The sequence below is a fragment of the Dendropsophus ebraccatus genome, chromosome 6 (genome assembly GCF_027789765.1).
Source record: "Dendropsophus ebraccatus isolate aDenEbr1 chromosome 6, aDenEbr1.pat, whole genome shotgun sequence".
Classification (NCBI taxonomy): Eukaryota; Metazoa; Chordata; class Amphibia; order Anura; family Hylidae; genus Dendropsophus; species Dendropsophus ebraccatus.
Window position 1 is genome coordinate 21,178,749 of NC_091459.1, and position 144,179 is coordinate 21,322,927.

General features: G+C 42.7%; 1 protein-coding gene across 2 annotated transcripts; it reads left to right on the forward strand.

Annotated features, from left to right (window-relative positions):
- Nucleotides 1–6,627: 6,627 nt before the first annotated feature.
- Nucleotides 6,628–111,648, forward strand: LOC138795491 (CD109 antigen-like). 2 transcript variants are annotated; one of them, XM_069974642.1, is made up of 34 exons: nucleotides 6,628–6,685; nucleotides 6,886–7,063; nucleotides 19,515–19,675; nucleotides 27,247–27,275; nucleotides 29,828–30,058; nucleotides 31,490–31,615; nucleotides 37,675–37,714; nucleotides 37,799–37,883; nucleotides 39,133–39,229; nucleotides 40,434–40,569; nucleotides 43,602–43,711; nucleotides 46,817–47,047; nucleotides 48,046–48,147; nucleotides 48,859–48,921; nucleotides 49,746–49,922; nucleotides 51,698–51,850; nucleotides 58,235–58,306; nucleotides 59,451–59,511; nucleotides 60,792–60,915; nucleotides 61,482–61,599; nucleotides 65,277–65,390; nucleotides 68,814–69,026; nucleotides 77,679–77,820; nucleotides 80,054–80,227; nucleotides 81,894–81,975; nucleotides 83,879–84,107; nucleotides 92,932–93,097; nucleotides 93,945–94,135; nucleotides 97,801–97,953; nucleotides 98,089–98,154; nucleotides 101,255–101,397; nucleotides 104,896–105,052; nucleotides 105,457–105,559; nucleotides 111,342–111,648. In XM_069974642.1, the coding sequence occupies exons 2-34, from the start codon at nucleotides 6,996–6,998 to the stop codon at nucleotides 111,506–111,508; spliced, it is 4,284 nt and encodes a 1,427-aa protein (XP_069830743.1). In that variant the 5' UTR covers nucleotides 6,628–6,685; nucleotides 6,886–6,995; the 3' UTR covers nucleotides 111,509–111,648. The 2 variants fall into 2 exon arrangements, with proteins under 2 accessions (XP_069830743.1, XP_069830742.1); XM_069974641.1 differs by lacking the exon at nucleotides 6,628–6,685 and having other exon boundaries at nucleotides 6,756–7,063.
- Nucleotides 111,649–144,179: the final 32,531 nt, after the last annotated feature.

Genomic DNA, 144,179 nt, shown 5'->3' on the forward strand with positions numbered 1-144,179 from the left:
CTGTATATAGTGTCATTATGCAGTGGTCACTCTTTGGCATTAATATTGGTCTGTATATAGCGTATATATATAGTCATTACTGCCATAGATTGACTACCACATAATGACACTATATACAGACCAATATTACCGCCATACAGTGACCACCACATAATGACTATATATACACACTATATACAGACCAATAGTACAACCATAGAGTGATCACCACATAATATTGGTCTGTATATAGTGTGTATATAGAGTCATTATGCAGTGGTCACTCTATGGCGGTAATATTGGTCTGTATATAGTGTCATTATGCAGTGGTCACTCTTTGGCATTAATATTGGTCTGTATATAGCGTATATATAGAGTCATTATTGCCATAGATTGACTACCACATAATGACACTATATACAGTACAGCCACAGTACAGTATATATAGTACAGCCATAGAGTGATTGCCACATAATATTGGTCTGCATACAGTGTATATAGAGTCATTATACAGGGGTCAGTCTATGGCAGTAATATTGGTCTGTATATAGAGTCATTATGCAGTGGTCACTCTATGGTGGTAATATTGGTCTGTATATAGTGTCATTATGCAGTGGTCACTCTATGGCGGTAATATTGGTCTGTATATAGTGTCATTATGCAGTGGTCACTCTTTGGCATTAATATTGGTCTGTATATAGCGTATATATATAGTCATTACTGCCATAGATTGACTACCACATAATGACACTATATACAGACCAATATTACCGCCATAGAGTGACCACCACATAATGACTATATATACACACTATATACAGACCAATAGTACAACCATAGAGTGATCACCACATAATATTGGTCTGTATATAGTGTGTATATAGAGTCATTATGCAGTGGTCACTCTATGGCGGTAATATTGGTCTGTATATAGTGTCATTATGCAGTGGTCACTCTTTGGCATTAATATTGGTCTGTATATAGCGTATATATAGAGTCATTATTGCCATAGATTGACTACCACATAATGACACTATATACAGTACAGCCACAGTACAGTATATATAGTACAGCCATAGAGTGATCGCCACATAATATTGGTCTGCATACAGTGTATATAGAGTCATTATACAGGGGTCAGTCTATGGCAGTAATATTGGTCTGTATATAGAGTCATTATGCAGTGGTCACTCTATGGTGGTAATATTGGTCTGTATATAGAGTGTATATAAAGTCATTATACAGGGGTCAGCCTATGGCAATAATATTGGTCTGTATATAGCGTATATATAGAGTCATTACTGCCATAGATTGACTGCCACATAATGACTCTATATATACACTATATACAGACCAATAGTACAGCCATAGGGTGACAGCCACATAATATTGGTCTGTATACAGTGTATATAGAGTCATTTATTATACAGTGGTCAGTCTATAGCGGTAAGATTGGTCTGTATATAGTGTATATAGAGTCATTATGCGGTGGTCACTCTATGGCGGTAATATTGGTCTGTATATAGTGTATATAGAGTCATTATGCGGTGGTCACTCTATGGCGGTAATATTGGTCTGTATATAGTGTATATAGAGTCATTATGCGGTGGTCACTCTATGGCGGTAATATTGGTCTGTATATAGTGTATATAGAATCATTATGTGGCGGTCATGGTGTGGTGCTAATATTGGCGTGTATATAGAATCATTATGTGGTGGTCACTGTATGGCAGTAATATTGGTCTGTATATAGAGTCATTATGTAGTGGTCACTTTATGGTGGTAATATTGGCCTATATATAGTGTGTTTTCTTCAATAACGGTATGCAGGTAATATTTGGTCCTGATTATAGTGATTTTCTTTTTTTTTTTTTTTAAAGCAATTCATATAAATAGTTCTTGTGTTTACACCACTAGCGGCATTCCTGACATTTAGCGGCAGTCCTGGCATTTAGCAGCAGTCTTGGCATTTAGCGGCAGTCCTGGCATTTAGCGGCAGTCCTGGCATTTAGCGGCAGTCCTGGCATGTAGCGGCAGTCCCAGAATGTAGCGGCGGTCCTGACATGTAGGGGCAGTGCCGACATGTAGGGGCAGTCCCAACATGTAGGGGCAGTCCCGACATGTAGGGGCGGTTCCGACATGTAGGGGCGGTCCCGACATGTAGGGGCAGTCCCGACATGTAGCGGCGGTCCCGACATGTAGCGGCGGTCCCGACATGTAGGAGCAGTCCCAAAATGTAGCGGCGGTCCCGGCATGTAGCGGCAGTCCCAAAATGTAGTGGCGGTCCCGGCATGTAGCGGCGGTCCCGGCATGTAGCAGCAGTCCCGGCATGTAAACTTCTGAACTGAGTAAGGGCCCTAATACATGGAGCGAAAATTGTCCGAATCAGGACGCTATCGCTCTGTGAGGACACTGGGGAACATGATCAGGTAGTATATATCACAGACATGGCCTGAGGACACCGGGGAACGTGATCAGGTAGTATATATCTTTATTGTTTACTATATACAGCAAGGATTGCACACACATCACTAATGATATACTGTATATATACACATAGGGGGAGATTTATCAAACATGGTGTAAAGTGAAACTGGCTCAGTTGCCCCTAGCAACCAATCAGATTCCACCTTTCATTACTCAGATTCTAAGTAGGTGGAATCTGATTGGTTGCTAGGGGCAACTGAGCCAATTCTTCTTTACACCAGTTTGATAAATCTCCTCCATAGCTTTTGCTGTAGTAGGCTCTCTAAGCGAGCTCCATTCTACCAGATTGGCGCTCACTTCTGCAGAATATCAGGCCGTGTAACACGGCCTTAAAAGTGTCCGTACACTTCCAATAACTACTGGCTGAACAATCCTTCAGCTGACAATTATCTCTCCCATCTGGTCCCGTCCTCCCCATACACAGAAATTTGGCACATCTGAGTGTTCCTGTGTTCTCTATAAGAGGGATAAGCCATAGCCATACAGATCTGATGGCGGCTTATCTCTCTTAGAACAAAGAGGTTGGGCATTGATTTTCCATCAAGCTCGACCCCCTATGTCCACTGATATCATCTGTCAGAGGACTGTCCAGAGAGCCCCATACACCTTACACTGATGGCCGAACCCACCACGAGCAACAGGTACCACCAACAAAGGAGTAAAATGTATGGGGACCTTAAATTGTTGCTAAAATATTTGGGGCCCCACCTTTAACTTTGCCCAGGGCCACATCTAGTCTAAAACCGGCCCTGATGATGACCCAACTCCAGCATGGCTCCTCTCTATAATACAATAAAGAATAACCAATATATTAATAAATCTATGTCGATATAATACAGGGTCCAATCTCTGCTCAACCTTAGGGAAAACACAACTTCTGTACACTACACTACTACACCTGATATACCTATAATACATTACCGTCCTGAAAAAGAATGTATAAAACAACGTCCTGAGTGAGTACCCTACACATCTATCTTTTCTTTTACTGTTTTCTCATTGCTTCAATAGATTAATACCTAGGGAAAAAACACCCAGCAATATATGTCATAACTCATATAAAACTCAGAAATTTAAACAGTTGTACTGACATGTCTGCTTTTTACTCTTTGATTGCAAGCTAATATTACAGCTAATAAGAAAATATCCTCCAGGTATAGAAAGAATGTGGCTGAGTCATCTGTCACACCTATAGAAGACATGTATAAGGGCTCATACCGCTGTCAGTGGTGAGATAGCCATGCTTTGATTTTATATAGAGGTTCATGACATCATGGCATGTTCTATGAAATTTTGCACATATGTATGTATTCCCTCGTATTTGAAGTGATTTTAGCTAAGAATACCTATATATATATATATATATATATATATATATATATATATATATATATATATATATAAATATTATATATATATTATATATATATATATATTAAGGCTGGGTTCACACACAGTATATTTCAGGCAGTATTTGGTCCTCATGTCAGGTCCTCATAGCAACCAAAACCAGGAGTGGATTAAAAACACAGAAAGGATCTGTCCACACAATGTTGAAATTGAGTGGATGGCCGCCATATAACGGTAAATAACGGCCATTATTTCAATATAACAGCCGTTGTTTTAAGATAACAGCAAATATTTGCCATTAAATGACGGCCATCCACTCAATTACAACATTGTGTGAACAGAGCCTTTCTGTGTTTTCAATCCACTCCTGGTTTTGGTTGTTATGAGGACCAAATATTGCCTGAAATATACTGTGTGTGAACCCAGCCTAAATAGTACTATGAACCCACATATCCGCTGTACACTCCCATACAGGCTTTATTTACAGCCGTATGTATGGGGCTCTTCTTCCCTAGAAGAATTGCCTCTAGGGTAGAATTTCTCTGTACATATGGCAACCTACAGAAGCCTGGAGAGTGGGACATGAAGTCTGTGTGACTTAGGCCAGAGTCTTATGTTGCATAAATGCTGTGAATATTCCATAGTGGAATTTCTGTGCAGAACTAAAAGATAAAAAAAACTAAAATCAGTGGATAAAATGTACACAAATTCCATGTGAAAATGGAGTGCAGACTTTAAATCAACAGAAATTGTTATATCAGATTTTGAGCAGATTTTTATTTATTGACTTTAATGGGGAATCAAAAATCTGGCATAAATCCACAACATCCACAGTAAAAAGTCCACATTTTTTTGGCAAAAATTCTAAATAAAAAACTAAGAGAAAAAAAAAATTCTGTTTTGCCCATAGCAGCCAACCACAGTTTAGCTTTCATTCTGTATTTTGCTTTTAAGAAAATAAAAACTGAACTTTAATGAACAACAAAGACAGATAATTCTTTTAGACAGTTTTGATTATATTCCACTATGATTTTATGTTTATTTGCATATCTGCACTAAACTCTGCAGCACATTGTCACCTTGTTATTGCGCCCCTGGAAAGCACTGAGGAGATATAGATGTATTCACACAATATGGTCATAATATGTTAATATTTCACTATTTTGATTTAAAAAAAAGCACTGAGCTAGGTGGTGGTGTTTTGATCGGGCACTTGTCACCATTATCGGAATAGCCCACCAGAAGATCCTCTGGTGGGCCCCCAGCTTTAGAACTTGCACTAACACTGACTGATATGTTGTTTCTCACTGGTACTTCATTGGTGGACCCCCAGGATCACTTCCTCTGGTGGGTCCCAGATACCCCAGTCCAACACTGCTTGTTGGGTGGCCAGGAGTGGTAATACCCACCCCCGAGTATTCTAGCACAAGGCTTTGTAAAGGTAGCAGTGGGTGTGGAGCAACAAATGAGCACAGCACTTAACAAAGAGAACACTTTACTTAAGGAATCTTCAATGCAATACAGTTTATGAATGAATGGGAACAAAAAATAAGAAAAAAGAAAATGGCGTACAGCAATGTCCTTTCTCTTGATGGACAGAGTACTTGGCTTAGGTGCTTGTAGTAAAGGTAGTAGGTAGCAGGTGTTACTTAGGTGTAATAGCATGTAATAATGGGACAAGACAACTTCTAGTTGCAAAAAACACTTGTTCGTTTTATATTGTATACAAAAAGATTTCTTCAGTAAACACATCGACAGAACAGAAAAACAAAAACAAGTCACCACAGTGTAATCGGACAGCCGCCAGATAATCTTCACACCCCGGTTCGGTACCGGCAAGTCTCTGTCCTTCGAGGCTCTCACCCTCTGGGGATCGATGACGTCGACACGTATGCTACGTTTCGAGGGAGGGGCCCTCTTTCTCAAGCGCTTGAGAAAGAGGGCCCCTCCCTCGAAACGTAACGTACCCATCATCCCAGAGTTTGAAACCTGACAGAGATACCTTTTGACAGTTGGAATACAAACTTAGTGGCACACCGGTACTGGGGCACTACATATATGCTTTAAGGGTGCCTTCACACTTACTGGATCCGCAGCAGATTTAACGCTGCGGATTCGCAGCGATTTCCGCTGCGGATTCAATCCCATTCATCCCTATAGAGCACATACTCGCAGTGGGATTGACATCCCGCTGTGAGTATGTGCGTTAATCCCCTGCCGCCCGCAGCTGAACAAAATAATATAAGTAATACTCCGATCTGTTCAGCATTTCTGTCACTGCTTTAGGCAGCCCTCATTTAAGGTGGAGTAAACCTAGCGAGAGATTCCCTTTAAGTAAAAAAAATTGTGTAGCTAAATAGGGACAAATGGATGTTCTCATATAATTTTTAGTTATGTGTTGTGTTGGGATGAAGTAACGCACACAGTGACAGCGAGCCACCTATTGTCTTCCTTCTCATGCATCCATCCTTCTCTCTCTCGTAGTGTTGCTCAGTAGTGAATAGGGCTGGAACGTTTCCCATTGAAAATTTCATCCCGTGTCATGTGAAATTCATTACCGCCACCCACGCAATCATAGAACTAGTATTCGATGTATGCAGGCCGGTTGTTTAATACAAAAGCCTCAAGATAATTCCTCGAGAAATCTGCAGGCTAAGGGGTTTCTCTCTGAGGCTTTTGGACGTAACCGTATACCATGTATCCTGTCTGCTTCTGACTCACTTGTGGCTAGGGAATATTTTCCACATTATCATTAGCTTACTTCACGTCTAAACTCATCGGTAAGGGTGTGGTACATACTTTACACTTCACAGACACATCTCATTCTCCCTTTTCTGAAAGCCGCTCTCATCTTCTGCATCAAACACAGGTATGTATTGTATTCAGCGGCAATAGGAAGAGTGAAACAAGCTGCAGCCCAGGGAAGGGAGCTGCAGCCAGCGGCTGACATGTACAGTATTGGCACTGAGAGGGAAGCAAGCAGAGAGGGGCGGGTGTGTTACTAGGCTGACCGTATGAATCACCGACTGCTGCGAATATTAACATGATTTACTTCTTTGCTCCAATGAGAACGTCCTGAAGACTAAATAAAAAAAAAAAAAACATAAAAAAAAGTAAAGCCTGTGGGGACAACGAGGAAGGAGAAGAGCCGGTGGAGAACTTGAGACTGACTGAACAAGATGCTGCTGAAGGGCCTGCTCATTTTCCCTCATATTCTTTGCCTCTTGTCATCCTATGCTGCGGCAGGGTAGGAATCATTACATTTGTGTTACATGGATTATATTATATGTAGTCTACAAATAAAGGCGACATCGTGGTCGTCTGTACACTGTAATAAATGTCTGCTACAATTATCGGGGGGGGGGGGGGGGGGAGATTTATCAAACATGGTGTAAAGTGAAACTGGCTCAGTTGCCCCTAGCAACCAATCAGATTCCACCTTTCATTTTCGAAAGAGTCTGTGAGGAATGAAAGGTGGAATCTGATTGGTTTCTAGGGGCAACTGAGCCAGTTTCACTTTACACCATGTTTGATAAATCCCCCCCAGGGTGTACAGATGATAATTCACATGCATGTGTTGTATACTTACTGCACTACCTTACTGTAACAACGTCCTTTGTTGTCCATAGCAACCAATCACAGCTCAGCTTTCGTTTTAGCAGGGCTCATGAATATTTGAAAGCTGAGCTGTGATTGGTTGATACTGAGAACACATGAAAAAAAGTTTTGCAATATGTTAATATAAAAATACAGCTCTACTAATATTGTATATATATATATATATATATATATATATATATATATATATATAGTGTGTATTCTGTGTGTGTGTGTGCATATATATATTATATATATATATATTGTATGTATATTATATATATATATTGTGTGTATATTATATATATATATATATATATATATATATATATATATATATATATATATATATATATATTGTAGGGATCTTCCCGGGGGATGGTGTGTGTGGACACAGTTCACATCAGGCTTTGAGTTATAAAAGGTCAACTTGGCGTTTATTAGCGGCATAAACAATCCATTAAACGTAAATAGAGCAATACCATGCTTGAAAACAGAACAAACAAAAAAAGGTCTTGCCCGTCTGGGCACTTACTAACACAGGTCACCTATCTGACACTTCCAGAGGCGGTATCGCAGGGTGTGAATAGACCCCAGCAGTGTTAGTACTCCTTGCTCCCAGGAAACACAGCATGCAGGCTGTTCACCCTGGCTGAGAGCAATCCCCTGTAGCTCTGTGGAGCTTTTGACTTGTTGCAGGCTAATTAGGGCACACCTGACTGCAACAACCGAACTGGATCGGGGGGAAGGGAATGGCAGGTCCCACTACCAACCTACCCACCATTCCAGTAAATCCGGCCCGGAAAATGTAAAGAACAACTCAGCAGCATAATACTGCTGAGTAAGAGATCTTTCCCGGATTTACCACCTCACCATGTGCCGAAGCCTGGGTGAGATGTACCTCCCCTCGAACACCTTTCCTGTGACATGTCCACATATCCCCCCCCCTCTTTTTCAGACCGGAGGGCTGAGCATTTTGTCCCCACAGACAGTGTACCCTTGATAGGGCGTCAGCATTTGCCTGTAACTTTCCTGGCCTGTGTTCCACGGTAAAATTAAAGTTTTGGAGGGACAGAAACCATCTAGTCACCCTCGCATTTTTCTCCTTGTTGAGCTTCATCCATGTTAGGGGGGCATGGTCTGTCACTAACTTGAATTTTCTGCCTAGCAAGTAGTACCTCAGGGACTCTAGGGCCCATTTCACTGCCAGACATTCTCGCTCAACAATGGCGTAGTTTTTTTCGGCCGGGGATAGTTTTCTGCTTAAGTACATCACCGGGTGCTCCTCGCCATTCACGACCTGTGAGAGAACGGCGCCTAACCCTGTATTAGAGGCATCTGTCTGGACCAGAAACTCTTGCCTAAAGTCAGGGGTAACTAGTACAGGTTGTTGACACAAGGCAGATTTAAGGCTTTGAAAAGCCTTCTCGGCCTCTGGAGTCCATGTCACCATTGCTGACTTACCTCCCTTTGTCAGGTCAGTTAGCGGGGCTGCAACTGTGGCAAAGTTTGGCACAAACCTACGGTAATAGCCCGTAATACCCAGGAAAGCTCTGACCTGTTTCTTTGTGAGGGGTTTAGGCCAATTCTGTATTGCCTCGATTTTATTTAGTTGTGGTTTCACTAACCCCCTCCCAATAATGTAGCCCAAGTATTTGGCCTCCTCTAAGGCTAGTGCACACTTCTCTGCATTGATGGTTAACCCCGCATCACTTATGGCCTCTAACACCGCCTGGACCTTACAGAGGTGACTTTCCCAATCCGGGCTAAAAATGACCACATCATCGAGGTAGGCAGCGGAGTAATCTCGATGTGGTCGCAGAATCAAGTCCATCAACCTCTGAAAAGTGGCAGGGGCTCCATGTAACCCGAATGGCATCACTACATATTGGAAGAGCCCATCAGGGGTGGAGAATGCAGTCTTCTCTTTAGCCTCTGGAGTGAGGGGGATCTGCCAGTAGCCTTTTGTGAGATCGAGGGTGGTTATGTACCTGGCATTACCCATTCTTTCAATCAACTCATCTACCCTGGGCATGGGGTAGGCATCGAACTTGGAGATCTCATTTAACTTTCTAAAGTCATTACAGAACCTCCAAGTTCCATTGGGCTTTGGGATTAACACAATCGGGCTGGACCATTCGCTCTGGGACACCTCAATGACTCCTAGGTCAAGCATACGTTGTACCTCGGCTGACACCGCCTCCCTCCGTGCTTCTGGTATTCTATAGGGCTTAAGGTTTACCCTGCTTCTAGGCTCAGTTTCAATGTGATGGTGAATGAGATGCGTACGCCCTGGTAGGTCAGAAAACTTGTCTTTATTTTTCTGCAAAAATTCTTTAGTCTCCTGCTTCTGTGACACTGATAGAGTATCACCAATCTTGACCGGAGGGATTGGTTGTGACAAATTATTAACAGAGTTTGTCGCCACCAAGGATTCCCTGTCTTTCCAGGGCTTGATCAAGTTTATGTGATAAACTTGGAAAGGCTTCCTTCTACCTGGTTGGTGTATTTTGTAGTTGACCTCACTGATCTTCTCTACAATTTCATAGGGACCTTGCCACTTGGCTAAGAATTTACTTTCTACAGTGGGAACAAGAATGAGTACCCGGTCACCTGGGCTAAATGTCCTGATTCTCGCAGAACGATTGTAAATTCTGCTTTGGCTCTCTTGCGCCCTCTGGAGGTGTTCCCTTACTAGGGGCATTACAGAGGCTATACGGTCCTGCATTTGTGCTACATGCTCAATAACACTCTTATATGGGGTGGACTCGCTTTCCCAGGTCTCTTTTGCAATATCCAACAAACCCCTAGGGTGACGACCATAGACCAACTCGAAGGGAGAGAACCCTGTGGATGCTTGGGGCACTTCCCTAATAGCAAACATCAGGTAAGGAAGTAAGTGATCCCAATCCCGACCATCTTTTTCCACCACTTTCTTTAACATATGTTTTAGGGTTTTATTAAACCTCTCCACTAATCCATCTGTTTGGGGATGATATACAGAGGTACGTATGTGTGAGATTTTAAACAGTTTGCATACATCCTTCATCACCTTTGACATAAACGGGGTACCTTGGTCGGTCAAGATCTCCTTGGGGATCCCCACCCTGGAAAACATATAAAACAATTCACGCGCAATTGTTTTAGATGCAGTGTTTCTTAAGGGGACAGCCTCAGGACAGCGGGTTGCGTAGTCTAAGACCACCAAAATGTACTGGTGTCCCCTTGCCGACTTTACAATGGGACCCACCAAGTCCATTGCGATCCGGTCAAAAGGTACCTCTATGATGGGGAGCGAAACCAACGGGCTGCGGAAATGCGACACTGGGGCGCTAAGCTGACATGTGGGGCACGACTCACAGTATTTTTTTATGTCAGCATAAATCGCAGGCCAATAAAACCTCTGGAGGACTCTCTCCTGCGTTTTATCTGTCCCCAAGTGGCCCCCAAGGACATGATTATGGGCCATGTCGAGTACCTGACGCCGGTACGACTTAGGCACCAGAAGCTGTTCCACAACCTCATCATTAATTTTAGTGACTCTATAGTAGAGATCGTTAGTCACAGAAAAATGTGGAAACTTTTTCTCAGCTTCTGGTTCCTGAGGTACCCCATTCATAACAGTGACCTGCTCTCTCGCATTTTTGAGAGTGGGGTCCTGCAACTGTGCAGTCCCAAAATTATCTCTAGACACCTCTAAGTCTGGAACATTCTGGTCAGTGGGAGGAGCCTCTTCCTCACCAGCCAGGACCTGCAAAGGAAAAGCATTTTCATCCTGTACATTCTTATCATTTACCGTGGGTAATGCAATAGACTTAGGGGTATCCTCACTCCTTTCAGGGGATTGTTGTTTTCCCCATAAAGCCCAGAACAATGGAAAATCACGCCCCAATATCACATTATGCATAAGGTTTTTAACCACACCCACTTCATATTGTACAGTGCCTAGTTCAGTCCCGACATTAGCCAGTACTATAGGGTAAACCTTTGTATCGCCATGTATGCAGACCACACTCATATGTCTTTTTGGCACAAAGTCCCCAGTCACCAGGCTGGCATGCACCAAGGTGACAAGGCTTCCTGAGTCCAGCAACGCCTTAACAGGGAAGTCATTGACCGTAATGTTGCAGACTTGTGGTTCAGTCTCTAGTCCCGTGACTGCAACAAAAGACGGCTCTGCAAATAGCGACTGACGCCGGCTAGCGTCACACTCCATGGGCTCAGTGGTAAGAGGGCAATGGGCAGACATATGTCCCGTCTCATGGCATCTCCAGCACTGGATAGGGCCTGGTCTCCTTGGCAGGGAGTCCTTTTTAGGGCCACTTAGCCACCTGGGACCACCACCAGTCTTTTGCCCTTGAGACACCTCCTGAGCGCTCTTCCCTCTATCAGCACCCCTCCACACTCCCCCAATAGATGGAAGTCTCTTACCAGCTGACGGCACAGATCTGGCACTCCGGGGAGGTGATGGTGCTGCAGGAACATCACGGAGGTAGTCCTCGGTCGCCTGGAACCTCTCGACAAGGTTGACAAGTTCGTCGGCACTCCTAGGGTCACCTTGTCCCACCCAGCGTTGCAGATCAGCAGGGAGTGCTCGTAGGTAGCGATCCATCACGACCCTCTCTAGGATCTGTGCAGGAGTAGAGGTGTCTGGCTCCAACCACTTTCTTGCCAAATGAATCAGGTCGTACATCTGGGACCTCGCTGACTTGTCCAGACTGTAGCTCCAGTTGCGGACCCTCCGGGCACGGACAGCAGCAGTAACTCCTAGTCGGGCGAGTATCTCTGCTCTTAGCCGAGGATAGTCCTTGACCTCTTGCTCACTGAGGTCATAATAGGCCTTTTGAGGTTCGCCTGTTAAATAGGGCGCAATCACTTCTGCCCACTCAGTGGAGGGTAACTTCTCTCGCTCAGCCACCCGCTCAAAGACCGTTAAGTAGGCCTCAATATCATCATCAGCAGTCATCTTTTGCAGCGCTCGCTGCACGGCTCTTCTCACAGACACAGTCTCTGGAGCGGCTGCTGCCACCAGCTGGGGATTAGCACCTGCAGACGCCTCTTGCTTCGCTATCAGGTGTTCAATAAGTCTCTGTTGCTGAGCCATCGCTTGCTGATGTGCAGCCATTGCCTGTTCATGGCGAAGGTTAGCGGCCGCCTGGTCCTGCTTAGCGGCTGCCTGAGCCTGTTGTTGTGCGACCAACGCCTGTTGTTGTTGCAAACTCACTTGCATTAACTGCTTCATCATCTCCTCCATGTTGCTTGTCTGTTTTTGGAGTGAAGCAGCAGCCTTCACCCAGGACATAAGCAGCTGTAGCCAAGTTGATGCACACCGTTGCCCCTAGCAACCGTTTTGCCCGCTCCGCAGCACCAATTGTAGGGATCTTCCCGGGGGATGGTGTGTGTGGACACAGTTCACATCAGGCTTTGAGTTATAAAAGGTCAACTTGGCGTTTATTAGCGGCATAAACAATCCATTAAACGTAAATAGAGCAATACCATGCTTGAAAACAGAACAAACAAAAAAAGGTCTTGCCCGTCTGGGCACTTACTAACACAGGTCACCTATCTGACACTTCCAGAGGCGGTATCGCAGGGTGTGAATAGACCCCAGCAGTGTTAGTACTCCTTGCTCCCAGGAAACACAGCATGCAGGCTGTTCACCCTGGCTGAGAGCAATCCCCTGTAGCTCTGTGGAGCTTTTGACTTGTTGCAGGCTAATTAGGGCACACCTGACTGCAACAACCGAACTGGATCGGGGGGAAGGGAATGGCAGGTCCCACTACCAACCTACCCACCATTCCAGTAAATCCGGCCCGGAAAATGTAAAGAACAACTCAGCAGCATAATACTGCTGAGTAAGAGATCTTTCCCGGATTTACCACCTCACCATGTGCCGAAGCCTGGGTGAGATGTACCTCCCCTCGAACACCTTTCCTGTGACATGTCCACAATATATATAGTGTGTATATTTTTGCAACCCAGCCTTATAGAAGCCAAATGTGACAACAATATATGCATTTTATAATATATGTAGATAGCTACACAGTATTTTATATGTGAACATCATTGTAAGTGTTGGGGCTATGTTCTCAGTACTTAAAAATGACGGCTGTCTTTCTGGACAGACATAATTTTATCGGCAAATGACGGCCATCTATCTTTAATGACAGGCGCAAATAATGTTCATCATTTGGCGATAAAATGACAGTCGTCCATGACAGACAGTCGACCAGGATGTTGCTAGTGTCAATAAAGATGGCATTGAAATATGTATGAAAGTAGCTTGGTCATTAAGGCCTCAAATAGGCCGATCATTAACGGGTGAAGGACCAGTAAGCATTGTCATGGAAGACTGGTTGTGAATCATAGGTTTTGTTGACTTGTACCTGTCATGAGGGCTGCTGCTAGATCAGTGGGGAATTTCACTCTTTGCTTGGATGTCTATGAACACACTGAGACCATAATGCGCGCAACCTCCTTTGGATCAGAATGGGGTTGTGAGCATTGAGGTCACAGCTTGTTTGTAGTCATGAATACCCAAACATCTGGGTGAAGAGTGAAATTGACCACTAATCTGGCAGCTGCCATCATTACAGGTATAATTGAAAGCAATACTGCATCCTTCTAATAACCCCCCCACATCACAGGTACCAATCATCTTATCAAGTCCTGTCGAGTTCTGTCAAATCGTCTATTCAAAAATATGCCAGATGCCTTGGTTCGACTGAAAAATCATCTTTAGGCTATGTTCAAACAACGTTTTTTTGAGTAAAGAACGGGCGCTGATTGCAATGGAATTGGCGTCCATTCTTTACTGCAGAGGAGGCATTGCATTGAAGTCACTGCAATGGCGCCTGCTGTGTTCACACATCGTTATTCTAATGCCTGTTCTTTATAATGGGCGTTAAAATAATGTATCTGTGGTTTTTATCATAGGTGTTTTTTTTTCTATCCTTTGCACCTCTCAAAAAGAGGTACTTTACAGTTTCACCACTAGATGTCATTATTTTGTATTCCTATGTATTGCACAATAAGGAAGGTCATGGGTTAATGTTTTATATGTTCCATGTGTTATTAGTGACCAATAGGAGGTGTTCTCTGCTTCTTACCTATTATCTTTCTTCTTTCTTATGCACACACTCATCCCCACCACTCACAGGGAAGTTCTCTTTAGGCCCCTGTAGGAGGAGACACTGCTGGAGGAAGTGCAGCCTCAGTTCTTACCAGATTCTCAGAAAGGGAAGAAGCAAAGCTTACTGTTTCTGCTGTAGTTAAGCCAGGGCCTGGCTGCTGCCAGGACCCCTGACAGGGACAAAGTTCAGTCTAGTCTAGACACGAGTGTGTACAGATGCAGCTAGTGACCAACAGTTCTTCCAGTATTTCTACTATACCTATTATGCAGTGCTAGGCACTTTAAAGGCAGAAGAGTCCCGGAACACCCTAACCAATGCCGAGAACACATCTAAAAAGCGCAAGGCAGTATCCTAGGTACAAGAAGAACAAGCCTGGATAAGCCAAAGCTACTGTAAAAAAGGTCTACGTATCCTATCTCACAGTGCAGGTAACTGGAACACCCCCGGACACTTAGCTTAGCCTAGATAACCATGGCTGGGGTTTGTAGTACCCTGACAGGATGGGTCACTCGATACCGTAGGGCATAAGGTGGTCAGACACAGTCTAAACACAACTACAAGTATCTCACTCTAAAGTATTTCTTCACATCCCGGCAGAGTACATTGCTTCACTGGGTTGGGGCTCCTTCTACAAACTCTTCTCCTCTACTCAACTCACTAGGCACTGCTAAAACTACCTCTCTTCTACTCTTCCAAGCACCTCCTCAAGCACAACCAGTTCCAGCACTAAAGTCTTTTTCAAAGATTTATTTATTCTACAAAAGTGTATTGTACTACTGAAAAAACTTCACAGTAAAGCTGTTCTGTTTTTACAACACTGGGACTCTATCATACTTTGTACGCACCAGCACCCATACACACCAACCTTACACCTTGGGTAATTTTTCCCATTTCTGTGGGTGTCGGTACCAATAGTCCGAGTGGGTCAGTTGCCACTCAGAACTACCGTGACAAGAGCCCAAGGTACCCATTACAACTTGGTAGGTCATTGACCATTGGGGAACACAGCCAGCCACATCAACAAAGCAGGTACCAACATCACACCTGTGTGCTGGACAAGCACTGGCGTCACGACAATACCATCTTGGCTTAGCTGACGTAACACCACCACTAGTTACACCAAGTCAACACATACCTGCCTATTATTTCCAGATGCTGTTCAGTGAACAGTGTCCAGAAATAATAGCTGCTTACACCATGTAATGTGCGGCGGCCGCCGCACATTACATTGTAGTGAATGGCCAATTGATTTGTGGGCATACCTGACTGTGCAGCCAATACAGAGGTATAGGAACGTCCTGAAGGCCGCCCGGCGACAGGCAGTTTAACAGCTATGCAACGGACGCTGTTAAACCAAGTGTAAACATAGCCTTACTCTGCAGCTGCTGAGTCAATGAGGAGTTGTTTAGGGCTCGGTGCCCTAGGCCTGCTCTGCCTCTCTTTGGTTCTTCTCTACCCGCCTCGTCATCTTTTCCGGCCCCTGGCAGGTAGTTGCTAACGTCATCATCCCACCAGTGCATGCACCATAGCATCTGAAGCGGCGCAAGTGCACAGATGCAGTGAAGCCTCTTTCCAGGCTACTATGTCAGTGCGCCTGCGCTGCCTTCACCCAGCGCTCAGGACTTCTCGTGTATGCAGCGCAAATGCTGTGAGAGTGGCTACAAAATAGAGCCCATACTGCTCACAGTGCTTGTGCCAAATACACAAGAATTACCAAACGCTGGGTGAAGACAGTGCAGTCACATTGACATTGTAGCCTAGAAAGAGACTACTATGTCAGAAGGAGGCCCCAGAAGGAAGACGAAGCGCGAACTGGTAATGTATACACCGGGCTACCGTTGGTCAAGGAGAGAAGGGGGCGTTTACATGCTCGCAGCGGGATGAAAATTCTGCTGCGAGTATGGAAACCTATTTAAAATGACAGTGCCAGTATTTACAGCGGATTTCGCTGCGGAATTCGCAGCGTGAAATCCTCTGTGATTCGTTATGTGTGGCCTTGGGCCTTAGCAAGTACTTACTCTAGTCCAGGGGTTGGGAACTGTGGCTGTCCAGGCATGATGGGAGTTGTAGTTTTGCAACAGCTGGAGAGCCAAGGTTTCCTACCCCTGCTCTAGTCTGTGTCTTCACTACACGCGTAGAGGAATATTGGTTACTCCCCTGCACACTAGCTAATATACCATCTCCCAGCTAATGATATGTCTGGTGTCACAGTGCCGCATCTACCACATAAACAGTGTGGTCAAGGCCGTCAGTCTGCAGGTAATCTTGTGGAGGTAGCCAGATGTTGATGGCTAGAGCTGGTTGCTGTGCCGCTGCAGCACCTGTCACAGGACCTGTGTGGTGTAAGCCCTCCCTGGGTCCTAGACACACTCCTGTTGTATGGCACTTTTAAGTGAAGACAGAGTCCTGGATAAAATAACTACTTTAATAACTCAGTAACTGATCCAGCCACAGAACCCCCATACTCAGTAACTGGTAGGAACGTGGGCACAATATTAAAGGGCTTGTGTCATAAAGATAATTCCTGTAGTAATGTCCTATTAGGGCAAATAAACATTGTGGAGTCTATTAGCCAGAATGGAAGGAGGCCCTGTAAAAGTGACTGCTGCTCTGAAGGATCACACCCATCCATGCATCACATGCACAGTACGGCCATTTCTTTGAATGGCTGCCATATAACGCAACGTTTTCCCTATCTCTGCACATGTGGCTACCCCTTGTCTACAACTGTTTGCTAAGAATTAGAGAAGATGGACCTGCTCACTGAGACAACGCCTTTTACTTTTACTTTACTTCATGCTGAGCATGCAGCTCTCACACTGTCTAGCATCAGAGTATTTTTGTTTGTTTTATTTGATTACAGCTCCCCCTACTGGCCATTTCTGTAACTGACTTTGCTGAGGCATCACAATGCAGACGTGACCCTATGATAACTAAGCTGTAATAGTAAGGTTAAAGTGTCAATTTTTGCAATTACATTCATTGTTTTTATTATTATATTATATCATTATTATATTATTTTGTTATTATCATGCTGTAAAACAAAGCTGAACTTACCAGAAATCCAGGTCCAGTCTCCTGAAGGCAGATTTTTTTACTTTTGCTGGTTGAAAAAAACAAACTAAACACAGGAATTCCGGCCAGTACAGAGAGTCACGGCTCAATGTGTCCATCAGTCACATGACTGCCCTCTCTCTGTGAGCGCTCAGATGGCCTGGGATACACAGATTATATAGATTTGTAATTTACTTCCATTAAAAAATGTCCAGTCTTCCAGTACTTATCAGCTGCTGTACGCCCTGCAGGAAATGGTGTTTTCTTTTCAGTCTGACACAGTGCTCTCTGCTGCCACCTCTGTCCGAAATAGGAACTGTCCAGAGCATTTTTCTGTGGGATCTGCTGCTGTTCTGAACAGTTCCTGACATGGACAGAGATGTCAGCAGAAAGCACTGTATCAGACTGGAAAGAATACAACATTTCCTGCAGGACATACAACAGCCGATAAGTATGGGAAGACTGGAAATTTTAAAATAGAAGTAAATTACAAATGTATATAACTTTCTGGAGCCAGTGGGTTTGAAAGAAAAAGATTTTCGCCGGCGTACCCCTTTAAAGAAAAACTAACAACGGGTTAGGTCTTAATATAAATTCTGGGTGACCTTGCGCTGGTGGGAGGAATTTTCAAGGGATCATTTACACAGAAAGATCATCTGACAGATTATCTGCCAAAGATTTGAAGCCAAAGCAAGGAATGGAATTGAAAAGAGAAGAACTCTCAGGCTTTCCTGTATGACCTGATCTCTGCTTATAGTCTGTTCCTGGTTTTGGCTTCAAATCTTTGGCAGATAATCTGTCAGATAATCTTTCTGTGTAAAAGGGCCCAAAGCCAGAAACAGACTGTAAACAGAGATCAGGTCATAAAGGAAAACCTGAGATTTTTCCTCTTTTCAAATCCATTCCTGGCTTTGGCTTCAAATCTTTGGCAGATAATCTTTCTGTGTAAATGGACCCTTAGACCAGCATAGGAGATGCTGGTTCTGATAAATCTCCTCTGCATGTTTATTGCACTCTTGCACAAGCAGTAGACATGAGCGCAACTCCAAATGTTTGAACTCCGCATTTGAATACCGGTGGCTGAAGAAGTGAGATGCAGCCCTAGGTCCTATGGCCTATGGCTGTATCCATGTTTTCCCAGACTCCCCAGGGCTGCAGTCAACTTCTTCAGCCACCGGTATTCAGATGCTGAACGATCGGACTCGAGCATGCTCGCATTGCGCTCATTTCTAACAAGCAGCGGTGAGTAAAGTTTAGAAATTTTTCACAGAATCCTAGTGTTAGAAATCATTCGCCTGCTATATGTATCACTCATTGAAAATGAGTATGACACAGACATCACCACTCTGCCACGTGACATATACAGGACGCACTACTGCGCTCAGCTAGCCCTGCACTACACCATCTGTTGCAACCCCTTGTACTTACCACAGGTGAGTGATTGGAGAGTCAGAGGCAAACAGAGATTGCAAAAGGAATACAAACGTTTACTGGGGGTGTTAGATTGCACCTCATGATTCATGGCTTAGACTGCTCAGTACCGTTCTATAATGTCCTTTATACTGTTAATGATTTTGGGGTATGTATAAAGACATAGAAGGGCAGGATCCCCTCTGTCATGAGTGTGCAATGTATTAGAACACTCATTTATCAAACATGGTGTAAAGTGAAACTGGCTCAGTTGCCCCTAGCAACCAATCAGATTCCACCTTTCATTTTCCAAAGAGTCTGTGAGGAATGAAAGGTGGAATCTGATTGGTTGCTGGGGCAAATCTCCCCCATAGAGTCGTGTGAACACTCTTTGGTCACTAATGGCAATACACTTAAATCCTTTTAATCAGCGACTATTTACTGTTGTTTTACGTATTCAATCTAGTAACAATCTGTCCTATTTTGTCCGTTTTATTGCATCAGGCCGACGTACCTGCTGACCACTCCCTTAGACATTCGCCCAGGGAAAAATGTTGTTATAGGAATTGATCTGCTACCAAATAGTCCACCGATAGTAAAGGTCGGAGCTGAAATCCTAATGGACAATATTACTCTGCTTCAAGGAGAAGGATTGTTTCAAAAAGGTTAGTAAAGAACAGGGGCTTAGATTGTATATGGATAACTACCTAAAGGGGTACTCTAAAGGCACTGGTGAATAAGCTGGTAACAGAAAGGTACACAGCTTGATAAATTACTTCTATTTAAAATCTCAAGTCTTCCAGTACTTATTAGCTGCTGTATGTCCTGCGGGGAGTGGTGTATTCTTTCCAGTCTGAAACAGTCTCTCTCTGCTGCCACCTCTGTCCGACACAGGAACTGTCCAAAGAATAAGAGTTTCTTTGGGGATTTGCCACTGCTCTGGACAGTTCCTGTCTTGGACAGAGGTGGCAGCAGAGAGCACTATGTCAGACTGGAAAGAATCTACCACTTCCTGCAGGACATACAGCAGCTGATAAGTACTGTAAGGTTGGAATTTTTTTTCAAAAAGGAGTAATTTACAAATCTGTATAACTTTCTGTCACCAGGTTATTTAAACCCCCTTTAAGCACATGTACAGTTTTAACTCTGTCATGGTAGAGTAAGTTAAATAATAAGAACACAATTATTTCTGAAGCACATACATTTGGAGTATACTGTAGGTACCTACCTGCAGCCTCGGACTGGGCCACCGGGGAGCCGGGGAAACCCCCGGTGGGCCCCTCCCCCTTCCTCCCTATTGGTGGGCCCCTTAACAGGAGGCTTCCCGTTTATTTGCTCAAGGCCCCATATGCCGTACATTTCTCCCTGCAGCTGCAGAGGCCTGTCACCTGGTCACTGCCTCTGTATATGTATATGTATGAGGTGTATGGGCCGGGCAGTGACCATGGTGACAGGCAGCAGTGTAATGTGGAGCGCGGTGTCTGTCTCCCGGCCCCTCCCCCACCTCCTCCTCTCTGGCTGCTCAGTGGGGACACAGCCGGAGGGGAGAGGGCCCCCTGCAGCAGCTAGGACAGGTGGCCTGTAACAGAAGGCCTCCTGCTGGGTGATGTCTCTGCATGTGGAGCTCCCCCAGAGCAGACAGGCCTCCAGTATCCAGCTCTCCGGTCGGGACAGAAGGGGAGGGCAGTAGGGATTGTCTGCACACACCATGCAGCTCTCTGATCCCTCCACATACATCTCCTGCACACCTGTCCTGCTCTTCATGAAGGGTGAGTGTGCTTATGTGTGTGCAAATATGTGTGTTATGTCAACATTATGTAGGATGGTGTGTAATGTGTAAGGGCTGAACTGGGAGGTGAAGGTTCTCTCCACTACAGCTAATACTTTTCCCAATATACTATACTAGTGCTATGTGTCAGCAATACAACTACTACCCTCAATATACTATACTAGTGCTATGTGTCAGCAATACAACTACTACCCTCAATATACTATACTAGTGCTATGTGTCAGCAATACAACTACTACCCTCAATATACTATACTAGTGCTATGTGTCAGCAATACAACTACTACCCTCAATATACTAGTGCTATGTGTCAGCAATACAACTACTACCCTCAATATACTAGTGCTATGTGTCAGCAATACAACTACTACCCTCAATATACTATACTAGTCCTATGTGTCAGCAATACAACTACTACACTCAATATACTATACTAGTCCTATGTGTCAGCAATACAACTACTACCCTCAATATACTATACTAGTGCTATGTGTCAGCAATACAACTACTACCCTCAATATACTATACTAGTCCTATGTGTCAGCAATACAACTACTACCCTCAATATACTAGTGCTATGTGTCAGCAATACAACTACTACCCTCAATATACTAGTGCTATGTGTCAGCAATACAACTACTACCCTCAATATACTATACTAGTCCTATGTGTCAGCAATACAACTACTACCCTCAATATACTATACTAGTCCTATGTGTCAGCCATACAACTACTACCCTCAATATACTATACTAGTGCTATGTGTCAGCAATACAACTACTACCCTCAATATACTATACTAGTCCTATGTGTCAGCAATACAACTACTACCCTCAATATACTATACTAGTGCTATGTGTCAGCAATACAACTACTACCCTCAATATACTATACTAGTGCTATGTGTCAGCAATACAACTACTACCCTCAATATACTATACTAGTGCTATGTGTCAGCAATACAACTACTACCCTCAATATACTATACTAGTGCTATGTGTCAGCAATACAACTACTACCCTCAATATACTATACTAGTGCTATGTGTCAGCAATACAACTACTACCCTCAATATACTATACTAGTGCTATGTGTCAGCAATACAACTACTACCCTCAATATACTAGTGCTATGTGTCAGCAATACAACTACTACCCTCAATATACTAGTGCTATGTGTCAGCAATACAACTACTACCCTCAATATACTATACTAGTCCTATGTGTCAGCAATACAACTACTACCCTCAATATACTATACTAGTCCTATGTGTCAGCCATACAACTACTACCCTCAATATACTATACTAGTGCTATGTGTCAGCAATACAACTACTACCCTCAATATACTATACTAGTCCTATGTGTCAGCAATACAACTACTACCCTCAATATACTAGTGCTATGTGTCAGCAATACAACTACTACCCTCAATATACTAGTGCTATGTGTCAGCAATACAACTACTACCCTCAATATACTATACTAGTCCTATGTGTCAGCAATACAACTACTACCCTCAATATACTATACTAGTCCTATGTGTCAGCCATACAACTACTACCCTCAATATACTATACTAGTGCTATGTGTCAGCAATACAACTACTACCCTCAATATACTATACTAGTCCTATGTGTCAGCAATACAACTACTACCCTCAATATACTATACTAGTGCTATGTGTCAGCAATACAACTACTACCCTCAATATACTATACTAGTGCTATGTGTCAGCAATACAACTACTACCCTCAATATACTATACTAGTGCTATGTGTCAGCAATACAACTACTACCCTCAATATACTATACTAGTCCTATGTGTCAGCAATACAACTACTACCCTCAATATACTATACTAGTGCTATGTGTCAGCAATACAACTACTACCCTCAATATACTATACTAGTGCTATGTGTCAGCAATACAACTACTACCCTCAATATACTATACTAGTGCTATGTGTCAGCAATACAACTACTACCCTCAATATACTATACTAGTGCTATGTGTCAGCAATACAACTACTACCCTCAATATACTATACTAGTGCTATGTGTCAGCAATACAACTACTACCCTCAATATACTATACTAGTGCTATGTGTCAGCAATACAACTACTACCCTCAATATACTATACTAGTCCTATGTGTCAGCAATACAACTACTACCCTCAATATACTATACTAGTGCTATGTGTCAGCAATACAACTACTACCCTCAATATACTATACTAGTGCTATGTGTCAGCAATACAACTACTACCCTCAATATACTATACTAGTGCTATGTGTCAGCAATACAACTACTACCCTCAATATACTATACTAGTGCTATGTGTCAGCAATACAACTACTACCCTCAATATACTATACTAGTCCTATGTGTCAGCAATACAACTACTACCCTCAATATACTATACTAGTGCTATGTGTCAGCAATACAACTACTACCCTCAATATACTATACTAGTGCTATGTGTCAGCAATACAACTACTACCCTCAATATACTATACTAGTGCTATGTGTCAGCAATACAACTACTACCCTCAATATACTATACTAGTGCTATGTGTCAGCAATACAACTACTACCCTCAATATACTATACTAGTCCTATGTGTCAGCAATACAACTACTACCCTCAATATACTATACTAGTGCTATGTGTCAGCAATACAACTACTACCCTCAATATACTATACTAGTGCTATGTGTCAGCAATACAACTACTACCCTCAATATACTATACTAGTCCTATGTGTCAGCAATACAACTACTACCCTCAATATACTATACTAGTGCTATGTGTCAGCAATACAACTACTACCCTCAATATACTATACTAGTGCTATGTGTCAGCAATACAACTACTACCCTCAATATACTATACTAGTGCTATGTGTCAGCAATACAACTACTACCCTCAATATACTATACTAGTGCTATGTGTCAGCAATACAACTACTACCCTCAATATACTATACTAGTCCTATGTGTCAGCAATACAACTACTACCCTCAATATACTATACTAGTGCTATGTGTCAGCAATATAACTACTACCCTCAATATACTATACTAGTCCTATGTGTCAGCAATACAACTACTACCCTCAATATACTATACTAGTCCTATGTGTCAGCAATACAACTACTACCCTCAATATACTATACTAGTGCTATGTGTCAGCAATACAACTACTACCCTCAATATACTATACTAGTGCTATGTGTCAGCATGTAGTTGTATAGTATAGTATATTGGGGATAGTAGTTGTATGGCTGTGTCAGCACTAGTATAGTATATTGGGGATAGTAGTAGTATAGCTGTGTCAGCACTAGTATAGTATATTGGGGATAGTAGTTGTATGGCTGTGTCAGCACTAGTATAGTATATTGGGGATAGTAGTTGTATGGCTGACATAGCACTAGTATAGTATATTGGGGATAGTAGTTGTATGGCTGACATAGCACTAGTATAGTATATTGGGGATAGTAGTTGTATGGCTGACATTGCACTAGTATAGCATATTGGGGATAGTAGTTGTATAGCTATGTGTCAGCAATACAACTACTATCCTCAATATACAATGCTAGTGCTATGTGTCAGCCATACAACTACAAGTACTACCCCCATAATACTATACTGTGTGTGTGTCAGCTATACTACAGCTACCCCCAACATACTATACTGTGTGTGTGTGTGTCCGCCATACTACTGCTACCCCCAACATATTATATTGTGTGTGTCCGCCATACTACTGCTTCCCCCAACATACTATACTGTGTGTCTGCCATACTACTGCTACCCCCAACATACTATACTGTGTGTGTGTGTGTGTGTGTCCGCCATACTACTGCTTCCCCCAACATACTATACTGTGTGTCAGCCATACTACTGCTACCCCCAACATACTATACTGTGTGTGTGTGTGTGTCCGCTATACTACTGCTACCCCCAACATACTATACTGTGTGACCGCCATACTACTGCTACCCCCAACATACTATACTGTGTGACCGCCATACTACTGCAACCCCCAACATACTATACTGTGTGTCAGCCATACTACTGCTACCCCCAACATACTATACCGTGTGTGTGTGTGTGTGTGTGTCCGCCATACTACTGCTACCCCCAACATACTATACTGTGTGTCAGCCATACTACTGCTACCCCCAACATACTATACTGTGTGTGTGTGTGTGTCCGCCATACTACTGCTTCCCCCAACATACTATACTGTGTGTCCACCATACTACTGCTACCCCCAACATACTATACTGTGTGTGTGTGTGTGTGTGTGTCCGCCATACTACTGCTTCCCCCAACATACTATACCGTGTGTGTGTGTGTGTGTGTGTCCGCCATACTACTGCTACCCCCAACATACTATACTGTGTGTCAGCCATACTACTGCTACCCCTAACATACTATACTGTGTGTGTGTGTGTGTGTGTGTGTGTCCGCCATACTACTGCTTCCCCCAACATACTATACTGTGTGTCCACCATACTACTGCTACCCCCAACATACTATACTGTGTGTCAGCTATACTACTGCTACCCCCAACATACTATACTGTGTGTGTGAGCCATACTACTACTAACTCTAACTACTTTAATAAAAACAAAAAAAGGGGAAAAATTGGCATCATCGCATGTGTAATTGCACTATTAAATTATCACCTTCCTAAACTCGCATGGTATACAGTGTTTGCAAAAAAAAAAAACAAGTAATGCAGTGGTACCTTGGTTTAAGAGTAACTTGGTTTAGGAGCGTTTTGGTTTAAGAGCTCACAGTTTTTCAAAATTGTGACTTGGTGTAAGAGCTCCCTGTACTGGGTGGGAGGGGGAGTGGGGGAGGGGCATGGTCTGCATAGCGGGGTCTACAGCACTGTACTCTGACCCAGGAAGTCTCCCTCACCTTCCAATCATAGCAGATCCCCTTCAGGCTGGGGCTTACATCAGAGGACAGGACTGTGGGGGTAATCTCTCCATAGCTGTAACCCCTCTCTCCCCGGACAGAGAGTGCTGCATGTATGTGCCCACATCTGTCCTGCTCATTCCTTCCTGCTCCCTGCAGTCTCTGTCCGCCCTTGTGTTTCCCATCCTCTTCATTACTGTACAGTAACTTATAATATCACATATTCTGCTGTTTCTGAATGTTTGTTTCATCTGTTTTACATGTTATTCAGAATAATAAATCATTATTTTGGGGTGTGGAACCAATTGTCTGCATTTCTATGATTTCTTATGGGAAAATTTGCTTTGGTATAAAAGAGTGGATTTGGAATACAAGCGGTCCTGGAACGAATTATGCTCGTAATCCAAGGCACCACTGTACATGCAAACACGGTACCGAAAAGCTGCAGACCATGGTGCACAAAAATAACTCTCAGACAGCCCTACAGGTTGAAAGATTAAAAAAGTTATGGCAATCAGAATACAGCAAATTTGAACAGTCTTAAAATTGGGGAGCATTATATCTGCAGTCGGGGGGGGCAGCATTATATTGAATTATTATGGGGGTTATATGCTAAGTACCGAAATGGTATCAAGTATCAAAATAAAAAAGTTGGTATTGGTATTAAACTCAAAAATTGGGTTTCGTGACATCACTAATGTATATAATGGCATGCACTGTATGTTATACACATGTGTGATGTGTGTGCGTATATATATATGTGTGTGTGGGGGGGGTGGGTGTATATATGATGTCATGCTTTTTGTGCATTAGGTCCTCCTGTTCACATGAAAAAAATGTTCTGAGGGTGCCTTAACACACACTGGATCTGCAGCGGATGATTTGATTTGGAGCCTCTTCATAGAGGGCAGGGAATTCCCACCCACTGGGGGCGGGCCGGTTGACCTCCAGTGCTTCAGCACGGCCTGGTACCGCTGGATAGAATGGCGCCATACACAGGAATCGGGCCGCGGTTCCTCATGACGGCGCCGTTCTATCGGTGTGTTAAATTCAGGAGGATGTACCTGGTGGTACATCCTCTTTAAAGGGGTGTTCTCACCTGCTAACATGCAGCACACAGCAGTGAACTGAATTTCTGCAGACGAGAAATTCCCTTTAAAAAAAAAAAAACATTCTAAACATTCTATGCTGTTTGCATATGGTGCCACTAAACGATTGCATATGTGACTGGCAATGTGCATGCATCGTTGGTAACATACACGGGTTTATGCAAAGTCGCTGTACTAATGTTAAAGGTTTGGCGCTGGTTGTGTCTTTGTATGTAGGGTGGGCCCCTAGAATCAGTTTCCCTGGTGGGCCCAAGGTACCCAGTCCGACACTGCCTACCTGTTCAAAATACTGTAGGTGATCTGCTTCTGTACAGTCACAGCATCATCATGACAGATGACTTACTCATTGCTGTATCTCCTATCCGTGCTTTACTCTATTTCTAATACTATATGTCTGTTTTTTTTATAGGTACTTTTGGAAAACTGGTCCTCCCACAGGTAAGCACCTAAAAATGTTGCCTGTCTCTTCCATGTGTGGAAAATAAATCAAGTGATGCACATTGTTTAAAGGGGTACTCCAGCTAAATTATTTTTCTTTCAAATCAACTGGTGTCAGAAAGTTATATAGATTTGTAATTTACTTCTATTTAAAAATCTCCAGTCTTTCATTACTTATCAGCTGCTGTATGTCCTGCAGGAAGTGTTTTCTTTTCAGTCTGACACAGTGCTCTCTGCTGCCATCTCTGTTCGAGACAGGAACTGTTCAGAGCAGTAGCAAATCCCCATAGAAAACCTCTGCTGCTCTGGACAGTTCCTGCAGGGCATTCAGCAACTGATAAGTATGGGAGGACTTGAGATTTTTAAACAGAAGTAAATCACAAATCTAAATAACTTTCTGAAACCAGCGGATTTGAAAGAAAAAGATTTTCGCTGGAGTACCCCTTTAATTCTAGTTACTTTTTTATGGCACCAACATATTCAGTTGAGCTGTATAATATTTACAGTAAGTGGCCCTTTACTGGTAATTGTATTTAGGTTGTGGATCATCTATATGATCACTTGTTTGGCTTGTTTTTACTATATTTTACATAGTAAAACATTTATGTGCAATTGTTATTGTTTCCCAGGCTGTGTTCACATGACGTCTTTTCTTTCCATTTATTTATTTTTTTGGCGTTTTGGGCGCCAGTGTTTTTTGAAAGTCCATTGACTTTAATAGTAAAGACGGTGAAAGGATGGTGGAAAAAAAATGTGTGTGAACAACTTAAAATAACGTCCGCTGTTTGCAAAAGACGTCTGCAAATAATTTTTATGTCCCTTTGACGACTGTCTTTGTGGACGTATGTTATTTTGAGGCCAAATAACGTTATAGCGGACGTTATTTGGCCTCAAAATGGCGGACATCCACAAACACGGACGTCAAATGGCCAAGAAAGGACTGTGTGTGTGAACCTAGCCTTTAACAACAATAATTTGATAATTAATGGTTAGTCTTTCCAATCTGACACAGTGCTCTCTGCTGCCACCTCTGTCCATGTCACGAACTGTCCAGAGCAGGAGAGGTTTCTTATGGGGATTTGCTGCTGCTCTGGACAGTTCCTGTCTCAGACAGAGGTGGCAGCAGAGAGCACTGTGTCAGATTAGAAAGAATACATCACGTCTTGCAGGACATACAGCAGCTGATCTGTACTAGAAAACTTGAGAATTTCAAATAAAAGTAAATTAAAAATCTATGGAACTTTTTGACACTAGTTAATTTGAAAGAAAACATTTTTCACCAGAGTACCCCTTTAACTTTTATTCAAGGGGATATAAATAGGAGGTATTACACAAGGCACCAGCTAACCTAAGGCCAGCCCGGACTGCATGTTCAGAGTACAGACATAGGGGAGATTTATCAAACATGGTGTACAGTGAAACTGGCTCAGTTGCCCCTGGCAACCAATCAGATTCCACCTTTCATTTTCTAAAGAGTCTGTGAGAAATGAAAGGTGGAATCTGATTGGTTGCTAGGGGCAACTGAGCCAGTTTTACATTGCACTATGTTTGATAAATCTCCCCCATAGTATACACTCCGGCCAGGATTGCTAGTGGTGCCGCAAGAAACTGACATGTCACACAAGAACCTGTCAGTTCCCACAATGGAGGCTCCGGTCGCACGTTCCGTTGTGTGCAGCGGGGAATTCGGATGCGGGAGCACACTGATGCGCCCACATCCGAATTCAGCAACAGGAAGATCATCCGTCCGGTACTGATTTTCTCTGACACCGGCCGTTCTGTGACCCGGCCAGGTCACAGAACAGCCGGCCCGGCATCTTATGCCATGTGAACATGGCCTAAGGGTGCGTTCACGCATACGCACATACACATGCAGTTATCCGTGTGGATTTTGTAGTGTGCACATACCCTTATTTATACATTGAGAAGAAAATTATGGTTTCTTCTAACACATGTTGTATTACGGAAGTATTTTACCCTAGAATCATTGCTCCTAGAGAAGAATCCAGTGAATTACCGATTTTGTCTATAAATACTGCCCAAAATACTGTGCGTGAACATAGCCTTTAGCAGGTCATTTTTGTATTTCAACATATACAGTACATCATTTACGGCTATGTTCGCACCCTGTTAAAATGATGACTTCTTATTCGACGTCCGTCATGTTACGGCTAATAACGATTGTTATTTTAAATCCCGGCCATTATTCGTATAATTATTGTGGTTGCTTCAAAATAACTATTTGCCACTGAATGAAACCCGTCCGATAATAATGGCCGTCATTTTGCTGGTGTGTGAACGAAGGGGGAGATTTATCAACCATGGTGTAAAGTGAGACTGGCTCAGTCGCCCCTAGCAACCAATCAGATTCCACCTCTCATTCCTCACAGACTCTTTGGAAAATGAAAAGTGGAATCTGATTGGTTGCTAGGGGCAACTGAGACAGTTTCACTTTACACCATGTTTGATAAATCTCCCCCATAGCCTATAACTTATATACAAAAATGAATCCAAACTAATTAATGACTTTAAACTTCTTCATATCTTTTCAGCTCCCCCCTAATAGCTATTATGGGAATTATGAACTGAAGGTGAAAGGATTTTCTGGGAATACGATGATATTTAACAATACAACACCGCTTGACTTCAAATCCAAGAGTTTTTCTGTCTTCATTGAGACAAATAGCGTCTTTTACAAGCCTGGCCAAGAAGTGAAGATTAGGATTTTAACCTTTTCAGCAGATTTGAAACCTTACACGTCTACGATTGATATACATATTATGGTAAGTAACACACGAGTATAGAGATACGGGAGGCCTGTAACTTCTCTAATCGAATGACCTATTGACTATCGCAAAAAAAAAAAAAAATGAACATGAAGATATTTTAATCTATTCTGGTTATCGTTTTTTACTGATCTGATACCAAAACATGTTTTTTTCCCAAACTATTTCTATTTTCTATATATATATATATATATATATATATATATATTTGTACATTATTATGGGGGTTGCCATCTTGCTTGAGTTGCTTTGAACAGCATTTAGTGACATGCTTTATGACAAGCCTCATAGACACAATAAAATCTCCAGACCAGATCCTTTGTGCAGGACACACTTGTATGCTGGGTTCGCACTATGTATATTTCAGGCAGTATTTGGTCCTCATGTCAGGTCCTCATAGCAACCAAAACCAGGAGTGGATTAAAAACACAGAAAGGCGATGTTCACACAATGTTGAAATTGAGTGGATGGCCGCCATATAACAGTAAATAACTGCCTTTATTTCAATATAACAGCCGTTGTTTTAAGATAACAGCAAATATTTGCCATTAAATGACGGCCATCCACTCAATTACAACTTTATGTGAACAGATCCTTTCTGTGTTTTCAATTCACTCCTGGTTTTGGTTGCTATGAGGACCTGACATGAGGACCAAATACTGCCTGAAATATACTGTGTGTGAACCCAGCCGTAAGCTGCAAGTTACACCATTGTGTCTAAATCTAAGTGCCTCTAAATTCAAAGGCGAAGACCAGCCAAAACAATAAGTCTGGTCAGCATAGCGGCTTAAAGAGGTAGTGCGGCGCTAAACAATTATTCACTAAATAACACACATTACAAAGTTATACAACTTTGTAATGTATGTTATGTTAGTGAATGGCCCCCTTCCCCGTGTTTCCCTCCACCCGAGCTAGACCCGGAAGTGTAGTGCTCTATGCACAGTTATGCTCAGCCAATCGTGGCTGAGCAGCTGATGACGCCGCAGAGGGGGGCCGGCACGAGGGACGGTCAGAGCGGTTCGGCCTGCCTCCCGAAGATGACATCATTGTATAGAGCACTACACTTCCGGGTCTAGCGTGGGTGAGGGGAAACACGGAGAAGGGGGCCTTTCACTAACATAACATACATTACAAAGTTGTATAACTTTGTAATGTGTGTTCTTTAGTGAATAATTGTTTAACGCCGCACTACCCCTTTAAAGTTGACGTATTGTTTGTAAATCAGCCCCAATATGTTTAGGAGTCAATGGCAGATGTATACAACTGTATAGGCTGCAAATGTCTAGGCAAATGTTCGGTGAATTTTTTCAAACAGTACTGAGGAATGATATCCCCAGACAAGTGTGGAATTAGCTTAATCTATAAAAAAAACAAAAAAAAAAAAAACATTCCTAGAAATATTTATTTTGTATATTTTTTTCCCCCAAGGATCCACGTGGAAACTTAATAGAGCAATGGCTAGAAGAAAAAGCTGAGTTAGGAGTAGTGTCAAATGTTTTCCAACTAAGTGATAATCCACCACTTGGAGACTGGTCAATAAAAGTTAAATTACATGTGAGTATACAGTATTACAGTAAAATGTTACAGTATTAGCAATTTTGGGACCACAGAAAAAAAAGTTTTCCAGTTGAAGGATATTTTACATGTTATTGTTCTGTTTTTGTCTCTTTTATATTATTTTAATTGATATGTTAGTTTTAGGGGAAAGCCAATCAAAACAGGGCTAGTGTGAAAATCGGATGAGGTTAATGATTTTTGACCACCACTGATCATCCAGAAAAAAAGGGGTCTGTAGAGAGCTTTTTGGCCGTTATGCAACCTTTTTTATTTTCCTTTTTTGACTGATGTCTTTTCAGCTCCAAAACATGGCAGTATATAAATTATGCTAATAACACCATTACAGTTTTGCTTTGTTACTTTAAAGCGACTCTGTACCCACAATCTGTCCCCCCCCCCCCCAAACCACTTGTACCTTCGGATAGCTGCTTTTAATCCAAGATCTGTCCTGTGGTCCGTTTGGCAGGTGATGCAGTTATTGTCCTAAAAAACAACTTTTAAACTTGCAGACCTGAGTTAAACTGGCGTGGCCTAGAGTACCCATGCCTTTGCATTGCGACACCCCTCCGTCCCTCTTCCCCGCCATCTTCATCAATAGGAATGCTCCTAGAACATTTTCTCCTGTCTGAACACTGCACAGGTGCCTTAACAATCCAGCCCATGTGCCGTGCTGAGACAAGTGATGAATAGTAGAAAATCTGACTGGAGCATTCCTAATGATGAGGAGGGCGGGGAGGTGAGTCTGACAGTCTTTGGTAATGCAGTGAATAATAGAGCATCATTATGTCATTACATAGTGGATATCTTCACAGAGTTATCCCAAAATGAATAGAGTAGCAGCACACAGGCTTGATCGCTGGGCTAGTCATTCAGTGCTCTGCTGTGGTCAGAATTTGAATGGAATGGCAGCCGAATATACTGGCATCTATTCTATCCTCTGAAGAGGCAAGGGACCTCCCATCTCCATAAAAATCTAGGATTGTCCTTTTTTTCTCCCTTACATGGATTTAATTTGAACCAGTTTTCAGACTCCCCAACAATTCTATAACTGCTTGACACCCGGCCAATATCTCTTTCTATTTCCTGTCACACTGTAAAACGTTGCTATTCAATGGGGACTAGATAAATTCTCTCTAGTTCTAAAGTGTCTACATGCCTATGCATTACAGGAACAGCCGATTTTAAGGGGTTATCCAGGGAAAAACTTTTTCTTTTAAATCAACTGGTTTTAGAAAGTTATATAGATTTGTAATTTACTTCTATTTCCATACTTAGCAACTGCTTTATGTTCTGCAGGAAATGGTGTTTTCTTTCCAGTCTGACACAGTGCTCTCTTCTGCCACCTAAGTCCGAGACAGGAACTGCCCAGAGCAGCAGCAAATCCCCATAGAAAACCTCTCCTGCTTTGGACAGTTCCTGTCTCGGACAGAGGTGGCAGCAGAGAGCACTGTGTCAGACTGGAAAGAAAACACCATTTCCTGCAGGACATATAGCAGCTGATAAGTATGGGAAGACTTAAGATAGAAATAAATTCCAAACCTATAAAACTTTCTAAAAACCATCTTTTTCGTTGGAGTACCCCTTTAATTCAATGAGATATAATAGGTAAACTAAACACATGCTACCAGTTTAGATTACAACTGTTAGGACTAACAGTGTCCAGTGCTGCACTCCACCTGCTGATCAGCACTAGCTGTTTGCAATCTCAGTGATTTGACTGACAGCTGACTCGTCCAGTTAGCTGTCAGTATCTGGGTTGGGCTGGGACTTTTAGTCCTATAAGACTTTCACTCTGTCTCATGTTCTTTGCCTGTGATAGCGCCTAGTTCCTAGTGCCTTGACCTAGCATCTCCTGACTGTGTGTATTCTGCTGACCTGACCATTGGATTTCGTAACCTCGACCTCGCTTCTCGCTTCTGACTTTGTACGTTTGCTGCCTGTTTGTTGCCGACCCTGGCCACTGACTATTCTATTATTGTGTGAGTTTGTTTTGTATTGTTTTGTGTTGCACTTATTACAGCATAGGGAACGTCGCCCAGTTGTCCGCAGTTGTTTAGCACTGCTGTGGCAAGTAGGTAGGGCCAGCTGCAGGGCTGCACTCGTCTGTTGTCTTCCCAGACCCCTACCTAACAACTGTTTCCTAGAAAAGAGACAACATATTATCTACTTATTGGCAGGGACCCCTTTATAACTTATTTTTCAGTCTGTCGGTAACAATGCTAGCCCCTAAAGCAACTTACCATTTCTGATATTCTAAATGTATGAATAGCAGTTTTATGGAGTGAACTTAACAATAGGTTTTGCTTTTAGTTGTGCCAATTATATAAAATAATGATGATATTGTAGAAATAACACTAATATGACAGCAGTTTTTTTTTTTGTTTTTTTTTGGACACCAGATGGCAGTAGAAGCAAATATAATACTAACAATAGAGCATCAGTAGGTCATTACATAGTGTGATATAGTTACTAGTTGTTGTCTGATGTAGTATTACGATCACTTTTCTTGACCCTGTGTGGATTGAAGTTACAGTACTATTGGTCGGTCAGTCAGTATACAATACAAGTCACAATACAAATGGTTAAAGGGGTTGTCCAGCAAAAATATTTTCCTTTCAAATCAACTGGTGTCAGAAAGTTATATAGATTTGTAATTTACTTCTATTAAAAAATCTCAAGTTTTCCCATACTTATTAGCTACTGTGTGTTCTGCAGGAAATGTTGTTTTATTTTCAGTCTGACACAGTGCTCTCTGCTGACATCTCTGGCCGAGACGGGAACTGTCCAGGGTAGGAGAGGTTTTCTATGGGGATTCATAGAAAATGGAGACAGAGTTCCTGTCTCAGCCAGAGATGTCAGCAGAGAGCACTGTGTCAGACTGAAAATAAAACATTTCCTGCAGGACATACGGCAGCTGATAAGTATGGGAAGACTTGACATTTTTTAATAGAAGTAAATTACAAATCTATATAACTTTCTGACACCAGTTGATTTGAAAGAAAAAGATTTTTTCTAGACAATCCCTTTAAATAGCTGGCATAGACTCCTCATCAGTGGTTTAAGAGGTATTCCAGGAAAACATAACTTTTCCCCTATTGACAGGATAGGGGAAATTAGGAGATAGCATACCCCTCTGCGAACTCCGTATCGGCCCCAGTTTCTGTATTAAGAATGGAGCTGTGGGTACGGCACGTGATCCTCGGCTGTGTACACTCCTATGGCTCTTTCCGTCACTCCATAGGAATGCATAGAGCCGCAGGTCACGTGCCGTACCCACAGCTCTATTCTTAATACAGAAGCCGAGAGCCTGATATGGAGATTGGAAGGGGGTTCAGAGGTCGGAATCTCTTACTTTTCCACTATCCTGTGAATCAAGAAAAAAGTTGATTTTCCTGAAATACTCCTTTAAAGGGGTTATCCAGCGCTACAAAAACATGGCTACTTTCTTCCAGAGACAGCACCATTCTTGTCTCCAGCTTGGGTGGGGTTTTTGCTGCTTAGTTCCATTGAAGTGAATGGAGCTTAATTGCAAACTGCACCTGAACTGGAGACAAGAGTTGTGTTGTCTCTGAAAGAAAGTGGCCATGTTTTTGAAGCACTGGATAACCCCTTTAAGTTGTTAAAGGAGAGCTCCAGGCTGGGGTGATTTTTGGCTGGGGAGGGGGAGGATGAGAGAAGTAACATGCTTTCACCTCCCCCGCTCCAGAGCTGGTGCCGATAACTCACAGCTCCAGTCCCCCTGGTCCTGGACCCTTCTGTATCTGAGTGGGGACCTGCGACGTGACTTGTTAGGTCCACTCAGCTAGTTAGTGGCTGTAGCATTAAAGGGGTACTCCAGCGGGCGGGGGGGGGGCACTTTTTTGCTGGGACCGGGAAGGAGGTGGCTGAGGGAAAAGACGTCCACTCACCTCCCTGGTTCCAGCAGCGAGTCCCGCATCGCATCGCGGCGCTCAGGTCCCCGGTTCCCTGCCGCTTTCTGGTGTCTGACGCGATTTGACGTCTCAGGTCCGCTCAGTCAGTCAGTGACAGAGGCGGGATCTGAGCGGACTTGAAACTGATCCCGCCTCCTTCACTGACTGACTGAGCGGACCTGAGACGTCACGTCTCGGGCCTGCATCAGACACCTGGAAGCAGCCGGGAACTGAGGACCGCCGCTGGAACCGGGGAGGAGGTGGCTGAGGGAAAAGACGTCCACTCACCTCCCCGGTTCCAGCGGCGGTCCTCAGTTCCCGGCTGCTTCCAGGTGTCTGATGCAGGCCCGAGACGTGACGTCCCAGCAAAAAAGTGCCCCCCCCCCCCCCCCCGCTGGAGTACCCCTTTAATCAGTGGACTTCTTTAAGATCAATGATCTGGGCTGTATATATATTTGTTTGTTCAGTAGAGGAAAGAAAAGATGCCTATTGTAAGGCAGACAAAACATTGGAGTGGACACAGATTTTTGTAGAACAGTTTGGATTTTCTTTGTTATGGTGGATAGTGTACATCAAGAGACGCTGGAGCAAAAAAATGTACAGACACCAGCTGACCCTGCTTTATGGAGAAGGTTAAAGTCAGGTTAAAATAATTGGCACAAGTCATAACTAGATGGAAAATGTTATTGCACACACCTTTCCCAAAATGTTACCAATTAGTAGCAGATGTGAGGCTGTGACAGCGGAATAGATAGACAGCTCGGATTTGGGAAATGAGCTTTTTCTGTTAAATTTGCGACTCGTTCTATCAACACCACATTACAAAATGGCTATGAATGTAGCATATACAATGATTTATTTACAGCAGGTTTACTTACCTGAAATCATACTTAATTTGACTTCTTGTCTTGCTTGAAAACTTTAACCCTTAGAGGACCCGGCCAATTAAAATTTTTGCGTTTTAGTTTTTTCCTCCTTGTGCTTAAAAGGCACCTGCATTTTTTCACCTAGAAACCCACATGAGCTCTTATTTTTTGCGCCACTAATTGTACTTTGCAATGACAGGCTGAGTTTTTGCATAATGTACACTGCGAAACCAGAAAAAAATTCAAAGCGTAGTGAAATTGAAAAAACAAACAAACGCATTTTGTTTATTTGGGGTGTATTTGTTTTTACACCATTTGCCCTGGAGTAAAACTGACTTGTTATACATGTTCCTCAAGTCGTTACGATAACAGCGATATGTAACATGTATAACTTTTATATTATCTGATGGCCTGTAAAAAATTCAAACCATTGTTAACAAATATATGTTCCTAAAAATCGCTCTATTCCCCGGCTTATAACGCTTTTATCCTTTGGTCTATGGGTCTGTGTCAGGTGTCATTTTTTGTGCCATGATGTGTTCTTTCTATCGGTACCTTGATTGCGCATATGTGACTTTTTTCTGGATTTGATGCGACCAAAAATGTGCAATTTTGCACTTTGGGATTATTTTGCGCTTACGCCGTTTACCGTACGAGATTAGGAACATGATAAATTAATAGTTCGGGCGATTACGCACGCAGTGATACCAAACATGTTTATTTATTTATTTGTTTATTTTTATTTATAACATGGGAAAAGGGGGGTGATTCACACTTTTATTAGGGGAGGGGGCTTTTTATTAACACTTTTATTTTTACTTTTACACTTATACAAGAAGCCCCCCTGGGGTTAAGGTTATTCCCCCTGGGGGACTTCTAGTATTACTGCACTGATCTCTCATTGAGATCTATGCTGCATAGATATGCAGCATAGATCGATGAGATAGGCACATCGATTGCTTCTGGCTGCTGCAGCCGGATACAATCGAGTGCCGAGTGGGTAACATGTGTGGATCGCTCCTCCGGGACGATGTCAGGCAGTCAGTGACTGAGTCAGGACATCTCTGCAGTCAATGACTGGCTAGTTCCTTCCGGGTCAAACTGGAGAGTGAGCTGGTGATGCTGCAGGGGCACAGGGATGGGTAACTATGACTTCTTTATTATGTTCCCACAACCCCCGCCTCCCCTGGAGTTTTACATTTAGCCGGAGTTTTCATTTAATATAGTGTAACCAAAATATAACGTTGAAAAGTAACACATTTTCAATTATCTTTTGTAGCAACAACTGCATTATCAAACTTTTACCGTGAGCCACTATGGTAAGTATACTTTTTCTCTTTTGGAAACAGCATAGATATATAAACTTGGAAATGATATAATGTTGTCTCTTATTTTCACTATAGTTTTACCTAAATTTGAAGTTCTTCTATCCACGCCAACACATTATTCAATGAAAACAGGCTTGTTAGAAGGTACAGTCACTGCACGGTAGGTTCACCATCAAATCTCTGTCATACTTATGAATAACACTTTTTTATACTACTCAGGGCAGGGGCGTAACTAGAAATGGCTGAGCCCCATAGTTGCCCCCCCCCCCACTGAGCACTAAGCCATTAAGTGTATTTATAACTGCAGGTGCAGCCACTGACTACTGCAATTGATGACGGCTGAGGGGGCCCAGTGCATTGCAGGAGGGGCCACCAGGCCGCCTGATGCAGCGGACCCTGTAGCAGCCGCTATACATGCCATAGTGGTAGTTATGCCCCTGATACTACTTATACTACAAGACACCCCTTTCCATGGGCTCAATAAGACTCCTGTTTTTCAACTTTCTTAACCCAAAACAAGGACCACTGTCTTCAAATTAAAGGAGAGGTTCAGCCCTGGCTTAAATCTAGCAGCCGGCAGGGGCAAAAATAACAACCAGTCCTTACTTCCATCTCCCCATGCCTGTGATCCTTTGTGTGATTAGCTCCGGGACCCCCACGAAAGGCATTTCCCCCCGAGTTGTGAAGATTGTCACCCATTGGGGAAAAATGCTCATCTGGGCTGATGGCCACTCGGCCAGTCAGTGACTGTAGCGGTGTACCACCCCAGTCACTGACTGGCTGACAGGCCAGTCCATAAGCCAGGTTGTGACTTCGGAGATCATGACTTCGGGGGTCATGGAGCAGCGATCTGAAGAGGCATAGGGAGAGGGGAGTTAGTACCCTTTTATTTTCTCCTGTGCCCCTGCCATTTGAGAAAAAAACCCTGGAGGCTGGACTATTCCTTTAATATGCTATACAACAGCAAATATTATGCTACTCATCCCGGAGGGATATCTGGCCAGTCCTAAGGTTTGAGATTCTTAAATGAGGCTCAATGGGTTCTCTTTTTTGCATATTCATGTTTCCCAGGGACCAATGCACCTAGGATTTCACTGTATTGAGCGCTTTAACCAGCAGCTGACAGTGTTGTCTGTTTCCTGTATTACTCAATAATGTGTCCTCTTGGTGCTGTCTGTCGGCCCCCATTACAGGCTATTGTATAAGGTAAGGTTGTCCAGATATGTTCAAAGACACACTAGCTACAAACTGCTGAGACCCAGCTGGCGGGAATATTCCCATGGGGCAAAGCTCAGCAAATACACACGAATACAGAACTAGATATTGGTTTATTAACTCATTCTCTGACATTGATAGCAAAATAATTTATTTTCCTGTGTTTGACTGTGATATTTTTTCTTACATTGTAGATATACTTATGGTAAGCGGGTAAAAGGAAAGATGACAATTATTTTACGCTATAATTCATTTCATCAGAAAAAAAACAATATTACCAAACATTTGGAGGTAAGTGCTTATATAATACAGGGGGATTAGCTTTGTAGCTTAAAGAGACTCTGTCAGTAGGTTTATGTTGTCCTATCTCAGGGTAGCATAAACTAGTGACAGAGAAGCTGAACAGAATGATGTATCACTTACATTATTCTGTGCAGCTGATCCAGAGATATCCTCCTGCATAACATGGACAGTAAGTAGTCCTCTCCATTATGTGCATGAGCCCAGTAGTCCTGGATATTCATGAGAAGCAGAAAACTCCGCCCACCAGCTGCTGATTTGCAGTTATCTATCCATGCTGTTTATAGGCAGTCAACTGTCAATCAGCAGCTGGAGGGCGGGGGGAGGGGTGTGGCAAGAATTCTATTCTCCTGCATATTAGTTTTCTCTTGGTTTAAAGAGATACTCCAGCGAAAACCTTTTTCTTTCAAATCAACTGGTTTCAAAAATTTACGTAGATTTGTAATTTGTTTCTATTTAAAAATCTAAAGTCTTCCCATACTTATCAACTGCTGTATGTCCTGGATGAAGTGGTGTTTTCTTTTTAGTATGACACAGTGCTCCCTGCTGCCACCTCTGTCCGAGACAGGGACTGTCTAGAGCAGTAGCAAATCCCCATAGAACACCTCTCCTGCTCTGGACAGTTCCTGTCTCGGACAGGGGTGGCAGCAGAGAGCACTGTGTCAGACTGAAAAGAGTACATGACTTCCTGCAGAACATACAGCAGCTGATAAGTACTGGAAGACTTGGGCCCTCTATGGGCCCTGGATGTCAAGCACAGTGGGAGAAGCAGGCAGCACAAAGATGTTCATGATAGCAAGCAGGCCACACCTCTTTGACTCTTCCAACCAGCAAATAAAGCAGTTTTTTTTTTTTTTTTTATTGATGTAAAAACAGAACGTTTTTTTACAGGTCTTCTTCTGGTCTTATGGCCTGCAGAGCTGGATTACCGTGTATGTGACTTTTAAGTGCCAGCTTCCCTTTTATGCCTAAGTATATAAATATAAATCTGTTGGCGCCATACAAATAAATATATATATTATTATTATTAGTTATGGTGCCATTACAAGAGTACTAATCACATAAGGTATAGGTATAGGACATTATGCCTCAATAAACAACTTTTTCCTGTTTCCGCTGGATGCAGTTTGGTTATACTATTGACTACAATTTATATTTCTCTCTTTTTTTCTCTCACACTTTTTTATGTTTACAGATAAATGGATTTTCAAAGTTCCACCTAACTGAGCTGGAGCTGAAAAAACTTGTGAGATATGAAGAGACACGGTCAGAGAATTTACAATTTAATGGTCTGGTGGATGTTGTCGCCATAGTGACAGAGGATCTTACGGGTAAATTAGCCGTATAAACCAGGGGTTGTGTATGAAACATAGGGGGAGATTTATCAATCATGGTGTAAAGTGAAACTGGCCCAGTTGCCCCTAGCAACCAATCAGATTCCACCTTCCATTTTCCAAAGAGTCTGTGAGGAATGAAAAGCGGAATCTGACTGTGACTTGTCAAGGCTCTTTGCCTGTCGGCCCCCTCTGTGGGGATGACTGACAGTCGGAGAGGCCACTAACAGGTATCTCTGCCTGTCAATCATCCCCTCACTGTGTGCTGTTAGGCAGAAAGCCGTTACTAGTCACAAGTGACTCCCCGCCCAGATGACTAGTTGCTGTCCTTCTCCCAGAATAAAACTCCTTTTTTTCCCATTGTATATGTACCAGCCCCGTAACCCCTCAGGGAGCTGCACAGTAGATCTATACTGTGCAGCTGGGAACCAAATCAGCACAATTGTGCTGATTGGTTACCTTTAAAGACAGAGGCGTAACTACCCCTGTAGCAGCCATAGCGGCTGCTATGGGGCCCCGTTGCCCACCCCTGCAATACACTGGGTCCCCTGAGCCGTGATCATTTGCAGCACCCAATTTCTAAGCGGGCTTCCCGTTTCTGCAAATGTCCCTTTGACTGCAGGTTCTCCTGACAAGTGCTTGCAGTTATGCAGTTATGACTACACTTGACGGCTTAGTGGTCAGTCGGCAAGGGGGGTGGGGGCCCAATCAAAAGTTTGCTATTGGGCCCAGCCATTTCTAGTTACACCCATGTTTAAAGGTCTTGGCAAGTGCAATAGATACAGTATACGTTTATGGGTCATAGCAGGGATTCTAAAATCAGACTAAAGGGCCTTTTCTACTGAGTTTTCTTTTTCTTCGTATTTGGCTTAGTTTGGAACTAGAGAGTACTGTTACATTATGAATCACTGAGTCTGAATCTCAGACGGTGGTGATTGATTTGTTTTGTTCTACCTTGCAAGTGCTTCCATTCCCTCAATTCCTTCAATTCAAGTCGTGAAATAGTGTAGCCTAAAATCAGAGCACTTGCAAAGCTTAAAGCGACTTTGTACCTACAATCTGCCCACCTTCAGAGAGCTGCTTTCAATCCAAGATCTGTCCTGGGGTCCGTTCGGCAGGTGATGCAGTTTTTATCCTAAAAAAAACTTTTAAACTTGCAGCCCTGTGTCCAACTGGCGTGGCCTAGAGTGACTATGCATTAGGCTGGCACAACCTCTCTGTCCCTCCTCCCCGCCCTCTTCATCATTAGAAATACTCCAGGCAGATTGTCTCCTATTCATCAGCTGTGAGAACACGGCACATGGGCTGGATCGTTAAGATCAGTGGCATTCCTAATGATGAAGAGGGTGGGGAGGAGGGACGGAGGGGTGGTGCAAAGTTCGGGCACAGATACAATAAGCCACGGCCCTTTGGCACAGGACTGCAAGTTTAAAAGTTGTTTTTTAGGACAATAACTTCATCACCTGCTGAAAGGACCCCAGGACAGATCTTGGATTAAAAGCAGCTATCTAAAGGTACAAGCGGTTTGGGGGGGGGGGGGGGGGGGGGGAAGATTGTGGGTACAGAGTCGCTTTAACTATTCTTTCTACTTACAATGAACCAAATGCCACTGCTTAATATTCGGAGGAAACTATTAATACTGTAAGTTTACTCCACTCTTTTTTTTTTTTTTTTAAACTATTTATTGCTGTGCTTTTATGTATTAGCTGGAGTTTCCCCTTTAGACTTGTTAAGAGTCAGCATCCAAATATTTAGCTGTGACGTTATATTTCCCTATAAAGTTATTGCATTTCCAGTTTTTAAAAAATTCATTCCTTTGGAAAGTTTACTTGAGTCATAAGTCTCCCTAACCTAGCTGCGGTGATCAGTTATATCGTCGGTTCATGGCAGCGAGGATCAGCTCAAAATGTTGGTAACCACAGAAATTTGTGAAAAATAGATTTTCCTTCCATTTACCATAAGTCGTTGCAAGTCAGTTTATAGTTCTTTGCAATAGCAAGGGAAGTATCTATTTTTTTGTTTCAACTATTCTAAAGTTTTGCCCTAATGTTTTATGTATATTGTAATTTGAAAGGTTTAGGTGTAAACATAACATTAAGGCCCTATTACACTAAACGATTATCGGCCGTACTTGGTTGATAACCGACCGTTCCAGCAAATAATTTGGTGTAATAACCCATGTTAAACGACGACGATGAGCCGACATGCATGATGTTAAAAAATCATGATCATTGCAGCAACAGGTATCAGACCACCGCTCTCTTTATTGGGCAGCCCAGACGATCCAAGGATTGTCCGGGCAGCCCCTCCTGCAGCTTTCTCTGCCCCCCCCGCACTCCTCCCCACTTGCTGTCTGTGCATGTAATAGCGAGCAAGGAACAAGGAGGAAGTGAGCACTGACCGCGCTCGCTTCCTCCTCAATATCAGGCTGTGTAATATGGCCTCAAAGGCCCTATTACAGGGAAAGATTATCGAGCAAAAAATTGTTATATTGATTACATTTAAATGATAATCTTTCTGTTTACACCATGTTTGATAAATCTCCCCCTTAGTCTAATAGGACCCTAAGGCTATGTTCACTTAATGGGCTGGGGATAGGGGGAAAAAATTATACTTACCCATTCCTGTCAGCCCTGTCCTGACAGCCTCCAGTCTCCTGCTTTCCTTAGTTTCCTTCGCTACCCGCATGCAGGAAATATCTGCTCACCAATCAGCGAGCAGCGGTGTCCCACCCCAGTCACTGACTGGCTGAGCAGGCATTTCTGTGATGTTGTGAGCTGCAGACGGCTGGCGGGGGTCCAGGAGTGGTGGCACTGCGGCTGCACAGGCATGGGGATGGGTAAGTATAATTCTTTATAATGTTCCCCCCACCCCCCGCTTGCCTGGGTTTTTTTAAACTTTTGCCTCCCCTTTAAATGTTCATTGTGGGGATCTTCTATGGACACTATAGGTATTTAAATTCTTTTACCTCTACATTACAGTCTGATGTTAAGATCTTTAATAATATTGTTTTTGTAAACCCACTGCAGGTATATCACATAATGTAACATCCAGCGTGTATGTTATCAACAAAGAGTACTACAGTGAGTTCTACAACTACCCTACAGTGCTAAAACCTACACTGAACTTCACCACGTATGTAAGTGCATTGAAAATGTGTCTGACTTCTCCCTCAGTGGACTGTATTTCTTTGTATGTCACAAGAGAGAATAGACATGGCACTCACCATTGGAAGTCTTCACTGTATCTTTATTGAATTCTTACATAAATCGGTAAAAACAAGTGAAACGAGAGGACGCCTAGCTGTCGCTGCTACACGCTAGGCGTCCTCTCGTTTCACCTGTTTTTACCGATTTATATAAGAATTCAATAAAGATACAGTGAAGACTTCCAATGGTGAGTGCCATGTCTATACTCTCTTGTGACATATATGATTATTGATCTAATTGCACATAGAGCACCACCGTGAGTCGCTATGAATTCTTAAATTGCCATATCTCTCACATGTCCTAGTTTGGAGAAGCTGTAGTGCCGTACTCAGTAATTTCTTTTTGTGTGAGTTCTGTATTTCTTTGTCATGGCCTCAATTACCAAAAAATGTCTTATGCTATGACATGTATTAGACAATGGGTCCACCTTCACAACCATTTTTTTTAATTATTTGTCCAATACATCTAAAATGAAAAATGAAGCAACTTTCTACCACAATGTATTTTAAATTGTGACTGCATTTCTGGCAGAGCACCCCCGAAGCACCATTCCCACAGTACTGGTTTCAGCTTTGGACTTGATGGGGCAGTGCCGACCACTGTTCTCACATTAGGATTACTTTCTATGGCCATGTTCAGACCTCGTAAGAGACTGGCCGTTCCGTGACCCGGCCGGGTCATGGAACAGCCGGTCTCAGAAAAGATCATCCCTGCCGATACTGCAATACCAGCCGGATGATCTTTAGCACCGTAGAGTTCTCCCCACAGCACACTATGGAGCGTGCGGCCGTAGCCACTCGCTCCACAGTGTGCACTGACAGGGTTTTCTGCATCTGCCATTCAATGAATAGCGGCCACAGAAAACTGACGTGTCAGTTGTTTGCGGCACCGCTAGGGATTCTGTCCGGAGCGTACACTATGTGGCTGTGATCCCATAGATGGCAAGGCAACGTATATAATCGTAATAATCATGGCCGTTGTTGCAATGTGCAACAACAGCAGTGGTTTTACGAAAATATACGTTGTGTGAACATAGCCTAAAGTCTAATTCTGCATTCATACACTCTTTAATCTTAACCCTGATGCTTCCTTCATTCCTTCAAAAATGTGTTAGTTTAAGTATGGGACAGATTGAAAGAGTATGTGTCAGGCGCGGGGCTCGGCTGGGAGTAACGCCGATGGCGTCCTTCGCAAAGACTTGGGTGTGCCAATGACGCCCCAAGCAATTGCCCTGCATGTCTGGTTATTGGGCTGTGCTCAGATGTCACTACGTTCTGCTGTTGAGCAGGATTGGTTGCCGGGGGCCCGCCGATTTCGTCCCCGTCTTTTTTTTTTATGTATAGCCGCGGCCGGGGCCTCACCACCCCCGGTCGATTGGCATCAGGTGTACCCTTGATGGTGATGGTTAGCTGTCAGCACCTAGTTTCCTGTTTACTATAAATCCCAGCCCCTGGTCTCAGTCCAGTGCCTGTGATAGCGCCTTGAGACTTGACCTAGCATTCTACTGACCATTTGTTGTTTTTGCTCTGACCTTTTGGATTTCGTTCCCTGACCTTGTTTTCTGAATTCTGATTCTGTACCTTCGTTGCCCGGCTGTTTCTGACTTAGTTTTCCTGACCATTACTTATTGTGTTTGTTTGTCTTGTTTTGTTTTGTGTTGCACTTATTCTAGTGTAAGGTTTGTCGACCAGTTGTCCGCAGTAATTCTTAGTACTGTTTGTGGCAAGTAGGTAGGGACAGCTGGGGCTGGTGCCAGTCTAGGACTGCACTTGTCTACGTGTCTTCCCATACCTTACCTAACAGTATGACTGTAGTAATAAACCATTGAAGGCTTTACTCACGTTAACACGGACAAGATTACAACTAGAGTTACAACTAGTGATGAGTGAACATCACGATGTTTGGATCTTGAACATAAACATATAAAAAATGATTGTGATCGATTCGTGTTCATCGGTTATTCACAAACATTGTGCACATGTGTACAGATTATCCGGTGCAAAGTGTAAAATACGCAATAATGAAGCAATTATGTAGCATTAGCCTACCTTTTATTCGCCCGTGCATATATACACTGCAGTCAGAGGAAATCCCAGCTGGAGTGCATACACATAGTATACACTCTGGCTGGGATACCTAGCGGCCGCACAACAAAACTGACATGTTGGTTTTCTGCAGCCGTTATTCATTCAATAGCGGCTGCACAACACTGACAGCTCACACAATGGAGAGTGTGGCTCTGGCCACAACCTCTACTTTTTTGGCTATTCACCAGAAAAGAATTTGCCGGAATTCACCAGAGAAGACGTTTACCTGGCCGGTACTGCAGTACGGGCCAAGATAAACATCACTGACACACAGCCGGGTCACAGAAAGGCCGGTGTCATAAGATGTGTGAACCCGTCCTTAAAGTGCTAAAACGCGGGATTCTGCAGTGCTTCACCCCCGGCCTGTGCCTGTGAATAGAATGGCACCGTACACAGGAACTGGGACACGGTCAATAGGACCGCGACACCGGCTTACCCACGCTGGTGCTGTTCCATCCATGGGTAAATCTTAAAGCGAATGTATCTGATGGTACATTCGTTTTAAGGTAGATAAATCAATGGGAGGAACAGGACAGAGGCACACGGAAGCCTTGACAAGTGAGCTATGGAAAGTTCCCTTACTTTTTTATTTTTGATGAATTTAAGGTGGGCAAAACTATTAGGCTAATGCTCCACAGCCACTTTTTGTATTGGTACTAGAGTAATTTTAACTACTGAGTCACAGTAGTAGTGACAGTCACAAGGGTAGATAGACCCGAATGTGTGGGCTTCAGCTTTAGCTATTCTTCTATTTGAAGTTTGAGCTTTTTTGAACAATACTGAAGAGAGTGTTAATGGTTACGGGGTCAGGAGGTAAAATCAATCTGCTTGACAGCACTTAATGATAAAATTAAAGTTTCTGCTTTCGTTTACATACAACGTAAGAGAGTGCCAAGATTTCATAGTATCCTTCATTTCACTAATCTGTTTTTGTATATTTCTTTTTAGCTCATGATTCGGAGATACGATGGAAGAGATCTGACTGCAAAAGAAAGAGGGAATGAAGTCTCTGTGACAGTTACCCAGTCGAAAATGTTTTTTACAGATAAAATATTTAATGTAACATCAGAGGAAGAAAATAATATAGAACTCCAACTGTTGACGTATTTCATTCCTGAAAACGGTGAAATTAAAATGGAAATTCCTTTATTTTCTGACACAGTCCATCTGAAGATCAAGGTGAGAATGTTTTTTATCACAGTTAAGGCCTGTTCACACTGAGCAAAAGTGGCGGAATTTCAAGCGAAGCCTGAGCCACAGACGCTGCTTAAAATTCCGGCTCTCCCATTGCTTCAATGGAATTTCTTGTGCGCCTCCGCTTCTCAGGATCCGCTTCAAATTCAGCCCTTAGGCCCCGTTCAAACTGAGCAAAAGTCGAGGAATTCCGTGGCAAAATTGTCTGCTGCGGAATGCCGTTAGCCTCCCGCTCATAATGGGTGTCTAAGGGAGGCGCGCGCTCTTGCTTTGTCCGCGCTGAAGAATGAACATGTTCATTCTTCAGCGCGTACAGAGTAGGAGCGCGCGCCTCCCATAGACTCCCATTATGAGCGAGAGGCTAACGGCATTCCGCAGCAGACAATTCCGCCGCGGAATTCCGCTATTTTTGCTCAGTGGGAACGGGGCCTTACAGTATGTGATGTACCATTGAGAAAAACTGGAAACAGATCACTGATCGCAGGGAGACCAGCCCAAAAATAAATCACTGTCGGCTGCCGGCTAAGGCACTCAATACAGTAAAATCCTAGGTGCATTGCTCCCTAGGAAATAGAAACATGCAAAAAAAGAGCCTGTGGAGCCTCATTTAAGAGTCATAGGACTAACCAGATATCCCTCTCCGAAGGGCCCAGCCAAGGGTCTGATCCCTGTACAATAGGATATTGCATTAAGTCACTATAATATGTTGTCCAGGATATGATTTCCGTGGGAATTTTCCAGTGCTTAGTAATATTAATGCATTGACAATATGGATGCCATTTGCAGCTGATAATTGGTTTGACCATATGCAGGATGCTCAAAAAGATACATATACCCCCTGAACCACTGATCAGAAAACATAGCTTTACCTGGGCATCTGACATCTATTAGTTACAAATATTTCCTAAATTTTATAGTAGAATTTTATGGAATTTATACATGTTTTTAATTCCATTCTTTATATTGCAAATTGTGTTTTGCAGGCAGAGTTTTTGGACAGTGTAAATACTATAGATGTCGATGATGTATTTAACTCACCAAATAAAATGTATCTTCACATAGAGAATACGAAGCAGAATGTAAAGGTAAAAGTACATTGTTTTTTTTTTTATTGAACAAAGTATACATTATGGGGGGGAGGGTATTTATTTTAGGCCCCGCCCCCTTTTCCCGGGAGGATTTGCGCCTTTTAGTGAATCCGGCCAGCCAGGCGCCCAAATCTGCGCCCGATGTACGAAATCTACACCTGCTTCCAGCCTCCTCCCCGCCACGCCTCCTCCCCTCCTCGTCACGCCCCCGCAAGCTCCGCCAGCCCGCCCATCTGGTGAGCTGTGCGTACGGAAGGCATACGTCAGGGGTGAATCTGCGTAGGCGTAGGCTTCGTAAATCCCCCCCTCTGTGTGCAATTTTATTACAAGATAATAATACATGTCACATGCAATTAAAAAATGTGAATAAAAAAAACAAAAACACCTTGGTGACATATACAATTCATTGAAATTATAAGGTGCCAATGAGTTGCCATCTTGGTACACCTTAGTATACCCTGCAAGAGGCAAGTTTTAATAGACTGCCTGTCAGCACTACATTTACATGAGTAAGACACTAATACACAGTACAAAGATTTGGCCCTATATTATAGCAGCAAGATGATTACATGGTCAAATGGTCCATAAAATGTATCATATTATGCCATCCGCATACAGAACACACTAAGGCTCCGTTCACATGGAGCAAAACTGGTGGAACATGTTATAAACTAGTATGTCTAGTAACAGGTTTATTTATTTTTGTAGGTGGGACAACCATTTACCGTTGAAGTAAAGAGCAACACAGCCGTGGATACAATAAAGTATTTGGTAACTTATTGTTCTCTTAACCATTGGATACGAACAGCCTGAGATCTGGAATTTTTCAAAATTTGGAATTCTCTGCTTATATGGAAAATAGTCACGCCACTTAAATGAGTTCATAATTCACAATGTCTACTTTATGTTTTTTAGAGAAATTACTTGTAGAGGACCTTAAAGTTTACCAGCAAATTATCAAACCTCCACCAAAATGTCAAAAAAATTTAAAATAATTTTTTTAGAGCCCAAATTTTTTCTAGTGGATTCAAAAAGTTTTTATGCTTGAAACTGCCATAAAAAACACCATTTAAAAAACTGAACCCCTCAAACAGCTCACAATAGGAACTTTGCTTTAATTTGTGGGTACCACCTAAAAGGTTAACAAAGTGCAGGGGAAATGTAAAAGTTTTTTTTTTTTTTGTGCAAACATGAATTTTATTTAATTTGTTCCTGTAACACAGCAGGTATAAACATAAAATTTCAACAAAATATTTATTTAATTCAGAATTTAAAAAAAATATATAGTTTCACGGCTGAGATCCCCCGGGGATCAGGAGATATAGCCTGGGAAAGGAACGAACAGCAGTGCGATCCACTCCCTGGCCGCCTGCTCTGTCCATCTAGTCTGGTAGACTACCATTGATGGATTCGGCTGTAATGGAGATACGGACGAGGAGCTGAGGTCACGGCTGCACTGTCTCGCCTTGGCTGAATCTCCTGATCACAGTGGGTCTAGTACATTATGGACTGGTGCTTGTATTGCTGCAATCCGTAATAAAGAAGAACTAAGGATATCAATGTTTCTTCCATTTTTTCCTTTTTTTTTCTTTTAGATTGTTTCTCGTGGAGAGATTATTTACTTTGGACTTGAGAACTCTACTCTACTAACTCTGACTCCTCAAAGCTCATGGACTCCAGAGGCGTGTCTGATTGTCTATCACGTAACGAATAATGGGACGGTTCTAAATGATGTTACAGCCCTATCTGTCCATCCAAACTTTGAGAACAAGGTAAATAATTACTATGCTGTCAATGGCTTCACTTTTTTTATGTACCAGAATCATATGTTAGCATCCACCTTCATCAGTGTTTCATATGGAATGATCCACCCAATCGTTACTATTGATCTAAACTTTAGGAATCACCAGGCAAAAGTCAACTCCCTTCTTCTATGTGGTAGAGTGTATTTATATATCCTGTACCACGATCCATGTTAGTGTACCACTCCTCACTACTGTATATATTGTTACAATTTTGCTAGGTACGGTATAGAATAATATCCTTACATTTTTACTGAAATGTAATTTATCACGTTCATACCTGGTTTTGACTTTGAAATGTTGCAAAATTTTACAAAAATTTTTTCACAAAGTTTGAGCAAAAATGTGCATATTTTTGACTAGTTTATGCTATCCTCTCCAAATTGAAGAAGACAGGGCTTAGTTTAGTAAAATCTGCAGTCAGGAAGGCCCTGACCGTTTTTTAAAGTTCTTAATCATGGGGAGCATTAGGTGTACCATAGGCCCCCGGATGTTCACAGATCTTGGACCCCTCTGTTTGTATATGAACACTAAAGTGCTAAATAGTATGAAAATTTCGACATAGAGTAATACCAATTGTGTTTAAATATTTTGTACATATGATTTCTTTGCTTTGAAAAAGTTTTTTTTTTAAATTATTATAAAACATTTTTTTATTTTGTTAATTATTTTTTAAGTACGTTTGTGTCTGTGGGTCGGTTGGGGGGCTTAAAGGGGTTAGTTTGGGTTCACACTGCGTTTTTGCAAAAACGGATAGAAAAATGGAGGCATTTGTGTGCATCCCTTTTGATCCGTTTTTCCATTGACTTCCACTATAAAAAAAGGATCAAAACACATCCCATTTTTTTTTGTGTACGCTAAAAAAAGGGATGTGTTTTGATCCTTTTTTTTTAAATAATGGAAGTCAATGGAAAAACGGATCAAAAGGGATGCACACAAATGCCTCCATTTTTCTATGTTTTTTTTAAAAAAAACGCATGAAAAAAAAATTGATTGCAAAAATGTAGTGTGAACCCAGCCTTAGTATAAAATAATATAAAGTCAGTCCAGTCAGTCCAGGATTCCCCCATTCCTCCCAATAGCTGCCTCCCATAGCACTTCTCCATTACATTAACTGCTCTTTTGGGTTCCACCCACACCGACCTGTCACCTTGTGTCCCCTCGCATAGATAGCCCGCCCCACACCCACCCACAGACTGGTATCACTACCCCCATTCCTATTATCACTTCCACAGCTCTTCCCCTCCTCAGTAGTACTCTCCACACTCTATAGGACTATTTCATAACCACAAGCTGCTGAATAGCCTCCCTACTGCTGTTCTGCAGTTGTGATAAAAGAAAAAACTGTGTTTTTTTCCCCAAATTTTATGAATATCACTAAAAACCTTACAGTAGGTCTAGCCGAATGACAGCAGGATTTTACTTAAAGGGGCTGTTCGCCCAACATTTTTCTTTATTCAGGTCAACTGGTGCCAGAAACCCCCAGAGATTTATAATTTACTTCTATTAATAAAACTCAAGTCTTCCAGTACTTATCAGCGGTTGTAGGTTCTGCAGGAAGTGATTTTTTTTTCCAGTCTTGAGGGCAGGAGAGGTTTTTTTAAATTCCCCTTCTTTGTTTCGAATAATGTTGGATTGCATTCCACTTATCTACTACTAAGTAATATACCGTATGTATGTAATGAAGTCTGACCAATTCTACAAAACAAAGTCATAATAGTCATAAATAGTTCTGTCAATTTTAGATTTTGGTGTCTTGGAATAAAGCGCAAACCAATCCATCTGATCCAGTCTCTCTGACGGTCAATGTGACTGAACCAAATTCACTGGTTGGACTATCAATTTTGGATAAAAGTGTTAATTTACTTGGCGATAGACAAGAAATTACCACAAAACGGGTAAGAACGTTTTATATTACTCTACCTGAACGGCACTGATGTTCATGACGGCTCCTTTGTGTAATGTAGGGCTGGGTTCACATACATTATTTTGGGCCTTATTTTAATCCTCATTTTGGTCATCATATTAATCAAAACCAGGAGTGACACTGATACAGAGACAAATTATAATGGAAACATTTGCCAACGTTCTTTCATACTGACCAAATGAGGCCAAAAGTACTGTGTGAAACCCAGTTTTGGGCTATGATCACAAAGTGTAAGACAAGAACGGCCATTGTTGGCAATTAAAACAACGTCCGTTCTTGTCTTATAAAAATGGACTGTATTAAACGCTATAGGAACAGCGGCCGTTGTTCACACACGATCAGGGGTGTAACTACCACTGTAGCAGCCAAAGCGGCTGCTATGGGGCCCGCCACATTAGGGGGCCCTGTTTCCCGCTCCTGCAATACATTGGGCCCCCTGAGCTGTCGTGATTTGCAGAACCCTGTGGCTGAGAGAGCTTCCTGGTTTTGCAAATGTCCGTTCAACTACTGACGAGTGCTTGCAGTTATGGATATACTTGATGGCTTAGTGGTCAGTTGGCAAGGGGAGTGGGGGCCCAATCAAAAGTTTTCTTATGGGGCCCAACCCTTTCTAGTTATGCCCATGTACAAGGTATTAAACAACATCTGTTGTTCGGTACGGCCACAGAAATAATTGTCATGTCAGTTATCTCTGGCCCCTAGAGTGTGAACAACGGCCAATGTTCATACTCTGTTCAGTCTAAATTAGAGTCTCTTTAATGTATATATTGGTTTTCATTTACTTCAAGCAGGTAAAGACAGTGGAACATGAAAACTGATATTTGCAAAAGTGTGAGTTTATTTACAGTGATAGAACGGTACACATTAGTATCGTACTGTACCAGTACAAAGTCCAGCCTATGACCAAATAGCATACAGGGACCAAATATGGAGAGCCAGCGGTCCAATAGCCTAACACATCAGCGTACGGCAGAGATGACTGTGTGTATAGCAATGGTGTTACCGTGATTCAGTAGTTCTCACTGGTCAGAGTTACCGGTCGGCGGACTAATCTCCTGCGTCCAACGCGTTTCCTGCATAAGCATTCATCAGGGACAAAGCTAGGAGCTGTGTGGAGAATGGTGTCTGCATGGCTCTGATGGCGGCCATGTACTAATGTCAGTGGTACAGGTTTATATAGCCTGAGCGCGGCACGCAATCCGCCTATTCTGTGTGTCAGCTGATCCGAGAAGCCCGGTCACGTGATAGTGACGTATGAGGCTCCCGGTCATGTGCTTCTGACGTATGATGCAGGGGGCGGGCGGCCGGTCTCATAATGATGCAACTGGGATCGTGGGGAATCTACGCCCCGTTCCCGGCTAATGATATGGCAGAGTAAAATAAATGGCATCGGCATCGGTGAGTATGGTGTCTTGATGACGGCAAGTCTAGAATGCGCAGTGGTGGTAAATATATCGTAATGTTAACAGTGATCTGGAAGCAATCATGGGGATATAGCTAGGGGTATAGGGGAGTCACAGATATATAGCAACAAGGGAGCAAGTGCATGTAGTAAACAATGATACAAACGTATCTGTAGCTGACACATAGCAAATAAGTAGTGGCTGCGTACCACATATATAGCAATAGGTAGTGTCATGGTCTTACATAGGTCTATGGGCAGACATAGATATGCACAATGGCAGCTGCGTAATCCATGTTAAGCAATAGGTGGTGACATGGTGGTACATAGGTCTATGTGCAGCCAGGCAGACCTACACATGCAAAGTGTGTATCCGTAGATCCACCCACGTACCCCGTGGGCAGTATAACGCCTACATGTCATAGTTGGTCAACGGGTTAATGTATCATAGTCTTTAACTATGCATGTATCCATGGGGCGATTGGGACCCTGCCATGGTCGGTTCTTGCCACTAGATATAGTCTGTGTGTCCAATTGTATATCAGCATATGTTTGCACACATAGTCATATGGTGTCCATCTAGTGGTTCTTGTTCATACGCGCTAAATGAAGCTGAATACGAAGCCTCCGATACTGAGAGACCGGCAACTACATACCAGAGAGGCAAAAACGTGAATAGAGGATACACCAGGGGAAGAGGCAGAGGAACCCAGGGAAGAACGACTGGCAATCAGAATTTTTTAGGCAAAACAGTACCCCAATACCCCCTCAGGAACCGGCTAGACAGACAAGACGAATAACAGACGACATGCAGGTCATCAATCTGTCCTCGAGAATGTTATCCATTAATGAGATGAGTATCCTTAGAAAAGGGCTGTCATACATACCCACAGTTAGATTTAATGCGTTTAACTGGACCAAGGATATTAATCTTTTTGGTAGGAAACTTAAATGGAGAAAGTATTTTCTCCAAACGAGTAGAAGACAGTGTGCAGACATGGGAATAGAGGAAAGGGACTATGGGCTACTTCAAGACATGCAGGATCTAGCGAGAGAGGGGGACAGGACGGAGGGGGAAGGACCATTTACTCACCTGAAACCGAAGAGTAGGAGGCCACCTCCAATGGGCGACTACACAAGGATAGACCTGTTCATTGAATCCGTCACAGAGGAATTGAGAATGCTAGGGGAGAGAAAAAACATAGAACATAACATCACATACGCAGAATCACTTGCCCTACAGTCACTGGAAAGAGATAAATCTATTATCATCAAACCCTCTGACAAAGGGGGAAACATTGTAGTCATGAACAGGGACACGTATGTTAAAATGTGTACTGACATACTTAATGACACAAACTGCTACACCCCCCTTACCACTGATCCTAAACGCAAATATCAGGAACAACTCCATAAGATACTCACCGACGCACACCGACAAAAATTGATTAGCACCAACGAACTTGACTTCATGGACCCAAAACACCCACGTACATCCGTCTTCTACTGTACACCTAAAATCCACAAAGGCACACACCCATTAAAAGGACGTCCCATCGTGTCAGGGATTGATAATATCACTCAAAACGTCAGTATATACATAGATCAGTTATTGCGACCATTTGTGGTGAGTCTACCGTCCTATGTCCGAGACACGATGGACGTTCTGAGAAGGATTGACGGCATCACGTCTGATAGAGAAACATTCCTCATTAGTCTTGACGTTGAGGCATTATATTCATCTATACCCCATGATAAGGGACTTCTGGCTGTCAAACACTTCCTAGGCACACGGGGGAGACAGTACGAACCTCACAACACTTTCCTCCTTCAGCTACTGGAATTCACTCTGACCTCCAACTTCTTCCTATTTGAGGGGCGGTCCTTCCACCAGCGCCGGGGTACCGCTATGGGGAGCCCATGTGCCCCCACATATGCTAATTTGTACCTCGGGTGGTGGGAGGACCAAATCGTCTTCAATGACGTTTTATCCCGGTTCACGGTAAACATACCGCTCTGGCTTAGGTACATCGACGACGTCCTTATTCTATGGACGTCGTCGATGGACCTCTTCAGGGAATTCGTGGGCATTCTTAACACTAATGACCTTGGACTCCACTTCACATATGTGGCAGACAAACAAGAGATTACATTCCTTGATCTTAAAATATGGAAAGATCAGGAAGGCACCCTAGCGACCAAAGTCTACAGAAAAGCTACAGCCACCAATACACTACTTATGTGGGACAGCTGCCACCCTACCCCCCTTAAAAGGGGCATACCCACGGGACAGTATCTCAGAGTAAGGCGGAACTGTAGCAATCTGACAGACTTTAGGGATCAGGCCCACGAACTCCGACTTAAACTACAGAGCAGAGGATACCCCAATAAAGCTTTACGACAAGCATACAATAGGGCACTCATGACTGACAGACAGGCACTCCTGACCCCCAAGAGTGACATAAACAATGACAATCCCAGCAGGATTATTGGGACCTTTGATGCCCAGGCCAATGAAGTGCGAGATATCATCACTAGATATTGGCATATCCTGCAAAGAGACCCTGACGTAGTTACTATGATCTCATCTAAACCGCAGAACACATATAGGAAGGGCTCTAACCTTAAGGACAGACTGACTGCGAGTTATCTACCACCCATTCAGAAGCCAGGCACATGGCTAGACAGACAGACACCGGGTACATTTAGATGCGGGCATTGCTCTATGTGCAAGTTTGTTAACCAAAGCAAAATAGTAGTCAGCACAGCCACGGGCATCCATTACCCCATAAAAGAGTTCACAAATTGCTCCACGAGAGGGGTAGTATACGTACTTACATGTTCTTGCCCCCTGAATTATGTGGGGAAGACGATCAGACCCCTAAGAGAGAGGATGAGAGAGCATGTGGGTGACGTGACACACGGGAGAGATACCCCGATAGGGCTGCATTGCAAAGATGTACATAATTGTGACCCTAGACATATCTCATTTCAGGTCCTTGATGTCATCAAAACTAATGTGAGAGGCGGTGACTGGGAAAATCTGATTCTGCGCAAAGAAGCTGAGTGGACATTTAAAATGAGATCTCTTAAACCGCATGGACTAAATGACTATATTCAATACAGCAGCTTCATTTAGCGCGTATGAACAAGAACCACTAGATGGACACCATATGACTATGTGTGCAAACATATGCTGATATACAATTGGACACACAGACTATATCTAGTGGCAAGAACCGACCATGGCAGGGTCCCAATCGCCCCATGGATACATGCATAGTTAAAGACTATGATACATTAACCCGTTGACCAACTATGACATGTAGGCGTTATACTGCCCACGGGGTACGTGGGTGGATCTACGGATACACACTTTGCATGTGTAGGTCTGCCTGGCTGCACATAGACCTATGTACCACCATGTCACCACCTATTGCTTAACATGGATTACGCAGCTGCCATTGTGCATATCTATGTCTGCCCATAGACCTATGTAAGACCATGACACTACCTATTGCTATATATGTGGTACGCAGCCACTACTTATTTGCTATGTGTCAGCTACAGATACGTTTGTATCATTGTTTACTACATGCACTTGCTCCCTTGTTGCTATATATCTGTGACTCCCCTATACCCCTAGCTATATCCCCATGATTGCTTCCAGATCACTGTTAACATTACGATATATTTACCACCACTGCGCATTCTAGACTTGCCGTCATCAAGACACCATACTCACCGATGCCGATGCCATTTATTTTACTCTGCCATATCATTAGCCGGGAACGGGGCGTAGATTCCCCACGATCCCAGTTGCATCATTATGAGACCGGCCGCCCGCCCCCTGCATCATACGTCAGAAGCACATGACCGGGAGCCTCATACGTCACTATCACGTGACCGGGCTTCTCGGATCAGCTGACACACAGAATAGGCGGATTGCGTGCCGCGCTCAGGCTATATAAACCTGTACCACTGACATTAGTACATGGCCGCCATCAGAGCCATGCAGACACCATTCTCCACACAGCTCCTAGCTTTGTCCCTGATGAATGCTTATGCAGGAAACGCGTTGGACGCAGGAGATTAGTCCGCCGACCGGTAACTCTGACCAGTGAGAACTACTGAATCACGGTAACACCATTGCTATACACACAGTCATCTCTGCCGTACGCTGATGTGTTAGGCTATTGGACCGCTGGCTCTCCATATTTGGTCCCTGTATGCTATTTGGTCATAGGCTGGACTTTGTACTGGTACAGTACGATACTAATGTGTACCGTTCTATCACTGTAAATAAACTCACACTTTTGCAAATATCAGTTTTCATGTTCCACTGTCTTTACCTTCATACTCTGTTCACACAATGTGTGGCCGTTCTGATGGCCGTACATTGCATAGAGTTCATTGGTGAGTTGGATTGCAGGCACACTCAAATGTGCCCGCAATCCAAATAAAATAAAATGATGTTCCTGCAGCCCATATGGCAGTATCAGCCACAGGAGCATGTCAAACAGCGGCCGTTGTTAATACCTAGTGTGAACATAGCCTTGTACTGTAATTAGTTATAACTGTTCATTACTTTTCTATATACAGCATATAGTAAATCCCTCACAAGGTTAAAATTTTAATTTTTTTTTTTTTTTTTTTTTACGTCGCCCGCTTCTATCCTCACCCTTCCCTCCCATCTTTTGCTCATTACACATCAGGTGTTTGAAATCCTTGTTTACTCTGTACCGTACAGTAATATGTAATGTGTATGTTTATATTTAGAAAAATCTAAAATAAAAAAAATGATTTTAATAGTTGCGATAATTTTATGGATACTAAAGCCAGTAATCTATATTGTACCACCAAACTGCATAAAGAGATACAGTAACCTTTAGTAAATCTTTTTAATTCTAAAACTCCTTTTGTAAACCACTTTGTTGCTTTATTATACTGTAGGTGTCTGATGAACTAAGAGACTATAATACAATAACTCCAAAACGTGTTACCAGTCCTCTTCAGGTGTTTGAGGTAATGTTATCCTATGTTAAGTTATTTTTAGAGTGCTCGACTGGAGTAACAAACCCCTTTAAAGTCTTTAAGAAACTCAAGCATTTACCCAGGTTTCCCCTGCTTGTCATAGGGGAGGGGGTCTAATTTACTTTAAAACCTCAAAAAAGTTTCAGTCTGGGCCCCAGGGGGTTAGGTGTACTCGTATTTACCCCCAGGGGCCAAACTGTGCAATGTTGGGGAAGGGACTTTACTTACCATCCTGGACTCCCATCAACATTTTCTATCTTCAGCTCCTTCATCTGCAGTCAGCCAATCAGTGACTGAGACGGGATACCGCTACAGCTGTTAATTGGCTAATCGGTGACTTCTGCAGTTTCTGCCCAGCCAAGCAAATTCCCGTCTTGGACACTGATTGGATGATTGCAGACGAAAGAAGATGCTGCACGTTGGGAGCCTAGTATGGTAAGTATAATTTCCCCCCATGGGTAAATTCTGTGGAAATGAGTTATGCTTTTCCACAGCCTTAAAGCTTATTAATTGGCTTAAAAAGCTTTTTTTTTTTTTAACCTGAGCACCCAAGCACCGCAAGATGCAAAGTGGAGGTTCAAGCAGTGAGAGCATCTCGATGCCCGGTTGAGCACTATACTCGATAGAGCATGCTCCCTCAACACAAGTTATTTTACAAAAATGGCATATATAAGCTGTTGCTTGAATTAATGAAATAGTATTTGTAAAAAAATTTTTTTTAGAATTCATCTTATAAGAATTATTATCAACAAGTAACTTCAAGAAAACACCATGTGGGGGGGGGGGGGGAGAGATTTATCAAAGGGTGTAAAATATAGACTGGTAAAAACTGCCCACAGCAACCAATCACAGCGCAGCTTTCAGATCTGCTAAAATGAGAGAGGAGCTGTGATTGGTTGCTGTGGGTACTTTGCACCAGTCTATATTTTACACCCTTTGATGAATCTGGACATATGTTCTTGCATTTTAAGATGTAGTTGTTACAGGGAGCTTGCAGGGAGTGGGGGAGCCCATTCATGTAAGACTAACTAAACTAAAGAACCATTTTAGCAATGTTCTCAATACTAGTTTACTAGTTACTTCTTATATAATACAATCTTCTGGGGTCCTTCTGATAAATGTTTTCCCCCCATAGAGATGTAATATTGGAGTGCTTACCGATGCCATCCTTGAGAAAGAAGATGAATATGATACATGTAAGTATGAAAAATAGTCTGGCACTTAGAACTTAGAACAAGAGGACACAGTGAGAGGTTAGTTGGGGGAAAGATGAGAAGCAAAGTGAGAAAATATTATTTTACTGAAAGAGTTGTAGATACCTGGAACAAACTTCCAGCAGATGTGGTTGGTAAATCTGCAATAACAGAATTTAAACATGCCTGGGATAAACATACATCTATCCTAAGATAATAAGAAAGAAAATACTAAAAGGGCAGACTAGATGGACCCAGTGGTCTTTTTCTGCTGACAATCCTCTATGTTTCTAACTCAGAAAACCTGCAGACTGATTTTGCAGAAAAGCAACTAAATGACTCAAACTGAGAGCTTTAGGCTATGTCCCCACAACGAGGTCATTTTAGTGCCAAAAGATGGGCGTCTATAGGTAACGACGGCCACTAATGATGATCATGAACATTATTTGTGGCCATCATTACCAATAGACATTCCTTTTGTCAGCGCTAATATGATGAACATTATTTTGCCATAACTTTACAGTGAGCTATGATGCTGGATTGGGTGGTCAGACCAGCAGTTGGGATGGGACATGTGGCCTTAATATGGAAGGAATTCATCCGTATTATGCTTATGTGAAATAAAAACATTCCCAGAACTAATTTTAGTGGTAAAAAATGATCAGTGGCAAAAAAAGAGTCATTGTATTCAATTGGAAAAAGATCAGAGCGGCACTCCGTGTATACAGGTGGTGCACAAGGGAGAGAACGTAGTCCCAGTACAATAATTCAGAAGAAAGTCCCGGCACTCACCACTTTCATCATCATGCAACTTTATTCGGTTCCATAAACCACATCAGTGTGAACAGCAGAACGCGTTTCGGCCATTTGCCTTCGTCAACTGCCAGCCGAATAAAATTGCATGATGAAGAAAGTGGTGAGTGTCGGGACTTACTTCTGAATTATTGTACTCAATTGTACTTGCTTCCTTACTTGGCTGTACAGTATTCATAACTTACACTAGACTTCTATGCACAAATTAAAATTGACAGTACCCTTTATCTTTTGGTTTGGAGAAGACATGGTTAAATCCATGGAAAATGTTTCACAATTCATAGTCATGGTGTATGGCTTATTTTGTTGACCATCATTTTGAACGGTGACCCTTACTACCTTGAGTACAATGGACACTCCAATGTCTGAAAAAGTATCTGGAATTATAAATCTACTAAATGTTGTACTTTTATACATTATGCTTTGACTTCAAAATGGTTTTGAATTTTGGCTCTCAATTTCCATTACAGTGAGAAACACACATTTTGACCATAGAGAAGACTTTCTGCCCTCTTGGCATCCTGTTGATTTTGCTGGACCACGTATCAGATCTTATTTTCCTGAGACATGGATTTGGGAGAACATTTATTTGGGGTAAAAAAAATCTTAACATATCCTGATATGTATGTATGAAATTACCAGAGCTTTAAATGCTTTGTATGTCTCTCTCTCTTTCTCTCTCTCTCTCGACTCCTAGAGATTATTCTGTAAATAAGGCCTCTCGAAATGTTCTCATGGCATGTTGTGATTAGGGATGAGCGAACTGGCTAAGGTTTGGGTTCGTATGAACCTGATCTCTCGGCTTCTGATTCCCACTGTCTGCCCGCTCCGTGGAGCGGGTGGATACAGCAGGAGGACCGCCTAGAAAACTGGGATACAGCCTATGGCTATGGCTGTATCCCAGTTTTCCAGGCAGTCCTCAGGCTGTATCTACCCGCTGCACGGAGCGGGCAGACAGCGGGATTCAGAAGCCGAGAGTTCAGGTTCATACGAACCCGAACATCAGCCGGTTCGCTCATCCTTAGTTGTGATATTGTGTTGAACTGATTTCATGAGAAATTGGAGCTCTTAACTCAACTAAAGAAAAGCTAAGGGGGAAAAGTCAGTATGTGTGACCCACGATGTAAAAGCACTGATTTTTGTTTTTCATTTATTTGTAGACAAAAAACTTTTATTCGAAAAGACATGGTTGTACCAGATACCATTACTACTTGGATCACAAAAGCATTTGTTATTTCTGAGAATTTAGGATTTGGAATTTTGGAAACTCCTGTGCAGGTAACTATAATAGCACAAAGAGCATGGGTTAGTCCTTAAAATGGCATGGCTTAAAGCGCAACTATAACTTCAGTAGCCAAAAAATGAAATTCCTCAAATAAAAAGCCTCCGTGTTACCTTTTAAAAAGAGCCCTAAACTGCGTTGATAGCATGTACGCTCGCTCAGATATCCCCAGTTGTTTGGCTCAGAGGGATAAATGAATTTTTCTCCTGGCTGAGAGAAAGTGGGCGTGGCCTATCCCTCATCTCCCTGGCTGGGTCCCTCCATTCACTGAGCAGCACCTTAGCAGATGTATCACACATAGGAGGATTAGATAGAGCCCCAGCATACAGTATCACAATGTAAGATTAGATACAGAGCCCCAGCAGATGGTATCACACACAGTGGGATTAGATACAGTCATCTGCTCTCATTACACTGTAGGATAATGTCAGCCATGGAGGTGGGGGCACCTACTGCAGACATCTGATAGTGAATGTTATATATACTATGGAAGGACTACAGCTGTGTTCTGCTGGGACTTGTAGTCCTCCCCTCAGTGACTCACCCACTCTCCCTCATGCAGTACATTGGCTGGGTCATGGCTGGGATGTCCCTCCTTGTTGAAGCACTGGGTACTTGTCCCTCCATCCATCTCTTCCCCTGCGCTGCTCCTCACACACAACACCCTCAGCTCTGCTTAGTCACCTCTGTGAGGGGAGGGGGAGAACGTGCTGCTAGGAGGGGGGGAGGAGGGTTTGTTTATGTTTCTCTCTGTGTGTCAGGGCTGTTATCTGATCCTCCTGTCACAGTCCGTACACTCAGTACGGATTTCCAGGGAGGGGGCGTGTCCAGCAGGAATGCAGAAATAAGTCAGAGCCAGAGAGGGCTGTAAGGGCATAATCAGCCTTATGTATTTAAAAAACTGTTCATTTTAGGTTATTAATGTATATTGCAAAAAGTCTTATCATGACCTAAGCTAACTAAAACTGAATGGTCAAAATATTTTATAGTTGCGCTTTAAATGCAACGCTTTGCATCAAAAATATTGGTCCATAATTCTGGTGTAGAAGTGAGCCAGATAAAAATGGTCGTAACTTACTAACTTCTGCTGTAAGGAAGACTAGATGGACAAAGGAGACTGTGGTCTTTTCTGTGAACAATTTCCCAGGTTTCCAGGTCCTTACACGGGTTTATTAACAGTAAGGTTTTTATAGTACACAACCACAATCCATTCTGGCAGGCAGGGCTCTATTAACAGCTGCTGCTGCCCTAGGCACTAAACCTAAAGATGCCCCATCTACACGCACCTATTGGCGATACTAGACCTGACCAATACCACCATCCCCCCCACCCCCCTGGAAAAGACACTAGATTTAGTGGCAAGTCTGAACGGGAGGAGGGAAACTAAAAAAATAAAAACAAAAAAATGTACAATGTAATCACTACAGTACAGCACTATACGTGTAAAATAACATAGTGCACACCTCTACCTTCACACCTCATTCTTTATAGTGCAGGTGCATGGTATCAGCAGGAGGGGATGGACAGTACAGACAATACAGTACAGGAGAGGACTGGAGGGGAAGCCTCAAGCAGGTGGCAAACTGAACACAAAGCAGTGCAGACACACAGTGATGCCAAGAGCACTCGCACTGTGCCAGTATCTCTATGTGCAATCTGTGGTGTGTTGCAGAGTAGTTTTACACAAGACTTTAATGCTGGAGGCTGAAAAAGTGTTTGAGAACCGAGCAAGTCTTTAATTTCTGAAGCAAATTTTCCTTGAAAATATTGTTTGAGAACTGAATTGTTCCAGTTCAGAGCAGTTTGAGAACTGAGCCACCACTGTATATAAAATGGAAACTATCAGCAAGTTAGAAGCTTCTAAGCTGCTGATATTTCCCTCTTGAGCAAGGGGCACTAAGCATGAAGGTAATTTTCTTACCTTGATCCTTGGTACCGAACATTATGGTATATTACATATGTAAATTAGGTGGTTCAACGCGCCCCTGACAGCACTACTAAGTGCCCAGCCGGCCGGACCCTTCTACTGGATATTGGGGTGGCACTCTGCAGTGACGTCACTTCGGCACTCATCAATGCAGAACGCTCAATAAATATTCAGGTGGGCCGATTGGGGCGGATCAATGCGGAGGGTGGTAGTCTCGCCCCAAGTGCATCAAACCACCTCATTTACATATCTCTTAAACTACAAAGTTCCCAAAAATGGCACAGAGGATCAAGGTAAGAAAATTACCTTCATCCTCAGTGCCCCGGGCACTATAGGAAGGTATCATCAGGTTAGATTGTTCCCCTTTATTTTGTGCCATAAAAAAAAAGACAAAAAAAACCAAAACCCTTTAAACATAAGATAAGTCTAAGGGCCCTATTACATGGAACGATAATCGGCCAAATCGGCCCTATCCGGCTGATTATCGCTCCGTGTAATAAACACAACGATCAGCAGATAACAACGATCATCAGCTGATCGTTGATATAGGTTTGGACCTATAATTGTTGGGCGCCGACCACGCATTGCTATGTGTAATAGTGGTGCACGGCTGGCGATTTGCAATCTGTATGCATTACCTATCAATGCTGCAAGGCTCCTCTTGCGCTCTGCTTCTCCCCAGGTCCCATGCGCTCCAGCTTCAGAGTGGCCTGTTTGAGCTGACAGGCCGCTCAGCCAATCACAGACCGGGACCAGCATGGCCAGTGATTGGCTGAGCAGCCTGTTAGCTGAGACAGGCGGTTCTGGAGATGCAGCGCGTGGGACCCGGTAAGAAGCAGAGCGCAAAAGGAGCCCTGCAGCATGGATAGGTAATGTATACAGTTTAAGCAAGGGCTGCAAGGACATCGGTAACTATGTCCACACAGCCCCTGTTAAACGATTATCGGGCTGTGTAATAGGCCCAGTAAACGAACGCCGATCTAGCCTTGCTCAAGGTGCCAGGAAAAGCTAGATCCAGTCCTGGGAAACTTCTCCCAGTTTCCCAGGACTGGATTCAGCTTTTCCCAGCACCAAGAGAAGAGTGTTACGGAGCGACACAGACTTCAAAGCCAGCAGTCTGACAAGCTGCCGGCTGAGCCTAACAAGGCTGTGCTTTGTTCTTACTGTAAATTTACTCATCTCTCTGATATAATGTATACTGTATACTGTATCTTTAGCTGTTTATGTGACTATCTGTTCTAAACTAACCACTACTATATTACATCATTATAAACAACTGCCTTTCACGTGACAGAAAATTCCAGAGTATCTTGTTTACTATTAGATTTGCCAACGTCCTCGAGATGTTCAACCAGACAACCCTGAGTTTGATACCATTAGCTTGTATTTAATTTGTGTATTTTTAAGCCTAACATTGTATTACGGCAATAAAACACATGTAAATGCACTTAACAATTCATTCAAGATTTATTAGCTTTATACATAGATGACATCATAGCAAATAATGTTTAGACAAAGCTCGACTGTTTTCTTCATTATTTTTATCTAGTCAATGTTTCCATAATTCAGCTTTCAAGCTTCCAAATTAGAGCCAAAAGATGATTCGCGCTAAATTAATTTTTTTTTTCAATTGAAATGCCAGTTACCTATCTTTAACTTCACTCTAACTTATTTTCCTTTTTATTAATTAATGGACATTACATTTTACCTTTATCTTACATAAGAACTGTGGTTTTTTTCTTCCAGTTGGAATGTTTTCAACCATTTTTTGTATCCCTGAATCTTCCCAGTTATGTTACCAGAGGAGAACAATTTGTCTTGGAGGTTGCTGTCTTCAATTATTTGGAAGAAGATACGGAGGTAAATAGTAAAAAGAGTGTTTAGTCTCATGCACATAAATATAGTTATGAGAACATAGCTATTAGTGGTCAGATATTACATTGTCAGGAAGAATACATTTTTGGAAACAAGTTTGTAGTATGAATAAATTATTGTCAAAAAAAAAAAGAATGACATGCTTATGCAGTTCTACATTTTGTAAATGCATAAACACTGTAAAACATGCATTTACCTCTTTTCGGCTATGTTCATACAATGTAAGTTCCGTGGTAATCACGGCCATTGTTGCAACGGCCGTGATTAGTACCGAACTTACGTTGTGCTGCAGGGTGAGGGAATCCCAGCCGGAGTGTATAGACATAGTATACACTCCGGCCGGGAACCCTAGAGGCGCAGTGAGAAACTTACATGTCAGTTTTCTGCGGCCGCTATTCAATGAATAGCGGCCACAGAAAACCCTGTCAGTTCACACAATGGAGCGAGCAGCTCCGGCTGCACTCTCCATTGTGTGTAGTGGAGAGTTCTGAAGCGGATGCGCCCGCATCAGAACTCGGCAGAGCTAAAGATCCGGCCAATACTGCAGTACCGGCTGGGATGATCTTTTCTGAGACCATGCCCCCCCCCCGATGATTAATGTATTAATTTATTAAAATTCAATTTATTTAAAGGGTAATCCCGTCTTATAATTTTTCATTATTCTATGACTATTTGATCAGTGAGGTGGGTGATAATAAGCAGAGAAGGGCCACTGCATTGATTTAGCATTTAATCAATATCAGCATAGCTCATTCAAGCATTTTCCTGCACAACCAAGTGGCCAGGAGGTGATCACCTTCATATAGCAATGCATACGTATAAGATACAATTGAGTTTTTAGCCAACAGCTTTTTCTCTCAGTTGCTTCATACACATGAACAATTGGCTTAGTTTAGTTTTTATGTGTTCTGCATGGAGGGAAAGTGAGTAAGCCAGTGCCAGATGGCAGTTTATTTCCCTAAAAACCAAAGGACCTTGCATGTCAAATTTCAAGTGCCTGATACTTTTCTCCACTAATCTGTAATCAGGGAGAGTTGAGAAGCGTCCTGGAAGGGGAGTAGCTAGGACTCATGTGGCCCCATAGCAAAAAACTTACCCCCCCCCTCCCCTAAGCACAACACAAAGTACTACATATATAAATATATATAGACTCAGTGATGTGGCCAAAAACTAAAATCTCTTGTGACCAGAGGCAGATGCAGCTACAAAAGTGACCGGTCAGTACACTGAATTTAACTATAAGGGCCCATTAGGAGCCCTTATGCTTAAATACATAGGTATAAAAGGAAGACAAAGAGATCTCTGTTTCACTGCTGGTGCACTGATAACTCCTGACCTCTGGCATATTTTCCTACCTGATTGCAGCAGCACAGGTCAGGGGTTATCAGAGGAGTAAGGAAAAGATCTCTTTTTTATCCCTTTTTTATGTTGTAGCATGTAAGTGAACACTGGGTCACTTACACACAGAAGTACATAAGGGGTTAAGCAGAAGGACACAGGAGACTCTTATCTTCCCTGTGCATCCCCGGGCCCCCCTCCTGCATGGGCCCCATAGCAACTGCCTACCCTGCCTCTATGGTAGCTACGCCACTGCATCCTGGGCACATTAAACAGACAGCTGGCCCTACCAAATTCAGAGGATTGAAAGGACATTTCTATAACGTTTAGAAAGGTCTCAAAGGTTGGAACCCCACAGATTATAAAATGATGACATAACCTAGAGATATGCCATCATATTATAGGATCAGGGTAAACCTCATTGAAATACCAGATTTATGTTTTTAAACAATAAAAATTAAGCTAGGCCCAACCGCAATGGTTATTCTATTATGAGAAGAGTACGTTTTTGTCACAATCTACTTATGCAAACAGTGTTAGGAACCATCTGCTTCATGCTGCTCTTCTGAGCCATAAGTACTCCAATTTAACAGTGTTTGTTAGCTATGATTATGGTGTTGTTATTTTTATTTGTTGCAGACTACCATGGGTTTAGCGAGGCAGGAATCCGATTATGTATGAGCTGTGGACTCCTTCTGCCCGCCACTTACTCATTAGTATCTTATTCCCTATTAATGTTCCTAGAGAAAAATTTGTCAGTCAGCAGAGGGGGTGCGGGCAGCCCGCACTCATGAATATGTTAGACTCCTACCACAGTGCTAACATAGTTCCGCAAATAATAAAATGTAAGTTTGCCAGAATGACACCATAATCTTTGATGACTGACAGATTATTAAATCAGTGTGCCCTTCGCTATTGCATAGACTGAGAATAACAAAACACAGCAAACACTGAAAATGTAAATATGCAAAAAAGGAGTCCGTGAAGTCCTGGTTGCAAGTTTTAAAATAGCCGGATATCCCTAGCCTGTTGCCAAGGGGTTCCCTTCAGATGGGGAGAGCACCAAATCCCCCTGTTAGGTAGCCCCTTAAGTCCCACTCGGTTGTGAGTATTGGAACATAAATAGGAAAACACCAGGGTCGTCCCTTTTGTGTCAAAGTCTAAGGGTCCTATTCCACCGGCCAATGGGGGCTCGATCAATAATGTAAAGAGCGCCGATCTGCTAGATCGGCGCTCGTTTACTGGGCCTATTCAACGGCCTGATAATTGTTTAGCAAGGGCTGCAGGGACATCGTTACCTATGTCCTTGCAGCCCTTGTTAAACACCATACTTTACCTAACCATTCTGCAGGTCTTCTCCTGACCTCCTTCTCCCGGTCCCATGCTCAGCAGCAGCTTCGGAGCGGCCTGTCTGAGCAGACAGATCACTCAGCCAATCACCGCTCTGAAGCTGCTGCTGCGCACAGGAGAAGACCTGCAACATGCTAGGTAATATATGCTGTTTGTAAAATCGTCAATTGCCGGCTGCGCATCACTATTCCACGTAGCGATATCGCTCAGTGGAATAGGCCTCTTACTCTGTTGCGAGTATTGCGACAAGAATTAACCAAGGCAGGCATCCACCCACAGACAGCTGTTTCGGGGCCACCCTGGTGTTTCCCTATTTATGTTCCAATACTCACAACCAAGTGGGATTTAAGGGGCTACCTATCAGGGTGGTTTGGTGATCTCCCCATCTGGAGGCACCCCTTGGCAACAGGCTAGGGATATCGGGCTATTCACATGTTTTGAGACTCGCAACCGAGGCTCCACGGACTCCTTTTTTGCATACATAGAGATTGTTGCGAGCCAAGGAGATGCTGGAGACCCTGACCAATCAAAACTTTGTTTTATTTTAAATGCACCAAGGCAAGAAGAAATTTGTTGATCTTTTGTAATTTGTGATTTATATTTTTACATGTATTTTTACTATTCTTTATTTTTACATTTTAGGTAAAATTTTGCTTTCATGAAGACTTCATTACACATTACTTGGCTAATATAATGTGACCTCTGTTTTTCCCTTCATAGGTTTGTGTAACTCTTCATCAAAGTGATGCATTTGAAACACACAAATTATTGGCAAATGCAACAGGGGCCCAACAGACTGTATTGGTCCCAAGCCAAGAGGGAAAAACAGTTTTCTTTCCAATCAAACCTATTCAACTGGGCGAGATTCCAATAACGGTTAAGGCTACATCCTCTCTTGCTTCAGATGAAGTAACTCAAAACCTCAAAGTCAAGGTATATAAAAAATGGACACTATTTTTCTTTCTAGTAATATGTTATGACATAGCACAAGACAAAAAGTAACAAATAGGAAGGTAGTTAAAGTACAGTCATGGACAAAGGTTTTGAGAATGACACAAACATTATATTTTCACATGATCTGCTGCCCTCTGGTTTTTATGTGTGTTTGTCAGATGTGTTTATCACATACAGAAATATAATTGCAATTATATTATGAGTAACAAAAGCTTATAGTGACAGCTAGAATGAGTTAATGCAGCAAGCCAATATTTGCAGTGTTGACCCTTCTTCTTCAGGACCTCTGCAATTCTCCCTGGCTGCTCTGAATCAACTTCTGGACCAAATCCTGACTGATAGCAGTCCATTCTTGCACAATCAATGCTTGCATTTTGTCAGAATTTGTTGGTTTTTGTCTGTTCACCCGTCTCTTGATTGACCACAATTCTCAATGGGATTAAGATCTGTGGAGTTTCCAGGCCATGGACCCAAAATCTCTGTTTTGTTCCCTGAGCCATTTAGTTATCACCTTTGCAAGGTGCTCCATCATGCTGGAGAAGGCATTGTTGATCGCCAAACTGCTCTTGGACGGTTGGGAGAAGTTGCTCTTGGAGGACATTCTGGTACCATTCTTTATTCATGGCTGTGTTTTTAGGCAAGACTGTGAGAGAGAAGATTCCCTTGACTGACAAGCAACCCCACACATGAATGGTTTCAGGATGCTTTACAGTTGGCATGAGACAAGACTGGTGGTAGCGCTCACCTCGTCTTCTTGGGCGCCCTGGAGCCTTTTTTGGCAACAATGGAACCTCTCTCCTTGGAAGTTCTTGATGATGCGATAGATTGTTGACTAAGGTGCAATCTTTCTAGCTGCGATACTCTTCCCTGTTAGGCCATTTTTGTGCAGAGCAATGATGACTGCACATGTTTCTTTAGAGATAACCATGGTTAACAGAAGAGAAACAATGATGCCAAGCACCAACCTCCTTTTTAAAGTGTCCAGTGGTGTCATTCTTACTTAATCATGACAGATTGATCTCCAACCCTGTCCTCATCAACACTAGAGATGAGCGGAACTTTTGGACTTTCAGTCCGAAAGCCGCTCACTCCAGTGCGTTTCCTGCGATCCCGGGAGCGCAACTACGCTGCCGGGATTGCAGGCATCCCAGGCATTGTAATTGAGCGAAGATGCCGTCGCACCAAAACGACGGTTCGCTCATCTCTAATCAACACCCACACCTGTGTTAATGGAGCAATCACTGAAACGATGTTAGCTGGTCCTTTTAAGGCAGGGCTGCAATGATGTTGAAATGTGTTTTGGGGGATGAAGTTCATTTTCTATTGTAGGGATCTTCCCGGGGGATGGTGTGTTTGGACACAGTTCAGACAGCAAACTTGGACTTATAAAAACAGCTGGGTGTTTATTAGCTGCATAAACAGTCCTCAACAGAAATGTAGCAATACCATGCTTTTCAGAACAAAACCAAACAAAAAAGGTCCTTGCCCGTCTGGGCACTTACTAACACAAGTCTCCTATCTGACTCTTCAGTAGGCAGTATCACAGGGTATGAATAGGCCCCAGCGGCGGCAGTATTCGTTGCTCCCAGGAGATACAGCATGCAAGCTGTTCACCCCTGGCTGAGAGCAATCCCTTTCAGACTGACCAGAGCTTTTGCCTTCTCAGGCTGATTGGGATCAGAGCTCACCTGATCCCAAAACCCACACTGGATCGAGGGGGAGGGAATGGCAGGTCCCACTACCAACCTACCCACCATTCCAGTAAATCCGGCCCGGAAAATTTAAAGAACAACTCAGCAGCATATCACTGCTGAGTGACAGGTCTCTTCCGGATTTACCATCTCCCCATAAGCAGTAGTCTGGGTGAGATGTACCTCCCCTCGAGCACTTTTCCTGTGACATGTCCACATATCCCCCCCCTCTTTTTCAGACCGGAGGGCTGAGCGTTTTGTCCCCACAGACAGTGTACCCTTGATAGGGCGTCAGCATTTGCCTGTAACTTTCCTGGCCTGTGTTCCACTGTAAAATTAAAGTTTTGGAGGGATAGAAACCATCTAGTCACCCTCGCATTTTTCTCCTTGTTCAGCTTCATCCATGTTAGGGGGGCATGGTCTGTAACTAACTTGAATTTTCTACCCAGCAAGTAGTACCTTAGGGACTCTAGGGCCCATTTCACTGCCAGACATTCTCGCTCAACAATGGCGTAGTTTTTTTCGGCCGGGGATAGCTTCCTGCTTAAGTACATCACCGGGTGTTCCTCGCCATTCACGACCTGCGAGAGGACGGCACCTAACCCTGTATTAGAGGCATCTGTCTGGACCAGAAATTCTTGCCTAAAGTCAGGGGTAACTAGCACAGGTTGTTGACACAAGGCAGATTTAAGGCTTTGAAAAGCCTTCTCGGCCTCTGGAGTCCATGTCACCATTGCGGACTTCGCACCCTTTGTCAGGTCAGTTAGCGGGGCTGCAACTGTGGCAAAGTTTGGCACAAACCTACGGTAATAGCCCGTAATACCCAGGAAAGCTCTGACCTGTTTCTTTGTGAGGGGTTTGGGCCAATTCTGTATTGCCTCAATTTTATTTAGTTGTGGTTTCACTAACCCCCTCCCAATAATGTATCCCAGGTATTTGGCCTCCTCTAAGGCTAGTGCACACTTCTCTGCATTGATGGTTAACCCCGCACCACTTATGGCCTCTAACACCGCCTGGACCTTACAGAGGTGACTTTCCCAATCAGGGCTAAAAATGACCACATCATCGAGGTAGGCAGCAGAGTAATCCCGATGTGGTCGCAGGATCAAGTCCATCAACCTCTGAAAAGTGGCAGGGGCTCCATGTAACCCGAATGGCATCACTACGTATTGGAAGAGCCCATCAGGGGTGGAGAATGCAGTCTTCTCTCTAGCCTCAGGAGTGAGGGGGATCTGCCAGTAGCCCTTTGTGAGATCGAGGGTGGTTATGTACCTGGCACTACCCATTCTCTCAATCAACTCATCCACCCTGGGCATGGGGTACGCATCGAACTTGGAGATCTCATTTAACTTTCTAAAGTCATTACAGAACCTCCAAGTTCCATTGGGCTTTGGGATTAACACAATCGGGCTGGACCACTCGCTCTGGGACACCTCAATGACTCCTAGGTCAAGCATACGTTTTACCTCGGCTGACACCGCCTCCCTCCGTGCTTCTGGTATCCTATAGGGCTTAAGGTTTACTCTGCTTCTAGGCTCAGTTTCAATGTGATGGTGAATGAGATGCGTACGCCCTGGGAGGTCAGAAAACTTGTCTTTATTTTTCTGCAAAAACTCTTTAGTCTCCTGCTTCTGTGACACTGATAGAGTATCACCAATCTTGACCGGAGGGATTGGTTGTGACAAATGATTAACAAAGTTTGTCGCCACCAAGGATTCCCTGTCTTTCCAGGGTTTGATCAAGTTTATGTGATAAACTTGAAAAGGCTTCCTTCTACCTGGTTGGTGTACCTTGTAGTTTACCTCACTGACCTTCTCTACAATTTCATAGGGACCCTGCCACTTTGCTAAGAATTTACTTTCTACAGTGGGAACAAGAATGAGTACCCGGTCACCTGGGCTAAATGTCCTGATTCTCGCAGAACGATTGTAAATTCTGCTTTGGCTCTCTTGCGCCTTCTGGAGGTGTTCCCTTACTAGGGGCATTACAGTGGCTATACGGTCCTGCATTTGTGCTACATGCTCTATAACACTCTTGTATGGGGTGGACTCACTTTCCCATGTCTCTTTCGCTATATCCAACAAACCCCTAGGGTGACGACCATAGACCAACTCGAAGGGAGAGAACCCTGTGGATGCTTGGGGCACTTCCCTAATAGCAAACATCAGGTAAGGTAGTAAGTGATCCCAATCCCGACCATCTTTTTCCACTACTTTCTTTAACATATGTTTCAGGGTTTTATTAAACCTCTCCACTAATCCATCTGTCTGGGGATGATATACAGAGGTACGAAGGTGTGAGATTTTAAACAGTTTGCATACATCCTGCATCACCTTTGACATAAACGGAGTACCTTGGTCGGTCAAGATTTCTTTGGGGATCCCCACCCTGGAAAACATATAAAACAACTCACGGGCAATTGTTTTAGACGCAGTGTTTCTTAGGGGTACAGCCTCAGGATAGCGGGTTGCGTAGTCTAAGACCACCAAAATGTACTGGTGTCCCCTTGCCGACTTTACAATGGGACCCACCAAGTCCATTGCAATGCGGTCAAAAGGTACCTCTATGATGGGGAGTGAAACCAAAGGACTGCGGAAATGCGACACTGGGGCGCTAAGCTGACATGTGGGGCACGACTCGCAGTAATTTTTTATGTCAGCATAAATCGCAGGCCAAAAAAAACCTCTGGAGGACTCTCTCGCATTTTTGAGAGTGGGGTCCTGTAATTGTGCAGTACCAAAATTATCCCTAGACACCTCTAAGTCTGGAACATTCTGCTCAGTGGGAGGAGCCTCTTCCTCACCAGCCAGGACCTGCAAAGGAAAAGCATCATATTCCTCCTGTACATTTTTATCATTTACCGTGGGTAATGCAATAGACTTAGGGGTCTCCTCACTCCTTTCAGGGGATTGTTGTTTTCCCCATAGAGCCCAGAACAATGGAAAATCACGCCCCAATATCACATTATGCATAAGGTTTTTAACCACACCCACTTCATATTGTACAGTGCCTAGTTCAGTCCCGACATTAGCCAGTACTATAGGGTAAACCTTTGTATCACCATGTATGCACACAACGCTCATATGTCTTTTTGGCACAAAGTCCCCAGCCACCAGGCTGGCATGCACCAAGGTGACAAGGCTTCCTGAGTCCAGCAACGCCTTAACAGGGAAGTCATTGACAGTAATGTTGCAGACTTGTGGTTCAGTCTCTAGTCCAGTGACTGCAACAAAAGACGGCTCCGCAAATAGCGACTGACGCCGGCTAGCGTCACACTCCATGGGCTCAGTGGTAAGAGGGCAATGGGCAGACACATGTCCCGTCTCATGGCATCTCCAGCACTGGATAGGGCCTGGTCTCCTTGGCAGGGAGTCCCTTTTAGGGCCACTTAGCCACCGGGGACCATCACCAGTCTTTTGCCCCTGAGACACCTCCTGAGCGCTCTTCCCTCTATCAGCACCCCTCCACACTCCCCCAATAGATGGAAGTCTCTTACCAGATGATGGCACAGATCTGGCACTCCGGGGAGGTGACGGTGCTGCAGGAACATCACGGAGGTAGTCCTCGGTCGCCTGGAACCTCTCCACAAGGCTGACGAGTTCGTCGGCACTCCTAGGGTCACCTTGTCCTACCCAGCGTTGTAGATCAGCAGGAAGGGCACGGAGGTAGCGATCCATCACGACCCTCTCTAGGATCTGGGCAGGAGTAGAGGTGTCTGGCTCCAACCACTTTCTTGCCAAATGGATCAGGTCGTACATCTGGGACCTCGCTGATTTGTCCAGACTGTAGCTCCAGTTGCGGACCCTCCGGGCACGGACAGCAGCAGTAACTCCTAGTCGGGCAAGTATCTCTGCTCTTAGCCGAGGATAGTCTTTGACCTCTTGCTCACTGAGGTCATAATAGGCCTTTTGAGGTTCGCCTGTTAAATAGGGCGCAATCACTTCTGCCCACTCAGTGGAGGGTAACTTCTCTCGCTCAGCCACCCGCTCAAAGACAGTTAAGTAGGCCTCAATATCATCATCAGCAGTCATCTTTTGCAGCGCTCGCTGCACAGCTCTTTTCACAGACAAGGTCTCTGGCGCGGCTGCGGCCACCAGCTGGGGATTAGCACCTGCAGACGCCTCCTGCTTTGCGATTAGGTGCTCAATAAGTTTCTGTTGTTGAGCCATCGCTTGCTGATGTGCAGCCATTGTCTGTTCATGGCGCAGGTTAGCGGCTGCCTGATCCTGTTTAGCGGCTGCCTGAGCCTGTTGTTGCTGCAAACTCACTTGTATTAACTGCTTCATCATCTCCTCCATGTTGCTTGGCTGCTTTTGGAGTGAAGCAGCAGCCTTCACCCAGGACATACGCAGCTGTAGCCAAGTTGATGCACACCGTTGCCCCTAGCAACCGTTTTGCCCGCTCCGCAGCACCAATTGTAGGGATCTTCCCGGGGGATGGTGTGTTTGGACACAGTTCAGACAGCAAACTTGGACTTATAAAAACAGCTGGGTGTTTATTAGCTGCATAAACAGTCCTCAACAGAAATGTAGCAATACCATGCTTTTCAGAACAAAACCAAACAAAAAAGGTCCTTGCCCGTCTGGGCACTTACTAACACAAGTCTCCTATCTGACTCTTCAGTAGGCAGTATCACAGGGTATGAATAGGCCCCAGCGGCGGCAGTATTCGTTGCTCCCAGGAGATACAGCATGCAAGCTGTTCACCCCTGGCTGAGAGCAATCCCTTTCAGACTGACCAGAGCTTTTGCCTTCTCAGGCTGATTGGGATCAGAGCTCACCTGATCCCAAAACCCACACTGGATCGAGGGGGAGGGAATGGCAGGTCCCACTACCAACCTACCCACCATTCCAGTAAATCCGGCCCGGAAAATTTAAAGAACAACTCAGCAGCATATCACTGCTGAGTGACAGGTCTCTTCCGGATTTACCATCTCCCCATAAGCAGTAGTCTGGGTGAGATGTACCTCCCCTCGAGCACTTTTCCTGTGACATGTCCACACTAGGCAAATATTTGCAAGTAATTGCTGTTAAGCTGATCACTCTTTATAACATTCTGGAGTATATGCAGATGCAGTTTTAAGAACTGAAGCAGTAGACTTTGTAAAAATTAATATTTGTATCATTCTCAAAACTTTTGGCCATGACTGTATATTAGTGAGTTACAGTGGTGGTAGACAGCTTATAGAAACAAAAGTAAAAACTAGGCCTTTCATCTCATTCAGGTGCTATGGATTTCACGAACATTCAGGTAACATAACAATGACTTTAAAGCGAATGTACCACTGCGTACATCGCTTTGGGTTTTTTGCATTAACAAATCGGGGCCAGCATGGGGATCCCGCGAACAGTGCCTGTCTATTCCTGAGCACCACACTGGCCATAATGAACAGATATTAAAAATTGCTCGGCAGGCTTTCTATTGGAGACTGTATAGCCTAGAGTTTACTAAAATATTAGTGGCCCTTAGGAGGTAGCAGTGCCTATTCGGTGCAGAACATGTATAGGTTTTGTAGCTGGTAAACAAGTTTCCAGTGGAAAAAAAAATTGAACCCCATCCTCTGCCATTCTGATGCTCGCCAGATCCCTTTAGATCTCCACATTCTGGTCCTATCTTGGCATACAGAATTGTGGGTGAAGTTAACCCATTGGTATCCTCGTGTTTAGGTGCTGTGGGAGAAGTAAAGCCAGTGTCCAGTGAACCTAGTCTGTGGCTGTTGTGGGTGAATTTAATCCAGTATTCCTGATTATAACACAACACATTCAAATCCCCATCAAACCCCTTTCAGCCCCTTTCCAATAAAATATTCAACACTTTCTATTTCCATAGTGACCAACTCCCCCCATTAGGTTACATGCGTGGTCTGTCCCATCTAGTAAATTACCAGCAGTGGCACTATCTATAAAATTTATTTTGCTCCCGCTAAAATAAAAAATAAAACCAATATGTCCAAGTGTACTAAAAATCTGGCCCTTTTCAGGGTATGGCCAGTGTCAGCGGCCAAGGTGGCACACAAGGTGGTCCAGGTGGGACATAGGCTTGTCAGAGTGGGGATTCCAACTGGATTGGGGGAAGGTTTCAGTTCCCTGTAACACTTAGTGGGCAGGTAAAAACCAGCTAGGATGAGATTGTTGACTGGATCCTGCAAAGTTCCAGCTCCACGGCAGGCAGCAGCCAATCCCAGAGACAGCAGTCATCTGAAGGGTTGCCCCTGAGTAGTGCCACCACCATTCCATGGCAAGGTCAGGATGTTTCCTCAGCCATGTCTGCTGTGGTGTCTCGGACACAATTCCAATTGCTAAGGCCGTCAGCACGAGAGCTGCTGGTGAGCCAAGCACTCCCCCCAGAGTCACAGCCACTGCATTTGGAGGATATTTTGGAGGAATGTCCTGAAAGTCAACAATTGAAAGGAAGGGTTGAGACTCCTGGAATTGACAGGCCACAAAGCAGTCAGACAACAAATCGACTACAACGGCCATGATTAATTCAAAACTTACATTGTGTGAACATAGCCTTAGGGTACAAATACAAGATGGATCCGCTGCGGATCCCTGCCCTGTAATGTCTGTGGGCAGACATACTCGCAGCAGGATTGACATGTATGCTTTTATTCTTTAAGGGTGCGTTCACACCTACAGGATCTGCAGCAGATCTGCAGCAGATTTGATGCTGTGTTCAGTTATTTAAATGAAATCTGCTGCAGAAAATCATCTGCAGATCCTGTAGGTGTGAACGCACCATAAAGCAGATCTATCAGCTGAATATTCTTTTCTATTTAAGGGTATACATTTTTTTTGTGCCTCTGTAGCTACTAGAAGTATGGATTCCTAGCTGTAAAATGGTGTCCTTACATCAAGCAGCACATTCAGCTGACAGATCCACTGTAAGATAATGTAATGGATTTATAAATAAGTATATCATATTTCTTTTTTTTTGACAGGCTGAAGGAATAGAACATTCATTTTCACAAACTTTGCTCTTGGAACTGATCAACAGTAAAGCACAAATTTCAAGGTCTTTGAACTTTACATTCCCTCCTGATGTAGTAAGTGGCAGTGAAAAGGCATTTATCACTGTTGTTGGTAAGGATAATACTATAAGCATTGAACATAGATGACATTTTGTTTCTTCCTCTTTTTAGAAAAACATGAAACCTAGAAAAAAGATGTGAACATCCAAAGTTTAACTTGAGATAATTAACTTAACCCCCTAGCCTAATGCACTAACGTAATACATTAAAAGAAGTAATAACGTTTGATTACACTTTTTGGGACTGATGGGATCATTTTTCTCCTTGAGGAGAGCCTCATAAGTAGAGATGAGCAAAGCAAATCTGGCAAATCCAGATTTATTGCAAATCGCACTGTCCATTCGCCAAACATGGCCGCACATGTTAGCTTGCAGTACTGTCACTTGGCAGGAGTAAGGAATTATCCATAATCTCCTGTGGTCATCCAATCACCTGCAAGCCCCACTGTGATGTCAGTGCCTCCCCTCAAACTATATAATGTGAGCCACTTCCTGGGGGCAGGCATATGGCGGTGTGTGCAGAGGAGAGAAGCAGGCATTTAGGGCAAGGCAGGGAGAGAAATTGAGAGCGATAGGGAGAGAGGAGAGGCTAGGAGAGTCTATTGTGGGTGGGTATCTATGAGTACTATGGGTCAAGTTATTTCAGTGTGTGGGAGAAGTGGTGAGTGGCCATTGAATCCAGGCTGTGGGTGCAGTGGGTGAAGTTAACCCATTGGTATCCTAGTGTGGTTGATGTAAAGCCCGTGTCCAATTCAACTGTGGGTGCTTTGGGTGAAGTTAACCCATGGGTATCCTAGTGCGTGGGTGCTGTAAAGCCAGTGTCAATTTCAACCAGTCTGTTGGTGCTGTGGGTGAAGTTCAGGCTCAGTGGAGTTTCTGCTGTATTGTAAAAACAAAAAGAATCTTATAAAACATATACAAGTCCCCCTTAAACCCCTTCCAACCCCTGTATAATAAAGTTTTCAACCCCTTCCATTCCCAATATCTTCCCCCTCACTTCCTCCCCATTAGGCTACATCTTTGGGAGAAAGTGTCATTTTATGCTGCTGATTCACCAACGTCCACTGCAGTCCAGGGTGAAAATGTAATTATTTACTGACTGATTGACATTTAAAAAAAAATTGGCATTTTCCGATATTTGACACTGTTATAACAACAGCTGTTGAACAAAAGAATACTCCGTAATAGTCCGTAGCTACTATTCTTTGGCTGTTTTAATGAGATTTATTTTGACAAATATTTGTGAATCCAATCTAATATTTGCAAGCCTCGCAAAACAAATTTTCAACTGCTTCGCTCATCTCTAGTCATAAGTATGTATAGAGACATACAGGTCATTCATGCTCCACTGAGAATTCACAAGAAGGATGTGCAAAGCAAATCTAATGCCACCTTCAGGAATAGCTTTCCCTTCAAGTCAGTGTTTCTCTTTAACTGGGAATCTTAAAGCATGATTGTAGATATATGCCATGCCAGAAGTCTCTCCAGAAGAAAGATTACCCATTGGTAGACAGCTGTTTTAGAATTATTGCCCCTCCTTAAGAATTTTTACTTCTGGGGACATTTCTTAGAATCAATGGAGCCTCATCGTAGAAGGGAAGGGGTTTCCTCCCACTGGGGGCGGGCCAGCCTGCCTCCAGTGCTTCAGCCCGGGTGGGTACTCATTAATACTCTGGTGCCGTGCATGGGAACCGGGCCACGGTTCAAAAAACGGACCACAACCACTGCTTCTCTGATCCGGCGTCGTTCTGTTCATGTGCAATACTTAAAGTGAACTACCTGATGGTAGGTTCACTTTAAACAGCTGTATATTTTATAAATTTTTATGTATTGGTGGTGGTGTAAAAGGTTGGATTCACATGTAGTATATTGGTCTGTATTTGTAGCCAAAATCAGTAGCAGTTCGAAAACAACCAAAAGGTAGAAAGCTTTCCATCATAATTTAGGCCCAGTTCACACTGAGCAATAACGGCGTACTCCGTGTCCTGCAGTGTCTGAATGGGAGGGCGCATGCCTCCGCTCCCGCTGCTTTCTGCTCAAAGAATTGACATGTCAAGAGAAGGGAGGAAGCGGAACTGTCTGCGCCCTCCCATTCAGATACTGCAAGACACAGCGCCTCCGTTATTGCCCAGTGTGAATTGGGCCTTATTCTCTTTGTCAGAACATGAGAAAATACTATTTGTCAGCTCGGTCTGATACTTCTTGTGCAACTCTCCTAGCACCATTGGGATATTTATTATGTGAGAAACGTCTGATTATGCTGAAAATAAGAATTTTCTTTTAAAGGTGATATATTGGGACCATCTGCCGCCAGTTTACAGTCATTAGTTCAGTTGCCCTTTGGATGTGGTGAACAGAATATGATCAGATTTGCCCCACTAGTCTTTATAATGGAATATCTAACAAATACCAGACAGCCGCATGAACTTGCTCCTAGACTGATTTCATACATGAAAGAAGGTAAGTTTTAACCCCTGCTAAATATGTGCCAAGTAGAGATGAGCGAATCTTGAGCATGCTCAAGTCGATCCGAACCCGAACTTTCGGCATTTGATTAGCGGTAGCTGCTGAATTTGGATAAAGCCCTAAGGCTATGTGGAAAACATGGATATAGTCATTGGCTGTATCCATGTTTTTCAGACAAACTTAGAGCTTTATCCAAGTTCAGCAGCCACCGCTAATCAAATGCAGATCGTTCGGGTTCGGATGGACTCAAACCCGAACCCGGTTCGCTCATCTCTAGTGCCAAGTTAAATGGTCAGAGCAACTACCAGACCGCTACCAAGATCAACGACCCTGTGCCCTGACAGCTTACTATTATCAGAGATAATACTGGATTCATGGCTTTCAATCAGATTTTTTCCATTTTATTACCTGTGCCAAAAAAAAGTTAAAACATAATTTTGACCGACTTTCTAGGAGGCCCAAGGTCACTGGAATAATATCCAGCTGCCAAAGGGAGTAAGTGTTACTGCAGAGACACAGGTCTTTAAATGCTTAAAATATAGATACCCTTTTTACTTTTTAACATTAGATCTTTCCACTGAACTCTGAGACAGCATGAGATAATAGTCAGTTTTTATTAGGACTCACTCATGCCGGGTGATCCTAAGATAAAAATAAAAAGGGCAGACTAGATGGACGGTGATGTTTTCATACTAACAATCTTCTATGTTTCTAAAGGCCCTGTTACACAACTTTGATGTACAGATTGCCAAAAATATTGTTAATTGCTATGCTATGACTTATTAGGGTGCCTTCACACCTAGCGACTCACAGCGTAAATTACGCTGCGAGTCGGGTAGGTCCTGGCAGATCACTTTCACTAAATACACGCAGCGGTCTGAACGACTGCTGCATGTATGTAATTCTGCTGGCCCCTTAACCCTTTCAGCTGCAGCCCGGCTCCTGCTTCGCTCCCGCTCTGTATACATTACCTCAGACCGCTGCATGTATGTAGTGAAAGTGATCTGCAAGGACCTGACAGACTCGCAGCGTAATTTACTCTGCGAGTCGCTAGTTGTGAATGCACCCTTAAAGAGACTCTGTCAGTAGGTTTATGCTGTCCTATCTCAGGGTAGCATAAACTAGTGACATAGAAGCTGAAGAGAATGATGTATCACTCACATTGTTTTGTGCAGCTGATCCAGAGAAACCCTCCTGAATAACATGGACAATAAGTAGTCCTCTCTATCTATCATGGGCATGAGCTCAGTAGTCCTGGATATTCATGAGAAGGAGAAAACTGTGCCACTAGCTGCTGATTGGCAGTTATCTATCCACGCTGTGTATAGACAGTTAACAGCTGGAGGGTGGGGGAGGGGTGTGGCAAGAATCCTATTCTCCTGCATATTAGGAGAACGGCTGAACAGATTGATGTAAGTAATACACCAATCTGTCCAGCATTTCCGTCACTAGTCACTAGCCCCATTTAATTAAGGCCACATAAAAATACTGACAGATTCCCTTTAAGATTCATAAATCTATGTTGCTTCCTATGACCACAAGCACAATAAATAATGTAATCTTCAAGGACAAATTATGTGCTGTATTTAGTCAAGTATTCCTTATACGTATTCCGTTACACTCTCTTGTTGTATATTAAAACAGTCTCTTTGCTTCTTAGGTTACCAAAAAGAACTAAACTATCAAAGAGAAGATGGGTCTTTTAGTGCCTTTGGAAATGATGACCCTGCAGGAAGTACCTGGTACATCATCTTATTATCTAATATTTTATTATTATCATGAAAATTAAAGGAGAAGTCCGTCTAAAAGTAATAAATCCAGTTCAGGCTGGGGGGTGCTGGAACATAATAAAGAATCTATACTTACCCACCTCCCATGCCCCTGAACCTCTGCGTTAATACTTAATACTAATACTTTGGTTCATAGTAGCATGTTAGTTCATAGTCTTTCTGATGTGATCCTTTTGATGTACGACATAAGTGGTTTGGAGTGACAGGAAGTTAGACATTTTTACTTTAGAAATACATTTTTCTTTTTTCTTTTTTTTTCCAACATGGTCTAGCAATGAGTTAGGGTAAAGCGTTAGGCCTCTCATTAATGTACCTTGCAGATAAATTAAAACCATTTTTTAGAGGAATATTTCTTTAAGATACATATTTCCTAGTCTGGATATTTTTAGTCACAGAAATATCAGCTGAAATGTAAAAAGCATCAGGTGACCGCACTTACAGCAAGAATACATTAAGTCAGATAAATAATAAACAGTTTAAAGGGAACCAATCACGCCGAAAATCGCCCTACTGATAAGTAAACGTGCCCACACATCACCCAGCACGTCTCCCAAACATCCCCTGTACCCTCCGTGCCCCCCTCTATTAGACCGTATTCTTACTTTTATGAAGTCCCGCGCTGTGTGTAAATTGCGGGCAAGTAGTCACGGTGGGCGTATCTACTCACGGTCCTGGGCGTATCTAGTCATGGTCCTGGGCGGTGGAATTACTGTAATCACGCCAATCACGTCGAGCGGAGCCTGCGTTCAATGTCTTTAGCACGCAGCGCAAGCGCTGTATGGCAGGAAAAGATGCTGATGTACTGCCGGGTGACGTTAGCAGAACGCAGGTCTTTCAATCACCCCCCTCTGGGCGCGATTACGGCGATTTCAACCGCCCACGACCATAGATACGCCCAGGACCGTGACTAGATACGCCCACCGTGACTACTTGCCCGCAATTTACATACAGAGCGGGACTTTGTATAAGTAAGAATACGGTCTAATAGAGGGGGGCACAGAGGGATGTTTGGGAAGCGTGCTGGGTGATGTGCCAGCACGTTTTCTTATCATTAGGGCAATTTTCATCGTGATTGGTTCCCTTTAAACGGGTAGTTCAGCAAACAAAAACACTTCTTTCAAATCTAATGGTGCCAGAAAGTGCAGAGATTTGTAATCTACTTCTATTAAAAATCTCAAGTCTTACAATACTTATCAGCTGCTGTATGTCCTATAGGAAGTCATATTCTTTCAGTTCTGAAAAGCAGGAGAGGTTTTCTATGGCGATTTGCTATTGCTCTGGACAGTTCCTGACATAGACAGTGTTCTCTGCTGCCATCTCTGTCCGAGTGGAAACAATACACCACATCCTGCAGGACATACAGCTGCTAATAAGTACTGAAATACTTGAGATTTTTTAATAGAAATAAATAAAAAGAACTCTGGCTCTTTCTGGCACCAGTTGATTTTGAGAATATATATACAGTGTGTGTGTTTATATATATATATATATATATATATATATATATATATATATATATACAGTATATATATATATATATATATATATATTTTTTTTTTTTTTTTCTGAACCACCCCTTCAATTGTTAGTTTAAACTTACATGCTGTTTGAAAATGTGGAGCATCTGTAGACTGTCTAGTCTACCATTTGTTGGTTGTCTTACTACTGTGTTGCATTCTTGCCACACAATGCTCCATTTAAGCAATGCCCCCTTATTCAGTGAAACAAAAAAAAAAGTCTAAAATGCATAAAAAATGTGATGCAAATCATGTAAACCACTTTTTCATGCAAACCATGCCAGATTTTTTAGACATGCAGTTTTAGTTTCCTCCCTCATTGTTTCTCTATTCCACAGGTTGTCTGCCTTTGTCCTGCGTTGTTTTTTAAAAGCACGACAGTTTATATTAGTTGACCCTGTGGTCCTTCATGATACCCTAACATGGCTTTTAACCTATCAGAAGAAAAATGGAGAATTTTGGGAACCTGGGAGAATAATAAATACTCAACTTCAAGGAGGCGATTATAGCCCAGTTACTCTGACTGCTTATATAATGTCGGCTCTTATCGAATATCCTGGACTCTTGGTAAGTTCATTACAACAAGAAACATATTTACAAGAAATAAATATTGAGCAGTAGCTTTTTTTTTATTAGATGTGCCCATCTTTTAAAAGTTACACTTTATGGCTATGTTTACACTTTCCGCTGAAATCCGCAGAAATCATGGCCATTGTTACAACGGGCGTGATTTCTGGGGTAGTTACTTAGTGCTGCAGGCTTAGGAAATCCCGGCCAGAGTGTATAAACACGGTATGCACTCCGGCCGAAAAACGGCCGCAGAATAGTGGCCACAGAAAACCCCGTCAGTTCACACAATGGAGAGTGCGGCCGGAGCTGCAGTGGAGACTTCTGATGCGGGCTCACACGGATGCACCCGCATCAGAACTCAGCGGCGCTAAAGATCATCTGGCCGGTACTGTAGTACCGGCCGGGATGATTTTTTTCTGAGACCGGTCGTTCCGTGACCCGGCCAGGTCACACAACGGCCGGTCTCTTACCAAATGTGAACATAGCTTATTACCGCAATTATTACTTTATTACTACAATACTACTATGCCCTATAGGGCATAAGAAAGACATCACAGGGGTCCAACCACCAGGGTCCCCTTGCAGTCTCGAGAATAGGGACCCTTGTTATTGGTTTTGCTCCCACTGACATACTCAAACTCACTGCCACCACCAGCTCTTGTTTCATGCCCTACTCTCTTCTGGCCAGGGATGTAACTAAATATTACTGGGCCCCATAGCAAACTTTTGATTGCCCCCCCCCCCTTTCCCGACTGACCTCAAGTGTAGTCGCTCGTCAGAAGTGCCTTCAGTTGAAGAGACATTTGCAGATCCTGGGAGGCCCGCTCAGCCACGTGCTGCTGCAAATGATTACAGCTCAGGGGACTCAGTGTATTGCAGGCACTTAAATAACACACAATACAATGTTGTATAACTTTGTAATGTGTGTTGTTTATTGAAAAAATGTCTTACATCGCACTACCCCTTTAACCTATAAATAGCTAATAATGAGATGAGCGAACCGGTTTCGGGTTCGAGTCCATCCGAACCCGAACGTTCGGCATTTGATTAGCGGGGGCTGCTGAACTTGGATACAGCTCTAAGGTTGTCTGGAAAACATGTATACAGCCAATTACTATATCCATGTTTTCCACATAGCCTTAGGGCTTTATCCAACTTCAGCAACCACTGCTAATCAAATACCGAACGTTCGGGTTCGGATGGACTCAAACCCGAACCCGGTTCGCTCATCTCTACTAATAATGTAAAAAGCCAGGGAGAGATTTATTAATCAAGGCTAATGGATGGGGGGAAGCAGCTAGAGACCACTCAAATGACTTATGGTTTAGGTAGTGTGGAAGTGAAGACAGGTTCCCTTTAAAGGAGAAGTCCCATGGAAGGACAAAAACTGCAGGCAGGCTGTTGGGGGCAGGAAAATAATAAAGACCTGAACTCACCCATCCTTGTGCCACAGATGCGGCGCTCCCGGGTCCTATTCGCAGTAGCCAGCTGGAAATGGATATGTCACATACCAGGCTTCACCAGCTGAAACATCATGGCCTGGCTGAGCGATCGGGTGTCACTGGATGGCTGGGCGGGCAATCACTCACCCGGGGTCGTGACATTGCAGCTAGCAGAGCTGCAAGTAACCGGCCTATGTGAAAGAATCCCGGGACCAGTGCATCAGAAGCCTTTAGTTCAGTTCTTTATTATTTTTCTACCCCCACCAGCCTGACTGCAATTTTTCTTCTTCCATGGGACTTCTCCTTTAAGTCTAATTTTCAATAATGTATCTATTATACAGAACTGTAAAACGTTAGTGTTCTAGTCTACTACTCCTACACATTGCTCCCTGTTATTATAGTTCTTTTCCTTTTGATAAGATTTATAGGGGCATGTATCACTTTTTAAGAAAATAAATGTTAAAATTTTTTTTCTTTGCATAAAGAGTATTATTATTATTATTATTACAATTTTCCTTACTTTTTGTATAAAATCTTTCGTTTTCAAAACCTCTACTTGTTGATAAGCAAAAGGAATCTTCATTACTTCCAGTGAGTAAAACACTGCACCAGTCATGATGCACATGACCATAAAGACTTTTATCCCCGAGACATAGGCTAAGTTATAATTATACATATAAATTATACAACGTATAATTTCATTAAACAACGGACGTAGTTAATGAAATTGTTGATTAATTTAATTGCTATGGAATACTGGCCGGAGTGTATACATACTGTATACACTCCAGCCGGGATTCCAAGCGGCCACACAAAAAACTGACATGTCAGTTTTGTGCGGCAGCTATTCATTGAATAGCAGTCTGCACAAGACGTACAGAGCAGACAATGTGAAGTGCAGCTCCAGCCGCATTTTATATTGTTGGCTATGGTTAATTGGAATGCGGGCACACCCAAATGCGCCAATTTCAATAAAAAAGAAATTAAGTTCATCCCACTGGTACTAGCGAGATTAACTTCAGACAGCAGCCGGCCGTGTCACAGAACGGCTTCTGTCATACATAGTGTGAACCTGGCCATAGACAATACAAAGGTCTCTATTAAAAAGATTTTTCAGACAAATAAGAGAATTGCCCAGGGACAAAAGAAGTACAAAAAAATATATACTTACTTCTCTAGTCGCTCACAGTCTAGCTCCACTACTACTCTGGAGTTCCTGGCAAAAGTGCCACACACTATGCATGTGACCATTGAGGCCAGTGATTGGCTGCAGCTTTGCAGGAGCAAGCACAGGGGGTGAGTATGGGGTTTTATTTATTTTTCCTACCATTTCCTGCGTCTGGGCAATTTTTTTCATGAACACATTTTCATTTAAATGGAAAGCCGAAATCCTGACAACCACGGACAAGTTTCCAGACAATGAGTTGTGGAAATATAGTTATGGTTCTAAAATTTGAAAACACCTGAGAGAACAAAAAGTTCTATTTCAAAGGGGTGTTTGGAGAATGTAAAAGACTAGTGCATGTTCTTTACACCAAACTCAATTATAAAGAATCTTTTCATAATACATTAAGTATTGGTTAACATCCAGGGGTTTTTCTTTGCAAATGTGAGCTGAAATTTTGCATTGCTCAGGCAGTGGTTTCTTCCTTAGCTAGTCTTTTATGAACCCTATTTTGCCAAGTCTTTCCTTTTCGAGAAAACTAGGCTTAACTGGGTCCCGAGGGCCTCCCAGGTTCTTCTGTGTGTCCCTGGGTTTTTGGATGTTTTTGCTGGATTGTGTGCAGTTTTTTCTAGATGGTTTGTGATTTCTTGGACGAGTTATAGCTCTTCCCTTGAACTAATTTTGGTTAGGTTTAAAAATAGTGGGTGGAATAAATGAAAAAAGTGTCTAATTCTATTTTGTGCTCACAGCAGTGTGGCACCCAGAGCAGCCAACGGGTGGCACCAGAGCGTGGCTGGGGGGATGCACAGGAGCCAAAGGAGACACCCACTGAGGAAAGAATGTCCTTGCCTCTGGGCAGCCTGGCTCTCGTAAGCAATTACATGTTGCAGTGCCTGTGGAATGACCGCCGAGTTACCAGGATTCTCAACAGTGCTGATAATTGGGTGGCCATCCTTCTGGTACATTGCACCCTTAATATCAGTAGAATGTGACAGAAAGATACTGGAATACAAGCACAAGCTGGTAGACACTCAACTGTCGGCGTTCCTGACAGAGAGCGTTTGGTGGGAGCACAAGGCTGTGAAGGAAGGTGTCGCCAATGCAGCTGGGGGACCAGTACCACCTTGGAATGGAGGATGAGCATGGCTGCAATGCGGAACACCTTCCTCAGCACTTCACAACATTTACCACCACCATCTAAAACAGCACGTATTAGCAGGAGGCAGAATTACAGCTACATGGTGGATGAGTATGTGTCCACATGTCTCCTGGTACTCCTGGGAGTGATGGGTCTTCTCCATTTAATTTCTGAGTTTCTAAATTAGAGAATTGGCCAGAGCTTTTCCTCTATACCTTGGACATACAAATCTCTACTCTACACTGTCGGCTAGCTTCTCCTCTGCCTTTTCTATCGCCACTTTCACCTCTACCTCCTCCTCCTCCACTTGGACCTCCACGTCCTCTTGCCAAATGATTATTTCATTTAACTTATCTCTTTATTTTTTAATGTTATTATTTTAAGTGCTATTGAAATTGTCCTATTCTTCCTTCCCTTTTCAGCCCTCTAGCCCTCTGCATCCATTTTCCAGCTATTTTTGGACCCATAAATTTGTGTCCCCATCGATTTCAATAGGGTTCAGGTCTAGGTCTGCAAACTTTTTTTTTTCACGTTCCAACGAACCCAACGAACGGGTCTGCTTAACACCAGTACAAACTTGTATACAGATTCCTTGCTGGACTGTTTGGGTTCGAGAACGTTCTTCAAACTCGAACGCTTGGCATTTAATTCCCAGTGTCTGGAAAAGCTGGATCTTTCCTGTGGAGTCCTGGAAAACATTGATACAACATGTTTTTGTGACAGCCAAACCAGTTGGCGGCATCCAACTTCTTCAGACGCTAGGAGTCAAATATTGAGCGTCCAAGTTTGGAGAATGCTGCCAAACCTGTACAGTTCGGCAAGTGTGTTCAACACTAGTACCAGTTTTTATATAGCATATCAATCAACCCAGTGTAAACCTGGCATAGCTCACCCAATTTTTTTCTAGCAATCTACATGAGCGCCAAATGTGCCCATTGGCAAAATGAAAATTGTATCATAACCCATAGCAGAAACAGTCCTAGAGGAAAACAGGGGGATTCCTTTTACTTGGACCTTCAAAATCCTATGAAGTAATCAGCTTCATTCCACAGTGATTATGTCATAATAGCACAATTTATGTGATTTTCTCCAAAGATGCAATTTTATAATAGTATCGACAACAAAAAAAAAATATGACATTTAAATTGAAAACACTGCTTATGAAAATGGTGACTTGGGGAAAAAACAGCTCACATAGTAATAGGTTGTCTAAATAGTGTTGAGAATACGTTCTCACCGCTCCAAAGCAATCAAGTGTTCTGGAGACATTACAAAGGCAACTCAGATGCACACCAACTGATTGCAGCGCTGGAAAATAACCATAAAATGTTACTACTACAGTGTCATGAACATTCGCTATGATTCAGACCTCTAATGTTTCCTAGTAACATTCGTTGTGACTAGAACATTGCACATTATATTCAGTCCAAATGCTGCTAGAATCCCACAATGCAATAAGTCAGCTTCAGTGAAAACTGAGGATACATGCTGTCCTCAGACTGTGATGAAAGAACAACCTTTTATAAGATTAATATTGCTTACCAGACGTCGATAAACATTCCTGCAGTCATGGCAGCTAAAATTCTTTTATCATGCTCTTAAGAACATCAGTTTTATGGATCATGGGCTTGAGCTCAATTGATCTTTCAATAAGATCCTCAACTGTAGCAACCTTTCAATTGATGTTTATGATAAATCTGGATTTTTATAGGCCAATAGAAGAGAATTTTTTGTAAAAATTTTTTTTTATGGTGAATCCAAATTCAAGCTTTACAAGGACGTTCTCTGTCTGTCTTCGCAAGCTTTCAAGTCTTCAACACTTTAGCTCTCTCTTTGGAGGAAGATCAATTACCAACTAATCAACTTAATCAAGACATGGTTACCATATGCATAACACACTTCTTGTAGATGTAATAGAAAAAAATATTAAAATGTAAAATTATGCTTAAAATTTTGTGGGGAAATCTTCAATGCAGTGCAGATATTTCTTGAGACATATACGTCCCAAAAGAAGTTCCTGGCACTCAGATTTATATCTGTACTAATAAAGGATATAAAGTTGAACCTTGAACTTTCAATGGAAAAAAGAACATTTTTTGAGATGTAAAACTGAAATATTTTTAACTTTTTACATCTTTAGGCTATGTCCATCTGTTTTTAATGACAACTGCAAATCCCATACTGTTCTCCGTATGGGATTTTATCTATTGATAAGGATGGCCGTCTTTCCCTGATAAAATCCCATACTGAGAACATAGCCTTAAAGCGTAACTGTCATTTCAGGGTCATTTTTTTAAAACATTAAATATCAACAGTACAAGCGATTTTAAGAAACTCTGTAATAGGTTAAAAAGCAATCTCCCAGCCTCCCCCCTCACTTCAGAAGAAGCAGGATTTCTGTGTCCATTATGTGGCTATGGAGAGGAGAGGGGCTGTTAGGAGTGACTGACCACGGAGCAGTCCTGCACAGCACAACACCCTGCAATCTTCTCTCAGTAAGTTCATAGATAAGCACTGACCTTTCTGACCCCAGAATCCTGCGTTTTAGGTGCCTGGAGAGTCTACAAACAGCTGACCTTCATGTCACCTCTTCCTGCTCCCTCATCTCCCTCAGCCCCTCCCCCCTCCATAAGGATAGAATGGAGAGAGCAGAGCCCGTCTTCACTGGCTTCTCTGTAATGAAGACATGTTTGCCTGATAATGCACAGATAAGAAGTCAGGGGGGAGGCTAGGAAATTGCTTCTTGAGTACAGAAGGAGGCTTTTTTGGCTGATAAAACCTATTACAGAGTTTCTTAAAATCTTTTATACTACTGATTTCTGCAATAAAAAAAAATATGACAGTTACGCTTTAAAGCGACTCTGTACCGCCACCTTGCCACCCCGAAACGCTGTCTTCCGGTTCCGGTATTTAGAGGAAAAAAGACTTTTATCAATGCGGCGTTGTGGAGTGGACAGACAAACTGGCAGGGCCTAGAGCATCAGTGCCCTGGGTGTGCGGCATCTTTCTCCCCTCCTCCATCCAGCTCAGGGGAGTGCTGAAAGTTAAGGGAGGTGAGTAGAGAGGCGCCGCTGGCCTAGGGCACTGATACTCTAGACCATGCCAGTTTGACTCCCCACCTCACCGCGCTGATAAAAGTACCGGCAGCAGGAGAGAGGCTGAACCCTTGGAGACGGGGTCGGCCTGTCTTCCGGTGCCGATATTTTGAGGAAAAAATAAATTTTAGCAGCGCGGCAAGGGGGCAAGGTGCCGGTACAGGGTCGCTTTAAAGGTGCTAAAATACTGTGTAAACAAAGAGGCTTATAGTTACTGAGAGTGATCCCATAGGAAATACCTATGGGTATAAGTCATAGTGGCCCCCAAAGATGTCAGATACATATACAATAATATGCATCATGTCCTCAGCAGAGAGCAAAGAGTGAACAGAGGCGCTATGACTCTCTATGATTCTCTAAAATTGCACATAGTGTTATAAGGTTTCTGTCCTTTCATTAACCCGATTAAAGCAGCTGAATCCAACACATTTTAGATGTTTAAGGGACCAGATTGTTTGACAGGCAACCATGGGATTCATTAAACCTGTAGTCCACCTATTGGGTATTTCTGGTATAGAAGAATTTTAACTAGTCCATAAATTCTAATTAATATATTATTCATCAAATGTATTTTTTCGCTTCTGGATAAAAACTTACAGAAACAAGAGTCTATATTATTAAACATATCCAAGTGAAGAAGTATAGATGGCGCTCACCATTGCGTGTAAAAAAACAATTCGGCTTTATTAGGGGAGCAGAGGTAGCGGGGAAGAGGAGACAGGTAACTGCAGTTTTGCAGCTCTGTGCCACTTTGACGACCCCTCATATTATTTAATGTTACTTTACAACAACCTGTATGAGTTGAATTACTGTATAATCTATTATTGTACATGTGCATATATCCATCAAGGAAACAGGAAACTCAAATTTCTCACCAGCTTTCCCTTTGGAGACAAGTCAAATAACACTAAAGGCAACTAAATTGTAAATTTACATGACTGTCCTGAGATCTTGCTTTATCATGGAGTTACATAAGTAAACATATCCTAAAAAATATTTTAATTTCACTTAAAAATAAAAAGGTGCATAGTACTGTCCATACTACATCTGCAACACCCTGACCTCCAGTACCTTAAATGAACTTATCATGCATCCTCATGGGGGTTCATTGTTGATCTTTGGGTTGGTTACGTTGATTTGCAGGAAGGCTTGATGTAGTGGCCATAATGCATACATTGTGGTATAAGGGCCAGTTCACTTGGAGTAAAACTGACGGAATTCTGTGGTGGAACTCTCCGCCACGGATTAATGCCAGCCTTCATGTCATACTGGCAGTCTATGGGAGGCTTGTGCGCCTCCTCTCTCCACACGGAAGAATTGACATGTCAATTCTTCAGAGCGGAGAGGCGTGGAAAGAGGAGGCGCGCAAGCCCTCCCATAGACTGCCAGTATAACATGGAGGCTGGCAGGATTCCATGGTGGTGAGTTCCATCGCGGAATTCCGCCAGTTTTTCTCCATGTGAACTGGCCCTAAAAAGCATAAATAAAATTAGGTAGAAGTCCACTACGTTGCCAAGCCCTACAATTGCAATTAAGCTACTTTTTCTAAACAAGCAATTCATTTTACGAGCAATGTGATAGAAGAAAAGGTTCTTTGCATTATACATGAATCCATATGTTCACGCTTTTTAAGTAACTAGTTTATTGAATATTTTAAGTCATGACTGTAACCAGTGGGTTAATACTGAGTAAATAGTAGCAGCACAATTTCTTAGTATGTGTTTATAGGTAAAAAAAACAAAAACCCATGCCATTGTACTTTGTCTACACTGTAAATGATGCATTTTATATGCCATTGTTGGCTTTAGATCAGAGAACATTGATCCAACGCAGAGGAGAAGTTTATTTAAACCACTGCTATAGTAAAGCATGAATACAAAATGTCTTTGAGTAAGGAGAAAGCTCTGGGTGCTATTTCCAGTGAAATAAAAAAAAAATTCTACTTTTTTTTATTTAAAACAAATGTTTTTCAATCCTCTAGAATTCTTCTCAAATAACAGCTGCTACAAATTACTTGGAGTCTCAAATGAATGAAGTCACCTCAGATAACTACACCCTGAGCCTTGTGACATATGCACTGTCGTTGGTTGGAAGAAATAAAGCTAAAGAGGGTCTGGACCTCCTGAACCGCCGAGCAGAGCGCAATGGTAACATTATTTTTTTCTTCTAATTCTAGTTAGACACGTATGTTGCAAGAAAAAAAAAAGTTATTAAAACGATAGTTTAAATCTTTTCAATTTAAAAGAGAAGTTGAGGTCAGGCTTTATTTATTTATTTTTTTAAACGAGTCAGGGAGGAGGTGGCTTAACATAACAACATGCACCTACCTCCCCAGCTCTAGTGCGTAACCGGGTCTCGCCTCGACTACTGACTGGTTGAGCAGACCTGACACGTCACAACCCAGGTCCCCGCTCAAACCAGGAAGTGGCCGGGGGACTTGGAACTGAAGCGGAGGACAGCAAACCACGCTGGAGCCAGGGAGGCTCTTTTGAAAAAAAAAAAGTCAGACCCCAGACTTTTGTTTTAACCTTGGAATTACAGTCATATCGTGTCTTGTCAATACCAGATTTTACATAGTCATACTACTGGTCCATTTAGCACAAATCCAACAGAAAAAATATCTATCAGGCTCTTATAATAAGTCACATAATGGGGCTTTCATTATGTCATTCTATTTATTATCATGGGCGTAACTACCACTGTAGCAGCCATAGCGGCTGCTATGGGGCCCGACACATCAGGGGGTCTGGTGCAGTACACTGGGCCCTGTTAGCTGTCATAATTTGTAGTAGCAAATGGCCTCCTGGGCTCTTGATGAGTGCTTGCAGTTATGACTACACTTGATGGCTTAGTAGTCAGTTGGGGGTGGGGGCACAATCAAAAGTTTGCTATGGGGCCCAGACATTTCTAGTTACGCCCCTGTTCATTATAGCATTATTATTTATATAATTTTTAAAAACATTCATACCAGCAATTTGATGGTATACATTACAGGTGATCTAAGGTTCTGGAAGTCTAACAATGAAAGAGCCCGAGGCTGGTGGCAACCCAGTTCTGTTGATATAGAAGTGGCATCCTATGTCTTGTTGTCACATGCAATACAGAATCGTATTTCCGAAGGAGTAGCAGTGATGAAATGGTTAAGCCAGCAAAGAAACCACCTTGGAGGATATTCGTCTACTCAGGTTAGTTGAGTTACCAAAGAAATGCTATAAAAAAATGCCAGTTTTATGTCTAATTTCTTAGAGCTTTTTGCAGGCTTCTTCTTTTTTGCCATATTACGTTTTAGCTATGTGTGAGCTTTCTCAATTAACATACGCTATTTATTTAGGGATGGGTTTTGTGGTTTTGTACAAAGAGTGTCATCTAAAATAAAATATTCTTGTTTAACATTAGTATAAAACAAAATAATTTTAAGCAGAGACCTTCATTAACCCCTCCCCGCATCAGCACATAACTGTACCTTCTGATGCGGGAGGGGCGGTTGAGAGGGGGGGGCGCCCCGCTCTGAACCGCCGCAATCCCAGGTGCTATGTGCAGCCCGAGATCGCGGCTATTAGCCGTGCCCGCTAATTATACATTTAAATGCAGCTGTCAAAACTGACAGCTGCATTTAAACTTACAATTTCCCCCTATCCCTGGTGTCTAGTGGGGGGATCTCCCCCCCCCCGCGATGTATACTGTAAAAGAAAAAAGTGTTTTTATTAAAAAAAAAAAAAACCTCCCCTAATAAAAGTTTGAATCACCCCCCTTTTCCCATTTTATAAATAAAAATAAATGAATAAATAAACAAACATATTTGGTATTGCCACGTACATAATCGCCCGAACTATTTAATTATTACATTCTGGATCTCGCACGTTAAACGGTGTAAGCGCAAAACCTGCATAAGTGCTAAATTGCGCATTTTTTGCCACATCAAATCCAGAAAAATTGTAATAAAAAGTGATCAAAAAGTCGCATACATGCAAGTAAGGTACCGATAGAAAGTACAGATCATGGTGCAAAAAATTACACCCCCATAGACCAAAGGATAAAAGCGCTAAAAGGCTGGGAATAGAGAAAGTTTTAATTTTTTAAAAGCTGTCAGATAAAAGACAATTGGTTGCAATACTGACTGAAAAATACTGACTGAAATATACGTAGTGTGAACGCAGCCTCAGAGTGTATGAAGGAAGGGACACCCGAATCCAGCCCCCAGATGCCCCCCCCTCCTCCGAGTTAGTGGGGAGATCGTTCGGGAACTGATCTTCCCACTGCTGGATAAAGGTTACCACCGGTACGGATAACTTTTATACCAGCACCCCCTCTTCTCGCTGCCCGAGCTACTGTAGCTTGCGGCACGATCCGAAAATATCAGAAGCAGTAATAGAGCCCTAATATTTAGCAGCCATGGAGCGGACCCAGCGCTTCTGGATATGAAGGACCCCGTATCGCACCAGGACAACAACTTCCAGGTGACGTCCCCCACATTGGAAAACAGGAGGCCCCTGATCACCCCGGCCTCTGCATACTGGATCACTTCAAGGCGCAACACACGTCATTGGGGTTCTACATTTTCTAAATTCCGTCCCTTATTCCTATTTCAGGGGTCACGTTGATCTGGGGATTATTCTGATTGCCATTATGGAGTCGGGAAGGAATTTTCCCCCTGTGATGAAGCTACTGTCGTCTGCCTCACGAGGGTTTTTTGCCTTCCTCTGGATCAACACAGGTTGAATTTGATGGACACCTATCATTTTCAACCTTATAAACTAATAATTGGCCTAATACCCCCAAATAAATTAGAATTGTCCCTTTTCCCCAGCTAAATAGGTATGGCCGCCATTCCCATTAGAGGATGCCATGATGCAATTACAAAGCCTCTGTGCGGCCAGGACAGTATAATCCCCCACATGTGACCCCATTCTGGAAACTACACCTCATAAGGAATCTAACAAGGGGGGCAGCGGTGATATGGCCCCCTGGTGACGGCCACATTTGGGACGTGAAAATGAAAAAAATTGTATTTTTTATTTTCACGGCACATGTTCTACACATGTGCCTGTTACCAGTGGGGTCCATATCCTCACTGCACCCCTTGTTAGATTCCTTATGGGGTGTACTTTCAAAAATGGGGTCACTTGTGGGGGGTTTCTACTGTCCTGGCAGCACAGGAGCTTTGTAATTGCGACATGGCCTCCATCCTCCATTCCAGCCTCTAAATGGCGCTCTGTCCCTTTGGTCGCTTGCCCTGTGCCCATATGGCACATTATGTGCACATGTGGGGTATTTTCGTACTCAGGGGAAATTACCCTACACGTTTTGCGTTTATATTCTTTTTTAACCCCTTGTGGAAATGGAAAAAAATCAAGGCTAGACCAACATTTAGTGTAATTTTTTTAAAATTTTTACTCTAAATCATTGATCTTGTCATGATTTTTTCATTTGCACAAGGGGCTAAAAGATAAAAACTGGTCAGAAATGACCAAATATAACAGAGCCATTGAAATGCACTAGGCGCTCCTTTATATCTGAGGCTTGTGGTTGCATCAAGTAGCGCAATAGGGCCACATATGGGGTATTTCTATAAACTGCAGAAACGGGGCAATAAATATTGGGGTCAATTTCTCTGGTAATAAGCTTATAATTATGAAAAATATTGGATTACAATAAAATCTCTGCACAGAAAATTAAAATTTTCAAATTTCTTACACACTTAGCTTTTATTTCTGTGACTCCCCTAAAGGGTTAAAAAACTTTCTGGATGTGCTTTTGCAGAGTTTGGGGGGTGCAGTTTCTGAAATGGGGTGCTTTGTGGGGCTTTCTAACATACAGTCCCCTCAAATACACTTTAAACCTGAACAGGTCCCTAAAAATATCTGATTTTGCTGCTAATGTTTTAAGCTTTCTATTGTCTAAAAAAAAAGAAAGATAGTTTAATAAATGCCGCCAACATAAAGTAGACATGTTGGTAATGCTATTTAATATATAATTTATGTGGTATAACCATGTTCTGTATAAGCAGAAAAGTTTTAAAGTTGGAAAAATGCATTTTTTCACAATTTTTCACGCTATTTAGTATTTTTTCATAAAGATTCGTTATAAGTATCGACTCCAATTTAAAAGAAATGTGAAGTACAATATGTCACGAGAAAACAGTCTCAGAATCAGCCGGATAGGTAAAAGCATCCCAAAGTTATTAATGAATAAAGTGACACAGGTCATATTCATAAAATTTGTTCCGGTCCTTAAGGGGTTAAACACGAGGAGGAAATAATGAAAACGCACAAACAAAACTTAGCCCGGTCCTGAAGGGGTTAATGGAGTAAAATGTAAAAAAAAAAATTATACCCACCCCTCTTGTCACTATTGACCCAGTGTTATCAATGCTCCATAGTCCCTGGTGTAATTCTCCCATTGATATCAACCCTGCACAGGACTGCTGCAGCCAATCACTGGCATCAGTAGGTTGTATAGGGGTGTCACCAGGGCACTTACATTAGGGGTTAAGGAGGAGCAGATGGGCTTGTCCTTTACCCTCCCACTTCCTGTCCTCTGGCAGTTTTTGCTTCAGTCCGGGTAAAACCTTAAAATGCTCACTTTAGTAGTGAATCCATGTAAACACATTGGGGTGATTTATAAACTATAAAGCTGGGTTTACACTCTGTATGACACCGGCCGTTCTGTGACCCGGCTGGGTCAGAGCGGCCGGTGTCGGTGAAGATCATCCCTGCCGATACTGGTCGGATGAACTTCATTTGTGCTGAATTGGGAAGTGGGCGCATTTGTGTGTGCCCACCTCCCAGTCCACCATAGCACACAATGGTTACCAGGTGATTGTCACAGTGTTAATCTTTTCCTTTAACAGGACACTATAGTAGCCCTGCAAGCTATGTCCCTCTTTGCATCTAAATACTCGGTTAGCAAACCTGCCCTGCACATATCCGTAGAAGGAAACCAGATGGACTCTACAAGTTTTACAATCAACTCTGAGAACTATATGATGCTTCAAAGTAATCCGGTAATGCAATCATTTTATACGTTTATCGTACATTAAAAAAAGAAAGTTAAAAGTTCAAAATGTTTCAATATCATGTATTTTACTTTTTCATTTTTAGATATAAGACTAATAATAAATTATTTCTTGGAAGTGTAGATTGCTGTTGGGCGAGATCTCAATATTACAGTCCATGCTGAGGGAGTTGGATTTGCCTTATTACAGGTAACGTATGCTCATGTCTGTGACCTTGCTTTTATCATGATTTTTTAATTTTTACTTTGTATTTTTTGCAATAAAGTCTTTTACAGGGACACTTGTGACACAAGCTGTAAAATGACCCCTGTAAACGCCTGTTGCAGCCACAAATGCCATTTGTCAATTGCGCAGGCTGTAAATGGGATAGCTCTGAGGCTAGTGCACTGAGAACCCCAGCGCCATGCTGTCAGAAACACTGGGGCAAAATATGGTAAATGTAACTTACCTTGCCCTGTGCACCATATAATGCCCTTTCCATTAGTTGGCCTTATTTCCTCTTTTGGGTTAAAACCCAGTTGCTAGAGGTCAGTAGATCTCTTGGCACCAATACAACAAAAAGTCTCTGGTGTACCTGGTACATAGGCCTACCAATTCCTCTCTTTATTCTTTTCTCTGCGAACCATTAAGAAGACCTGGTGGAAGAATATTCACCCCGAAAGTGGCTATTAGTTTTTAATATTACTAAACAAGTCTCGAACTGTGTAAAACAACCTTGAAAGATCTAGGAAGTTATTATGTCGTTGGTACATTAAAGCGACTCTGTACCCACAATCTGACCCCCCCAAACCACTTGTACCTTCGGATAGCTGCTTTATTCCAAGATCTGTCCTGAGGTCCGTTCGGCAGGTGATGCGGTTATTGTCCTAAAAAACAACTTTTAAACCTGCAGCCCCGTGCCCAACGGCCAGGGCTTAGAATATCTGTGCCCTAACTTTGCACCACCTCACTGTTCCTCCTCCCCATCCTCTTCATCATAATGAATGCAACTGGAACATTTTCTCCTGTCTGAATACTGCACAGGTGTCTTAACGATCCAGCCCATGTTCAGTGTTCACACAGCTGATGAATAGGAGACAATCTGCCTGGAGCATTCCTAATGATGAGGAGGGTGGGGAGGAGGGACAGAGAGGTTGTGCCAGCCTAATGCATAGACATTCTAAGCCCCGCCGTTGGACACAGGGCTGCAAGTTTAAAAGTAGTTTTTTAGGACATTAACTGCATCACCTGCCCAACGGACCCCAGGACACATGTTGGATTAAAAGCAGCTGACGGTACAAGCGGTCTGGGGGGGGGGGTGTCAGATTGTGGGTACAGAGTCGCTTTAAAGAAAAAAAGATGTTCCCTGACCCTACAGATAAAGTTTGGAGATGTAAGATAGAAAAGGGTACCATGCCCATGCTACATATATGGTGGTCTTAAAGAAGTATTAAAGGATTATGGGATAGGGTTTTTAAGATGTTAACTAGATGTGTGCAGGAACCTTTCAAATGGTCTCCTGCCGTAGCTTTACTATCTATAAAGCTTGTACATCAGTCATGGGCAAACAAAGCAATAATAATGCATTCCTTCATAGTATGTGGTTTAGTGATCGCTAAGAAATGGACAACCATTTAAATCCCTTCAATAAAAGAAATGAAGAGAGGCATAAAACACAACTGCATTATGGAAAGACTAATAGGAAATAGACGGGGCAACTCCCATCTGACAGCATTAAATTGGGGAAAAATGGCAGGAATACTATGATAAAAAAATAAGAATATTATATCAAATAAAAGATTACTATAGAAAAGGAGATGAGAGACTCTAGGGAGGGAGGGGGAGGGATGGAGGGAGGGGGAGGGATGGTAATAGGGGAAAAAAAGAAAAAACAAAAAAGTTGATACAATGTATTTCTATTATTTATGTGCTTCTATTTGCTGCAAGGTTCCTTTTTTTCTTTTTGATTTAAGAAAAGATATTTCGATATGTAAATGCATTGTACAAACAATAAAAAAAGTAAAACAAAAAAATTTAAATAAATAAAAATAGTGTATAACATATTTTTCAGTGGTGCAGTATAATAAGTTTGGCTACAACCAACAATTGCACAAGCCCTTTTTCTGTTCGGCTGGACAAGAGATAATGGTGGCAGAGTAGGGAACAGAGTTGTCTGTTGTTTAGAGTTGGAGCTGCATAGGACCTTTGCTCTCCCAGCAGTTTGCCCCGACTATTTAGGCTCTTATATCATAAGTTAAAGTTTTGAGAAAACCTCTTTAACAGTTAGTTCAGTTTTCATGTATTTATCTATTGGAAAATTAGAAAACTAGTGCATGATTTTGTGCATTGTGCATTCTAGACATTCACACTGTAATACATCAGTAGGTTATGGTCACACAACATTTTTTCCTCCATTTTAGAAAAGCAAAAATAACGTCTAGCACTTTGAGTTTGAAATGATGTCCGTCATTTTGCTCTTTGGCCACCTGTGCAATAACAGCTGCTGGTACATTATTCTAGTTCAGGTGGACTGATTTCCCTTTGGGTGTGTCTATAATTAAAGAGTCCATTGAATTTAATAGTAAAAACGGTAAAAGGACAGTAAAAAAGGAAAAAATATGTGTGAAAAACTAAAAAATAACGTCTGATGTTTGCAAAAGACATCCAATATAGTTTTTAAGATCAGTATTTTGACATCCACTCAGACAACGTTCGTCATTTCATACACTGTGTGCATTGGACGTCCATCTTTCCATTGACTTCAATGCATTGCATTGAAGTCAATTAAATCGTGACAATAACATGCGACTTTTCTATTTTTTTGATTTTGTGTGAACATAGCCATATTAGGTCCTAAGGGCATGTTTACACCGAGTAAATTAGGTGGAATTCCGCCTGTCTCAATGTGCCATAGCCTGTCTATGGGAGAGCCCGTGCACCTCCACTGCCACCGCCGCCGCTCTCCGCTCAAAGAAGTGACATGTCAATTCTTTGAGCAGAGAGCGGCGGCAGTGAAGGCGCACGAGCTCTCCCATAGACAAGCTATGACACACTGAGACAGGCGGGATTCCTCGGCGGAAAGTTCTGCCATGGAATTCCGCCTGATTTACTCAGTGTGAACGGTACCCTAACTATGGAAATGCAACTCATAACCTGTAGGGACTCAGTGCCACTGTACAGGGAATGCGCATGCGGCTTTGCTCTGTGCATTAACTCTAATCAAAAATATTTCTGAAGAAGCTGTTGAACACTACTGTGACTATTCCTAATCTGACCATGCTTTAATATTATGATTTTCTTTATTTTGTAGCTCCACATTATCTATAATTTGAGAAGCTATGTTTCCCAGAGGGCCCGTAGAGATACTGCACGTAAAGAATATTTTGATTTAGATGTTACTGTACAAGATAATATGGAAAATATAAATGTCATCAATTTAAATGTTTGTACAAGGTAGGTAATGTTTTATGAAATTTTGTTAATTCATGTTATAAAATATAGAAGTTGTCCATAGAAATACTATAATATACGAGACAAAACAAATATGCAAAAGCTCCTTAACCCCTTCAAGACTGAGCCCATTGATGCACGGATGTTCGGGTCAATTAATGCAATGTTCCTCCCCGCCTTCTAAGAGCCATAGCGCTTTTATTTTTCCACCTACAGGGCTGGTTGGGGTGTCATTTTTTGCACCATGATCTTTAGTTTTTATTACTATCATATTGGTGTAAAAGAAAAGGTTTTGAGTTTTTTATTAATTTTTTTCTGATATATAATTTTTAAAGATCTGCAATCCTGGTGTTTTTTTCCTCCACGTACGCCGTTCACCGTGTGGGAACAATAATGTTATATTTTAATAGATCGGACAATTCTGCACGCTACCATATGTAATATGTTTATTTATTTATATTATTATAATGGACAAGGAGGTATATTAAACTTTTATTGAAGGGGGTTTATAAGGTTTTTTTTTAACACTTTAAAAAAAGTGTTTTAAAAAAGTTTTTGAAAAACACTTTTAAACATACAATCATTAGACTGCATAGCATAGATCAGTGTTATAGGCGATCTATGCGTAGAGCCTGCCTGAGAACAGACTATACATAGGTCGCCCATCTGACAGGACGGAGGTAAGTGGATTACCCCCGCCAGTCAGTACAAGCGATTGGGACCCCCACAGAATGGCTGTGGGGGTCCTGATCAGTCAGTGACAGGAGCTTGTCCTGTCACTTACTACCTTAGACTCAGTGATCGCTATAGATCGCAGCATTTAAGGGGCTAATGACAAGCAGCTGCGGGACCGCAGCTGCCTGTCATTATCCTTGGCTCCCCGGACACTGACTGCTCTCACTGCAGCGGTTAGACAACCCCCCCGACACACACACCACCACTGTGAGTAAACTGTACCTCGAAATTAGGTACCCCCTTTTCAGTTAGCCAGCACATCCCATACCCCAAACCCTATAGATAACATCCTTCCCAGGAGTCAGCTCCACAAACCCACATAGGTCTCCTCCTCTATAACTAAGGAAAAAAAGCCATACTTACCTGCTGTGTGGTTGTAGTACTGTAGTCTTCTCATGTCAACCCTCTCCCTGCTCCCATCACTCATGTTCCACAGCTCTAAGGGAGGGAACGGCCTCTTGCGGCCACAACAGTGATTGGCAGGGTGGAGAGCCAATGCTCACCTCGCCTTGTCAATCATCCGGCTGCATTCAACTGTATGTTCTCCTCACATACAAGCGCATACAGCTAAATGGTAAGACACAACATTCAGTAGCTGTGTGGGCCCCCCAGGAGCACTGGTTACTGGCCAGGGGCCATCTACAGCCAATAGACATTTGTTAAGTCTGTTTGCAAAAGCAATTGCAGACAGCATTAACTGGCCAAATCTTCAGTGGGCCCCCTTCCTGTGCGAGCCCGGGAGCGGCTGCCCCCTCTGCCCCCACCAAATTACGCTATAAGTGTTTGGCTGAGTCTCATTCTAGTGCCAGTTATTGAGCTTGTCTCTGCCTGCTTCTGCCTCTGTTATTCTGTTTATTCTGACCCTTTTGCCTGTATTTCTTACAATCCCTGTTTGCTGCTAGCCCTGACATATTGTCTGTTTATTAACCTTGCTTATTGGATCGTGTTTTGTACTGCGCTGCCCGATTGTTGTGACCCGAACTGTCGACTCTTCTTTATTGTGTTTGTTTCTCTTGTCTTGTTTTTTGTTCCACCTAGCCAGTGCAGGAGCTGCCGCCCAGTTGCTCGCTGTCACCGAGGAGAGATTGAGGCGACTCGTTACTATCCTGTATTGCAAGAGATTTTCAATAAAGATCAGTTTATTTATTGTACTGGGACTCAGTGATAATTGCACCAGCACCTAAGTACACAGGCTACACCATCTTCGGGTCATTTTCCCCTTTCTTTGGGTGGCGGTACCGACTGTCCATGTGGGTCATCTCTCCACTCCGGACCACTGTGATAAGAGCCCAAGGGACCCATCACAACTCGGCAGGTCACCAACCATTGGGGGTCAATACAGCCAGCCACATAAACTAAAAGCAGGTTCAACACCATACCTGTGTGCTGAGTTAGCATTGGCGTCACCACCATTGGCTGAGCTGTATTCCAACCACCGACATAACCTCATCCCGGCGGTTGGGCACCACACAAACCAGTGCACACACCATAGATAAATAGATAGATAGAATACAGTAGATAGATGTTGCCCTTAATATAACATTTTAGATCTATACCATTGCCTTCTGAAAGTTTATTGTTATTATTGTGGATGGAACTGGCCAATGTATTCAGTTCCCATTATTACTTTTAATACATTCTTCCTTGGTTCACAGCATAAAGTATGGTTTCAATTATTCCTCATATCAGAGCCAAATAAAGTCAGAAGTTACGTTTTGTTTTCACAAAAAAATGTCTAAGTAAAATGAGCTTGAATTTTTACTTAGTTGTTTCATTGGGTCAGATTTCTCAATCTTTGTAAGAGAAAAACTGATACAATTTTCCCATAGTAACCAGTCACAGCTCATCTTTATATTTGTAAGCTTTGGTAAAAGTAAGGCGGCACTGTGATTGGTTGCTATGTGCAGATAAGATAGAAACCAATATATTTACTTTTCATAAACAAAAATTATTGATCTATTTGCAATGACTCCCTTCCCCCTCTACAGGGTGCCGGTCTTGCTATGTAGGCAGCGCACAATAAAATGACACATTGCGCATGGCTCACAGCAGAGGACCTACCCCACCCTATCTGAAAGGAAAACCTGCTTCTAGAGTCTTCCTCAGGCAGACGCTATTAGCAGAGCGCCAAACTAACTGACCAATGCTATACAATAGCATAGTGTAGTAAACCAGGAGATGAGTAGATCAGGTTCGTTTTGCTTCATACGAAGCAAAACTGATTTGCGCTCATCTTCCTGAGGCTGCTGGCTCCATGCAGAGGGACACTGCCCAGGATCCACCTGCAAAATGCCTGGAAGACATGGATAAAGCTATGAGACAGCACCCGTGGTCAGTGATTGGCTGAGAAGGCTGTTACTTTAAAGAAAAGATTGACAGCCCACTCAGCCAGTCACTGGCTGGGGTGCTGTCCCATCCCAGTCAGCTTGTGAAGCAGAGAAGACTGGACTGGAGGACACCAGGGAGTATGGACAGGTAAGTATGATGAACCACAGTAAAACAGCATATGCCTGCAATCATTTGGCTGTTTTAGTGCGGTACGAACATGTACTTTACTTTCACACTAATCACACTTATACTTTCTTGCTTCTAAACGTGGCACCGCTCCACAAAGATGACGGTGGTGTAAATGTTCTAGGAGCTGGTACCTTTTCATTACTTTGGGTTGAGATTTCTTCAAAACATAAAATGCATAGTACATACATTACTGTTCTCTGATTATTATAGTGCCATCTTTTTTTCTATAATATCTACCCACTGTTTCAGGTACTCAGAAAGTGACTCCTCCGCTCAGACTGGCATGGCTCTTCTGCAAGTGGACTTACTCAGTGGTTTCAGTTTGTCTCCAGATGCTATATTACAAAAATATCCTATCAAAAAGGTGGAGACAGTTGATAACACACTCAACATATATCTTGATTCTGTAAGTCAAGGGCTATTTTGTCTTTTTTTGTAAGTGGTGGTGGTTTCACACTGTGGTCAGACAGTATGCCGAAGATGCAAAATGAGAAACTATCAGAACATTATACTAATGTATACTGTAACATACTTGGTCGAATAGTTAAAAGTATTTTTTTTTTTTAGGAAATAGACCAAATGTGGTCTATGAGCGACTTCATCCAGTCCATTTAACTCAATGGGGTACCTAAGTATGCCTTATATGATAAATACCACCATACTTTGATGAACAGAGTGTGAACTGCAAACAAAGCATCTGTTTATTGCCTTCTAATATTATTTTTTCTCAGTTTATTAAATAACTAAGTATAACTAACTAACTAAGTCTCAGTATTAAATAACTAATTAAGGAACATTTCACTCTTTCAGCTCAACCAGTCAAAGTTTTGCTTAGATATTCCCGCAACTCGAACTTCAAATGTTGGCTTTACCCAAGATGCTTTTGTATCTGTCATTGACTACTATGAACCAGGTAAATAATTTTACATTTAAAATCTGTTAAATTATATATACATAGTACTCCTATTGGCCGCTCAGTCAATCACAAGCTGACTGGGATGGGACAGCACCGCAGCCAGTGATTCGCTGAGTGGGCTGTCACTCTTTTCTCTAGAGTAACAGCCCTCTCAGCCAATCACTGACCACAGGTGCTGTCTCATAGCTGTAGTCTGCTACAGTCTGCTACAGGCAATAAGATGACAGTATACTGTAATACGTAAGTATAAGAAAGTCTTTGTCAAAGTGATCAGGTATCCACCTATTCAAGTCCACTAGAGAGACTGGCTGTATATCATGGACTCAACTCTATGGGATTCCCTGCATCACAATTTATATATATGATGCCGTGAGCTTTGGAGCAGTTAAGCACAGCGCTACTGAACTGACTCAGACGTGCCAGTTCAGTAGCGTACAGCTGTAGGCGCTCAGGAGATCACTGCATCATAATGAATTATGATTCTGGGAGTCCTATTAGAGGTGAAGGGTTCAATCCATGATATACAGCCAGCTTACAGACTGTATATCACAGATTTGTGAATGTGTCCTAAAAGTTGAGAGAACCTGAGGATGTAGCATTTGATTAGCGGTGGCTGCTAAAGTTTGATGCAGCCCTAGGGAATCCTGAAAAACATGGATACAGCCAATGACTATGGCTCACCTCCTATGGATAAACTCTAGTTTTTTAAATATATAATATAGAAAAAAGGGTAAAAACATTAGTGTAAATGTCAGAAAGATTAAAATATCACATTATGGTGATATAATAAAACAAAACTGTAGAATAGCTTTTTTTTTTTCCTTGCCTTGCCTCCCCAACGAAATGGAATAAGAAGTGATGAAGTCATATTTAACCCAAAATAGTACAACTAAAAAAAAAATCACAGTTCCACAAAAACATGGTATCATACTGTATGCAGATTCATTGATGGAAAAAATAAAGAATTTTGGCTGTCGGAATATGGTAACACAAAGCTAAAGTACTGACCCCCAGACAGTGTGTCATTTATACCACATGGCGGATGCTAAAGAAAATGCAACATAAAAGCCAATCGAGCAATTACTTTCTTTTTCCATTTCATCTGGCAAATTTTTTTTCTGTTTCTTAATACATTCAATGGTAATTTAAAGATAACAATACAAATGCTTGGCCCTTGGAAGACAGGGATAAAAAGATGAAAATGCTGTCGCCAAAAATGTCAGTCGGGAAGGGTCTTATGATCATTATCATTATATAATATAGGCATCTGTTCAGATCATTTTTGTGTAATGCTGTTTTACATCAGCATAAGCAGTGGGAAAAAAGTGTATTTAAGGAAATTTTTTCCAAGAAATAACGTAATGAATAATAAACTGGGCAATGATCCTTAGGCCAGATTGAAAGTGTGATTTGCTGGACGAAAGGCAAAAGTCGTCAGCATATTTCTAACCGAAGTAATGGGTCATGTAATAGAGGCGTAAATGCAAGCGGTGGGATGTGAGTGGTGTCACCATAGTATGCAACTAACACTATTTAATAGCTAGTATAGCAAATTTGCCCTTTCTTCCGCTTAGAACATTTTGTACCATATTTAGCTCTGTGCTGAGTCCTGTGCAGATCAAATTCATTTTAACACGAAAAAATACAGGAGTAAAGACAAACCGGCAGCTTTCAAATAAATGGTCATTGCAATTTTTAAAGGGGTAGTGCGGCGCTAATCATTTATTCACAAAGTAACACACATTACAAAGTTATACAACTTTGTAATGTGTGTTATCTATGTGAATGGCCCCCTTCCCCGTGTCCCCCCCCCCACACTCACGCTAGACCCAGAATTGTTGGTGCATTATAATTACCGCATTTGTGCCGACTCCCGTCCGCCATCTTGAGACAATGATGTCTTTGGGAGGCCGGCCGAATAGCTCCATTCGTCCCTTATGCCGGCCCCCCTCTGCCGCGTCACCAGCTGCTCAGCCGCGATTGGCTGAGCACAGTTATGCTCAGCCAATCGCAGCTGAGCAGCTGATAACGTGGCAGAGGGGGGCCGGCATAAGGGACGGATGGAGCAGTTCGGCCAGCCTTCTGAAGACGACGGGACGGGGGTCGACACGAATACGGTAAGTATAATGCACCAACACTTCCGGGTCTAGGGTGGGTGGGGGGAACACGGGGAAGGGGGCCATTCACATACATAACACACATTACAAAGTTGTATAACTTTGTAATGTGTGTTATTTTGTGAATAAATGATTAGTGGTGCACTACCCCTTTAACAATAAGGCTATGTTCACACAACGTAAAAATAAGGGCAAAAACAGGCAGATAAATACGGCCTGAAATAACGATCATGTTCTTTATTTCGGGGCGTATTTATCCGAATATCGCCGTATTTTGCCCTTATTTTTACGTTGTGTGAACCTGCCCTCAAGATGTATTCACCCCCTATTTCAGCCAAGTGAAAAAGTCAATACCCCCTAAACCTAATTACTAATGATGCCACCTTTGGCAGTAATATTCACAATCAAACATTTGTGGGAAAAATTGCAGTAGTTTTTTTTCTTTTACATTGCTGGTGAGCATTTTATGAACTCGCTTGCTTTCAATGATTGTTCTGCTGCATAACCCGATTGTGTTTGAGCGTTAGGTCACAAACTGACAGTCAAAATTTCCTCCACAATTTTGTCATAGAGAAAAGAATTTATGGTTTCATTTTAATTTCATTATGATTGCAAAGAACGGATGGAAAAACTGATGGAAAAACTGATCCATTTATGTGCATCCATTTTGATCCGTTTTTAAATGCACACAAATGCATCAGTTTTTCCGCCTGTTTTTTCATGTTTTTTGCAAAAACGGATTGTAAAAATGTAGTATGAACCCAACCAAACCATGACAAGACATCCTGCAGAAGCACAGTTTCCCCAATCACACTACGATCATTGTGTGACATTTGGTATTATGTTCTTGGGGCCCATTCCCACTGAGTAAAAGAGGCTGAATTTACAAGCGGAGTACTCTTGAGATTCTGCCTGTCCTATTGCTTCCATAGGATTTCTCATGCACCTCTGCTCTCTGCTCAAATAATGAACATGCACGGACTCCGCTTCTAAATTCAGCCTCTTTTGCTCAGTGAGAACGGTCTCTAATTGTGGAATAGGGTGTTCTCTTTATAGGTAACAGGAACCACGTCTTTGTATACTCTTCAGTAGAGATGATCGAACTGCAGAAAATCTTAGGTTCTATAGAACTCGAACCTTCTCGAACCTTCTGCATTTGATTCCTGTTGCCTTCCCGGTCCGTGGAGAAGGAGGAGACAGCCCGGGTACCGCCTGGAATTCTTTGATTCAGCCTAGATTTTCTGCTGTTCAATCATCTCTACTCTTCAGTCCACAATATATTATTTCTGAAATTTTGTGGGTTGTTTTTTTAGATTTTTTTTTTTTCATATGTGAGACAAGCCTTTGTCTTTTAGGTCAGCAAAGCTTTGCACTTTGTGACTCATGTATGCCATTTTTGCCCAGTGTTTCTTATTGTTGCACATTAAAAGGAATATAGTAGATGTAATCCACATTCCAAACTGCTGACACCGTTAGATAGCTGTTTTGACAAGAAGACACATGATACCTCTCATATATCCATCTGTGCTTCCAGAATGTAGAAAAAAAAATGGAACAATGAGTCTAAGAGGCTTTCCCAAGCTCCTAAAAAGCTATAGGTTATGCTGCGTTTACATGGAGCAATAATTTGCCCAATCAAACGATTAACGATTTTGAAGTAACAATGTGTTTTTTATAATGATCAGCGTTTAGACGGAACGATATATCGTTTGGAAAAATCGTTTTGACATCGTTTTAAGATCACTTAAGCCCATCTCACACATGGGGTGAATCGGTGAAAGACTGTTTACACGAAGTGATCTGCGAATTTTTAGCAAACGACCAACGACGTTTTGAGAACATGTTGAAAGATCACAATGAACGATTTCTCGCTCTTTGCTTGATTGTTCGCTGTGTTTACACGAGCCAATTATCGCTGAAATGGGATCGTTATCGCAAAAATTCTAACGATAATCATTCAGTGTAAACGTACCATTAGAATGCCGCTCCTCTCTCCTCCCTGTTTGATTGTCACCTGGAATCCCACGCAGGGTCAGGTATGGGAGAGGGGAGGGAGTAGATGTTACAGCTTGCACTGGAAAGCCTCTCTAACTCTTTGTACTATACAATAAAAGCAATTTTTCTACATTCCAGAAGGCGGATTTATGAAAGTTACCACGTGTCTCCAAACAGTGTAAGCACTGTGTAATGTGAATTGAAGCTGTCAGATTCCCTTTAACTGTGGCAAGTGAGGCTGGCAGCTCTTTAGATGCTATGTGTTCTTTTGTGACCTTTTGTGTAAGCTCTTGGGGAAGTCATTGATGTGCTCTTGGTGAACTTTTGGTTGGCTGGCCACTCTTGGGAAGGTTCATTACTATTCCAAGTTTTCTGTTTGTGGATAATGGTTCTCACTGTGATTTTACTCGAGTCCCAGAACATCAATATCCTGTATCTTTTCCAGACTGGTAGAATTCAATGATTTTGTTCTACATTCATATTTGAATTGTTAAATTCAGCATCATATGTTTCTCATTAAGACCTTTTAGCTCTTTCGAATCAAATCACAAGTCAGGCAGCAATAATGTTGGGGTGCCAGGGTATGGCTAATGAAATTAAACCCCATAATCAATAGAATTTTTTACATTTTTAATTTAGTATCTAAGATCTTGGGCAATAGCTTCTTTCACATTGGGCAAGGTATGGCTAAACAGCATTTTTACTTTAATACACAAAATCAACACTCAAAGCGAATGTACCATCAGGTACATCGCTTTAAGTTTTTTACATCAATGGATCGGCGCCGGAGCAGGGTTCTTTTTTTATTTTTTTTGCACCGTGGCCCTGTTCCCCTGCACAGCGTCAGTCTATTCACGGGCTCTGGCCCTCCATGAAGCACTGGAGTCTCAATTAGAATCAATAGAGCCGCATCAGGGGAGGCGGCGGGCCCACCTCCAGTGCCGGGCTGGTGCTCGGGAATAGACTGGCGCTAAGTTTGGAAACAGAGCCACAGTTCAAAAAAAGGATTGTGGCACCGGCATACCCACGTCGGCACCGATCCATTAATGTAAAAACCTTAAAGCAATGTACCTAATGGTACATTCACTTTAAAGGTGAAGTACGGTGTTTTTAAATAATTGTCAGCATGCAGGGGGGAAATAATAAACAAGCACTACTTTCCTTTTCCCATGCCTGTGAAGCCTGACCCACTGGCTCCTGGACCCCAAGCAGTATGCATTTCCCCCCGAGTTGTGATGATGTCACAACTGGTGGGATAATGCCTGATCCGGCTGATGGACAGCCCGCTCAGCCAATCAGTGACTGAAACGACGTCCCACCTGTCACTGACTGGCAAAGCAGGCTGTCCATCACCCGGGTCATAACATCAGCTGAGAAGAAAATCCCGGAGCCTGGTGGGGGCCCCGGAGTGGTGATCCAGCGCCGGACAGGAAGAGGGACAGGTTAATAGTGGTGATTATCATGTTCCCCAACCACCCCTGCCCCTGCTGGTTTAACAGAAAAAGACTTACAATTCATGTGGCATCATTACTTTTGCTGCCTGTAGCAATCTCCATTTATTACTGTGCCAGTCTCTGTAGTACATTTTATTTTTGATACTAAAAACCCTCCAAAATCATTTATCATTGGTAACTTTATATATAAACCTTACCATTTTTTTTCAACAGGGAGAAGGGCTGTAAAAAACTACAATTCCGAAGTAATGAAGAGCCTGTCCCCTTGTTCTCTCTGTAAGGATGAATGCAGTATATGTTTGAACAACCACGCACACCGACTATCAGAAGCCCAGTGTCTTTCCTTATTGTTATTTATATTATTTGTCGTATGTCTGTAGAAAGAACATTTACTGTAATAGCAATGCCACATTTCATGAGTGCGTTGTATGAGTTTATACTATTCCGAGCAGCATTTCCAGAAAGCCTTTGCTTTTTGTACCATACAATATTTTGTAAATGTATAAAGAAAATGTATAAAGAAAATGTTTCTTCTAAAATGCCATGCCTGCTGCATAGTTGAATAATAGTAATGCTTCTATTATAATATACTATTTATTTTCCATATTGCTGTCTTTGCAAGAAAAACCACTAGGCATAAAAGGCAAAAGAAACAAATTCACAAAGTACACTAACATCCTTAGAAGCAACAGCAGTAATAATGGCAGTAGCAGTAGTTAATAGTAGCAATAGCATAGTACTAGAAATAGTGATAATTTTAGAAGGTAAAAAAAAAAAATCATACAGTATATCTATATGCATAAATCCTGGCCAAAAAGCAAGCCATACCCACTTTTCTTTTCCCTTTAGCAAACTGACATGGATAGGGCAAATGGCTTTACATCAGGGGTAGGGAACCGAGCCACAGTTCTAAGCTTTGGCTGTCCATGCATGGTGGGAGTTGTAGTTTTGCACCAGCTGGAGAGCCAAGGTTCCCTACCCCTGCTTTACATGGTTACAAATGGCTTTACATGGCTTTACACAAAGCGCAGATCCATTGATAAATCGAAACATAGAAGATTGACAACAGAAACGACTAGTTGGTCCATCTAGAAGGCAAAGAGTCCAACAGCATCCGAGTGGAATAAACTTCAATAATTTATTGCAAGATCAAGGACACAATACAACATTTCGGCTCACATAGAGTCTTTGTTTATGTAAGCCAAAACGTCGTATTGTGTTCTTGATCTTGCAATAAACTATTGAAGATTATTCCACTTGGATGCCGCTGCACTATTATTCCACTTGGATGCCGCTGCACTATTATTCCACTTGGATGCTATTGCACTAATATTCCACTTGGATGCTGTTGCACTATTATTTCATTTGGATGCTATTGCACTAATACTCCACTTGGATGTTGTTGGACTCTTTACCTTCAAGTTATCCACTGCACTTTGGATTGTGGACCAACCAGCGTGCATCTGATACTGAGCTGTATCATTTGGGACTTTCAGTGCTGTTGGATTTTTTTTTTTATACTACTGGGTCCATCTAGTCTGCCCTTTTAGTATTTCCTTTCTTATTATCTTAGGAGACATGGGGACCTAGAACTTTTTGAGCAGCAGAAACCGTTAAATTCATGTCGCCAAAACCTGTGTAAAGTTGCAGGTTACAGCTTTCTCTGAACCAGAGTCAATGTAGGGATGGGGGGGAGGGGCTTCAATTGGAGTTTCAGAGCATAACCGCACAAAAAAATATGTGACACGTCAGTTCTTTTCTGCATGGTTCCCAGTCTTTAATTTCTATGATAGCAGGATTATTTAAAGTGACAGTGTATGGTTTTTGACATGGAAATCAGCATGTTTGCCACATGAAAAACCCATGCGGTTATTAGTCATGCGTACATACCCTTTATTGGACTTCCAACAAGTCCGTGTGTCATGACCAGGAACTAAGGTCCCTTTTATGTACATCACATGGACGGGAGACCCGTATTATTCATCAAAAGGAGGATTCGAGAGCGACAAAATAGAGAGGAGAAACATTCCTTAGTATTTACGGAAAACATATTTCCCTATAGAGAGAAGTATTGGAAAACAAGTCTAAAATGATATAACGTATAAAAAATGATATAAAAGGGTCATAGAATGGAATGGAAAGTTATCAACTTCACTAATAATGCTAGGCCTAGCTCTATCATCTTTGTAATTACAAAGCTTTTGCAATTGACTGTCTATATTGTCTGTAGTTTATGATTATGTTCATAGCACATCTTTTACAGTGAACTTTTAGCTTTGGCTGTATTGCTGTAAATGACTATGAGGTTATTTTGTACCTCAAAAATTTCCACATTCACATTAAAATATTGTTTTATTATCACTTTGATATGAGGTTTCATTATTTTATTTGAATTGTGTGGTCAAGGTGGGACTTAAACTGGATATTTCATTACATAATGCATTATTTCCTCGAAATTCAGTGATCCACAATTTTTAACCATATACCCCCAGATGAGATGAGCGAAGCAGCCAGAAATACGTTTTGTGACATTCGCAAATTGAATCTTAACAAATTTCATTAACACAGCCAACACTATATTAGCTACAATACTGGGGCTATTACAGAAGGGCAAATCTCTTTAACCCTTAGAGGACCCGGCAATTTAAATTTTTGTGTTTTTGTTTTTTCCTCCTTGTGCTTAAAAGGCCATAGCACTTTTTTTCACCTAGAAACCCACATGAGCTCTTATTTTTTGCGCCACTAATTATACTTTGACAGGCTGAATTTTTTCATAAAGTACACAGCGAAAGCAGAAAAAAAAAACCCCACATTTCTTTTATTTGTTTTTTTTTTTTCGTTTTTACGCCATTGCCCTGGGGTAAAAATGACTTGTTATATATATATTCCTTAAGTTGTTACGATTACAAAGATATGTAACATGTATAACTTTTATATTATCTGATGGCCTGTAAAAAATTCAAACCATTGTTAACAAATATATGTTCCTAAAAATCGCTCCATTCCCAGGCTTATAGCACTTTTATCCTTTGGTCTATGGGGCTGTTTCAGGTGTCATTTTTTGCACCATGATGTTTACTTTCTATCGGTACCTTGATTGCGCATATGCGACTTTTTGATCGCTTTTTTATTACAATTTTTCTGGATTTGATGTGACCAAAAATGTGCAATTTTGCACTTTGGGATTTTTTGGCGCTTACGCCATTTACCGTGCGAGATCGGGAATGGGATAAATTAATAGTTCGGGCGATTACGCACGCGGCGATACCTAACATGTTTGTTTATTTATTTGTTTATTTTTATTTATAACATGGAAAAAGGGGGGTGATTCTGACGTTTATTGGGGGAGGGGGCTTTTTAATTAATAATAACACTTTTATTTGTACTTTTATACTTATACTAGAAGCCCCCCTGGGGGACTTCTAGTATAAGTGCACTGATCTCTCATTAAGATCTGTGCTGCATAGATTGATGAGATAGGCACATCGATTGCATCCGGCTGCTGCAGCCAGAAGCAATCGAGTGCACAGATATGAGGCACTGTAATATATGCAGAATGAAAATTCTGTGGTCTGCACTTCCACTAAAACATCCTTTTATTGTAGAAACATTAAAAACCAACTGTGAACCTCCATAGAAAGGTTGACATGAGCACAGATCGGACGTGTTTCTGGCTACCGCACCCTAATCATGGATATAGAGCAAACTAAACGCTCCAGGTATAATGTCAACAGGGTTGTCGTGTTGCAGCTAGTAGAGCTGCACGTCACCGGCTAATGTGAACGGGAACCGGGAGCGGTGCATCAGTCGTTTACTATTTTCCTGCGCCAGCAGTTTTTGTCCTTCCGTGGGACTTCTCCTTCCAACATGTAGACATACATTTAAAATCCAATAAGTCAATAGTAGATCCATTCTATGATTCAGACCTTGTGGAAACCATGTGGAGCGCATCAGAATCCAAAAACCTTCATGATTGAAGAGTTTCCGTCTTCAGTCTCCAATATATCAGTAATGGTTTATGTAGAAACATCACCAGCACTTACAGAAGAAAAATGCTTGGACACATTAGATGGATTTCTGGCACTGGAGTGGGTAGCACGATAGATATATTCTCTGAACCTGTCTTTTAAACGTCTACCTGTGCAACCCACATAACCAATGTTACATGCAATACAATTGGTGTAGTAGTATGTTCCACACTTTCCACAACATTGTATATTGTTTGGGTCTGCACTATATACTTTCAATAATAGGGAATAACATTGTACCTAAAGTGGGTGGTCTTCAAACCATCAGTCTATCCCCTTCGCTTTAAATGTAAGGGCAGGAATGGACTCGCACTGAAATGAAATTTGAGAAGAACAATTTCGACGTAGGCAAGTAAACTCTCCCTCTGGTAGGCTACGTATAGTGTGTCAAGGTTAGCATGAATTGGCTCATAAAAGAGTATTCCCAGCTGTTGGCTTCCTGCTGTTGGAAGTATTCGCTCCATCCATGGTGGCCACGAACTGAACATCTAGAGATGAAATTGTAGATTACCGTAATAATAATCCTCTGGCTTTGAGATTTACTTTTGAATGGCAAAAAATACAAAGTCTTGTATGGCCGCTACTCCAGATATTGGACCTGTGTGTCTTACATCACCTCCTTAGTTCATATTTCACACATTTTTTTTTTACAACCTTATGAAGTCATAGTGACTTATTAGAAGTTTTAATCAGTGGATCTGTGTGCTGAGCTCTGTGCCCCTTTATCTCTACTTTGCCTCAGAGTATTATTCAATGTATGGATTTATAGAAAATCTCCCTCAGTTAATCTGTACACCAATTGCTCAGTTCACAGAGTTAAGATTATTGCTGCCTCTAATGGTGCGTTTACACGAAGCGATTATTGTTCAAATTTTTCGCAATAACCATTGCATTTCATGTAAAGACAGCGAATGATCAAGTGACGAGTGAGAAATCATTCATTGTGATTTATCAACATGTTCTCAAATCGTCGTTGGTCGTTCCCTAAAAATTCGCAGATCGCTTTGTGTAAACAATCTTTCAAAGATTCACCCTATGTGTGAGATGGGCTTAAGCGATCTTAAAAACGATCGCAATAATGATTTTTCTAACGATTTTTTCATCTAAACGCTGATCGTTATAAAAACCAAATCGTTGCTTCAAAATCGTTAAACAATCGATTGGGCGAATTATCGCTCCGTGTAAACGTAGCATTAAATTAAGCTCTTTTAGCTCATGCTCACCCACTCTTTTTGGAACCTCTATAAATGTCACTGCGCATGCTCACACGCCTTTCCTTAATCTGAATGGGACAGGTTCTGTCTATTGTTACTGCTGTAAAGCATATCATGTTATTGCTGTAAAGCATATCTCTAAATAATGTTAAAATAACTCCCGTAATAGCAGCCCCCATAATAATCTATAAAAAATGTTATGGAAAAAAAAAAGACAGTCAGAAAATAGAAGCAGATTAGAATATAGAACATGTATTCTTTTTTATACTTATGAAAAAAAGTCAATAAAAATTTTGAAAGTAAAAAAAAAAAAGAAAGAAAAGAAATAAAGAAAAAAAATGTTTTAGTACTGGGATCTGATCGGTAACAAAAAAAAAATGTAGGTGATACATTACATTTAAGATTTTGAGCTGTAAAACATTCCTGGCAGGAGATTTACCTAATGAAAGATGGTGAAGTATTAGAAAGTTTCCAGAATGACAACTTCTATTGTAAAACCTTTAAAAAAAACTTTTTATATTATATGATTGTTATTAAAGATGAGCGAACCTCAAAAACACTCAAGTTCATCCAAACCTGGGGGCTGAAGAAGTTGATTGTAGCTGCAGGGAGTCCTGAAAAACATGCATACAGCCTATGGCACCTTGGGGCTGCATCCAACATCTTCAGCCACCTTCGGTCATCTCTAATTTATATATCCTTTTATATAAATTTTTTTACTGAGCATAACATAGGCTGGAATGTGCTATAGAACTATAGATCAAGACAACATCTCTATTAAAATCAGTTACGGTAAATTGGTCATTTTTGGGAAAGGCAGAGACATTTTCTATTGCATTCCATTTAGCTTAGACTCCTGTGGTTTACCATCTGGTAGTCTGCTATGAAAAAGTTTGCATTCAGCGACAGATAAAAGTTTATTTGGAAAATATTTGATCTTAAGTAAGATGGAAATGTAAAAAAAAAAGAAAAATTACATATAAATATGTGAAGAGATGTTGAATTTCATGAACGTTCACAGCCTACAAAAAGTTCTTCTAACAGATTTATTTTATATGCTACTTTATTTCATAAGCTACCCATATGATGGAATGATTTCTTTCTCTATATTTGGCCTACACGATACTAAAGTACAAATCATTATCTAAGTGACATTCCTAGTATCTGTAAGTTCAAGAAGAAATTGTCAATCTGGGATTAATCTTGTTAGTTGGGTGGCAATTGTATAGACAGATCCAATTCTTCAATGTGTTTCTAGGTAGTTCACGTGTCCGGAATGAAAATAGAACCTAAAGACATTTGCCGAGCTAGACAGTGTTGTTGTCTTCCTTACCACATGCAAGAAAAAAACATTATGTACTTCCATAATTTAAAGGGGTTATTCCACGCATAAAAATACATTTACTCAATAAGGGGGGAAAAAGTTTCCATGATTGTTTTATACTTTTTATGACATATCCTTGCACTCTTTTGATTCACTCCGAGTCCACACGAGATGGTCAACCTGCCGTATCCCCTGCCTGCCTGATGTGTGGGCAGGGGGTTGCGGCAAGGCCGATAGGAGGCGTGGCCTTGCAGGCGTAAATCATGATTCAAATCATGATTTGGTACGCCGAGCACAGGTTTGGGTGCCCAGCCAGCCGGATAAACTAATAATCGTGCGTCTCTTAGTGAATTTGGATGTGGAAAAAGGGGTGGGCCTAATTTAAGTCTGGCGTTCGAGTACGCTGGTCTTCATAAATCCCCCCCCCCCAATGGGTCCAGTATTGTTCAGAAAAAGCCACTATTAGTATGCTGATGTTTATTAGCTGTGCTGTTAAAAAGTCCAGTGATTTAGGTCTTCAGACAGTTAAAAAAAAAGTCTAAATGGTCCCTACAAAGAATTAGAAGAATGACTAATGTGATAGACACAGGATAGTGCAGACATAAGTTTATTCGGGTGCAGAAGAATAAATATACAAATACGGGAGATAACCCTACAACATCTTTACTATCCATCTGTGATGGTGTCCAAGTGTAAGGGTTCTCCGGTCTGGCAAAGGGATGCCTGACCCAGTGGTTCCACTTTTATGATAAGTAGAGCATAATAGGGTATCGTTCCTGACAGTACCTTATCCTTATGCCTTTGTATCCAATGCCTCTCTTTAAAGCGACTCTGTACCCACAATCTATCCCCCCCAAACCCCTTGTACCTTCGGATAGCTGCTTTTAATACAAGATTTGTCCTGCGGTCCATTCGGCAGGTGATGCAGTTATTGTCCTAAAAAACAACTTTTAAACTTGAAGCCCATGCCAAACGGGAGTATCTGTGCCCTAACTTTGCATAGGTTCCCTCCTTGAGCGCCTATGCAAATGGGTGGATGGCTACCATTGGCCAAAAGAACCACAGGATTTGTCAGGGATAGTAAAAGTCTCCTAGCTGCAATAGAACATCTGCCTTGCATTAAGGAAGGGTCTTGGCTTTCGTGCAATGTGACCGCACTCTATCCAAGCATACCACACAATATAGCTATAATAGCATTAAAATATCACCTACATAAATACAGTAGCTATGACAAGATTTTATGTGATTTTTTTGGTTACAGTGGTGGAATTTTTACTTACTAATAATTTTTTTTTCTTTTGGAAATGGTTTTTTTTTTGCAGATAAATGGTTACCCGATGGGCGCATGTTTCTCGCCTTCGCTAGCCAATATTTTCATGGCATACTGGGAGGAGGTCGTCCTGTTCAGCACTAGCAACCCATACAGAGATTTTATTCTCTGGTACGGGAGGTACATAGACGACCTCCTCCTAGTGTGGCGAGGAAATGAGAAGCATGCAGAGGATTTTGTAAAATATATCAATGGAAACACTCTAAACTTAAAATTTACACATCATTTTGATGAACACTCCATTGCATTTCTAGATTTGAAACGAACTCTAATCAATGGCCATATCACGAGTAGTTTGTACAGAAAACCCACCTCAGGGAATGGGGTGTTACAAGCCAGTAGCAGCCATCCCACCCATGTAACGAGACACCTGCCAGTAGGGGAGTTCATTAGAACTCGCAGAAATTGTTCCGAGGATGCCCACTACGAAGAAGCGGCCAAGGAACTTACAGTCAGGTTAAAAGCTAGAGGTTATAGTACCCCCATTATCGAAAGAGCAAGAAGAATAGCAGAGTCACACGATAGATCATATCATTTAGAACACAGAGGGACACGCAGAGTTAAAATAAGCACACCAAATAAGGAAGGGACAAATACTAAAGACAACAAGAATAAAAACAAAACTATAAATAAAAAACAACATGACAAACAACTAACATTTACTACGGTCTATAGCCCTCAATTTAAGGAAATCAGTAGTATCATAACAAAGTATATCCCCATGCTGTTTCAAGATCAGAAATGCGAGAAAATACTTTCCTCAGGAGTTAATGTGTAGCGAGGAGGGGCAAAACATTAGGTAATATGTTATCTTCAAGCTGCTTGAATACCACAAATACTCCCAATAATACCAAGAATTGGCTAAAGACCACAGGGTTTAACAAATGTGGAGGACAAAAATGCCCTATATGTAAATTTGCTAAAAAACAAAATTCAATAACATCACATAGTACAGGATGTACTTTTGGCATAAAATCCTTTATAAATTGCACAACCACCTATACTATTTATGTAGCAGAATGTACTATATGTAAATACCAATATGTAGGTTCTACAAAAAGAATGTTGAAAACTCGCATCGGTGAACACCTGACTGACATCCGTACACACAGTGCGTCTAACATGCGGAAAAAAGTTTCAGGACTCTCTAGACATTTTATTGAATGTCACGGGGGAGATACAGGGAGCCTCTCTATCTGTGCCCTAGAAAGGGTTAATAAACCCCAGAGAGGAGGGGATTGGGTACAGATATTAAGAAAAAGAGAAGCATACTGGATACTGTATTTATCCAAAAGGTATGAATTTAAGAACGGACCTGTATTATATTTACTGAGGAAATTATGTGTATTGTTCGTTTCATTCCTTAAAGTGTACCTGTCATATTTTTTTTTATTGCAGAAATCAGTAGTATAAGCGATTTTAAGAAACTCTGTAATAGGTTTTATCAGCCAAAAAAGCCTCCTTCTGTACTCAAGAAGCAATCTCCCAGCCTCCCCCCCTGACTTCTTATCTGTGCATTATCAGGCAAACACGTCTTCATTACAGAGAAGCCAGTGAAGACGGGTTCTGCTCTCTCCATTGTAAGCCTATGAAGGGGGGAGGGGCTGAGGGAGATGAGGGAGCAGGAAGAGGTGACATGAAGGTCAGCTGTTTGTAGACTCTCTGGGCACCTAAACCGCAGGATTCTGGGGTCAGAAAGGTCAGTGCTTATCTATGAACATACTGAGAGAAGATTGCAGGGTGTTGTGCTGTGCAGGACTGCTCCGTGCTCAGTCACTCCTTACAGCCCCTCCCCTCTCCATAGCCACATAATGGAGACAAAAATCCTGCTTCATCTGATGTAAGGGAGGAGGCTGGGAGATTGCTTTTTCAGTCCAGAAGGAAACTCTTTTAGTACATAAAACCTATTACAGAGTTTCTTAAAATCGCTTGTACTGTTGATATTTAATGTTTTCAAAAAAATGACCCTGAAATGACAGTTACGCTTTAAGGCTCGATTCACACGTTGTAAGAGTGCGGCTGTATTTGCGGCTGTAATTGTGCGGCGGTATTTTTGGTGGTTCGTGTGTATGCTTGGAAGTATAGGATATGCGGCTGCACAGTGCACACTATGTATGAATCTACGGCCCTATCGTAAACGGACCCGTAAAAAATGAACAAGACCATTGTTTGCGGCTGAACATGCGGCCGTGGATTGACAGGCGGTCCGTACGGAGTACTTCAAAAATAGCCGGCAATGATGCCGAATGCCGATGCCTCTAATAGTTAATATATTAAATTAATCAAACACATTTTCTTTGTAATCAAGACACTTTCGTTGATCAATAATTTATTTCTAACGAATCCATCATTTTGCAATTAAATATACTGTTAAAAAAAATAGATATATAAATAAATGTATATTTATATATATTTATTTTTTGACAGTATATTGAATTGCACAATGATGGATTCGTTAGAAATAAATTATTGACCAACGAAACTGAATTTATTTCAACGAAAATGTGTTTTATTCATTAAATATTAATTAGTACAGGAAGCTCTATAAGCCGGTAATTCATATGCCGGCAATAGAGCATTCTGTACTAATCATCACTTTACTTTAATGAAAACATCAAATGTTTCTTCTAATTATGTTATCACAATAACATTATTAGAAGAAACATTTATAATCATATGTGCGCTCAGCTGATTGGCTGTTCGGCTGAGCGCACATATAATTAGCCGGTCCGCAGCACAGTGACTTCATTGTGCTGCGGACCAGCGAAGAGGACGCATCGGGGTGAGTATAGAGCTCTCCCCACCCCCTCCCCAGCACTGCACCCATCCCAGCAAGGAAGGGGGGGTCACTTAACCCCTTCCTTGCTGGGATGGGTGCAGTCTGACATCAGTCTGGCCCCCAGGGGGTTAAGGGGGATGCAATACATCCTCCCTTAACCCCTTGGGGGTCAGACTGTAAGCAGCGATCTGTAAAGATGCTGCATACTGTAAGGTGCACAACACCGCTCACAATGATGGGTGTTGTGCTCCTGTTTGTGTGTTTTTGTGTGTTTCTCCCTTTTTGTTTTTCAGATATCGGTATCCTGGGGATTACGTCGGATTCCATGGACTACGTCGATGACCAGCGTTTTTTTAATGTTTTTTTTAATAAAATGGTCAATGAGGGGTGTGGGGGTGTTTTTATTTGAATAAAAAATTTTGTAAACTTGTGTCTTGTCTTTATTTCTTTACTTTATAGACTTAGTAGTGGAAGCCGTCTAATAGACGGAATCCATTACTAAGTCGGGGCCTAGTGTTAGCCGGTATAAAATGGCTAACACTAACCCCCTATTATTACCCCAGTACCCAATGCCACCAGGGGTACTGGGAAGAGCCGGGTGCCAGTGGTCCTGGAGCGTCAAAATTGGCGCTCCTGGACCAGGCGGCAGCAGGCTGGTAAGATTTAGGCTGGGGAGGGCCTAAACCAATGGCTCTTCCCACCCTGGTGTTACCAGGCTGCTGTCGTTTGGTTTTTAACCCGGCTGGTTATAAAAATAGGGGGGACCCTATGCGTTTTTTTTTAATTATTTATTTATTTAAAAAAAAAAAAACGCATAGGGTCCCCCCTATTTTTATAACCAGCCGGGTTAAAAACCAAACGACAGCAGCCTGGTAACACCAGGGTGGGAAGAGCCATTGGTTTAGGCCCTCCCCAGCCTAAATCTTACCAGCCTGCTGCCGCCCGGTCCAGGAGCGCCAATTTTGACGCTCCAGGACCACTGGCACCCGGCTCTTCCCAGTACCCCTGGTGGCATTGGGTACTGGGGTAATAATAGGGGGTTAGTGTTAGCCATTTTATACCGGCTAACACTAGGCCCCGACTTAGTAATGGATTCCGTCTATTAGACGGCTTCCACTACTAAGTCTATAAAGTAAAGAAATAAAGACAAGACACAAGTTTACAAATTTTTTTATTCAAATAAAAACACCCCCACACCCCTCATTGACCATTTTATTAAAAAAAACATTAAAAAAACGCTGGTCATCGACGTAGTCCATGGAATCCGACGTAATCCACAGGATACCGATATCTGAAAAACAAAAAGGGAGAAACACACAAAAACACACAAACAGGAGCACAACACCCATCATTGTGAGCGGTGTTGTGCACCTTACAGTATGCAGCATCTTTACAGATCGCTGCTTACAGTCTGGCCCCCAAGGGGTTAAGGGAGGATGTATTGCATCCCCCTTAACCCCCTGGGGGCCAGACTGATGTCAGACTGCACCCATCCCAGCAAGGAAGGGGTTAAGTGACCCCCCTTCCTTGCTGGGAGGGGTGCAGTGCTGGGGAGGGGGTGGGGAGAGCTCTATACTCACCCCGATGTTGTCTCTTCGCTGGTCCGCAGCACAATGAAGTCACTGTACTGCGGACCGGCTCATTATATGTGCGCTGAGCCGATCAGCCAATCAGCTGAGCGCACATATAATTCTAAATGTTTCTTCTAATAATGCTATTGTGATAACATAATTAGAAGAAACATTTGATGTTTTCATTAAAGTAAAGTGATGATTAGTACAGAATGCTCTATTGCCGGCATATGAATTACCGGCTTATGGAGTTTCCTGTACTAATTAATATTTAATTAAGAAAACACATTTTCGTTTAAATAAATTCAGTTTCGTTGGTCAATAATTTAATTCTAACGAATCCATCATTGTGCAATTAAATATACTGTCAAAAAATAAATATATATATAAATATACATTTATTTATATATATATTTATTTTAACAGTATATTTAATTGCAAAATGATGGAATCGTTTACATTTAATTATTGAACAATAAAAGGGACTTTATTAGACAGAAAATGTGTTTTATTAATTCAATATATTAACCATGAGAGACATCAGCTATAGTGCAGAGGATCGCAAACCCCGGTAATAGCGATTCATGTAAACTGTTTCCCTGCTTTCCCAGATGCATCCAGAGGTGTTTCCATCACTTTCTTAACATTTTATTTGATATTTTTAGTTGAACCAGATTTCCAAGTAAATGACCGTATGTTTTGAGCCGCATGTCTATTTTTTCCCACGGCCGGAGTTTCACCCGCACATTTACAGCCGCATAAAAAATACAGCCGCACAGTTACAGCGTGTGAATCCAGCCTAAGGGTACAAACCCACTTGACGTATTTGCTGCGTGAATCAGTCTTAAAAATAAGCAGGCAAAACGCAGGTTGGCCTTATAGGATTGTTCTGCATTAAAATACGCAATTGCGTATTTTTGAAGCGTGAAGCTTGTTGTTAGCAAAGCATCAGTTGTTAACAACCTGTGTGAAAAACGCATGTAGCTTCACGCTTCAAAAATACGCAATTGCGTATTTTAATGCAGAACAATCGTATAAAGCCAACCTGCGTTTTGCCTGCTTATTTTTAAGACTGATTCACGCAGCAAATACGTCAAGTGGGTTTGTACCCTAAGTATCCATTTCTTGCTTTCCCAAATACTATTGTAAGTAAGTCATGAGGTCTCTAACCCGGACAGGTGACGCCTTTAGGGGCGGTCTGAGATTTGAAGACATGCATCTTACCCATATATACTTGTGTCAGTATGTTGAATCACTAGCCATGATTAAGAGGGTGAACCTAGCAACGCGACGGCGCATGATGTTTTTATCAGTTTTTTGTTATTTTAAGATGTATATTTAATAAAGTTACAAGATTTTATCTAGCCGGGAGACACTAATTTCTTTGGATCTGACTAACGGGAGACGGCCGCATTTGCTCAACGTGCTCCTATACCTGGGGATATTCAGCAGCATGGATGCACTGCACCTGGTGAGCTGACACTACTCTACTTTATCTCTAACTTTGCACCACCCTTCCGTCCCTCCTCCCCACCCTCTTCATCATTAGGAATGCCACTGAAACATTTTCTCCATGCTGAACATCGCACAGGTCCTTAACGATCCAGCCCACGTGCCGGGCTGCCACAGGTGGGGAATAGGAGGCAATCTGCCTGGAGCATTCCTAATAATGAGGAGGGTGAGGGTGAGGAGGAGGGACGGAGGGGCGGTGCAAAGTTAGGGCACAGATACTCCCGTTTGGCACGGGGCTTCTAGTTTAAGGGTGCGTTCACACCTACAGGATCTGCAGCAGATCTGCAGCAGATTTGATGCTGTGTTCAGTTATTTAAATGAAATCTGCTGCAGAAAATCAGCTGCAGATCCTGTAGGTGTGAACGCACCATAAAAGAATTTTTTTAGGACAATAACTGCATCACCTGCCGAACGGACCGCAGGACAGATCTTGGATTAAAAGCAGCTATCTGAAGGTACAAGTGGTTGGGGGGGGGGGGGGGGGGGTCAGATCGTGGGTACAGAGTCGCTTTAATAAAACATTTTGCCAGACTTCTCCTTTAAATACTCATCAAGATAAATACTTTCAGTTAGTAAACTTTCCTCCTTTTCCTGATATATGGCTCTTTTCCTCCCACTGTTAACAGCTCATTGTCTAAGTTACAGACCACTTACTCGTTCCAAAAGCAGTGGACTAGCTGGTACTGTACATAAGAGATAAAGGCCAAGATTTATCAAAGTGCCTAAAACCCAGACTATCTGTTTTATTTCCCATAGTAACCAATCACAACTCAGGATTCATTTTACCAGAGCTCATCAATATACTATACCTGAGTTGTGATTGATTGCTGTATAGGGATATAATTTATATAAACAGTATGACTTATATATAAGCCAGACCGGTGGTGGTCTGTAACCTAGACAACAAACTGTAAACAAGCGTCGGAAAAGGAGGCAAGTTTGCAAAATTAATGTATTTGCAAAAGTATTTACCCTGATGAGACTTACAAGTTTACCTACCTTAGTTGAGATGGGACTACCCCTTTAACTCCTTTCGACACATTCGTTTATAATAGAATCATAATTTGTTTTATGGTAATAATCCTATCTTCTAATCTGATTATGCATAAGTACAGCTGACAGTGGACTGTAATAGAAGTTGAGCGAAAACAGAAGCACGCTTGTTAAAAAGTAAATTAATACGGTCAATGTGAAGTATCAACATTAGCTCATCTCTATCAGTGAGAGATGAATACTTAAAGTGAAAGCATATGTGGTATTTTTATATTATTCCAACAGCTGGGTTGACGAAGTACATACAGTAGCTGACACTTTGCTTGCTACTTGCAAAGCTAAATTGAAAAGAAATAGCGTAAGTAATGAAGAGAACATCATCTTCTCATAACAAACAATATGTTTCCCAACGTTTCATGTGCTATACTTGAGATTGAAGTACTATGAATCCAATACAAAATCTGTGCTGAATTTTTTTTTTCTAGTTTTCATCATTGCCTTTTTGTAAATTTCCTTCTTTGGCTACCAAATGGTCTATTTGTTTGCTAAGCGGACAATTTTCTTCCTGAACAGAATTTAAAGGTAGACATTCTTTGATAACCTGTTCATACTGCTCGTGTGTTACACACTAATGACCGATTATTTGTTCTGGGGTCCGTTTCTATGTGGTATTGCAGTGTCTTGATACCCGTTTTCCATCTGTAATCATTTAAAATTGTTATTTTTGCTAAAAATGTTTTTCAAATGTCTGACGCTGTGTCTGCGTATTGTTAGTATAATAAGTATAACTTGTCATTTTGTGTCTTACACCGTCATCCTAAATACCACAGTGTCATACACTGTGGTATCTATGATGTGCAAGTGCAGTGTCCCAGAGCGGGTGTTAACTGCTTCTATGTGTGCAGGTATAGGTCGGTACTATGTGCCTAGATGCTCTGAGACTGAAGGCTGTAATATGCTGCTCCCACCACCAAGTGTCACTGTAACTTATATCTGACTTGCACGGCTGTGGGAGAAACTACTTAGAGGTTAACTGTGTGCTGTACTGATTTTGTATATTTCTCTATAGCTCATGACATTGTCTGGTGTTTGCACTGTAGCCAATGTCTGAGTTAGTTACCTCAGTGGGTTAATAGCCTATCCTAGAGGGTTATCTTAGCCTTTCTGCCCAATAAGAGCCCCCCTGAAGTAGTATATATTGGAGTTGGAGTGAGTTGGGTGTGTTCGGTTAGTATATTCCAAAAGAAAAGGTGTATATCCAAACAGAGCCTGTCGAGGACATTCTTCCAGGGCCAGGCCAGGACCCACCTACGGGCCTTCATGAGAGACTGTCCTTTATTTCTATCACCTGTCACTACCCTAGCTATGTTCTACTAGAGCATCTCACAGTGAGGCTGCGGTAGATGGCACGGGACAAAACCCTATCCACACAGGGCGCCATCTTCTCAAGTTCCTGATGATCACTCCAGGGCAAAGACAGGAGTAAGGTAAGCAATATTGGCCAAAAACTGTACTACAAGTGCTAGGTTTCCTTAGGGGTTGCCTCAACTGCTAGCTTCTCCCACTAGGTGGGCCTACGTTGCTGATCCTGTGTCTCTCGGTTCCCACAAGATAGCATAGGCAGACATTCATTCCCATGATTGTAGGATTCTCTTCTTCTAACAGCCCCCAGCTGAGTACCCTAGGCTCTAGATAGGACCCCTAACCTCTCACTGCCAGTCCACTGTCATCACTGCCAAGCAAACTACAGTTTAACCAGGTAACTAAAGTCAAGTCATAGTATTCAAGGACTGTGTAAAGTACTTATCTATTGTCTGTCTATCTGAGTCCGCTAGCAAGAAGATGATACTATTTGTCTATTACTACCAGTATGTAGAACTATTCTATATATTTCGCTGTATTCTAAGAGACTGTATTGTGTGTACTGCACTTAAGAAGACTAGTGTCAGGGGTAGGTGCATACAACTACTGGCCACTGTGACAAGTGTCTTGTTGGTAAACCACCATCTTATTTATACTCAAGGATACTAATGTTATGATTTCCCATTGCAGGGCATAAGTCTTTCTAGTATGTTCACCACGGGTAGGCAAACCTTGTAAGCCCTCCAGTACAGAATCTTCTAATTGGACTGTGTATATATCTCCATTAACAACACTACAGTGCTGACAGCTGATCGTTGATTTAGATCTCACCGTAAAATCATTGTTAATATTTCGCTGTAAATCCACATTCGTTTGCTGTAGTTCCGCATTTGTTCACTATTTGTTCAGTGTAATTGCACATTGTTCATTCTTTTACTTGGACCAGATGGAGTAAACGATCGTAGTAACGATCATTATAATGATTGTAACTAGCAACTATCGTTCTGTGTAATATGGTGAACGATTTCAGATTAACGATAAACAATCTGGTTTGCTAACGTTTATCGTTAATCTGTAAAAATCGCTTTGTCTAATAGGACCCTTACTGCTGCCCAGCTCATTGAAGTAAATGGGAGCTGAGCTGTAGTATCCAGTTATATTTTTTTCTGTAAAATTAGGATTAATCATGAAAAACAAAAGCTAAAAACACATGTAGACACAACAATGTACATGAAAGAAACGTGTGCTTGCAATGTAATTCTGAAACAACGAAAACATAGAAAGAAGCTTTAACCATGGAATCTATTATCCATATTTTCCGAGTCATTCACTTTAGCCACATAAAAATTACACAATCACCTATGCCAAACATGACTCATAAAGTGTACAGGTCATATTGTGATGCATTCTGACTGGAATTCGGTCGTGTCATATATTACATTTATAAATTCTTACTTTCCACCAATATTTAATCAGTGATTTCTTAATATGGAACAAATACCTAAAGAACACCTAATGTACTAAAAAAATATTTATACAAGGAACAAATACCTAAAGAACACCTAATGTACTAAAAAAATATTTATACATGGAACAAATACCTAAAGAACATGTCATTTACTAAAAAAAAAAAAAAGAAAATCATATATGTAATTATAGAATGTTAATGATATTTTAGACTTTGGAGGAAAAACAACATTTTACATATTTCCACATGAATAAGGAGACAGTGGGTTCTTGATGTGTATGGAATTACTTACTGTACGTTTCATAATGGGTTGACCACATATCAATTACAATTTGTTTTCTGACATAATTCCCCATGATAGATTTTTATACATACTTGCCTTCTCTGTGGGATTGTTGGGGAATTGATTTAATTGGAATCTGTATAAATATGAAGGCCGTGATGTCCCCCTTGTGGAGGTTGCAAGCATCCAGAATTTTATTATTTAAAAATTATATTTCTATAGTGTAACCTGGGGAGACCACAACTAACTTAGCAGCCGTGGTAAGAGGTCAGGCTCCACTGGAATGTCTCAAGTCAACTCTTAATAACGGGTAGATGTAGATAAATGTACAGTACTTTACTTAACGAGTCCCTTTTGACATGTCGTAGAGACATGTCAAAAATTTTGATCAGTCTGGGTCTGAATGTTGAGACCCATACCGATCGGGAAACAGAGTCGGGAGAGGACCACGCTAAACATGGTCCTCTCCCGGCTCTATGTCACGTGATCAGGTGGACTTATAATGAAGCTCTATAGATAAGTCTGACTGATCAAATGACACAGAGTTGGGAGAGGACTGTGCTTAGTGTGGTCTTCTCCCCGCTCTGTGCTCTGATCAGTACGGGTCCGAACACTCAGACCTGGACCCATCAAAACTTTTGACATTTTTCTCAGGTTCCACTTCAAATCATCCTAGATGAATAGAAGAAGGCACTTCATTATTATAGTTTAAAACACGCTTGTTTATTCACCCATCATGCAATATTTCAACCCTGCTCTAGAGTGTTTCTCAAGCCTTGAAAAAGACTCTAAAGCGAAACGTTGAAACGTTGCATGATGGGTGAATAGACAAGACTGTTTTTTACTATAATCTTCGAGTGCTGTGTTCTATTTATCTTGGAAGTATACTTAAAGGGGTTGTCCAGGAGCAGAAGATGGCTAAAGCCTTCTGTTCCCTGATACCAAAAGTATTTCATCCCCTTCCCGAGATGTGGAGAAGTGGGTTAAAATCCTGATCATCTTGTGTGGGTAAAATTTCAATCGGAAACACTGTCCAGCTAATGGACATCACATACAGCCACGATTTTGTCGGCACCACTATATGTCTTGAAATGGATATTTTAGGGACATGGAATGACAGAAAGTAAGCATCTGGGAGCAGAAGGCTTCAGCTGTCTTCTGCTCCCTGGACAATCCCTTTAATTTGTTTAAAAGTGACAAGCCTTTTCTATGAGGAGGGTAGAGTTTGGGAAGAGATGTATTACTGTATTTATTATTGTTTAACATTGCCATCAGAGATGAGCGAGTAGTGAAATATTCGAAATTTGATTCGAGTAGACCGCGATACTCGACTATTCGATCGAATATTGAATCCCATTAAAGTCTATGGGAGAAAAATACTTGTTTATTGGAAACCAAAATTAGAACATTTTAGAGGTCACCAAGTCCACAATGAATTGCAACTGGGACAGCAGGAGAAGCATGCCTGGGTGCATCTAACATGTCAAAGTTGCAGCATTACACCACTATCACAGCCTATCAACTATACACTACAAACACAATAAAACCTATATGTAAAGTTGAAAAAACATTAGGAAACCTTCTTTCCTCTATATTAGCATGGACAGAAAGCCACATTTTAAGCAAAAGAAACATTTTCATGCACACCTTTAAATCACATTGCCTATGACAACTACAGATGGCATAGGCAAGGGGAAAATCAAACAGCATCCACTGCTAACTGTCATTGTGTGTTTGTGTGTGCGTGTGATTTGGTCAGACACGTTCTACACATAAAGGGGTGTGGCTCTCATGGAAACCATGTAAAAATTATAATTGAGGCCCATCGGTGAGGTGAGCCCTCCAAAAATCATGGGCGTTACAGAAGAACTGGTAACAATACAGTCTTTCTAAGAGCCCCTGGAATTTTAATGTTCACACTCTAAATCCTTTAAAGTGTATCCAAAAGAGGGCAAATTTAACCCCTTAGGGACCAAGCCTGCTTGGGCCTTAATGACCAGGCTCATTTTTCAAAACCTGACCTGTCTCACTTTATGCGCTTATAGCTCAGTGATGCTGTAACGTATGCTAGCCATTCTGAGATTGTTTTTTCGTAACATATGGTACTTTATGTTAGTGGCAAAATTTGGTCACTGTCTTGTGTGTTTTTTGTGAAAAACATCAAAATATAATGAAAAATTTTAAAATTATGCACTTTACGAACTTTGAAATTCTTTGCTTCTAAAAAAAAAAGGCACATGACAAAAATTAGTTAGTAAGTCACATTATCAATATGTCCTCTTTATTCTGGCTTCATTTCGTAAAAATATTTCACTTTTTTAGGGTGTTACGGGGCTTAGAAATGTATCAGCAAATTATCAAATTTTCATGAAATTTCCAAAACTGATTTTTTTAGGGACGAGTTCTTTTTTTAAGTTGATTTAGGAGGCTTGTATACTGGAAACCCCCATAAGTGACCCCATTTTGGTAACTAGACACCTTAAGGAATTAATCTAGGGGTATAATGAGCATTTTAACCCTACAGGGGCTGGAGGAAAGTATTCACAATTAGGCCAGAAAAAAATGGAAAATAGAAATTTTCCAATAATATATTTGTTAAGATTAAAGTATCTCATTTTCATAATAAACATGAGAGAAAATGCACCCCAAATTTTGTAATGCAGGTTCTCCTGAGTACAATGGTACCCCATATGTGGGCATAAACCACTGTATGGGCACACAGCGGTGCTCAGAAGGGAAGGAGCGCCTATTAGCATTTCCAGTTCAGATTTTGCTGAAGAAGTTTCTGAGCGCCAGGTGCGTTTGCAGAGCCCCTGTAGTGTCAGCAGAATAGAACCCCCCCAAAAGTCACCCCATTTTGGAAAATACACCCCTCAAAGAATACATCTTGGGGTGTGGTGACCATTTTGACCCCACAGGTATTAGAAGAAAGTATTCAAAAGAAGACAGTAAAAATGAAAAAATAGAATTTTTCCAATAATATGTTTGTTTAGTTTGAAATTTCTCAATTGCACGAGGAACAGGGGAGAAAACTCACCCCAATATATGTAAAGCAGGTACTACTGAGTACAACGGTACCCCATATGTGGGCATAAACCACTGTGTGGGCACACAGCGGGCCTCAGAAGGAAGGGAGCGCCAATTAGCATTTTCAGTGCATGATTTTTCTGAAGAAGTTTCTGAGCGCCAGGTGCGTTTGCAGAGCCCCTGTAATGTCTACAGAATAGAACCCCCCCAAAAGTCACCTCATTTTGGAAATTACACCCCTCAAGGAATTCATCTTGGGGTGCTGTGAGCATTTTGACCGCACAGGTATTGGAGGAAAGTATTCAAAACTAGACCGTAAAAATGAAAAAAAATTGAATTTTTCCAATAACATGTTTGTTTAGTTTGAAATTTCTCAATTTCACTAGGAACAGGGGAGAAAAAGCACCCCAAAATTTGTAACGGAGGTTCTCCTGAGTACAATGGTACCCCATATGTGGGCATAAACCACTGTATGGGCACACAGCAGGGCTCAGAAGAGAAGGAGTGTCATTTTAGTTAAAGGCAATATGTGGGTGTTTACTGGTTATCTGGGGTGGTAATGGACAATCTCAGGGTGTTTACTGGCTATCTGAGGTGGCAACAGGCAATCTGGTGGGGTTATGGGCAATCTGGGGTGGTTACGAGCAGTCTGTGCCAATCTGGGGTGGTTACGGTCAATCTGGGGTGGTCACGGGCAATCTGGGGTGGTTACGGGCAATCTGGGGGTGTTTACTGGCTGTATGGGGTGGTTATGGGCAATCTTGGGGTGTTTACTGGCTATATGGGGTGGTTATGGGCAATCTTGGGGTGTTTACTGGCTATCTAGGGGTGGTTACTGGCTATCTGGGGTTGCAACGGGCAATCTGGGGTGGTGACGGGAAATCTGGGGTGGTGACGGGCAATCTTGGGTGGTTGCGAGCAATCTGGGGTGGTTGCGAGCAATCTGGGGTGGTTACAGGCAATTTGGGGTAGTTACAGGCAGTCTGTGGCAATCGGGGGTGGTTACGGGCAATCTGTGGTGGTTACGGGCTGTCTGGAATGGTTATGGGCTATCTGAGGGGGATACGGGCAATCTGGGGTAGTGACAGGCAATCTGGGGAGGTGACTGGCAATCTGGGGTGTTTATGGGTAATCTGGGATGGTTATGGGCTGTCTGGGATGGTTATGGGCTCTCTGGGATGGTTATGGGCTATCTGGGGTGGATACGGGCAATCTGGGGAGATTACAGACAATCTGGGGAGATTACAGGCAATCTAGGGTGGTTACAGGCAATCTGGGGTGGTGACGGGCAATCTGGGGTGGTGACGGGCTGTCTGGGATGGTTATGGGCTCTCTGGGATGGTTATGGGCTATCTGGGGTGGATACGGGCAATCTGGGGAGATTACAGACAATCTGGGGAGATTACAGGCAATCTAGGGTGGTTACAGGTAATCTGGGGTGGTTACAAGTAATCAAGGGTGGTTACAAGTAATCCAGGGCACTTGACTTTGGTGACAGGCGTAAAAAAGTGCCGGCACCATTTGGAACAAGCGATCAGTGGTATTTAGTATATACCGCTGATCACTTGTACTGGGACCACACCGGGTGGTCACCGATCATGACAGAGCTGGTTTTAGGCTTATTTTTTGCGGGAAGATCTGTAGTTTCTATTGATACCAAGTTTTATATGTATATGACTTTTTGATCTCTTTTATGACGTATTTTCTAAAGTGGATTGATAAAATACAGCTATTCTGGTACTGTTTTTTTTTTTTTTTACAGCGTGTGTCGTGCGATATAATTATTGATATAGTTTTATAGATTTGGTCGTTACGGACGTAACGATACCAAATATGTATATGATTTGTGTTTTTGATCACTTTTATGTCACGTTTTATTGGGTATGGGGAATGTAATGCATCTTTATTATTGGGGGGGGGGGCTGGGGGGGCTGTGTTGTGTTTGGTGCACTTTTTTTATTTTTTTTTACTTTTACACTAGTGTACATTGCTGTACACTATTGTAAAATACTTAGATCATTGATACAGTACATTGCAGTACCTGATGTACTGCAATGTATTGTATCATGCCTCATGCTGACAGGCAATAGCCACAGCCACCCCTGTCAGCATGAGGCATCTCCATGGTGACCCCGGGGACCTTCATTAGGACCCCGGGATCACCATGGAGACATCGGAGGACCGGACGGCGCCGCGGGACATTGTGATCACGTAAGTGACCCACGGCGCCGTCCAGGATCCACCGGGACCCGTTAGATGCCGCTGTCATGTTTTGACAGCGGCTTTTAACGAGTTAAACTGCCCGGAGCGGAGAATCCTCCGCTCCGGGCAGTTACAGGAGGGTGTCAGTGGTCACACTGATCGCTGATCACCCGCCCTGCAGCCGCCGCCGGGCGGTAATTTATTCTGATGCGCCCGCCATTAAAATGCGTACGCATCGGAATAAAGCCCATTAGTGGGCGCCGTGAAAAGGCAGCATGGCGGTCACTAAGGGGTTAAATTGAATTTGATGGTAAAGCCACCCACTACTAACGCCTTTACCGACCTGATTGATCCTGCATGCTAAACAGTGACTTCTTCCAGCTGAAAGCATAATGAAAGAAAATTACCAGGCCCTTGAAGTGAGTCCTCCAAAAATTGATTTTGTGGCCATTGAGGTGAGCCCAAACAGATACAAATGGAAGTCAATATATTATCTAAAAGGTGTCATATGTTGCATGGCATATATAACAAATGTTTGGTGGACTAATTTTAATAGAAGATGTTAAGGTAGAGGTCTGGGCAAAGCTTTTTTTTAAGTACTGGAGTGGGTGAAGATAGAAGAAATAACATGCTCTTACCTCCCCTAAGCTAGCACTGGTGGCCGCGCACCACCTCTCCCTGGGTCGTGACATGTGCAGTCCACCACTACTGCCACTACGGCCACTGATGACAGCAAAACCAAAGATAACTCCTCAGGCAAAAAGTCTGCAAGTCACCAGCAACGTTCTAGTTGTGACATACTGTATGCAGTCCACCACTATGGCCACTACGGCCACTGATAACAGAAAAACCAGAGATAACTCTTCAGGCAAAAAGTCTGCAAGTCACCAGCAACGTTCTAGTTGTGACATATGCAGTCCGCCACTATGGCCACTACGACCATTATGGCCACTGATAACAGCAAAACCAGAGATAACTCCTCAGGCAAAAAGTCTGCAAGTCACCAGCAACGTTCTAGTTGGGACAAGTGTGACATGTGTCCGCCACTACTGCCATTGATTACAGCAAAACTAGAGATAACTCCTCGGGCAAAAGGTCTGCAAGGTACCAGTAAACACTAAACTGCTCAGTGTGAAAGCAAACGACGTACCACTAACAAGCACACAGCACATGGTAGCACAAAACAATGTAAACAGTACCTGAAAATGAGTCCATGGTTTCTCAAATCCACTGTCTCAACAGTAAAATGCAAAGAAGATAATTTGACAGGAATTCTTTTTCCATGGGGAACAGGACACAGAGGATTATAATTAAAGCTAATGCACCATCAGAATTAGTGACATTTTTTTTCACTACCTTTTCGGCACCGGTGCGATGCCCCATCCTTTTTTCAAAACGCTGTCCAGTTCCCGCGAGCCGTTTTCTTCTTGTGCACCAGTCAGTTCTATGCAGTGAAGGTAGGCCTGGTGTAATGATATCCTCTCCCCTCTGTGACATGGCCACGTTTGATTCTAAAGGAGGCCCTCCAATGCATAGCGTTGGCTGTGCACAAGAAGAAAACAACGCAGATCACGGGAACTAGATGGTGTTTTGAAAAAAGTATTGCTCCACCAGAATCCACCAGAATTGGTGCCAACAAGGTAGTAAATTTTTTTTTCTAGACTCTTGATGGTACATTTGCTTTAATTTAGAAGGAACAGTATATTATAACTAAATTGGGGAGGCAGAGTTTACTATAATGAATTGGTGGAGAAGAAAGTATTATAAACTATAACAATTATATCTATCTGAGCACAACAGTAGGTAGAGGAAGCCCAAATCTGGTCCCACCAACTTGTCCTGCCTACTTATCTCAACAGTCCTAGGCAACTGCATACAACACAGACAGTCCCTACTTGCAATAAGGTAATAACACTGAACAAGGACGAGACAAACTTATACAAAGGTGGTCAACAAAGGGTGGTCAACAAGCCGAGGTCAAACCAAATGGGCAGCAAAGTACAAAAACAGGATCCAAAAGAATAGTTAGGTAACAGAATTGAGGTCGGGAGGAGTCAGGCAACAATACAGGAAAGAGATATGGAGACACTATCTATCTATCTATCTATCTATCTATCTATCTATCTATCTATCTATCTATCTATCTATCTATCTATCTTTTCTACTTAAAGGGGTAGTGCAGCGGTAAACAATTATTCACAGAATAACACACATTACAAAGTTTTACAACTTTGTAATGTATGTTATTTCTGTGAATGGCCCCCTTCCCCGTGTCCCACCACCCCCACCCGTGTACCCGGAAGTGTGGTGCGCTATACATACCTTTCACGTGCCGACTCGTCTCCGATCTTCAGTCAGCGATGTCGTCTTCGGACGGCCGGGCTGAATCCCTCCGAGCGTCCTGAGTGCCGGCCACCCTCTTCAGCGTCATCAGATGCTCAGCCGCGATTGGCTGAGCACAGTTATGCTCAGCCAATCGTGGCTGAGCAGCCGATGATGCGGCAGAGGGCGGCCGGCACTCAGGACGGACGGAGGGATTCAGCCGAAGACAACATCGCACACTGAAGATCGGAGACGAGTCGGCACGTGACAGGTATGTATAGCGTACCCAGGGGCGTAGCTAATGTCTCCTGGGCCCTGGTGCGAGAGGCCAACTTGGGCCCCCCCCCCCCCTCCTTTTACAACCAAGTGATGCTATTGGTGTGTATATATATATATATATATATATATATATATATATACATATATATATATATATATATACATATGTATATATATATATATATATATATATATATATATATACACACACACACACCAAGACAGATATTACCACTAACACCAGCATATTGGAAGAGAAAGTATTATCACCGTACATATTACCGCCATACTGTTACTGACCAAATCCTGTATACTGAGACCAATATTACAAGTAATACCAGTATATAGGAAGGAAACATTACTGCCACACCACAACCACTACCATCACCACCATATTGTTACTGACCAAATCCAGTATACTAAATCACCTCATCCAGTCATATAGAGGTGGCCCCAGCTCTACACAGGCTCTATACACCATATACATTACAGTGCAGATATATCAGGTGACTCACAGGGGGATGTCTTCTCTGATCGGAGTTCTTCCCTTTTCATCTTCTTCTCCATTTGCCCTGTGCCGTTATGAGAACTTCTCCGAGCCACGAATCCACAGAATCTGCCAGACAGACATATTAGTCTCCTCACTCTGGCACCATCCTCATCTATATACACACTGCACATCTGTATTGTCCCCTTTACACACTCCTTTAGTGGGTAGCCCTGACTCTATGTGACCCCCTAATAATATATGCCCCCCTCTGTGTATTCCCTCTCCGCCTATGTTGCCCCCCCCCAAATAGATGGCCCCTCTCCCCCCATGTTGCCCTCCTTATAGATGGCCTCCTCTCCCCCACCCTCCCTTATAGATGGCCCCCTCTCCCCCCACCCTCCCTTATAGATGGCCCCCTCTCCCCCACCCTTCCTTATAGATGGCCCCCTCTCCCCCACCCTCCCTTATAGATTGCCTCATCTCCCCCCTCCATATAGATGGCCCCCTCTCCTCACCCTCCCTTATAGATGGCCCCCTCTCCCCCCACCCTCCCTTATAGATGGCCCCCTCTCCCCCACCCTTCCTTATATATGGCCCCCTCTCCCCCACCCTCCCTTATAGATGGCCTCCTCTCCCCCCTCCATATAGATGGCCCCCTCTCCTCACCCTCCCTTATGGATGGCCCCCTCTCCCCCCACCCTCCCTTATAGATGGCCCCCTCTCCCCCCCTCCCTTATAGATGGTCCCCTTCCCCCCCCTCCCTTATAGATGGTCTCCTTCCCCCCCTCCCTTATAGATGGTCCCCTTCACCCCTTCACCCCCCCTGCCTTATAGATGGTCCCCTTCACCCCCCCTCCCTTATAGATGGTCCCCTTCACCCCCCCTCCCTTATAGATGGCCCCCTCTCCCCCCCTCCCTTATAGATGGTCCCCTTCACCCCCCTCCCTTATAGATGGCCCCCTTCACCCCCCCTCCCTTATAGATGGCCCCCTTCACCTCCCCTCCCTTATAGATGGTCCCCTTCACCCCCCCTCCCTTATAGATGGCCCCCTTCAACCCCCCCTCCCTTATAGATGGTCCCCTTCACCCCCCCTCCTCCCTTATAGATGGTCCCCTTCACCCCCCCCTCCTCCCTTATAGATGGTCCCCTTCCCCCTTCCTCCTCCCTTATAGATGGCCCCCTCTCCCCCCACCCTCTCTTATAGATGGTCCCCTTCACCCCCCCCTCCTCCCTTATAGATGGCCACCTCTCCCCCACCCTCCCTTATAGATGGTCCCCTTCACCCCCCTCCTCCCTTATAGATGGTCCCCTTCACCCTCCTCCCTTATAGATGGTCCCCTTCACCCCCCCTCCTCCCTTATAGATGGCCCCCTTCACTCCCCCTCCTCCCTTATAGATGGTCCCCTTCACCCCCCCTCCTCCCTTATAGATGGTCCCCTTCACCCCCCCCTCCTCCCTTATAGATAGTCCCCTTCACCCCCCCTCCTCCCTTATAGATGGTCCCCTTCACCCCCCCTCCCTTATAGATGGTCCCCTTCACCCCCCCTCCTCCCTTATAGATGGTCCCCTTCACCCCCCTCTCCTCCCTTATAGATGGTCCCCTTCACCCCCCCTCCTCCCTTATAGATGGTCCCCTTCACCCCCCCTCCTCCCTTATAGATGGTCCCCTTCCCCCCCCTTATAGATGGTCCCCTTCACCCCCCCTCCTCCCTTATAGATGGTCCCCTCCACCCCCCCTCCTCCCTTATAGATGGTCCCCTTCCCCCCCCTCCCTTATAGATGGTCCCCTTCACCCCCCCTCCTTCCTTATAGATGGTCCCCTTCCCCCCCTCCCTTATAGATGGTCCCCTTCACCCCCCCCTCCTCTCTTATAGATGGTCCCCTTCACCACCCCTCCTCCCTTATAGATGGCCCCCTCTCCCCCCACCCTCTCTTATAGATGGTCCCCTTCACCCCCCCCCTTATAGATGGTCCCCTTCACCCCCCCTCCTCCCTTATAGATGGTCCCCTTCACCCCCCCCTCCTCCCTTATAGATGGTCCCCTTCACCCCCCCTCCTCCCTTATAGATGGTCCCCTTCACCCCCCCCTTCTCCCTTATAGATGGTCCCCTTCACCCCCCCTCCTCCCTTATAGATGGCCCCCTCTCCCCCCACCCTCTCTTATAGATGGTCCCCTTCACCCCCCCCTCCTCCCTTATAGATGGCCCCCTCTCCCCCCACCCTCCCTTATAGATGGTCCCCTTCACCCCCCCCCCCTCCTCCCTTATAGATGGTCCCCTTCACCCTCCTCCCTTATAGATGGTCCCCTTCACCCCCCCTCCTCCCTTATAGATGGCCCCCTTCACTCCCCCTCCTCCCTTATAGATGGTCCCCTTCACCCCCCCTCCTCCCTTATAGATGGTCCCCTTCACCCCCCCTCCTCCCTTATAGATGGTCCCCTTCACCCCCCCTCCTCCCTTATAGATGGTCCCCTTTACCCCCCCTCCCTTATAGATGGTCCCCTTCACCCCCCCCCTCCTCCCTTATAGATGGTCCCCTTCACCCCCCCTCCTCCCTTATAGATGGTCCCCTTCACCCCCCTCCTCCCTTATAGATGGTCCCCTTCACCCCCCCTCCTCCCTTATAGATGGTCCCCTTCCCCCCCCCTTATAGATGGTCCCCTTCACCCCCCCTCCTCCCTTATAGATGGTCCCCTTCACCCCCCCTCCTCCCTTATAGATGGTCCCCTTCCCCCCCCTCCCTTATAGATGGTCCCCTTCACCCCCCCTCCTCCCTTATAGATGGTCCCCTTCCCCCCCCCTCCCTTATAGATGGTCCCCTTCACCCCCCCCTCCTCTCTTATAGATGGTCCCCTTCCCCCCCTCCTCCCTTATAGATGGTCCCCTTCACCCCCCCTCCTCCCTTATAGATGGTCCCCTTTCCCCCCACCCTCATAGATGCCCCCCTCTTTCCCCCCACCCGTACAGGCTGATAAAAAACAAAACTTAACTCACCTGACAACGCGCTCCCACGTTGATCCTCACTCCTCCTCTCCCCCCACTCTGTCCCCGGCTGCTGCGCGGCTGCCGGGGGTGTCGCGTCTTATCCCCGGCAGCGCGCGCATCCCAGAGCTCCCTGCGCGCCGGAACCGGAAGTCAGGGCCCAAGGCGCGCAGGGAGCTCTGGGATGCGTGCGCTGCCGGGGATAAGACGCGACACCCCCGGCAGCCGCGCAGCAGCCGGGGGAAGACAGAGTCGGACTCTTGTGACCGCAAGCAAAACAATGCTTGCGGTCACAAGAGTGATTGAAAGGGAGGGCCTTGCGGGGCCCTGCGGGCCCCCCTTTGTGGCGGGCCCGGTCGCGGCGGCGACCCCCGCGACCACGGTGGCTACGCCACTGAGCGTACCACACTTCCGGGTACACGGGTGGGGGTGGTGGGACACGGGGAAGGGGGCCATTCACAGACATAACATACATTACAAAGTTGTATAACTTTGTAATGTGTGTTATTCTGTGAATAATTGTTTACCGCCGCACTACCCCTTTAAGGTACTTTGGTACACTTCACCATAGGAATCAAGCTTATATATTATGTTTTTTTTAAGCCAGTGAAGCAGTCATCCAGTAGATGTCAGTGTGCCACCATAGCAGGAGATCCTACTGTTACTTTCAAGAAAAGGATATTTCCTGTGAGCTGTCTTCAGTCACTAACACTGCCAACAAACTCCTTACTTTTTGTCAAATTCCTCTCCTTCAACTTTCCAAGTCTACAGCTATTGCTACACACTGATTTTTCCACTACCATATTTAACCTTAGAGTAACCTCTTTTCACAAATAATGAAGACACTTCATTTGATATTGTGCAAACCTTTTTTGAAGTAGGTCAGATTTTGGACTGGAAAAATTTAATCTATATCTTAAAGGGGTATTCCTACTCTACAAAGTCATATCATATTGTTAGGATATGCCACTTTGTGGAGACCTCTGGGACCTCCACAGATCCAAAAGGATGGAGTGGCTTTAGCACTGATTCAGCACTGCAGCTTCTTAAAGGGGTTATCCAGTGCTACAAAAACACGGCCACTTTCCCCCTACTGTTGTCTCCAGTTTGGGTGGGGTTTTGAAACTCAGTTCCATTGAAGTAAATGGAGCTTAATTGCAGACCACACCTGAACTGGAGACAACAGTAGGGAGAAAAGTGGCCATGTTTTTGTAGCGCTGGATAACCCCTTTAAAGAGTCAAAATGTCTGTCAATACTGGATACATAGAAAATTAGGATTTGAAATCCAGTCAACAGATCAATCCAGTGGAGTGGTATATAGGGGCCTGTATGGCTCATTGTATAGGAATAAGAAGAATCAGGCATATATTCCAACAAATAATATATACCTAACAAAAAATTGACTCCAGTGTAAGTATGTGAGGTGGCATAATATACAGACACATGAGTATTAGTGGCAAAAGCATAAGTGAGTATCTACCTAAAAAAACATGTATCCCTGTCAGCCAAAGGAGGAGGAAAGCTCATTACTGCTGATGTTGCAGCTATGAGACGTCGGGTTGGCTGTCTTGTGCATTATCACAGGAGTAAGATATTGGTTACTGAGTTTCCTGCACATTCAAGTGGCATTATTACTATATGGGAGCACAGTAGGAGACATTGTTACTATATGGTGGGCACAGCAGGGGACAGTATTACTATATGGAGGGCACAGCAGGGACATTATTACTATATGGGGGCACAGCAGGGACATTATTACAATATGGAGGGCACAGCAGGGACATTATTACTATTTGGAGGGTACAGCAGGGGCTGTTATTGTTATATGGGAGCACAGCAGGGTTATTATTACTATATGGAGGCACAGTGGACATTATTACTATATGGGGCACAGCAGGAGGCATTATTACTATATGAAGGGCACAGCAGGGACATTATCACTATATGTGGGGCATAGCAGGAGGAATTATTACTATATGGAGCACAACAGGGGGCAATATTACTATATGGGGCACAGCAGGGGCATTATTACTATATGGGGCACAGCAGGAGGCATTATTACTATATGGGGTACAGCAGAGGGCATTATTACTATCTGGAGGACACAGCTGGGGGCATTATTACTATATGGAGGGCACAGCAGTGGCATTATTACTGCATGGAGGGCATAGCAGGGGGCATTATTACTATATGGGGCACAGCAGGGGCATTATTACTATATGTAGGGCACAGCAGGTGGCATTATTACTATATGGGGGCACAGTAGGGGACATTTAGTACTATATGGGGGCACAGTAGGGGGTATTATTACTATATGGGAGCACAGCAGGGGCATTATTACTGTATGGAGGGCACAGCAGGGGTATTATTACTATATACAGGGAGGTCATAGAAGGGGATATTACTATATGGGGGATCCTACATATGGGGGCAATCCCTATACTTACTCACTTTACTGACCATGACACCAAACAGCAGAATTACTACTGTATAGGACTCAATAGGTAGGAGAAAGGGAAAGAAGTTGAAGACAAAGTGTGGAGCCCAAGATGTTTGTCTGGCAGAATCTGAAGAGATGAATTATAGCTGGAGAAATCATCCTGAAGGGCTGGGCCGGATGGAGAGGAAAAGGGAAAGTGACGCCTCAAATCAAAGAAGATGCCATACTTTTCTATTACTTTTCGTTTACATATTGGTGACTATTGACTGTAACCGAGCACCCTGCTGTTGCACAACGTTCATCTGAGATACAAACCCCTATCCTCCCCTTTCATAGAGCACAGTAGTGCTGGACCTATACTCTTGTATGTGTTTCTCTATTCAAGAACACCCACCAGCTGGAAGAAAACTTGAATATGGATGGACATCTTACTAAACCAGTAAAAATTTGCTGAATTTTCGAGATGTTTGATAATTTTACAAGTGTCACCATATGCTCTACACAAGTCTCTTATCACTAATCATGTTACAGAAGTTGTATTTTTGATCTTTATTTTACTGAGAGAAGAATTCCAATGTACAAATTTCCAAAGAGGAAACCTGCATTACATAAAAAAACCCTAGACACAGGGGAATCCTTTAAAAAAAAAAAAATTACAAGAGCTCGTGAAACTCTTGATCTTGGCAGGATATTGGTCTTGGGCTGGAGTACTGCAGTCTTGCACTTTTACTACAAGTGCTATTTCTCAGAGAGTCATTGAGGCCTTCAAATACTGTTTTTTGGGATGCTCTAAATTTCTCCCAGATGTAATTGTCAGCTACTCACTCAACTTAAGACCATGTTCATACATTGTAGGTTCTGTGCAGTCTGTGGCTAAATACTGACAGAATCTATCATTTCACAGGCAATTCAAATGAATAGAATTGTGGAATTATACTCATGTTAAAGGGGAACTATTAGCAAGTAAGGCTAATCTAACCTGCTAATATGTCCCTATTGCACAGAAGACACAGAGAAGGAAGGTATGTCTCTTACCTTCTTCCTTGGTGCTGTTCCAGAGCAGTTAGTTGTGTGCTCTACAGTCTGGTGAGACCGTTAGGTGCACTGGGGCAACTGTTAGGAGCACTGCCCGTCCCCATAGTGCCTATCTGGTCCACCTTGGCTGGCCCGCTCCCAACTAGGGGGCAAATCGGCGCTATGTGGCTGGGCAGTGCTCCTAATGGGTGCCCCAGTGCACCTAACAATCTCACTAGACCACAACTAACTGCACCGGAATAGCAGTGTCTCCTGTGCCATAGGCACACATCAGTAGGTTAGATTTGTCTAACCTTCTGATACTTCCCACATGTACAATTTTCCAAGCTATTATAATAAAATGTTATTACTGTCACCAGGTAAAGTACATTAACAAAAATAAATGGCAAAATTACAGATTTTTTGTCAC

What these genes read in the sequence shown, in the direction of transcription:
- LOC138795491 (XM_069974642.1), top strand. Translation starts at nt 6,996, where the DNA reads ATGCTGCTGAAGGGCCTGCTCATTTTCCCTCATATTCTTTGCCTCTTG. An exon ending in AGTGACAGAGGATCTTACGG is followed by an intron (nt 40,570 to 43,601) that starts GTAAATTAGCCG and finishes AACCCACTGCAG; the next exon opens with GTATATCACATAATGTAACA. An exon ending in TGGATACAATAAAGTATTTG is followed by an intron (nt 48,922 to 49,745) that starts GTAACTTATTGT and finishes TTTTTCTTTTAG; the next exon opens with ATTGTTTCTCGTGGAGAGAT.